We start from the raw sequence: 144,179 nt of genomic DNA, 5'->3' as shown, positions 1-144,179 counted from the left end.
TCCTGCACAGTTCATCTCCAACCCTAATCAAACACACCTGCCTTTAATTTTCAAGTGATCCTGAAGACGTTAATTGGTTGCTTCAGGTGTGTTTGATTAGGGTTGGAGATGAACTGTGCAGGACAGTCGATCGGCAGGAGCAGGATTGGGCACCCCTGCCATAGAACAACGTCACACAACACCACCATTTCACCAGCTGACAAAACTAGCTAGATTGCAAAATGAGCATGACAGAAGCAAACATTTGGTCTTTACTTAAGCCATATTGCGCCAGAACGCCCACCACACACCAGCTTATTGGTGGAGAGGAGACAGAGTGAAGAAGCCAATCAGTGTATGGGGATGATTAGGATGGACAGAGGCCAATGGGCAAATTTGGCCAGGATATGTCGGGGTTACACCCCTACTCTTTTTCGAAGGACATCCTGGGATTTTTAATGACCCCAGAGAGTCAGGGCCTCGGTTTAACCGTCTCATCTGAAGGACGGTGCTCTTTGACAGCATAGTGTCCCCGTCACTATACTGGGGCGTTAGGCCACACACAGACCACAGGGTGAGCACCCCCTGTCGGCCTCACTAACATCTCTTCCAGCAGCAACCTAGTTTTCCCAGGAGGTCGCCCATCCAGGTACTGACCAGACTCAACCCTGCTTAGCTTCATGGGCTACCATTCTTGGGCTACAGCGTGATATGGCTGATGGTTTTACAATACAAAATGTTACAATGACAGTAATTTATTTATTTGTGTCAGGAGTGCACATCAATCATGCTACATCAAACTGGTATTTAACATTTCAAATAAAAAGACTACACATCTATTCCAGCTCTCTACCAGATACCAGCTCTCAGTGATGTGTGTCGGGTCCCCGTTTTGAAAACAGAAACTTTCTCAAATGTTTACAGAACAAGCGGGAACCCAGTGTGCCTGTATCTTCCTCTATTGCTGTTCTATTACAAGATAGAAAGTCTAAGGCCTTCAATAGCCGTACAGCAAACCTAACTAATCTGGTGCCTCTTACACGTCAAACTAAGATTGCTGTGGGGAAAAGTAAGACTGTGAAGTTAGGACTCTTAAACATCCGCTCACTTAAAAATAAATCACTTCTAGTCAACGACTTAATAACCACAAACAATCTGGATTTTATTCTTCTAAATGAAACCTGGCTAGAAGACAGCTACAGTGCAACAATCCTCAATGAAACAGCCCCTCCTAACTTTACTTTTATGAGTGTCTGCAGAGCTGTTAAGAGAGGTGGGGGTCTAGCTGCTCTTTTTAAAGATATCTATCAATGTAAGCAAAAATCATTTGGGAATTACTTGTCTTTCGAATATCTGGGTATTGTGTTAAAAGGTGCTCCACGCATTTTACTTATCATTATTTACAGGCCACCAAAATACTCTCCAACCTTTGCTGAGGACTTTACAGAACTAGTATCGATAATTACATCAGAGTTTGACTGTTTTGCCATTGCTGGAGATTTAAACATCCACATAGATAGTGCAGAAACCAAAATGGCAAAAGAAATCAATACTGTTTTAAAAACTTTTGATCTGACTCAGCATGTTCATGGACCCAAACACAATCGTGGACACACTCTAGATTTACTTATCAGTAAGGGTCTAAACATTTCATCGATTGTTATTAAGGATGTAGCACTGTCTGATCATTTCTGTATTTTCTTTGATATATTGATCTCTCCTGCCACTGAAGCTAGATCTGTGTCTGTCAAGAAGAGATGCTTAAATGAGAACACTAGTGTACTATTTATGAAGGCTATATCCTTAACACCAAGCATATCTGCAGACTCTGTTGATTTTCTCCTTGATTCTTTTAACTCAAAAGTCAAAGGTGTAATTGATGATATTGCTCCTGTGAAAGTCAGGAAGAAGAGTGGCAGACAAAAGGCACCTTGGAGAAACTCAACAGCAGTGCAAAATATGAAAAGACAATGCAGAAAAGCAGAGCGCATGTGGCGGAAGACAAAACTTGTAGTCCATTATAACATCTACAAAGACAGCCTTCATGCTTTCAATATGGAACTAGGCAAAGCTAGACAGACTTTCTTCTCAAATATTATAAACAGCAATTTAAACAACCAGAGGTGTAAAAAGTACTCAAAAATGTTACTCAAGTGAAAGTACAAGTACTGAGGGAAAATTTTACTCAATTAAAAGTAAAAGTATCTGGCCAGAATCGTACTCGAGTAAAAGTAAAAAAGTACCACATTAAAATTGTACTTGAGTATTAAAGAAGTAAAAGTAACAGCAATAATGTAAACTAGAGATTCTTGTTTAAGCTTTTAATCTCTAAAATCATGAAGTGAATGAACCACATACAAGGTTTTATCCTGCTTTAGAACTGTTTGTATTTAATTGTATTTATTTATCAAACTATAAGACTACTATCTAATGCCAGTATGCAACATTTTTTAAACAATCCACTAAACATGCTTTTACCACTAAAAGAAAAGAATTCGCTAAGGTACGGCCACGGGTGCTCTTGATCCTGTGGCTGATTTTGGACTGTGTTCGCAGCTGAATCACGTTCTTCCTCCATTTTCTTCCACTGATTGACCATAGACAGTATAAGAAATGGACACAGCGACCCCATAGATTTCAACAGAGAAAAGTGAAGCAAATTAGAAGCACTCACTTCCTGATGGCTGAGCGTACTGCGCAGACTCAAACTGAGCTTGATGGCGTAGATGTGACGTGAGCAACCTGTCTGACCGTTGTAAGTCTTCTAGTAGCTGTGCCAAGAGAAATCTAACTTGCAGAAAACAGAGTGTGAGTAGGAGCTGTCCATGAGCTAGGAGCAGGAGCAACTTTATGACTCTCTATGGGCTTCTCCCTTGACTTTATGCCTCCACGTCCCCCCAATTGACTGTGAGCTTCTCCTCCTGTCTATACGGTAATTTCCAGAGAGTCGCGTGGTTATGATGCAATTGTTAGCCTATTTTTACAAAAACTGCTTCTAAGGGGCCATAACGGAAGCTACAAGGTAATGGAGCCTTTTATACATTTTCGTGTTTCTTTAGAAATAAATAATGGACAAATGGAGTCTTTAAACGTCTCAGATGTAAAGTTATTCGCTGTCAAAGTGATGCCAAAATGAATGGGAGTCAATGGAATGCTAACAGCAGGTGATGGCTCGTTAGCCAATGGCGGCCCCCGGGGGTGGTACGCTTTTAGGCTGCTGGATTGACCCATAGACAGTATATAAACTGGACACAGCAACCCCATTGGATTCAACGGAGACAAGTAAAGTCAATTAGAAGCACTCACTTCCTGGGGGTCGAGCGTACTGCGCAGACTCAAACTGAGCTTGACGACGTAGATGTGACGTGAGCAACCCGTCTGTCTTCTAGTAGCTGTGCCGAGAGAAATCTGAATCACTCCCTTCCGAAACTCGCAGAGACGGAGAGTGTGAGTAGGAGGTGTCCATGAGCTAGGAGCAGGAGAAACTTTTGCTAAGTATTCTGATTAATTATTTTGTCATTTTGCCTCCACGTCCCCCCGATTGCCCGCGAGCTTCTCCTCCTGTCCATACGGTAATCTCTCTACTGTGCGACAGAGAGTCGCGTGGTTATGACGCAATCGTTAGCCTATTTTTACAAAAACTGCTTCTACGGGGCCATAACATAAGATACAAGGTAATGGAGCCTTTTATACATTTTCTTGTTTCTTTAGAAATAAATAGTGGACAAATGGAGTCTTTAAACGCCTCAGATGTAAAGTTATTCGCTGTCAAAGTGACGCCAAAATGAATGGGAGTCAATGGGATGCTAACAGCAGGTGATGGTCCGCTAATCAATGGTGGCGTCCGGGGAGGCTTCAATAAAATATGAAACAGTGCCCCCCTGGATTGACCCCCTGTGATTGACTGTTATAATTTCTCTCATTTCCAGGTCAAGGTGCTGTGCGTTGTGGTAGTAGATGCGACATGATGTCACTTCCAAATGACCAATGAACATGTCTGACCAATTTGGTGAAATGTGAAACCGAATCTCATTGGCAGAATAAATGACATTTAAATTAAACAGCATCAGCACAATTCAATTGGTTTGGTAATAGCAAGGGAAAATAGAATGAAGTGATCTCCAAAAAATAAGTACTTTTTGACTATAAATAGAATTGTAAGGAGTAAAAAGTACTTTTTTTTCTTAAAAAATGTAATTAAGTAAAAGTAAAAGTACTGATTTTTAATTGTACTCAAGTAAAGTAAAAATCCCCAAAAATAATACTTAAGTACAGTAATCAAGTAAAATTACTCAAGTATTTTACACCTCTGTAAACAACACACGCACTCTTTTTGCTACTGTAGAGAGACTGACAAACCCGCCAAACCAGATTCCCAGTGAAATGCTCTCAGACAAGCAAGTGCAGTGAGTTTGCCTCTTTCTTCTCTGAGAAAATCAACAATATCAGAAAGGTGATCAGCACATCCTTGAGTTGCGCTGGGGTCAGACAGATCAAACCACCTGAGAAAGTAGCTACTATGTCTGACTTCAAAGAAATTGATGGCACAATTTTGGAAGAAACCGTACAGCACCTTAAAACATCAACATGTGCTCTTGACACACTTCCCACATCATTTTTCAAAAGTGTGTTTAACAGTTTAGAAGCAGATCTTCTAGACGTGGTAAATACCTCACTTCTCTCTGGGAGTTTTCCAAACTCCCTGAAAACTGCAGTTGTCAAGCCCCTCCTGAAAAAGAGCAATCTGGATAAGACCATATTAAGCAACTATAGACCGATCTCAAATCTTCCTTTCACAGGCAAGATCATTGAAAAAGTTGTCTTCAATCAGCTGAATAAATTCTTATGCTCGAATGGATACTTTGACAATTTTCAATCTGGTTTCCGACCACATCACAGCACAGAGACAGCGCTCACAAAGATAATAAATGATATTCGCTTAAATACTGATTCAGGCAAATTATCGGTGCTGGTACTACTCGACCTCAGTGCTGCATTTGACACTGTTGATCATAACATACTTCTGGACAGGCTGGAAAACTGGTGGGGCTTTCTGGGATAGTCCTAAAATGGTTCAGGTCATACTTAGATGGGAGAGGTTATTATGTGAGTATAGGAGACCATAGGTCTGAGTGGACATCCATGACATGCGGAGTCCCTCAAGGCTCAATTCTTGCGCCACTCCTGTTCAACCTGTACATGCTTCCAATGAGCCAAATAATGAGAAAGAACCAAATTGCTTACCACAGCTATGCAGACGACACACAGATTTACTTAGCCCTATCGCCTAACGACTACAGCCCCATTGACTCCCTGTACCAGTGCATTGATGAAGTCAACAGTTGGATGTGTCAAAACTTTCTTCAATTAAACAAAGACAAAACTGAAGTCATTGCATTTGGAAACAAAGATGAAGTTCTCAAGGTGAACGCATACCTTCACTCTAGGGGTCAAACAACTAAAAATCAAGTCAGGAATCTTGGTGTGACACTATAGTCAGACCTTAGTTTCAGTAGTCATATCAAAGCGATAACAAAATCAGCATACTATCATCTAAAAAATATTGCAAGAATTAGATGCTTTGTTTCCAGACAAGACTTAGAGAAACTTGTTCATGCTTTCATCACCAGCAGGGTGGATTACTGTAATGGACTCCTCACTGGCCTTCCCAAAAAGACCATAAGACAGTTGCAGCTCATACAGAACGCTGCCGCTAGGATTCTGAGCAGAACCAGAAAATATGAACATATCACACCAGTCCTCAGGTCTTTACACTGGCTCCCAGTTAGATTTAGGATTGATTGTAAAGTATTATTACTGGTATATAAATCATTCAATGGCCTAGGACCTCAATACATTGCAGATATGCTCACTGAATATAAACCCAACAGATCACTCAGATCATTAGGATCATTTCAGCTAGAAATACCAAGGGTTCACTCTAAGCATGGCGAGTCGGCTTTTAGCTATTATGCCAGCCGCAGCTGGAACCAGCTTCCAGAGGAGATCAGACGTGCTCCTACTGTAGTCACATTCAAATCCAGACTCAAAACACATCTGTTTAACTATGCATTTACTGAATGAGCACTGTGCCAATGTTCGTCCGACTGTTTGAACTGTACTGTATTTTCTGTATAAACTGTTTTAATTATTCTTATTCTTTTTATTATTTTAATTTCTTCTATGTAAAGCACTTTGAATTGCCACTGTGTATGAAATGTGCTATATAAATAAACTTGCCTTGCCTTGCCTTGCCTTGCCTATTCAGTCCATTTATTTGTGCTCACAGGAATGCCCAAAACAACTCCACTAAGGCTTACACATTTATAAATATATTTATAACATATCTTATGTTTACATCACATTTCTTTAAAAATAGTGAGCATTTCTATTAATTTTCCACAAAATTATGCGATCTGAGGATGTTTGAGCGATCTCTCCGTTTCTCTATACTGTTATCCTTTCAGCCAGATCAACAGAGGGAGCTCACGAGCAGAAAATAGGAGCTATTATTTATTAAACGAGTTAACCGGAGTGCATATTATGATATATGCGGATACAAATAATCTGGTATCAACAAAGGCACAGGGAAGAGACTGATAAGACACAAAACCAAATAAATACACGATTATAATCATATATGATTTGTCTACGTTCTTCAAGCAGTCTCTTGTATTTTCCATAAACATACGTGTATTTTTTTATCGCAATGATTAGCATAAGTAGCCGTTAGCACTGAATAAATACTGCATATTTCTGCCTTATACGGTGATCAGATTCCCCATCAGATCACAAGGAAGTTATTTCAAACACTCACTGGTGTCTGAAAGTGAGTTTTGAGCTGACAGTTGTTTAAAGCATCTTAAGTGTTGAAGTTAGCTGGTAGCCTGATATAATAACATGGGAAATGAGCAGCGGTGTTGACCTTCTCCTGACTCCATAAAAACTCTACCTTTGTTCGTGACCACTCCTCAAGCCCCAGTTGACCCAATGTCAAGGTATTTTATAACGAGATATTCGGCGGGCCAAAAAGCCCTGGCCATTGGCCCTGAGGAAGCCCCGATGATGCCCGATCAAGCCCAGGAAGTGACGGTGGAAACGTGACTGAACCTGGCACACACTAGCATGCTCGGTTTTTTTTTATGCGCGTACCATAACCATACCATAACACGTACCAACATCAAAGAGATCTAAAAGAGGGTTATGTTCAGGCTGGATGGTTTTATCTGTGTATTTTGTTGAAGAAAGTAATAGGATCTTTTGACAGGTACAGATGAAAAATGCTTAGATTTCTCTATCGTAATACCCTTTTTCTCATTACAAATTAAAGGGATAGTTCACCCAAAAATGAAAATTCTGTCATCATTTACTCACCCTCAAGTTGTTTCAAACCTGTAAGAATTTCTTTTTTCTGCTGAACACAAAAGAAGATATTTTGAAAAATGTCTGTAACCAAACATTGATGGAACCCATTGACTTCCAGTAGGAAAAAAATATATATACTATGGAAGTCAATGGGGTCCATCAACTGTTTGGTTACAGACATTTTTCAAAATATCTTCTGTTGTGAAAAAATTAATTCTTACAGGTTTGAAACAACTCAAGGGTGAGTAAATGATGACAGAATTTTCATTTTTGGGTGAACTATCCCTTTAAGAAATGAATAGTACTGTTAAAAAGAATGAACACTTTAATAATAAAAAGACTTATATCAGCAGCCTAAAAAGTTGCGTTATTCATGAAGCGAGTTGTCTCACGAGGGCCAACACATTATTATCACATAAACAACGGAATAATACTTGTTTTATTTTAGTAACCCTCCCTGTAATTGGACACTTTTGCTTGCGGAATAAATTAATAATGCAAACAGGGCATTTATGCAGTGCAGTCAATAGCTGAAAGCAGATGCTGCATCCACATCAATAGGTGCCGCTGACCACAGAAAACGATTTCCGGACAATTCACATGACACATTATTACGGCAAGTTGTATTTGACACAACGTCAATGGCAAATCATTACATTCAGATTAAAAACTTCAGTATTGAGATTCGTTCTGCTCGTGTCTTCTCTGCACAAGTTATGTTGGAGGCACACCAACAGTAGTCATTTTCAATCAAATTCTACCAAGACCAAGTGCTTTTTTACTATTTACATTAACTTTGTAGCTCTCCACTTTGTGTCTATTTTCATATTCCCTAAGGGGGGAATTATATTTCAGGAGAAATATCGGGGACAGTAACTCAGATTAGCTATAACCATTGAGTACTTCTTCACGGCGTGTGTATGAGCCGGCTTTCAATTATCGAGCTGCAAGTTTTGATCCTGTTTGAAGAGATTTTTAACTAAACAAGATGGAGGATTATGATGAAATGGGTGACCCTATGGAAATGTCGTCAACTTCATAATTCTGCCCGTTCTAAGGCTAAAGTAAATCGCTACAGTGCCAATGACAGGATTTCACAAGTAACTTGTAAACCAGGGATGAGGAATGTCGGTCCTAGAGGGCTGCTGTCCTGCAGAGTTTAGCTCCAACACTGAAAAAAAACCTCACCTGCCTGTAGCCTTAGGCTGAATCCGAATTCGCCCCCTATACCCTCAAATAGGGCGTTATTTAAGGGGACAGCCATTTGTAGTGGTGTCCGAATCCATAGTGGACGTTATTCAGTGCACTCATTTAATCCCACATTGCACCGCAATAACGAGTGTACAACCGATGTATGCTCAGCGGCTATCCGAATTTACTCACTCCTTTTCATTCACTCCTTCAAGTGAACAGTATTAGTGGACTAATGTAGGGAATATTGAATGAGTGTTTAGGAGGCAATTTCGGATTCAGCCTCAGTGATCCTGAAGACATTGATTAGCTTGTTCAGGTGTGTTCGATTAGGGTTGGAACTAAACTCTGCAGGACAGCGGCCCTCCAGGACCGACATACCCCATCGCTGATGTAAACACAACAGTGTTTCATGTGCAGCTGTAACTCTGACAGAAACGGACATAACCTAGAACAGCTCTATGACAAAGTGAAACATGACAGAAGTTTTTGCAAAAAAAAAAAAAAGGACAAGGACAAGGTTTTGCTGCAAAAGGCAATGACATTTTCTAAATACCAATGAACTGACTAAAGTGCACATTTTTGAAAATAAGGCATTTCAATAACTGACTAATAACCTTTTCATTGCCATTAAAGTGAAATTAGCCTTCTGAACCTAAACATAGAAGCCTGATAAAAATGCTTATCTAAAAAAAACAAAAAAGTCAGACGGACTTAGAGGTTTTTGCATCTGAAATCTTCATTTGCTCCTGCACATCGCCTCTCTTCACAGTAACATTTGTTGCTACCATAACTCTGTACTCTCCAGCTGGGCTCTTCAGCGCTGGAACTGACCTCATCCAAGTCACGAGGCGGCACCAGACGTGGGGCGGAAATGCCAACGTGCAGGGGCGAGTTGCCTCAATCAACTGTCCCCTGTGTAATTAAGAGAAAAGCTGCTGCCTCCCCTGCTATCGCTACCCGTGTCTCCATATTCCCCATCTCATCTACAAAGACAACAGAACGGTCAATCTTCCAGCCAGCAGAAAATCAAACGGGGGATTTTTGTCAATGCCTTGCACCTCTCATTGACGTTCGAACCGATGCCGCTCTTTCACCGGCTGTGGTAAATATCATGCCATTCCAAAGCCTCTTTCTGAAAGCTGCTTTTATCCCCCTGGCAGCGTGTGGTGGACAAATGCCAGGGAAAGTAAAGGCAAGTGGTTTTTACCGAGGCAGAAGTTTAGATGAAGCGAAGGAGGGGAAATCCACAAGTTACCACAGCTGACCACTCACACCCACTCGTCTGCATTCCTGTCCTAAACCTCAGACCTCACAGTGACCGGCGACATAAACAGAAAAACACACAGACACGCACGCATGACACTCTCAGATATTAAAATAAAAACATCACATGTCCACCACCCCAGGTACAGTACATGTGCACTACCAGTCAAAAATTTGGGATAAAACCTATAAAAAATCTATAATATAGATTAAAAATGTTAATGTTTTTTAAAAGAAGTCTCTTCTGCTCAGCAGGGCTGCATTTATTTGATAAAAAAAAAAAAAAAAAAAAAAACTGTAATATTGTAAAATATTATTATAATTTAAAACAGCTGTTTTCTACATGAATATATTGTAAAATGTAATTTATTCCTGTGATCAAAGCTGAATTTTCAGCATCATTACTCCAGTCTTCAGTGTCACATGATCCTTCAGAAATCATTCTAATATGCGGATTTGATGCTCAAGAAACATTTCTCATTATTATGAATGTTGAAAAAGTTATTTACATTTTTATTTCAAGAATAATTTGATGAATAGAAAGTTCAAAAGAAAAGCATTTATCTGAAATAGAAAGCTTTACTAACATTAAACACTACCGTTGAAAAGTTTGGGTTCAGTAATCATTTTTATTATTATTTTTTCGGGGAAGAAATAAAATAAATCAATACTTTTATCCATCAAGGATGAATTAAATTGATCAAAAGTTACAGTAAAGACATTTCTAATGTTACAAAAGATTTGATTTTAAGAAAAAAATGCTGTTCTTTTGAACTTTCTACTCATCAAAAAATCCTGAAATTTTTTTTTACACAACTGTATTCAACATTGATGATAATAATGAATGTTTTTGAGCATCAAATCCGTTTGTTTGAATGATTTCTGAAGGATCATGTATTTGAAAAAAAAATAGATAGATAGATAGATAGATAGATAGATAGATAGATAGATAGATAGATAGATAGATAGATAGATAGATAGATAGATAGATAGATAGATAGATAGATAGATAGATAGATAGATAGATAGATAGATAGATAGATAGATAGATAGATAGATAGATAGATAGATATAAAATGGCTTTGGCTGTTGGCTGGTAGCTTTATTAGAAACTGGCTCATAATGCATGCTTTTTCATACAAATTACAGTCTTACCCTTGATGATGTGTGAGACGTGAAAGGTTACAATACAGTTACCGTCATTGACAGGGGTCCTGATATAGTGTACACACAGCAAACACACACAGGAGTCAAACTGTTCATATATTCAAAATCAGCACTTTTAGCATTGGTCCCCACAGTAGTGTTTAAAGCACTGCAATATTCACAAGTCCTGACAAATTAATTAGTATCATGCAGTTATAATTCCACATGAGTCTCTCGTCTCCAGTGCCTGACTTCTCACAAAGACATTGTTTGGTTTCCTTCAAATATTTATTGCTGTTTTGCTGATGAAACTGATAGTGTCGTGTTTTATCCGTGAATGTGTTTGGCTTAAAGCGAAACAGGAGAGCATCACTTGTCCACACCTGAAAGACCTGTACCTCATGCTCTTTGAGGACCTGATCTGCTTTTATTATAGAAGTGAATCATTACTCTGCAAGTGCAGCTTCTAAAATGTTTTACAACCAAATGCTGTTGGAAAACCTCTCGTGAGACCACAGAAGAATCTATATTGGAGAAAGTCATAGGGGAATGTTTTAAGTAATAATGACCATTACTGGAGAATCATTATTAACCACAGTTTACCATAATGCCATAGGAGAAACTTTTAAGTTCCTATAACAGCACTAAAAAAAAAGATGTCATTGTTACAGTGTAATTATACATTTTAAAGTCCACCTGTAGTCAATAATTGTATCCCTTAAAACTCATCTATGATCACCAAAATGACATATTTAAAAGTTTTTTTCCTTGAAAAAAAATTATTCATGCCTTAAAATAGCTTGAATGTAACTCTACACCCTTGCCTCATTTAGTAAACGCGGTTCTATTAATATGCATATGAGCCCCGCCTCCACTCACTCACACCAGCTCAGAGATCCACTGGTTGACGATCACACGTTGATCTGATTGGTTACAAGGTAGTTTGTGACATCAGAAACACCAGCGATTTCAAACCCTGTTTTTAAGACTGTCTTTGGTTCACTGCAGTTTTAAGGAGAAAATACTCAGCAATGATGTTGACTTTGCACATGGTTTGTCTTAATGCATATTAAAAACATCACATAGACATATAAACAACAATATTAATCTCACTTTAAGTACTGAGTAATATTAATTAACTACATATACAGTACTTGCTATTGGATTAGGTTCTGGTTTAGGGTCAGTTGCATATGATAATGCATAATTTGTACATGTAGCCTACATGCAACATGTGTAACAAGAACACAGTAAAATGAAGTGTTACCAAAACCTTGTAAGTTTATGTTGTTGGAAAGCCAAAAAAAGTTCCCATTTTATTGGAGAACCATAAAAAAAAATAAAAAAAAATTCCTATAATGCCGTTGGACTGGAGTTTTTTTTATGTCATTGGAGAACCTTTTAGGGTTCTTCTGCCACCATGGGATAATGTTATTAGCCCTTAAATGCATGAATGTTTTGCCAATCATTATTACATATTCGGGTCGTTAGTGACCCGGGTCTATATCTAACATGCATGGATCTCTACCTGTACCATGATAATATAAAACTCTCCTGATATTAGAGTAACAATTACAGAAGAATTAAATAAAGCATAATTTTGTTACCTTTTGGAGCTTGGAAGGGTTCAGTTTGAGCAGATGTTTCATACCATCATCACTGTCCTCATAAGAGCTCATTTCCCAGTATTCAGCAACTGGCTTATATTCGCGATCTGAGAGGTGTTTAAGGGTTAATTATAGTTTTAATTTTAAAGTTGATTCTTCACACCCTAAAATGGTCTGTAGGCTTTTCCTAAATATTCAGATGTGCATGATGTGCTACAGTAAGACAGTGGATTTATAACTTAGCAAATCTGCTTAGCCAATCTTGTGAACTCAATGGAGGAGGTTATAATAAAAAATAATTTATTACATATATATAGCGCTTTTCTCTGCACTCAAATTGCTTTACATGGAAGGGGGAATCTCCTCAACCACCACCAATGTTAGCCTGACGTCGTCATACTCAGATTCTAGTCAGAATATGAGTCTGATACTGCTCCATTGGGCTGTGATTATGGGGCGTGTTTCAACCGAACCAGGAAAGAAAATGCCTCTGCACTCAATTGGATAGACTTACAACCAATCAGAGCAACAGAGTAAGTGACGTATGTTCTTCATTCATCTTTACATTTACATTTACATTTATTCATTTAGCTGACGCTTTTATCCAAAGCGACTTACAATTGCTATATATGTCAGAGGTCGCACGCCTCTGGAGCAACTAGGGGTTAAGTGTCTTGCTCAGGGACACATTGGTGTCTCACAGTGGATTCGAACCCGGGTCTCTCACACCAAAGGCATGTGTCTTATCCATTGCGCCACACCACCCTCTTTCCAATCGACAAATCCCTTGATCGCGGTTCTCTGTTCCTCTTTTAAAATGAATGCGCTGTCGATATCTTCTATAACAGACGCGATGGCGGAATCCACACATATTTCATAAACAAAGTTCGGGAGGAGTACATTCAAAAAAACAATCCAACTTGTCATCCAACAATTACCATGTCTACCCTCTCAGCATGAGAGGAAGCATATATTTATTCACTCTGTCAACTCACCTAACATTCCTTGACAATTTTCAGCATCTCTCTACTCATTCTTGGCTTGTTCTTCCACAGCCTGGAATACGGGGGGAATACTTTGGGTTTGGGCCGAATACCGAGCCCGGAGCCCTCTCCTCGGACAGCATGCCAAATATGCATTTATTCTATCTGACTTATTTGTAAGTCCATCCATCCATCCATCCATCTTCTACCGCTTATCCGGGGCCGGGTCGCGGGGGCAGCAGTCTAAGCAGGGATGCCCAGACTTCCCTCTCCCTAGACACTTCCTCCAGCTCTTCCGGGGGGACACCGAGGCGTTCCCAGGCCAGCCGGGAGACATAGTCTCTCCAGCGTGTCCTAGGTCTTCCCCGGGGTCTCCTCCCGGTGGGACGCGCCCGGAACACCTTCCCGGGAAGGCGTCCAGGAGGCATCCGGAAAAGTTGCCCGAGCCACCTCAACTGACCCCTCTCGATGTGGAGGAGCAGCGGCTCTACTCTGAGCTCCTCCCGAGTGACCAAGCTTCTCACCCTATCTCTAAGGGATCGCCCAGCCACCCTGCGGAGAAAGCTCATTTCGGCCGCTTGTATCCGGGATCTTGTCCTTTCGGTCATGACCCACAGCTCATGACCATAGGTGAGAGTAGGAACGTAGATTGACCGGTAAATCGAGAGGGATTACTGGGTTTGGGCCGAATACCGAACCCGGAGCCTCTCCTCGGACAGCATGCCAAATATGCATTTATTCTATCCGACTTATTTGTAAGTGTGAAATCTCAATTCTCCAGCGGCAGTCATCTTTGTTGTAAACTAATTCAACCAAAGCGCTCGTTGGTGACGTGGATGATTACGTTACAGTTGATCATCTGTCCATCATCGTATTAAGCCCGCCCTGACAATTTGATTGGTCCAAACAGCTCTGGTTCGGGCATAATAGCTCCACAACGGATCAAGTCCAGACCGAACTTCCCGACCTAAAAATGTTGTGGGCAGGGCTAAGTTCGGCTGGCATCCAGGCTTCAGTGTTATGGCTTTACAAATCAAATTGGTTAAAACAGAAAAACGTAATATTTTCTTTTGCTTGCAGAGAAAGAGAAAGTGCCGTGTTATCTTTAGTAAAGGAATTGCATTTGGGCTTAGCTTTCCTCTCTTCTTTCTCTATGCCAATATTCCCCTTTGAAACCCCCTGCCTTGAATTATATCAGCACAACGAGGCAGGAAAAGTCCTTGCTTTTCTCATTTACACTTTAGAAGACCTGTCATTATGACTGTATAGGTAGATTAGAAGCAAATCATTTAAATGCACTTTCTTATAATGTTAGATATAGGGATAGAACAATCAGCTCTGTACACTGCCGCTTCCCAGCACAAACCCAAAGGGAGGCTATTTTTGGCTTCTCAACAATTTCAGTCCCAGCATGTAGGATCACTGTGAGCTTGAGTTTTCTCCCCAGGGCTTCAACAGAAGCATGCACACCAAACAAGAAAAGCCTTGGGGATACGGAAACAACTTTAAAGACAAAGCCGTGGAATCAGCCTCAATAACAGTCTGATAGCAAAGAAAAGATATGTAGGAGTCGTGTGTGTGTGTGTGTATGCAATGCAGATTGGAACTGAGAAATTCATTAACCTTGTGTTTAAAACCAGCCAGAACGTACTTAAGACATTCTACATGTTTATCTTCATCAAATTGCTGAATCACACACATGATCAGGCATTCAGAACCAATTACTGAATCTAGCCGAATCTCCGTGTCAAGTTATCGCAATATGTTCAGCGGGTGACACATTAACGGTGACAGCTCCTCTACCAGCTAGTCAGCCCTCCAGCAAGCAGAGAAGAGGGGAAAAAATAGACTAATGTGTCAAAGCCATACCAAGAACTTCACCAGGAGGAGTTAAACTTAAATTACTGTCAAAGCACCCATGACAACAGCAAGAGCAATATCAGACAAACATCAGTCCTAACACTGTTATACAGTACAATGTATTAATGCTATTCCTCATAATGAAAGATGTAATCATTTTCACAATGACTAGAAAATGATTTGGATACATAATTCAAACAGATATCAAAGCATCCGTGCTAAAATGCTGCTAGAACTTCACTATTCTGAGTCATTTTACGCTCAATTAACCTTTGTGAAAAAGAAGTGAGCTTAATTGTATTGAATGTGCACATGTAGTGTACGTAGAGATAGCACACTTTTAAAACATTCACTGTAATATTGTCAAATTTAAAGTTTCAATTTGAAGTACATTTGTTTTAATAATCTTTTGTCATGCTTTAAAGAAGAACACTGAACATACTAAAGCACATGTAAAGTACTTTATTATAATTTAAACTGCTGTGTGTTATTCAATATTACATTTAAAATTAATATATTATAACTTTATAACATATTTGTAATTACAAATATATTTAAATACATGGCATACAAGCTTCAATGACATGAAGTATATTTTAGTTGACCATAAATGCTTGTCAGAACATTCCGCAGTACACTTTGAACATAGTTCAAAGACAATAGAAGTATGAAATTACATTTAAAGTTGTACTTAAGTCCTACTTATAGTGGGGTCAAAAAAAGTTCTCTAAAGTTGAGCGTATTGCATTTGATATAAACTCAAACTATAACGCATTCTAAAATGCACAAATAAAATGCTGTGTCCAAAAACACTATAACCAGTTCACACTTAAGTATATTATTTCCGTAGTCTTTTTAAATTTGACTTAAGTTTACTTCTTATTCACAAGGGAAGGTCTGTCAATCAAACCTCTGTCGATCAGATACCGATTCACTTCTCTTTAAGCAGTGTTGTCAGAAACATTGAGCAAGATTACAGTTTGAGAGATACCATTGGAGAAATATGATAAACATTTGTCATATGCCATCCCTCCATTACTGTGTGTAGAATATTTATAAACTGTAACACATAACCGGTCACAGCAGTTCTAATCCACCTTACCAGTAATACAATCTTCCATATCTAGCAGTTCTACAATTGCTACACAAGGGGTGGTGTGGCGCAATGGATAAGACACATGCCTTTAGTGTGAGAGACCCGGGTTCGAATCCACTGTGAGACACCAATGTGTCCCTGAGCAAGACACTTAACCCCTAGTTGCTCCAGAGGCGTGCGACCTCTGACATATATAGCAATTGTAAGTCGCTTTGGATAAAAGCGTCAGCTAAATGAATAAATGTAAATGTAAATGTACAATCATATAGATATTTTACAGCTGTGGCAAATAACGTGATCCATTGACTTATAAAACAGCTGTTCAGTTTTTTAAACCTCTAGAGTGCCTTAGCTAGCATCTCCTGCAGTCCTTATCTTTAGTTTCTCATGAGCGATAAGATTTTCAGCAGGCTGAGCAATATTGAATATCACTTTTCACCCTTATCAGCATCATTGTGTGTTTGTGTATGGTGGAGGAATCTGTATGGCATGAAGTGTTTAAGGATTATTGAGTATAAAAACGTCCTGCTGGCCCAACATTTCCCATCCACTTCCAAACAAGTGGAAATCAGCAAGCTATGATGTGGAATGGAATACTAGTTTACTATTATTTTTTAAAGTAAAACAGCAGGTATTATTCCTCAATAATCATGATCACATTACATGTGTGACGTCTAATTATCATCTTGGAAATTAGAATAATTTAATTCAGTTTTGTGAAATTAGGTCTTTTTTATGATAGAATACATCCATGCCAACATTGGCTCAACCAATGGTGTGAGTTTGTGGCAGGACTATTTCTCTGACCAATAGCAGAGTGTCATTATTTTTACAGTTCTGAAATATGTAGTATACAGCATGCTAGCCTGTTATTCTGAAATAAGGTGTGTACTGAAAGTCAGTCAGTTTTTTGTTTTTTCTTCAGAAAAGAGATGGATGATAGGTTTGTATCAGAATATTACACACAAACTGTGTTATGCTGTATGCATAATTAGAATGATCTAATTTGGCAAATCAAATATAACGTTAGAAACTATAGAAACGAGTCGAGCAATATCACTGAAGCACAATACCTGCATCAATCAAGTAAGTCCGGCTCCATGGCAACCATTCTGGAGATATTTTACCACTGAATTCAACAACTACAGAAAGGGAGATTAGAAAGTGAAACACAATTTAGCTTAAAGGGATAGTTCACCCTAAAATGAAAATTAAGACATCATTTACTCACCCTGGTGTTGTTGTAATGCCTTATGCCCTTCTTTCTTTTACGGACCACAAAAGGAGATTTAAAAAAAGAAAATGTCCCATTCGCACCCAATGGCAGTGAATAGCAACCAGCATCAAGCTTTTTAAAAAATAATCAAAAGTATGACAGATTGATGCCATGCGACACGTGCTTCATATTACATATGTTCTGGAGGTGCAGATATGAAATTTAATGTATTATTTAACGAAAATCCTGACATTGGCCGTTGGTCTTCTGTGCGCGACATGCGCGTTTGTGTGACTCCAGTTCACTCCATCTTGTCCGGAAAAAGTACTCAAGTTGTGAGAAAATAAAAACGTGATATGAATTACAATCTTTGTATCTTCTTCTCTGAGGTGAATATATCCATTGTGCTCGGTCGTAACAAGAAGTTGTCGTGTTCACATCGGTGAACTGTCATAGAGATATTTAACTCTGTGAAGAAAGTACACCAATTCCAATTCTAATGCTATATTCTATTTCTATATGTATTTTTATTTAATTTATTTTTGTGCAGCAAAAAAAAAAAAACACTTTTGAACTTTCTATTAATCAGTTGTTCCAAATCAAATACTGAAAAAAAGAAGCAACTGTTAATATTGAGAAGGAACATTAATAATAATAATAAGAAATGTTTCTTGAGCACCAAACCACCATATTAGAATGATTTTTTTGAAGAGCAAGTGACACTGAAGACTTGAGTAATAGTGATGAAAATACAGCTTTGATCACAGTGTTACGGATTGACAGACTCGAGACAGGTGGTAGTGGAGAAACTGGGATATGTTTATTACAGCAGTGAGCAATGGGAAATGCAGGTAAGCAGATCAGAGTTACTGCAGTATAGTGATGAATAATTGTGAATGTGGAGATTTTGGACCTGGGATGCAGACACCTTGTTACACTGATGGTGAATAAGTAATCTTCAAACATACATGGAGACAACACCAATGGAGACAGGAAGGAGAAAGAATCACACTGGAGAAATGCAGGAGAATCGAAGGAGCAATCGTCAGAGCTTTGGAACACAGGTAAGTAATCTTTCACTCATAAAGTGCAGACCCCTGGTTAGCAGGTTGACTTGTTGACCTCAGGAAGGCCGGCTGGCTTGAAAACGAGTAGAGAACCGGCTGAAAGACGGGCCTCTGCAGTGAAGACAATGGCTGGCCTGGCGAAACAGAGAGAACAAATATCGAGAACATAAGAGCGTCCACTGTGGCTGAGATGAGGGAGCTTTGATCGGCCTCGTGCACATTACTCCTCAACCTGCAACATTAATAATAAGTACGACGGTCCTGAATTGTTAACAATGACAGAGGTGCGACCATGTTTGTACGGTTTCAGGAAACTGTCATGACAAGTTAATTTCTCCAACGAAGGATCGTAGCAGGGTAATTAATCAGCGAGTTACATTGTTCTATGGGAAACGCACCAACGACCAGCTGACGGGTGCCCAAAACCCCTCTCAAGTCATCACACCAGACCAGCCTAACTAGCTTGGTGGTTTAAACAGTGACAGCAGAGCCTTTGGATATGTGTCACTCCAGTGGATGGACTAAGAGTCAAAGTTTGTATATTGCCATTTTTCTCCTGTGCTATAGAGGAAGGAATACAATATTGGCTTGGTTTTAAAACATAATGAACAACTTCAATGTATACCTTCTATATCCCCTAATGCACTCTGTGATTTGGAACGCTCCACACAGTTCTGGTGATGGTCATTCACTCTCGTCATGAGTTTGATGTCAGCACATTGTTGAGATAATGGCCCTGTTTTTACCTGGTATTAAGATGTGTTTTGATTGATCCGATCCAAAGTAGAAGGAGGAGACACATACCCGTTTACACCATCTGTGTTTTAATCCATCTCTTTTGTCCACTTTCCACCACTTCTGTCCTGATTTCTTCTAGTGGAGTGTCTATGCGTGGGTAAATGTATGAGGGTTTTCAGATCTTTTGATCTAGTGGACAAAATTAGCTTGCGCAATTCTCATATGAACACAACCATAGACAATGGGAAAACATACAGAGAGCATCAGCTTTTGTTTCTGCTCTGATAGACGCAAGACCACGGCGAACGCTGTGAGTGTGTGTTAGAAATCAGGAATGGTGAGAGAACGTTGTTGCTTGGTGCGTTTTTTTTTTTTCAAACTAAACTTGGGTCTTCAGCCGACAAAGTTTAAATCCCGTCTGGCTAGTGCATTTCCCACAACGTTTACTCATTAGGTAAGTAGGCGGAGAGTAGACGGACTTTTGTGGCTTTTCAATCACATTTGACCACATGAGCGTTTACACTACAAAAGCAATCCAGTCTAATGCATTTTCGACTACCTCTGGATGTGATCGAAAGTGGACAAGCTCAAAACGTTTTAGACCCCATTTACACCTGTATTTAGCGTCGTCCACTTGTGATCCGATCGATGAAAATGCATCTAAAGCTGTCCTCAAGTCATCCAAGTCGTCTCATTGTCTTGTCTGCTCCCTTGTTTGTGTGTGTGTGTGTGTGTGTGTGTGTGTGTGTGTGTGTGTGTGTGTGTGTGTGTGTGTGTGCCTGGAATTCCTGTAAGACAAACCCAGTCATTATCTGCATATTCATTCAAAGACTCTATTGTTATTGATTCTCCTGCTCTTCATTACTCACCTTCATTGGATTGTGTTCCTGCTGGCTCTAACAATAAATGTAGCTGTTCATTGTTCATCTGACTCTCCTATCATCATTGTGTCCAAGCCTATGACAGTGGAACAAGGAATGAGGAAGCTTCCAGGAGAGCTTGTTTGTCCTGAGCGAGTATATATCGAGCCTAACACGCATACAAATTCTTCAAACACCTTCAAATCTGTCACAATAATTTTAATTTATCTTTTACTTTTGCAGTTTAAATAAACCATACACCTCACCTATTTTAACAAGGAATTTTGCTTTATTATTTATTATGAATTTCTTAAATAACTAAACTTCAACAACATAAGGGCAGATCCCTTTATCGCAGCTGATGATGCTTTGAAATAACGCTTGAGGGATCAAAAATATTCCAATGTACAAATAAGATTTTCTTCTATTCCTCCGTCCTCAGTTTCTTTCCTTGCATGATTCCCTTGCATCCTAAGGGAGGTGGAGTTGTGAGAAAGTGAGGATGCCCAAATAAGAAATGCGAAGCACCCTTCATTTTAAGGTGTCCTTGTTACAATGTAATTATACATTTCAGTATTGAGTAATATTAATTAACTATGTACTTACTATATAGGGTAAGGATTAGTTGCATTCATTTATGTATAATTTATATGTATTACTCGGTAAGTACTAAGTAATTACTATAGTAATTACATGTAACATGTAAAGCACACTGTAAAAGTGTTATCTGTATTATAAACGTTATCATTACAAATGTGCGATCACAAATAATGTTTTAATAAATGACATCAAAGCTTCAATAGAAATGACTTTAAAGAATATTTTACTTTACCACAAATGCTTGTCAGTATATCCGACAGGACACTTTAAACATAGTTCAAAGACAATAGAAGTAATTCAATAAATATTCTTCCTCTATACGACTCATTAACAGCACCACAGTCCCTGAAAGATTCTCACATTCTTCACCACCGTGGAATCCCAGCATGCACCTCTCACATGTGATTCATTCTAATTATATCCCCTTTAAGTGCAAAACAAACACCTCTTTGGGACAATTTCATGCCATCTCCCCATGCATGCTGGTGACTCGCCACAGCTATTTTTTCAAATCATAAATAATGATAACCAATAATTACAATATTTATATTTTATATAGAATAGTGCTTCTTAATCCATAGTCATTTTTATGTCTCAGGAGTAGGCTTATTATTATTATTATTATTATGTATGTATCTAGCAGATTTTAAATTATTATTATTATTATAATTTTTTTTTTTTTTTTTTTTTTTTGTCACATTAAAATTTGCCATCATTTTTAAACTCAGATGCTTGGCCATTTTGTTCCAGAAATGTTTGTATCACTTGTATCACTTTAATTTCCATCACACAATGTTATTTTATACAATACTGTACAATAATTTTTGTAGTGTAATAATAATCATGTTGTTGTTGTTATTTATATACAACGTTATGTTATGTTATGTTACGTGTGTGTGTGTGTGTGTGTGTGTGTGTGTGTGTGTGTGTCCGCGTGTGTTATGGCAGGAGCACAGAGAAAGAAACATTTGCATGTATAGAAGGTTGTGGAATATGGAACAGGATTAATGGCTTTGCTCTTAACACAATTAAGGCCATTAACCATATTCACAGCTTGCTAATCTGAACCAATTAGCCTTTAATAAGCCGCCCAAAGACGTCCTTCTTAAATTATGCTTGACCTTTTTGCAGTTTATGAGAACAATTTAGTGCAAACATTAAAGAACCCTCAGTGTGGACATAAGAAGTCATCTAAAGCCATCAGGATTTAACATTAAATGCCTCACGATTTACAAAGACTTACACTGTGTTTATAAATCAGTATGTTTGATAATTGAATAAAAATCAAGCATATTGTCCACCTCTGAAAGGGCACAGGATTTGAAAACTCTCAAGTGTTTCTTGATGTGGGCTTTCAAATGAATTTTCAAGAAAGGAGGCGCATGTCATTGTGAACTAACAGAACGCTGAATCAAACAGAACAAGCCTCATACTTTTCCATTTTTCATAAATATTTAAAGCCGAAATGGCTTGCCTCGACATTACCATATTTCAATATCAACCTTTTCAACCTCCTTTTGCTACTTTGATGAATATGTCAAAGCTTCACTTCTGTCCTCTACCTTTCGATTTGGCTCTTCACTTTTGGCTCGTTGAAGCTGTCGCTATCTTGTTTATCCAATACCTCAACAGATTCCCTCTGATTAAACTGGAACAACAGCTGCTGGTGCATTTGAACACAACAGATTTGAACCATTATGAAGGAACCAGAATTAACCTGAATGAGCCTTTACATTTTAACATGCTTATTTCTCTGAGACATGCCCTAGAGGTAAACATAAAAACCAGAGGGGACAAATAAACGGCACACTTTCAAACCATAGCTTATTTCACTTTGATTGATTGTTTGATGCTGCACACAGAAAACACAATCACTGGAAACATTTTGTTTTATATTTACATGCATGATTAACTAGTCTTACAAGTCTATCTTCTAAATATCAAAATATTAGCCTCTGGTAATAAGTATTCGCAATCCATTTTAACCATGTCCAGGTTGTTTTTGTTGTCCACATGTGATAAAAAGTGAAGGCTATCCACAGCAGTTTTGAGAAACTCAAATGCAGCACTGTAAAGGGGTAATGTATTCAGACCTTGCTTGTATCAGAATCCTTTGAACCAGCATGACCTTGTGGTTAATGAGTTACACTTGACTGCCAGTGTACTTTCACCCACAACACACCATATTGGGTAGAATCCAGCATTGTAAGAGTCTCAGTGTCCTTTCTGACTCAAAGGCTCCAATTTGACTCTGTACTCTACATTTATTCTGCTAGTATGAAGACCTTAAAAAAAAAAAACCCTGAAGGCCATGGCTCTGATATATTTTAAACAGTTAAGAAGCCATAACTATCATGATTATGTTTTGTTCAGTGTGTTTTGGTTTGGTTATGTTCTGTTTCTGTTCCCTTGCCATGTGTATCCTGACCTTGTTTCCTAGTGTGTGCCAGTTAGTTCCCTTTCGAGGGAACTGGAACTGCGTCGATGACGACACTTTGGGGAACGCGCCTATCGTAACACATCTAAAGTATGAATGAAACTAATACAATCCTGATTGGTGCTGTGTCATGACGTAACATGTGACAGCATACGCGGAAGCTACAAAGGTACGCCGGCACACAAAAGAGTTTTTCCGCTCTTCAGCAAGCGCTCTGTGTCAAACTGTCTGTCCTATTTGGTGTTGTTTGTCCCGTAAGATCTTCAAATAAAGGTCTGCATTAATTGCAATATAGAATCTAGTGGCTGGGATCTCGCGTTTGCCGAGGCATTCGCATTTCTGTGGATTCTAGCTCCTGAGTTTTTCCAAGTATTCCCTTTTGGGTTTATTAAAAGACTGTTTATTTTGTTTTCGTTTGTCTTCATGCGATCATTACAGCCACAGTATGTGATAGTCACATTAGCAAAATTTCATTCAAATTTTTATGCAGGCAAACATTTTTTATTCTTTGTTGTCAACAGTGTAGTGGAGTATTAAGCAGAACTCACAAAAAAAGTCCATTTAAAACCAAGCAGCTTCTGTTGGACAATGCAACGAATTCAGATGACCAGCTTGAACCTGGAATTTGCGTGGGGATGCGTAATTCACTGACATGCGTAATTCCCGATCGTGTGGATTTTTATTGAATATACTGGATTTTGCCTGTTAAAATGTGGCTAACAAGCGTAAATGTGACCGCACCTTTATTCTGTGAATGTTATCAAATGACAAAATACTAATTACTAAACACTATGAAAAGTTTTCAAACTGCAAAAAGTGGTAACCTGGAATTGTTAACTTTTTTTTACAAGATTTAAGCCATTACAACTTATATTATTGTTGGAATAAAATTTATATATTTGAGATTGTAACAAAGTTAAAGGCTCAGGGAAGGAGGAGGGGGTAACCAGCGAAAATTCAACGAAAATTGTATTATAAAATAAACAGACAGAAAACAAAAGTAAAGTGACAGCCCCTCATGGACGACTGCTGCATATAAACATAATAGAAACACAACATAAATAGTCCAGGCCTGGTCCTCTATCGTGCTTCACTGTTGTCATTCCTCCTTTTATCCTTCCGGAGCTGCTCCGTGAGAGATACGAGGTAGTTGTGGCGCGCAGGTGCCGCTCATTAGCACTTGCACCACCGGTCTCACTTCTCTCCCACAGCTCTCTCGGCCCTGCCCTGCTTGCCACAGAGATGTTTTGAAGTTGTAAATAAAAGAAAGATTACTGGAGTGTGTTTTACAAGAAAATACTATTTAAAGGGGTACTTAACCACTGCCAAAATATGCTTTCAGTAAGATTTGGCTGCCTATGCACTAGAAAGGCGAAACAACCTTTGAAATTGGTGCTACCTGACTAGAAAAAACAGAAAAAATGGCTGTTGTCTTCCCTTTTGCCAAATGGTAGGAAAACTTCAACACCCAGAATGCACTAAGCATTATGCCGTCCAAGGCCACTCCCACCAGTCTGCTGTGGATATATTTATCAGAGTCAAATAGTGACTAGGTTAAGTAGGAAATGCTTCTTAGCAAACTTTTTGTCATAATGGTCTCGACCTGTATTGTTCCCAGGTACAATGACTTTTTTACTATTAAAAAAGTGTCATTTATATTTAATTGTTTTCCAAAACATAGTGTGACGTCATATTGTGACCGTTGCAGTGTGCATAAAAAGAATTTGTCCGCTCCAATCCTGAGCGCAAGTCCTCCACCTTCAGTGTTGTACAAGATAGGCATTTTTTCTTCATTCATTTTTATTTCCTGTCGCTGTGCAGGCTCTTTTATTGTATGACAATGCAAATGACTCAATAACCCTTTTATTTAAAGGCTTGATTTATGTCCCATAGCATTGCATTATGATTGCAAGCAGTATCAATAATGTCAAAAAAGTGATGTGCAGTCAATGTCCCAGTGTGTATGTTGTTTAAAGAAGTGTTCTTACTGATACACTTGTTGTGCTTTGAGTTTTGACGTGTTTTATAGACTCAATACTGTTTCTTATTCAAATGTGGTGAATCATTGCATTGCACAAAATGTTCTTTCTAGTGGGAAAAATGGTTCTTCTATGGCATCACTGTGAAAGGCCTCTTTTGAAATCTTTAATCTGCTCTATCACATCATTGCAGTATGATAAAGATAGTAATTTTCCATGAGGAAAGGTAGTACATCAAGATAATTTTATATAACTGAAAAATGAGTTTATATCCACAGGAACAGACTAGTCCTGCTTGTTGTACTGGTCTGTGTTCAGGACGTGGTCACCAGGCAAGCATGACCTAGGGCTATCAGGATGACCGATAAGGGAGGGTGCACATCTCCTCAGTGAAATGGAAACCAGAACATTTTCCATTGTAAGAAGACATCATAATGGCAGTCCCTACAGTCAGCTGTTGTAAGAACAAGATCTATAGATATCAGATGAATCAAAACTATTGTCTTGGTTGGTTGTTTGATTAGCTCGCACCCATTAGGTCCACAAGGAATATTAGTCCAACGCATAAAAACAGAAAAGACTTATCGATTAGGTACGATAAGAGATGACCTCAAGGTCAGCAAAAGATAAATCAATATGAGATAAAGTTCATTTCTGGTGTCTACAGTCTTTCTTTGATTACACATTTTTTCACATTCAACACTATGTGTCCCTTGCTGAAGGCTGTGGCCAATCAATTTTTAAAGCACTTTTTGAAGTCCAAAATAGCTTTCTTTCTATCTTTCTTTCTTTGTCTGTTTGATGGTTAAAGTAGCACTGAACATTGCAGCAATTTGTTTTTGATTGTGTCTAGCTGTCCCCATCATCATTGTTATTAAATAAATAGTGATTCGTACTATTGCATTTTATTTTGTTAGGTTTTATGTTATTTTATGATGATTTTGAACTTCTGTTCTGTGTTCAGCTGAAAACTTTGGGTGGGTAAACTATTACATTTGTATGCATATCAGAATTAAAATAATTATTCACTATTGAATAAAATATTGTCAGTCTTTTTCTGTGGATTTGTTGACATAAAATATGAGAGTCTTAATATCTTTGCTGCATATATGTTTTGGACACTTAATAGCATTTTAATCGCAATTAAATGAAAATGCATTAAAATATACATTTAAATTAAATATGCTTAGCTTAACTGTAAAGTGCTTTTTGACCCACTTAAGTAGGACTTAAAGTCCCCCTATGTGGTGTTTTTAATATGCTTTAAGACAAACCATGTACAAATTCATAACTCAACACCATTGCTGAGTATTTTCTCCTTAAAACTGCAGTGAACCAAAGACAGTCTCAAAAACACGGTTTGAAATCGCTGGTGTTTCTGATGTCACAAACTACCTTGTAACCAATCTCTAAGCCGGTGTGAGTGAGTGGAGGCGGGGCTAATTTAAATATAAATACATATTCATAGAACCGTGTATTACAGTCAAGCTATTTGAAGGCATGCATATATATATATATATTTTTTTTTTTTTTTTATATGTCATTTTGGTGATCAAAGACGAGTAAATTTTTTTACAACAGGGGTACTTAAAGTACATATTTAAGACCCCGGTTTCACAGACAGGGCTTACACCATGTCCTAACTACACGCGACGCGTGATAAAAGGTATCTTTTCCATGTTAATCAGAGTTTTTGTCCTAAAAAATGAACTTGGTTGGTGCCAGTTTAACTAAATAATTTCTTGTTCACTTTACTTAACAAACACAAGTAACATAGAATTAATTTAACTTAGTAATTTCAACTAAAGACCGCGTCTTGTCATCTTTACTTTAGGCGTTTTTGTTCAGTCAGCAAATCATTGTTCAGTGGAACACACAAATACAAGAAAACCCAAACGGGATGTCCCTTTGCACACACCGAATGCAAATGCAGCAGCGCCAAAGACAGACGAACGTTGAGGAGATGACTTAATTTGTGAGGTATGAGGGATAGTTCACCCAAAAATGAAAATGCTGTCCTCATTTACTCACCCTCATGTTGTTCCAAAACTGTATGACTTTCTTTCTTCTGCTGAACACAAAAGAAGATATTTTGAAGAAAGTCGGTAACCAAACGACTAATGGACCCCATTTGTGAGGTATGAATATTTAATATATATAACTGTTTTGTCATTTATTTCAGTGGATAAAATGTGTTTGACTTAGTTATTTTATATTTTAAAAATAATTGCCCATGTCTTGTCATCTTAACTTTAGGTGTTTTTGTTCAGTCAACAAATCATTGTTCAGTGAAACGCACAAACACACGCACACACACACACACACAAACAAGTAATAAAAACTCATTGAGTGTTTTAGCGCAATTTTCTCACGTCATGGGATCACAACACTCAAAATGCAATTTTTGAAGCATAAAGGAAAGATTTTTGATCAAATCTTTTTTTCTAATATTATTGTAAATTTTAGAAGCTATCGATTGCAATTTGTTTCAATTCGATAGCTATTATGGTTGCCGAGAAATTTGCAGGAATTTCCAGGAAATCCAAAATCTTTTCCTGGATTTTTTTTGTGCATTCCCGAGATTAGACCTTCCTTAACATAATGCCGAAAACCCGAAGTCTCTAGGTGGTCTGGTTGAGGAGTAGATAGAAGTGGAAGATTGGTGCGCACAGACAGAACAGAAATCATGAGTTAACAATCGCAATTTTGTCCGGTGGAAAATTGCGCTAAAAACACAGGATGTCCCTTTGGACACACCGTATGCAAATGCAGCAGCGCCAAAGACAGACGCACGATGAGGAGATGACGACATTGTGAGGTAACTGTTAGGCTATTTTGTTTAAATCATTTGCCATCCTGAAAAATACACTATATAGTTTTAAGATGTCAGTTTATGTCATAAGCTGCGGTTACACGAAATGAATTAATTCCTCTCTTCTGGCCGGACTTCCAGCATGTGCTACCAAACCTCTTCAGATGATCCAGAATGCTGCAGCTCGTCTTGTCTTCAACGAGCCCAAGAGGGCCCACGTCACCCCTCTGTTAATCTCTCTGCACTGGCTACCTCTCGCTGCTCGCATCAAGTTCAAGGCATTGACGCTTGCTTACAGATCTATCACAGGCTCAGCTCCCTCCTACCTTCACTCACTCCTACGAGCCTATATCCCCACCAGACGCCTACGATCAATCAACGAGCGACGTCTCGTGGTTCCATCACAGAAAGCCACAAAATCACTTTCCAGATCATTCTCATTCACAGTTCCATGCTGGTGGAACACTCTCCCCACCCTCATCCGGAATGCTGAATCCCTGACAACATTCAAAAAACAGCTGAAAACCCATCTCTTCCATGAGCACCTAAACTCATAAAAAAAAAAAATAAATAAAAAAAAAAAAAAACCTTTCCCTTAAAATCCCACTTATCATGCTTATGCTACTCTGAATAATGCCTGAACTTCGTATTCTGAACACTTCTTGCGTTGTTGTTGTCTTTTGCCTCTTCATGATGACTCCCTTAATTTAGTCCTGATTTGTAAGTCGCTTTGGATAAAAGCGTCTGCTAAATGACTAAATGTAAATGTAAATGTAAATGTAAATTCCGATCGATGATTCTGTATGTTAGTGTTTGCATGAACGCAAAATAAAGTAAGTTAATCAGATTGATGTGCGCGTTTATGTTGCAAGTATCAAATCGAAAATTATCTTTTCATGTGTGTAGACCACACAAACCAACCAAACATTACAGTTTCAGAAAGCAAGCGATCATGTTTTCTCATTGCTAAATTTGTCTTAAAACAATCGCTTTACAAAAGGTTTCATCACCACTTACAATAAACTGATTATAAGTATTCATGTAAACGCAGCTAATGACTGGCTCAGATGCACCCGATGTAATAGGCTAATTACTTTTGCAAATTACAGGTGATGTATAAATATTTTTTAAATCCTTTGACATCCGTATGACATATTTGTTGGAGTCTGGACATGCATCTTGACTTGAGTTTTTTTTTTTTTTTCTGTTTTTTTTTTTTTTCTGTAGTCTTTTTTCAATTTCACAGTTATGTGAAGGACAATCATCAAACAATTTAACAGAAAATGTACAAAATGTTTGATTACAGACGACATGAAGTAGTCCAAGACATGCCCTTCAATGCTGAATTCAAAAGCAGATGACCAGCTCTATTTGCTGTTAATAACTAGCCTCCCTGAAGTCACATTATGCTTTTTTGTTCTTGTCCATTTAGGCTAAATGTTGTTTTCTGTAGAATAATGAACAGTGCCATTCTTAAAATGTACATTACCCTTATGTCTTATTGTTATGTCTCTTAAATCTCTAGAATGGCTACTGAGTTCACTCCAATCACCACCATTCCACAGTCAGGGTTCGAATTACGGGGGGTATTGGGGGGGTCCGACCCCCCTGGATGAGACTTGGACCCTCCCAAAAGGGATGAAAACAATAGTTTGGGGGGTACAGATTATTTAAAATAAATGTTAGCCTATCCAAAATTGTATGTATTTCAATGCAGTATTACCATCACATACCAACAATTCAGGAAATAATCTAATGAAATATGATTTTCAAACCCTCACTCCCCATTGGGCTATACCATTTCTCTGGTACATTCAGACTGTGTTCTTTGCTATGTTTCTTTGATATCACTTCACTAGCTGTCAAAACGTATGTACCGGGTACGGGGGCAGTCGCTGGTGTGTCAGCGAAAAATTAAGAGTAAGTGGAGTAAGAGTAACTGAATCCACTTTAATCTCTGCCTTTTGACTGCCATGTAGGCTATATCATCATGCGTTGTGCTTTGTGGTAAATTTTATGAGCAGTTCGTCATCTAAACAGGTTTTCAGAACTGTCTTAATTTGGTTGGTCATAGTGTTTCTCTCATCTATAATGAAGTCATAGTCTAGCTAGCTAGCTAGCTAGCTAAAAGTTCACGAATGGTTGGATTAATGCAAGCAGTTGTTTATTATCTCATGGACAAGGTTGTCGGATGGAAACGTGCTCAAATGTGTGTGTTTGAACTGTTGTAGAAGCTAGCTAGTCTATCTGTATTTAGGCGCGAGATAGGGCTTCACTGCCGAACATACACCACTACAGCAAGTGAAACAATTAGTAAAAGATCGTTATGAATTTTAATGTTTGACGTTAACACATGATTTATGAATCAAGCATTGACGCAAGGGAAGTCACTTACATACAACCTACTTAAACTTGAAATTAATTTCATTTACAGAGCAACTATGAGTAAGAGAAAGGGGACAGTGGCAGACATCAGGCTTTTTTTTTTTTGGAGGTAAAAGAACAGTAAGTAGGACATACAGTATAACAATTAATAGTATTACGTGAAATTTAAAAATATAAGTTTGAGTAATATCGGATAACACTCTACAGTTTAATCAAAATCAATGTGCTTCAGTATATAAGTGTACTTCTTTAAAGCATGACAAAAGATTATTAAAACATAATGATTTAAAATGCACTTTAAAGATTATTACGAAGTGTACTTTTTAAAATTGTAAGAGTTAGAAAACATATTAAAGTGTTCTCTCTTTATGTACCTTTAAGCGGTATTTTATTTCATTAATATTATAGTATCTGTAAGCAGTTTTTTAACTTTTAAGATTTGTGCATGAGCACATTCAACATAAGTAGCCTAGTCTGTGGATTTCTAATCCCAGCAAACATTTGGACGTTTAATGACCGTTGAAAAGACGTCCGTCCGAGACGTCCCGTCATGGTTGAAAAATAGTTCCAAAATGGAAGTTGAACCGACGTCTTTTCTGGCCGTGAATTCCACGTCTTTTCTGGCCGTGAATTCCACGTCTTTTCTGGCCGTGAATTCCACGTCTTCTGGCCGTGAATTCCACGTCTCTTCTGGCCGTGAATTCCACGTCTCTTCTGCGCGTCCCTGGACGTCTAAATGCGTCGTCATATGTGTTTAAATGTGTTGCTGCATAATTTAAGTGTATAAGCCTGCATATAAAATAATCACACACCTATTGTGTAACATCGTGAAAGACAATCAAGTCTTGAGGTTTAGCCTACATATCTTGACAAAGGTTCTAAAAAGGTCCAAAATTGGTCCAGTCAGACCTGAATGTCAATAAAACGTTTTAATCACGTGTACATCAAAAACAATAACACATTATTTGTGGATATAAGCAATAAAGAAGCATGTTCTGATTAAGCACAACATTTTATTGATCTTGAACAGCCAAAATTTCTCTTTATTTTTTTCAATGTTTAACATTTCGTGAGCTTAGGATTTTAAGGTTCTATCTCCACTTTTGGTCGAAATTGAGTTTTTGATAATCTGATTCATTAGGTGTTTATTAATGCCTGTGTGGTGTTATTTTTGTAAAAAAAATATTTTGTTAGTAGTTATTAATAAAATAAAAGGTTCCATCTCACAAAACATAAACCGAGTTTAAAAACTTTGATCCTCAATAAACTACAATAAACGGAGATAGAACCTTATAATTCTAAGCTCTCGATTTGTTAACCAAACTAAATACCAATAGCAAAATACTGAATTATTATATAAAGATAGTTCACCCAAAAATGAAAATTATGTAATTTACTCACCAAATTCCAAACCTGTATGAGTTTCTTTCTTCTGCTGAACACAAAAGAAGATATTTTGAAGAATGTTTGTAACCAAGCAAATAGAGCATCCACTGACTACCATTATTGGAGAAAAAATGATTATTAATGGGAAGCGACATCTGCTTGGTTACAAACATTCTTCTAAATATCTTTGTGTTTAGCATAGAAAGGTATGCAGATTTGAAACATGAGGTTGAGTAAATGATGACAATTTTCATTTTTGGGTGAACTATCCCTTAAACACATTGTTTGGCTCATTTTTTGTATCGACCACCCCCAGCTCTTCCTGGAGTGTGTTTCAGGTGTTCTGCCATTGCTGCATCAATTTCAGAGTCTGCAGCATGTGGGCTCCACCTCTTCACAGCATCTAAGGGAAGAGAATATATTTCTTTTTAAAATAAATGAAAATTAAAAATTTGAGGTAAATGACATGCACTTATTTTCAAAATATTTTTATGGTCTTCAGCTAAATTCAAAACAGCATTTGTCCCCTGCCTCTTCAATACCACTGTGGTGCCCTTGAGAAAGACCCTTAACTAGGTGTGTAACAGTGAGAAAGTGAACAGGACATTTCTGATAAAGACAGGTGGGCTGTGATGTCCCCTGAATAGACATGTTTAGCAATTCTAAAATTACAAAATATTTTTAAAGCAGTTACTGAAAACATACATGTTCAAATCCAGCTAAACATTTCATTCTACTTCAGATAATTTACTTTCTGAAAGAAACTCTCAAAAGGCTACATTAATAATTTACAGTAATAACTTTGACTGTATCATTAAACATACTTTATACTATGGTATACCGTTGTATAAGTTCATAGCAACTTTTAGCCTACTAGCTAATTTTAGCCAAACTCAGTTAACGTTAGCCAATTTCAGTTGACAATGTGGGCATCATTTCTTTCGGTTCATTCATGTCAAACAAGTAAAACTCTAGCACGTGAATCTAATAATACAAAATGTACGTACCCAACAGTAGATTTTTAATAATATGGGCCTCAATTCCTCCTCTCTCCGTGGTTGTTCAAACTTCAGTGTTCCGGAGTGAGTCTATGGGGAAAACGCGTTAACATCTCGTGAGATAATCTAACCTATCGCGGGATTTGGTAATGTCGGGAGATCTTTTGTTACATCTTGGCAGCACAGTTTTGGCAATTACATCCAACTCAGACATAAATGGTGACCAGATATATTTCTGTTTTACATGCATACATTCCATAAAAAAAATAAAAAAACCCACAACGTATCAGGTTGAAATAATGACTAAAATGAGGCTTTGCATTCACTTAACCACACTGGGAACTGTGAGATTATAATTTATTTAAACAAGATAAAGTAAATATATTTACTTTGTATACAATTCGTGTATTTCATAAAGATAATTCCTGGGGGTTTTTTTCTGTCTTGCTTGACTAGATGTGTAAAGGCCGTCAGTGGACGTGTATTCACAGCCTTGACGTGTAAAGGACGTCAGTGGACGTCTTCACACCTCTTAAAAACTACTTGGGCAATTAAATTAATTTTTGCAGTATTAACCATGCAAGGATTAAGCACAGCTTTTGCATATTTCACAAGGATTCCATGATGGAGGGTCATGATGGACTATAAATGCACGTGTAAAAGACGTCGCCAGGTGACGTCCTCTCACCCGATACTATAGACGTGTAAAGGACGTCAGTGGACGTATTCACAAAACTTATTAAAACTTTAATTTAATAAAAAATGTAATTAATTATTGCAGTATTAACCACGCAAGGATTAAGCACAGCTTTATCACAATTGATTTCATAGAGGGTCATGATGGACTATAAATGCACGTGTAAAAGACGTCGCCATGGTGACGTCCTCTCTCACCCGAAACACAACATGGTATATATTGAACTACACGTAGCTAAAAGTCAAAATAACAATTATACATGCAACCTCAGATAACTGTAGACATGCACACATGTATCTGAATGCATTTTTAGGAAATGTTCTGTGTTACATATTTTTACCGATTTATGCCGTCATACCGCGACTATTTTTGGCCAGGGACACGACGTTGCCGTCGGACCAATGTTTGCTGGGATGTTGCTTGAATGCAACACCACAACTGTACAGCTATGCAGAAGAATATTTGGACCAATGAGATTTCACTTTGTCACACCATGACAGGAATAGAAAGCCAGGGATTGTCTACAGAAGCATTCATATTGACTGCGATATGCAGAAACAAAGCGACTGGAAGTCATTTATGAGGCGACATGAGTGACAGCGACCTTTGCCAATGTACAAAGTTGAGCAGAGTTTTAATAAAAATGTGCAGTGACACGATGGGCAGTGACAACATTGAACTTCACATGATCCACCACCTGAAACATTAGAGTATGACTGCCTATTAGAAACAGTACAGAGTGACCTCCAGTGATTTAATTGTGAACGCCCCTTGCACGTCTTGTCACATCGCTTGTCACAGCTGGTTAGGAAAAAAACTTAAATAGAAGAGACACGATTTATTGCTTGTCTCATCATCCTGGTAAGCCTAATTAGGACAAAATGTAAAGCTGAACTATCAGGTCATCTGCTCTGAAATAATTTTGCTAAATACCCTAGATTTTAAAATCCCACAATCTAAAAAGATGCCAAATGTGATTTACAGCATCATGTACACTATCAGTGAAAAGCTTGTTTTTGAAAGATGTCACTTTTATGACATCAGCCTTTACCAAAAAAGAACGTCTCGGTTATGTATGTAACCCTCGTTCCCTGAGGAGGGAGCAGAGACGTTACGTCAGTGAATGACGAAATGGGGGTTTCGCTTAGAAGCCTATCACCTTTTCTACAAAACGAGCCAGTGGCAATGGAAATGCCATGTCTGCGGAATTTGCATAGCGCAACTCCGCCCCACTGCATGGTTATAAAAGGAGGACGCTGGCAATCTCGCATCATGTTTTCCGCTGAGGAGCCAAGACTGAACTCCAGGCCGCTCCAGCGGTACTGAAGTTGTGGCAGAGGGACGTAACATCTCCGTTGAGGGTTCCATACGTAACCGAGACGTTTCCTTTCGTTCAGTCACTACGAGTTACGTCAGTGAATGACGAAATTCAATCACGGAGGAGACTTAGCGTGGAAATACACATATGTGGGTTGCCCAATGGGGGAACCATGCACATGGAGCACCTAGCCAATCACAAGGGCTGACCAACTGGGCTTGCACTCTGGTGACGGCATCAACAGTGCCGGAGGAACTCAGGGTCTAAGGCACAGCAAGCGATGACACCGAGCAGGTCCTACTTACTGGATAGTGGAAACAAGTACATGAGAGGACACTGGCTCTGCGCGGAGATTATAGAAAATACGCATATAATTTACTCTATCTATTTATATGTAAGTTTGAACTTGTGAAAGTAAAGACAACACAAGACAAAGAGAAGAACCAAACGGAAGGGCTTGAATACATGGCTAAATGAGGAACCAAAAAAGACTCAGGTGAACATAATTAATGAAGCAGTGAGTAACCATAGAAACCAGCTAGCAATAGGGGCTTCCTCACCGGGTAATTATAGGAACTTAGGGTACGTTTACACGACAACGATATGCTTAAAATGAAGTTTTTCCTTTAAGTTTTCAGCATACAGACGACACAGTTGTCAAAACGATCCCCATTCACACTGATCTGCGAAAACTACTGAAAATAGACTGAACACGTAATACGTGCATGACGTCATCATCTTCCGAAATTCGCGATTTTGTTGTTTACATGGAGACAGTTTTCAAAAACGTGCACTTTGAAACCCATTATCAAAATGTGCCGTTTTCATGCACCGAAAACCCCGTTGTCGTGTAAATGAACGGCCAAAACTCATAAAAAGTTTTACGGTTTTAGTTGAAAACAGTGTCGTGTAAACAGCCCCTTAGTTATAGGAACTAGCCACCATGGTGGTTCCCTGAGAACTAAATTTCCCCCAGGACCATTTTTCTGGTTGCATTCGCACAGCCAGTAGGAACTCTGAAGTGACGTAAGACCGGGCGACTGCGACGTCATAGTGTAGCAGTCTCAACATTGTCAACAACTAGGAATGTAGAAAGAGACGAAATCTCCTACGACAACCTGTGGAGCTACATATCATCGAGGCTGTGAAAAGAACACAGCGTCGCAGACAAAAGCGACAGGTAAATGCCATTTAAATTAGCTTTCTGTATGTTTATTGTGGAGTAAACTGTGTGTGTTTGCATGGCTTTTTTAAAACAAATGGTGGGTGCCGGTGTTTCATATTGCATGCGTTCAATGCGCTGCATCGCATGCCATTCATTAATCCTCTCCCATAGCCTCATGGTATACACTGGTGTAGTGCAGGGTATACGCAGGTATACGGCGTATACCCACTTCTTGTTCAGTCGGAATTGCGTATACCCACTTCTAAATCCCCTCTGATGCGCGTGTGAAAACACCCAGTCAGGGCCGTACCCACCATTGAGGTCCCCGAGGTCCGGACCTCAGTAATTTTTTTGAGTGTAGCCTATATAATGAAAGTTGTGAAATAATTGCCTAATATTAACTCTAATTTCTTCGCTTCAGGCTTCAGTTAACGATCATACAAGTAGCTAAACTAAACAGCTGTTTTTCGATCGAAGTTTTAAATGACCGACAGAAATAATCAGTTTGATCAAAGACAGTGGAAACTATAAGTCAATATATCAATTTAACAACACAAGCACCCTATTGCCATTATTATTATAAATATGATGTATAAATGTATTTGTATAACGTTACCTCGAATGTGTTCGAATATTTCCCCAGTATCAGCACTGAGACTTTTCACTGTTTGTACCACTCCGCTTGTCTGTGTTTGCGCAACTTGCATCATTAAGCCAGAAGGTGGCGACAAGTTACTGTCTTTATGAATGAACAATTGAACCATTGATTAAATGAACAGATTAGTCCAAAAACATTGATTAATTTAGGAAAGAAAAAGCAGCTGAAACTGATCTGTGATGCTCATACTAATTGCTCATATGCCTCTGGACACAGAAGGATTGCATTGGCGTTTGTTTGAAATGTAACATCTATGCAAAATAATCCTTGAATCATTTCTTATTTAAGGCCATTCCCGTTTTATGTGATTCATTCAGCATTTCCATTTTGTAGTGTGGATCATTCATTGCGACATTTAAACTGATTCTCATGTTTAAAAATATCTGATAAAAAACTTCATGCTACTGCCCACTGACATGCTTTTAAAGCTACTGTTGTCCATTTTGTTGGCCTTCAAAACACCTTAAAATGCACATGTAGAGATCAGGAATATTTTCTCGAGGGGGCATGCCCCCGAACCCCCCTAGCAAAATCATTTTTGGGACCTCAGTATTTATAAAACCCTGCGTTTGTCCCTGCACCCAAGACAGTGATGCAGTGATCCCTTGAATAGTTGTCCAATTTTCATGTGTGGATGGACTAAGGAATAGTCACTCAAAATTCAAATTATTTAGTATTAATAAATAATTAAAAGCCAGTATTAATTGCAAATACTGTACCTCTTCTGTGGCTAATATTAATTTCATAATGATGCTTTATCTGTGAATTCAAGCAGCAAAAGTTAAGTGATAATGTGTAAATACTACTGGCCCTTTCTGGGGTGAACTAATATGCAAGACTAGTCTTACATGTCACTGTTTATAACACAGAGCGTTCATCCTTTGCTGGGACGCTTAAAAAAAATATATTGGGGGCATAAATTAAGAGTACACCCACTTCTCCAGGCACCACTACATCACTGATGGTATAGTAAAGTGTCCATCGAATGCGCATTTCAGAATCTTGCCGGAAGTAGTAGGTCATCAGGGTACTTTTCGCTGGGTACTTTTTTGAAAACTATAGCTGTGTCCCAATGTGAAGGCTGCATCCTTCGAAGGACTGAAGACTTCAAGGATGCAGCCTATGCGTCCTCCGAAGGACGCACCATGTAGCCTCCGTAGGATTTCCTAATTGCGCAGCCAGGTGTTCCCGATTACCGCTCCAGGCGCCAAGCAACGGTGCGAGAGTATGCTGCCATCCTGACAATTCATTTGATATGCTATGGAGCCAGAATTGGCTATTGTCATTTTTATGTTTTATATTTTACTGGAGGACATGGTATTAAAGGAGAACTTGGTAACTTTTTTAACGTAATAAAACTGTCTAGAAATCATTTGGATGGTTAAACAACCTGTTCTGGTAATATTGGTGACTTTCCCCGCTCCCCCCAGCGTTCCCAGGCGGAAAACCAACCTTGCAACTTGGGGACTACCGTCCCGGCAAGATAGAAATTGGAAGTCTCGTGAGAAGCGAGAACGAGAATGAGAACGAGCGCGAAACACAAATTGCTTTACGGCAATTCGACATAAACAAACACGCATGTATGATGTATTACCAGATTACCCACCTCGGTAGACATAGCTCCACGCGATACAGTTGGCTTGCTCCGATCAAAACAAACACACATGAGCAGCGGTAGAGAGGGGGAGGAGGCCGCCGCAAGTGAGTTTTTTACGACCGTGTTGTGAAATATACGCCCCCCCCACAGCTGTAGGGGGAGCTCGTGGGGAAAACATGTGACAACAAAAGGGAAAATCAGCGAAGAAGTGAGTAGAGTTCGCTAGAGTTACCGAGTTCTCCTTTAAGGATGTTTCAGGTCATACTTTCGGCTTAGCCGAAGATTCAAATGTTCATTTATATCTTACCTTGATGCGATTTTGTAGGCTAGTGTATTCTTTTTATTATGCACATAAATGGACCATGGTAAATATATTTACACAGGTTTTTAACCTCATTTGAATATAAAACCCAGTTGAATATAAAAGGTCCAGTGCGAATGTTACTCCCGCTCTTCATCGGCAGCTGTCAGTCACTGTTGCTAGGCGACAAGAACAATCCTCCATAGGCTAGACCGGTCCGAGCGCTTCAGGTGCGCCCTTTGAAATGGGACGGAGCTGTAGTTAGCAACAATTTGTTAATATTGTGACAATAGGCCTACATTTTGTTACTTTAATTTTCTAAATAACCAGTGGTGGTATGTAAGGAACTACATACTTCGTTAATAATACTCGAAGTAATTTTCCCACACAGGACAGCAACACTACAAAATTGTTATTTTACAATATGATGCATTGTTTTACATTAAACTACACAAAAGTATATAGTTGAAATGTATCAACCTTGAAAATATTCAGAAGTAAAATGCAACATGCAGTAATAGAAATGCAAAACATCATAAAAACCCTGACATGTTTTTTTTTTCCTGCAGAATTCCTTTACTTTTACTCTTGATACCTTAAGTCCATTAGAGTATGCAAGATAATTAAAAAAAAAAAAAAAAAAAATTGCTTACCTAAGGTTTAAAATATATGACTAGTAGTTTTTCGCCAATGCGGTATTAGTGGTTATTAAAAGTACTTTTGTGTAATAAAGTATCTCAATATTTATTCCATGAGTCAGCCCTGCAAACCTGTTGGTAGACAACTTAGTGGATAGTGAAAATATGCAGTCAAACACTCTGGAGACCATCCCAGATGATGTCCCACCAGCAGGAGGCCTTACCAGGGTCTCTATTGTGGAGCCCATCCCGGTCCAGCAGCACACCAGGGTCTCCCGCTCAGCTCAAAAGTCTACATCATTTTTTCTTATTTTATGTACTGTAAATTTAAATGTTTGTTGATTTTGATATGTTTAACGTATGTTGTAAATAGTTGGGGGGAAAAAAAGGTATAGAAGAATTTGTTTCATGTAGAAATTATGACTGTCATTACAAAAATAAACAACGTCCAGAGCAATGAATTCTCGTTTATTTACACATTTAAAGTTGCATAAAAATAAATAAATGTACAGATTTTTTTTCCTTTTAAAAAATATAGGTGAAAAAAAGTTAAACAAGAATATATATATTTCTCAATAACTCTTTCAAGAAGAGAAAACAGCCTGTCCATCCTCTCCCTACTCTCCAGTGCTCTCCTCGCCAGTGTCTTCTCTAATCAAGTCCAAAAACTCGTCCTCTCTGTCTCGCCTTCTTCGTGGTGCTGGTGCTGATGCTGGTGTTGCCCCTGGCTCCTCCTCTTCTTGGTCACACACTGCTGAACTCGGCCCTGGTCTGTCCTCAGGGATTGAGGCAATCAGGACAGGGGGGTTGGTGCAATGCCTCTGTCCCAACACCTCATCCATGAGGACAAACCAGGGCCAAGTTTCAGCAGTGGGTTTCCCACTCACACCCTCTCCTGTCCCAGGACACGTGCAATCCTAAAGGCAGAGCAAATTAACCATGGCTTGTTAACAACAACAGCACAATACATTTCAGCAAAGATGTGTGTATTAATTTTCTTATATATATATATATATATATAAAATATATAAAAATGGGTCTGGGGAATGTATATTATTTTGTGCCTGTATGGGAGTTACGTTCCCCAGACCCATTTTTCCCTGAATTGTTCTAAAAAAGCAACAAAAAAAAAGGGTACTTAACACGGGGTGCAATCTTAAGTGCATTGTACACTGCAAAATATGACACATCAAGACATGCAAAATATACTTAATATTTCTGTATACTCAAATTTGGTTAAAAACACATAGCTTGCATGACAGCACTACAAAAACACATAAAAGTGAAACCCCATTGCATTATCTACTGCTTTTCTTCTTGTTTTAGGCTTTATAGGGTGAGTGATATTTCTTATAATACACAAGTGAGATAGACTAGTGCAAATATTACAAATACTGTAGGTCGTTAAACTAATATGGGCACAAGTTTTGCCTAAAACTACCTGACAAATGAAGCCATGCAATGGTGACGAAGGAGTTAAGATGAAGTTTATAATAAACTTTAACTCTGGTTTCGCTAGCTATTTGAGTAAATGAAAACATAATACTTACATTTAAATGTGAATTTGCTGTCCACCACCGATCTCTAGTCTCGGCCGCCTCTAAAAATAAATAAATAAATGCTGTCGTCAACGGCGCGCAATGAGTTATGGGGTAGAATAGGGTAGGATAGGCCGCTAAGTGTCCATTTATGTATCCTTCCTTTCACGGGGAAATGAAGGGCGCATTTGGCGTCACTTTTGAATCAGGGTAGCCTTCGTCGCGGCGCGATGACGCAACCGTCCTTCTAATACACTGCAAAAAATGCTTTTCTTACTTAGTATTTTTGTCTGGTTTCCAGTCCAAATATCTAAAAATTCTTAAATCAAGATGCATTTACTAGATAAGTAAAATTAGATAAGATAGTATGTCTTGTTTTCCGGGGGAATTAATCAAAATGAAGTGTGTTTTTGCTTAAAACAAGCAAAATTATCTGTCCATGGGGTAAGACAAATAATCTTAATTCAAACAGAAAACAAGATCATTTTTCTTAGCCCATGGACAGATAATTTTGCTTGTGTTAAGCAAAAACACACTTAATTTTGATTTATTTCCCCAGAAAACAAGACATAATATCTTATGGAATTTTACTACTTTAGTAAATGCATCTTGATTTAAGATATTTTTTTTTATATTTGGACTGAAAACAAGACAAAAATACTAAGTAAGAAAAGCATTTTTTGCAGTGTACGGCCTTCGGAGGATGCAGAATTGAATTGGGACAGCCTTCATCGAGCCGCAATAGGCCTTCAAATGCGACCTTCCAAGGATGCAGTCTTTGAATTGGGACGTCCTTCGTCGCGCCGCTGTGATGCAATCGGCCTTCAAATACGACCTTCGGAGGATGCAGCCTTTACATTGGGACACAGCTAACGTATTTGAACATACTACTCTTTTGGCATACTGTTCTTTTTTTGTACATACTATATAGTAGAGAAGTATTTGATTTCAGATGTAGCGATAGCCTTTCAAAGTATACTCCATTTGACATGTACATGTACAGAGGCGGTCCCTTTTGAATCAACAGTGTGTGCACTGTTGCCATTTTGTGGACATACTAATTAGTGCAAAAGAAAATCAGTGCGGCATTATGCACGGTTAGAAAAATCAGGCTGCACACATACAGTATGCACGTAATTCTGTCACTTATGGGTGCAAATATGGGTATTGTCACTTCCTGTGACTGCTCAGCCCTCCAGTTCCACACAAACCATAAAGAAAACACCATCCTAACCTCTTCCTACTGTGAAAGTATCCGCTCCTGTCTAATTATGGGGCAGGAGGGGCAGGAGGGAGAACCCGAGCCAAGCACAACATGCCAGTGACTGGCAACACATGAGAGACAGAGGCCGTTGCTGTTTTCAGCAGACCATCACTCCTTCCCTTCCGCTCCAGTCATCCTTCGTCTGGGCAAGGATGTCGAATGTGAGTGTGGAGGTGAGTCCGTCCCACACTGACCCATATATAAACACGAGGAAGAAAAAAAAAAAAAACAGGAAGCAGCCCACGACAGCTGTGGCTGAGCCCAGCCAGTTTCGCAATGGGAACATGTTACATTTGTCTGACAGGAAGTTGGTGGTAAATGGTTGCACCATGGTGCATTACAGAATGTGCCCACAGAAATGCCACATCAAATGGTGCTCGCTATCTGGATCCCTTTCTGCATAATCATGGTACTTTTAATCAAAGCAAATGTTGACTGATTGAAGTTCAACCTGACACGTCTGGGTCAATCCGTCCTTCACTCAAACATGTCAGATCATGACCGTCGAATGTACAGTACATTGGTTACTATCCAGTGAATGGTGGTAGACGCTTTAAAGATCAGAAACTGAACTATACCATCTGTCTGAACTGTGAGGAAGTCATAAAGGATTGGTCAGGAACTGGAAGGGCTGTTTTAGTATCATCCAAACTGCAAGCCATAACAGGGAATGATCTCAAAACTTTAGCTAACAGTGTGGCAAGGTTCTATAATTTTTATTTTTTTTATCTTCCAGATATGTTAATAAAATAGTTGTTCAAAGTGATCTGGTCTTAAATAATGTTCCCAAAAAGTTAGCACAAAAACATTACACCTTTTTTAAATGTTGCCACTTCTTTCAGAACGTTCAGAGAACATTCCCATTATATGTGTAAAATTATAGAAAGGAATGTTTCCTTAACGTTCGCATAACCGAGGGGAAAAAAAAGATTTTGAAACATTTAAAAAACGACATATCAGAGAACATTCAGTTTTTATAACTTACTGGGAACGTTAGCAAAATGTTAGCACCCTAGCAACCACATAGCATCCTCATTATAGTGACTCTTTGCACAGCTTTGCATCACATTGTCACCTAAAAATGCACAAAATCTAGTTAAGTTAAGGATAATGTACATCCACACTGCTGTTTTCACTAAATAAACCCCGACAGGAGGATAAGGCCTTGTTTATTTTGCGATAACAACCGGATGGATGTACATTATCCCACTTCCCAGCCAACACAGCCATGTGGGGCCCAAATGGGTTTGACCTGGGCTATCTAACTGGGACCCAGCCAGTTTTGTCCTCGGTTTCCATGTAGGCCCCACATGGGTTTGCCCAGATGAAATGAACACTGCTTAGTGTGCACACTACAGGCTGTTTAATGTAACACTGAATCAGTGTTGGAGGTAATGAGATAATTAAGTGATTGAATAATGATAGTGCATTAATGATGAACACCTGCTGTTAACAAGCATAATCACTGAAGGAAAGAGAAACACAAGAACTACTTCCAGCCACTGCCTTGGATGAAATCAACTGAAGATAAAATACATTAAATCTCTCAAGATCTCATTAAACAACTCCACAAACAGCATTACCAGCTTCACTTATTACTAAGCAGACTGACTTTATTTATGTCAGACGTCTTCAGAAATTCTTATTGAGAATTAACAGAGGTTTAGATGTTGATTACTTATTTGAAAGTAATAGTTTGATTTGATGTTACCATTGTGGCGATCAGTGAGTGCTTTAGTCAGGATCTTGACTTTTTAACATTAGTTTTTCTCTGGCAGCTGTGTCTGTTTGTTATGGCAAGAACAGCAAGAGAAAATGTAATCAGATGTTGTATGCTGATTGATGATAAGAATATAATCATCATGTAGTGGCTTAGCTCATTGATTATGTGTGAGGTTCATACGGGTAGTATGATATTCATTTTGTTTTATTGTTGTGATTCTACAGCAAGAGAATAATAGAATTTAATCAGAACGTCAAATGATTTTTAACACCACTTACATATTTTAGGCTCCTCCTAATCTTGCTCACACACAGACATCAAGAATCAGCATATGAATCTCAACAATGGTGACATGCTTCATGGTGCAATGCATTCTGGGAGCTATGGATAAGTTTCGTATGATGCACCCAGAATGCATTGCACCATGAAGCATGTCACCATTGTTGAGATTCATATGCTGATTCTTCATGTCTGTTTGCGAATACAACTTTCAGTAGTCCAACATGTGTAAATGGGGTTTTAAAAATAATTTGATGTTCTGAATAAACTGTGCTGGATCTCTTGCTGTAGAATCACAACAATAAAACAAAATGAATGACATACTACCCATACAAACCTTACACAAAATATCAGTGAGTTAAACCACTACATAACAATGCCTATATTCTTATCATCAATCGGCTTACAGCATCTGATTACATTTTCTCTTGCTGTTCTCACCATAACAAACAGACACAGCTGCCAGAGAAAAACTAATGTTAAAAAGTCAAGAGCCTGACTAAAGCACACACTGATCGCCACAATGGTAACATCAAATCAAACTATTACTTTCAAATAAGTAATCAACATCTAAACCTCTGTTAATTCTCAATAAGAATTTCTGAAGACGTCTGACATAAATAAAGTCAGTCTGCTTAGTAATAAGTGAAGCTGGTAATGCTGTTTGTGGAGTTGTTTAATGAGATCTTGAGAGATTTAATGTATTTTATCTTCAGTTGATTTCATCCAAGGCAGTGGCTGGAAGTAGTTCTTGTGTTTCTCTTTCCTTCAGTGATTCTGCTTGTTAACAGCAGGTGTTCATCATTAATGCACAATCATTATTCAATCACTTAATTATCTCATTACCTCCAACACTGATTCAGTGTTACATTAAACAGCCTGTACTGTACACACTAAGCAGTGTTCATTTCATCTGGGCAAACCCATGTGGGGCCTACATGGAAACCGAGGACAAAACTGGCTGGGTCCCAGTTAGATAGCCCAGGTCAAACCCATTTGGGCCCCACATGGCTGTGTTGGCTGGGTTATTATATGGCTATTTGCCACATAATTAAAAAATCAGACACACAATATTGATGTAAGTTGATATATTTTATGAGCTCATTAAACGCAAAGCTTCCGTGAATAGTTCCTAGTCGAACAAACAAGTTCAAACAAGACATTTAAGGGATTAAGTACAGTTTTATCACTTATTACACAGATTTTCACCATAAGTACTGACGAGGAAATGGGATACTGATTTGAGAAAAAAGCATATTTAATATATGTTTATTATCTTATAAACCATTACAGTGTTCAAAACAATCATTCTAGCAACAAAACGAACCATTAAAACTAGTGGTGTCAACAATAATCGATTCGGCGATGCATCGCAATGCGGGGCATGCACGATTCAGCATCGATGCGGCAAAGTGCCATAATCGATTATGTCACTGTTTTAGGGGTGTAACGGTACGCGTATTCGTATTAAACCGTTCGGTACAAGGCACGCATTTTCAAACCGAACGGTTATTTCAAATGTAAGCGCGTCGCGAGCGCGCTCATAATGTAGACGCTGGCGCGACCACAACATCAAATGGCAAACGCAATGTAAGCGGAACGAAACTGTGCTACTCGTGACGGACTGTTTATCAGTTTGGACCAACGCAGCGCGAGCCGATCTTATACTACACAGCGCTAAGAGATCCAGTAAAGAAAGCATTTGAACTCGCCACTAAAGTAATAACATCGCTGCGAGATCTAGTGAGAAACATTCACATTTCTCCGTTTTAAAGGATCAAAAAGCGCTGACGTGGAAACCAGGAAGAAACATTGTGACATGAATGAACAATCCAGTGGCAGTGTTCACAGATCTGCAATATTCACCATGGATTTACTGTAGTAACACTAACTGCAATTTTGGAAGTTTGGCAGGAATAGTAGGCTATAATGCTTTGAAGTAACGTTATGTCGGATTTATTTCGACATTATGAATAACATTGCTGCCCTCAAATGTTAATCTGAACTAAAATAAACTTTTGTTTATAAGCACAAAATATTACATTTAATTTTTTCCAAGGAGCTGTTTTGTTTTATATGCTCGTAAGAAGAGTCAATTATAGCTCCATTATTGCTCAAAGAAAAAAAATGTCATACTTTATGATGTTAGCTCTAATAAAAAAAAGAATTTAAAAAAAAATCAAGGAAATTTCTCTGGCATTTCTTTCTTTTTGCTGTATCGAAAACATACCGAACCGTGACAAGTGTATCGTATTGAACCGAACCGTGAATTTTGTGAACCGTTACACCCCTACACTCAGTGGTTAAATTGGGCCGGGGCTCTCCGGGGCTCAGCCCCGGCACATAAGCCTGCTCGTTTGCAGTCAGTTGCCTATAGGAAATTATGTCACATAAAATTTGATAAAAGTGATGCTTTTGAAAACATATTTCTGATTATAAATGAAAGATTTTGAAATGGCATGTCTATTTTGTCTCGGCGGAGCTGAGATGAGAACAATCGGAACACGGCCGTGCCCGTACTCTTGTTCAGTTGCTTAATCTCGTTGTCAGTCGACCATGATCGCGCACCGCTCGCGCATGCTATGCGCATCTAGGTAGGCTCAGAACTCCGACATGGATAAATGTACGCAGCAATAATGAATGTTCCTGGGAGATCCGTAGTTGCGCGGGATGTGGAAGCGCGCAAAAGTTCCAGAACCTTCTACTGCCTTGAAAAAAAAAAAAAAAAAAAAAACCCGAGCTGCTGGCCGCCGCTGCAGCAACAGATCAGTTTTGTCAAGTTCAGCACAACGTTGGTTGTACAAAAAGTGCCCTGGCCTTGAATAACAAGGTAAGGAAAAAATGTTTGGCACATTGTATGGGTCACTATATCATAACAAGGTAATACAATGTGTAATCAAGCGTTTTATATTTAATATGAGGGAAATAGGCTACACATGCCGTGGACGTGACACAAAAAATCTTTAACTTTTAGGTGGCAAAATATTTTTTTGTAATTCTGTGAATTACACTGCAAACCAAAGTACTACCCACCGGATGAAGAAGGGTTGGCTCTCCACAGAACATAACATATTCATTTTATTTTATTTTTCATGTTCGCATTTATGAGGAAAAAACCATGTCACGGACGGGACCGCTCTGAATGTGGCACTAAAAGACTGTTTAAAACTTTCACTGAGACCTCAAACAGAAAGCACAAAGCCTTTCTTTAAAATTAATTTCGTTTTGTATTAATTGTATCTTAATTTTAATCAATGTTTCATTTCAAAAATAAGAAGTAGGCTAAATATAGTATATAGACAATAGATAGGCTAATCACGACACGGACGCGCCGGCGAGTGAACTGGACTCTCGTCTCATAAATGAACTGAAACTCAGCGTATAAGGGAGTCTACTTGCCTGACAGACCTGATAAATATATCTATAGAAAGCTTGGAAGGTCTTCTTTTCAAAACGAAAGAAAACAGACCGCTGCTTGTGTAGCCTAATCCGTATGAAATGTGCATTTCTCTCTGGCGAGTTTACTACTGCGAAGATTGCATCGTCAACTTCATCTATGCAGGGCACTGACACAGAAAACACTTGTTTATTAATAAACAATTAAAATGTCTCCTTGCTATATTTTACATATTCATAATCATTACTTTTGATGGTTCTTTGTGACAGCTTTTAGGTGCTTTATTGGCAGCGCCACCCTTACATGAACGCGTCACCACCGCATCAGCACCGAAAACAGGACATTTTTTTCAATCCCTGTTTTGGCAGGGGGAAAACTGATCAGAAAATGTAACGAAACGTTGTAGAAATGTAGTGGAGTAGAAAGTATAATAATTGCTGCAAAATGTAACGAAGTAAAAGTCAAACGTATGCACTATTGATTCTACTTAAGTAAAGCCTACAGAAACGAAGTATTTGTACTTCGTTACATTCCACCACTGCTGATTAACAGTAATGTAAATGCTAAATGTCCTAATACCTGTTGATACTACAACAATGCAAATATGCTCTTAACCTTGCAGTTTTTCACATATCATGTAAGACTCAATTTCTCCATTTCTTTGCACAAAACTCTCCAGAAAATGCCATTTAATAGTTTATTTTTCAAAAAAAAATTCCGGGGGGGCATACCCCCGGACCCCCCTAGGGAGAGCCCCCCCACATAATAAATCCCAATTTAACCCCTGCCTACACTGTTTATTTTCTGTCCTTGAGTTGGACAATAAAGTTGAAATTTTATTTCAAATGGTTCTCAAGCAGAGAGAAGAGAAACATTTCTCATTCAAAGCACTGAAAGCAGTGATTTATGCTTTCTTTTTCAGGTTTGAAAATGCCATATTCAATACCCTGTACCATTCAATTTTATTTTATTTAATGACATTTATGTCAAAGATACAGGAGAGTGATAATACACACATAGCAGCCAATAAAATCTGTTGTTCAATATCTGACTGCTTGTATTGCCACATGACTGATGAAAATTTTGCCTTGTTGTGTGCAGTAGAATTCTGATGCATCGCAATGCATCGGAGAATCGAATTGAATCGAATCGTTACCTGGTGAATCGTAATCGAATCGAATCGTGAGGGCAGTGCCAATGCACACCCCTAATTAAAACTGAAGTGGCAGTCATTATACAGCATTGACCACAGTCATTATCGGGGAATAGATGACCTCATAATGTCGCAAATGACCAATCAGAATCAAGCATTCCAGAGAGCCATGCAACAATATTGTTTATTGTACAAACATTGGGAAGAATTACATTCTCTACAGCCACCTGCCTGCACAATATAGTGTAATCCTTCCAAGAGAAATCTGAGAAAGGTTAAAATGACAGGATTTAACCTCAACCGAGGGGATTTCTGTGTGTTTCTTTATCCCAGGCTTTAGCTAAAGTACACTGGGAGGACACATCGCCTCATTTCACGACTGAATCAGCACACTTGAATAAGACTGTCAGTTTAAGACCAGCAGTAATCTGACCTTGAGCAGCTCTATGCATCCTAGCAACATTACACTGTATTTCTGTTTAGGGTGGGAGATAATAGAAAACACTCCTGTATATATTTATTTCTTGAACACTATGCACTTGTACACAGTGCAATGATATGGCACGGTGCCACTCTTTTTGATGTGGAGTGATCAAAGCCAGAATCTGTTTTTTATTCTCTAGTCTGTCGTTCTTTCTCAATTCAAAAGGTTTTTCGTTGTCCAGATCTTCTCATCCACACACATTCAGCAATGACAAACTGTGTGTGTGTGGGTCTGAACTCTCAACATATCATATAACATCTCATCCATCTTCTAAATCTGCATGTGGTAAGAGTTATTTCTTTATTCAGATTTTTAACAATTTCTAATCCATCCTTTTTCCAAACCGTTTGTCCCATGCAGGGAAGCTGGATCAGACATGCACTGTTGTTTAAAAGTGTGTAAAGCATAGCTGATCAAATTGCAGCATAACTTTAATAAGAAAAACAAAAGCAACGTAATGGTGTGCTCTGCACTGACAATAAACTTGGGAAAACTTAACACAACACCGTTTTCAACTAAAACAGGAACAATTTTATGCGTTTTGGTCGTTCATTTACACTACAACAGTGTTTTGGGGGCCTGAAAACGCAAACTTTTGAAAACGGGTTTCAAAATGCACGTTTTTGAATATGATATCTTTTTTGTCTCAGTGTAAACTATAAAAACGTGAATTTGTGAAAGCGGTGACGTCATGCACAGCACATGCGTATTACGTGTTCAGTCTATAGGCGCGTATGTTTCTTTACTATGTGACATCGCCAACTACTGGCCTGGCATGGACAATGCAGTGTTTTTAGTCGTTTTCGTGGATCCGTGTGAACAGGGATCATTTTGACAATGTTGTCGTCTGTTCACGAAGAACGATTTTAGTGCATCGTTGTCGTGTAAACGTACTCTTAAATGCACAAAATAACTAATTCAATACTAAACAGGTGTGTTCAATAACATAATGAATTGCCATTACAACTAATGACAAGGGGGGACATATAGGAACAAAGAGAAGCAAACCAAAAACGAAACCAAAACAGGCAAAATGCCAACTAGAGTATTAGTAGATTTGCTGCTTAATATCTGCTAACATTTTATTGTGATGCTCCCCCAACAGACTACAACTACGTCAACTTATTCTACTAACCCGAAACCTAACAGTACAGTCTACTAATACTCTAATGATACTCTAATGAGAGTTAGTTAACATGTAGTTACTTATAGTTAGTGTAATGTCTAAAGTGGACCATAGAAATAAAGTGTAACCATCACTTTTGATCAATTCATGCGTCCTTGCTGAATAAAAGTACTACCTTCTTTATAAAATAAAAAATAAAAAGATCAGTTTTACCGCCCCCATACTGTTAAACGGTACTTTACACATTCATACTCACTCTCAAACCTATAGACAATGTAGGGTCTCCAATTCCCATGCCCTTGGATTGTTGAAGAAACAGGAGAACCCATAGGAAACCCACGTCAACATAGGGAGAGCATGCACAAACCGGTCTCCTGACTCAGCCGTGACTTTAACCCATGCACTGACCATCTTCTTGTGAGGGTAACCCACTGAGCCACTGTGTATTATTGTAAAGTCATGTATTATACTTAATATCTTAGCTCATTATCATAAAAAACTGACTTTTCCATCCATTGTCTTCTTGATCATGGACTACTACACTGTTGTGTCACTACACCTCTATTGCTGACATCTCTTTAATACTTCAGTCCTCTCATGGGTCACTGAGTTGGATTAAACCCAATACCAGTCAAAAATGCCTTATTTAAGCACTTTTAGGCCTTGTTCACACAGAGACGCATTTAGCTGTATACGTTAAAAAAAATTGTAACGTATTGCCGTTTTGTCCAGACGGATCCGACGTTTTGGGAGCCTGAAACCGCTTCTTTTTTTTAAACCGGTTCCCGGAGTGGATAAATCTGAAAACGACACCCTTGCATTTTCGTGTGTACAGCCAAAGCCAGCCAATCCATATATTTTGTGAAACGATGATGTCATCACCCCACGTGTCGACCCTAGTCAGACACCGCTACGTTATTTATAAATACGTGTTATTTTATTTCATCTTATTACTGCACACTGCAAAAAAAAAAAAAAAAAAAAAAAAATCTGGAAGATGTGTTTTGTTTTTAGAATAATGAAGAAAAAACAACAGTAAAAAATGTAAAACCTGTAAATGAAAAGTGTCACACAGGGAATTCTGTGAATGTCGTTTTACGCTTTTTCACTGTAAATTATTAGATGATTTGTTCTTTTTACTTTCTAAAACTACATTTAACAGTATTCTACTTTAAAATGAAATGTCCTGATAGATCTTTTATCATCACAGTATTTTACAGTCTTTTACCATTCACTTATAATTATTTCTCAGTACATTGCAATAAAGAAATAGCATATATTTATAAATAATATTATGAAAAAATATAAATATATATGACTGGTGACTGACGAAGACAAATCAAGGGCTTGATCGTTTTACTTTTCAGTAGGCTCCATTATTGTGAGGAGAGCAAGAAAGATGAATGGTGGATGAAAGCTGGACTCATCTTTGATGATGGATGCTTGGATGAAGTGATGTTAGATTGGCAAGGCATGAGTCACGCCAGCTCTATAGGCGAGAAATTGCACCCTGTGGCTGCCACGTTTGAGTGTGTGGATGCACTTCATTGCTGTTCGTTCACTGTATGCATGTGTCAAGGTCACCAACTGATGGATTGTGTCATCTTGTATACGCTATTTACATGGAAATTCATAATCAAGTCTACATAAGGACTCTTCAACAAGGATGTTTCATTGAAGTTTAAACTATATGGCCAGTTACATGAAAATATTTTCATCGCAATTATGCTGAATAGATTTATTTTTTTCTTTTATTTTTTCAACCAACAGTGAATGTATTTCGCTGGCTATAAATAAGTAAAGATCTGCGGATGGTGTCTGTGCGCATGTAAAAGGTCAGCCACTGCAGTTATCAATAATGTACAGAATTCATCTGCCTCAGGCTGAAACTCAAGTTGAGATCATCGTTTACAGAGAGACAAATAAATGCCAGCTCAGACAGACATTTGTCAGCCCAAAATGAAAACGGAGCCCTAAAGATCATGCCGATTATGAAACCGTTCCATTCCTTTCTTCCTTTGTTTCATTCTTTGTTCTTGTGAGACAACTGGAAATGAGCAGCCAGATTCTGACTGACATGTAATGTGATCTTGCGGAGGCTTTATAGATGTAAGCGATTTGTGGTTTTTGTGTGTGTGTGTGTGTGTGTGTGTGTGTGTCAACTGTAACTGCTCTTTCCTGTCTGATTTGTCACTGCCACCAGCTGCCAAAAATAAAAATTGTCCCAGACCTGACAATGGCAGAAGTATCGAGAATGTTTACCATCAAAACAAAACAAGAAAAAACGAAATAAAATAAAATAAATAATTTTGTATTGTGTTTTATTTATTTAAATATATATATATATATATATATATATATATATTTACATATAATACATTTTTCTTATGACAAAAGCTTAAGGATACGTTTGCACGACAACGATGTATTAAAACCGGAAACGTTTTTCTTTTGCATTTTCCGCATACAGACGACAATGTCAAAGTGACCACCGTTCTCGGATCCGCGGAAACGGCTAAAAACACTGTATTATTCATGCCAGGCCAGTAGTTGGCGATATAAATTTGTAAAGAAACACAACGCACCTATAGACTGAACACATAATACGCATGCACATGACATCACCATTTGCACAAATTCTAATTTTTTGTAGTTTACATGGAGACAATAACGGTATCGTTTTCAAAAACATGCACTTTGAAACCCGTTTTCAAAAATGTTTTCAGGCCGCCAAACGCATGAACTGTTTTACATTTTTAGTTGAAATCGTTGTTGTATAATTAAATTAGCTGTTTTTTTTTTTACTTTATCTCCAGCAAACATGCATCAAATAGTCAGAATTCTATAGCCAGTCTATTGTGTAAAATATTATAACCCATTTTGATTTTTTCTAAGATTTCCTTAAAAACAGTTATTACAGCTAATGAAAAAATATTTTTACTTTAGCAAAAACCTTTGAAGGTTTTTTTTTATTTATTTTTTTTATAAAAAAATGTATTTGCCTGTGAATTGAATCGCTCACCTTGCCTACATCACTGAAGGTCAGAATGTCAGTTTAAAACACATGTTAAAAATGAACTTAGGCTACTTTCCCAAATGCATTTGTTGTTTTAATGAGTCTAAATTTCCACAGCAGAGGCTGTGTGACCATTATTGTCTAAAACTTTCCTTAGGCTCACTTGTCATGCAAGCCTGACATTAATTCTTTTAATTGTGACTTCTATCTGGAGCACTGTATTCGTTTTTTAACAGCATCTGAAAACTAGCCGCAGTTTGTACCTTAGACTCAATCAAGTTGTCAGACAGCTCACATAGCAGGCTTCAAAAACCACTGGGAACACAGCGCACCTTCACGTCAAAGTCTCAGAAAAAGGAACATTACGCTCTATGTGGGGAAAAGAAAAGGCCACAAAAACATGAAAGAAATTCAATTATCCTCCTCACAATACTGCAATAAACCTAATTTTACTCAGGGACATGCATCTAAACAGTCTGGATGTCAGTCAAATTGATGCATTGAAACCCTGCGAGGGACATCACAATACTGCCTGACTGTAAAACCAATAGAGATACTGAGACTTCATCGGCAGGAGACCCAGCTGGACCTAGATGGTGTAGAATCATCAATTCATATTGATCCACTGATACCAGCCCTCTTCAAAGTTTTATTCCCACATTCCAATTTTCTTCTCTTGGAGGAGGAACAATCCATTCTTGAAATACCTCCCTGACTTGGCAAAGAGTCCACCTCGGATCAATGCCAAGAGCGAGCCACCGCTCCTCTAGCTCGAACACACCGCGTCTCAGCTCACACTCATTCAGGAAGACCAAAGGTCATCAACTTTTAGCGACAACAATTTATAAATATGACACTCTGACATCATCCTGGGAAAAGCATAGCTGAGGAGGCGAATGGAAAATCTGCTAAATTTCACCTGGTTGACCTCTCTCTATATGAAACGCTTACTGCCATGCATAAAGTGGATTATTTTAGACACAATGCATAAAAAGGGGAATTATGTATTCTGAATGATTACATCATTTTGTAATTTTATCTATATCCCCATTCAACCTACTGTGTAAACCATCATTTATCTTTGCATTGGGATGAATGCGAACATACTCAGTGACTCATGAAATCTTTATAGAGCTGAATCATATTAAGTAGGTGGGCACCAAAAGTAAGAATTAGTCTCAAGTGCTTGCTAAAGGCTGGAATATTTTAAAACAGTAGATATTATACACTTGCCATACTTTGTAAATGGTTACTAAGAAAAACTGGGCATCATACACTAAATAACTGAGGATCACACGCTACCAGACTTTCAAGTCCTTCTAAACACAACAACTCATGCAGAAACATGCGCCTCGAGACTAGGAGATGCGTGACAAATAAAACCAACATGTGTTCTAAAATCAGCTCAAAATATCAAACATGTCTGACGTCCTCTGACTGGATAAAAGCAAATAGGGCTAAACAAAAAAATTAAGAGTCTGTGCCCATTGTACACTAGGACTATATGATTTTCTGCTAAATCATTCAACTCAAAACTGTAGCCTGGCTCTGGCTTTCAGCAAGTGGCGTAGATTCCTCCAAACTGTAAATTGTGGCAAAACATCTGGGCAAAAGTCAGTGTAGTGTAGTGTTGTGTATTTAGGGATGGGACGGTATGAAAATTTAATATCAAGATTAGAGACCAAAATTATCGCGATTATCAATATTATCACGGTTTTGTTAAAACGAGATGAAAGTGTTCAAAAAGAGTTGATGCTCACACTGAAGACATTTCAAAAAGTTTTATATTTGCAAATCAACAAACAACAAATAAAACAAGCAGCTCAATGCACTTTTTAAAGCATTTCCTTCCTTATAATGACGGTCATCAATAGCAACGAATTATAACACCGCGCACATCCATTGTAACGGCCACCTAGTGTTAAGTAGTGTTATGACATGAATGTGGATGTGCCTTTAAGATAACTTCTTCTATGGCGTAAGTTATTGTATGCATGCTGTTTTTATGTGAGCGCGCACGCAAAGTGAGAGTGAGATTGATCGCGCAAAGAGGAAGATGACTGCTCTACTGCTGACCGTTGTTTTATAATGTGTTTACTTCCACTTTGATTTGTAGCGTGTTTTCGAGTGTTTTCTTTTCCCTTTTAACATTCGCTCTTCGACATGTATGTGAAGAGTGTGCTTAACAGAGAAAACATCTATAAAAGTCTCGTTCGCGCGCTCTATCGTTTCATTCAAATACAACTTGCCGTCTTGCGTCTCCGTTTTTAATTGTATTGGAAATTAAATCGGAGTTGATTTATTGTTTACAGAGTTTGATAATATTGTTGTGATTATCTTGTCTGAACGATTGTTTTGTACGCTGTACATAATGGATTTATAAACAGACTGTTGCTGGCTGAACAGGATCTAAAATCGCGATAATCAAACACGGTTTTAATGATAATTAAATTTTAAACGATATTACTAACCGTCAGTACATTTTATCGTGGTTTATAGTGAAACCGGTAATCGTCCCATCCCTATGTGTATTCCAGCCCTAAGGCAAATTTCAGTATTACTTTTGCACACTTAGGATTACGGATTTAAACAAACCTTAGCTCTCATTGTTATACTATGGCACACTCGTCAATGAACGATAGCTCAAATCAAAGGACCTGTTGAGGTCAAGTGTTGTATTAATTACATTTCTAACCTGGCAGACTATGAAAACAGCCAAAACATCCCATAGATGTAAGCTGCGGTCACATTTGCGACATTTGACAAGCAAAAAAAAAAGGTCCGTTTGTCAATATTGGCATGACGCCCAGCCCAGACAGAGGTCAGTTTCAAACCAACCAGCTTCTGTTGCTCAGTGTGTCGAATTCGCATGACCAACTTGAACTTTTTTGCCCTCACATGAAACTCCAGATTACGTGGATGTTAGCATGCTAGCTGCCCAGCAAGCAATTTTGCATTTAAAAGACATCTAATAGCTGTCTAATAGCCGTTTAATAGCTAAATCATGACTACAGATTGACCATGTCATGAAATGATACTGATATCTTGATATTATTGACATTGGTAACATGATGGGATTTCAACCATATCATGCGCTGCCTGGCCAAAAACTACTACTGACTATAAGTGGGCTACAAATAGCATAGAACATGTCAAAGAAATGAAACCAAACACCTTGTAATCACTGTTGACTTTGCTAACATGATGGAATATCATACATCTAGCAAGTTATTTTGGCAAAAACGACATGTAACCAAATTCAAGGTTATTCAGTCTAGAAGTGGGTCACTCATAGCCAGACTATCGGGTCTATAGTTAACCTAGATGGTGAAATTACGGCTATTGCTTGCTGGGTGACAGTCGGCTGTAGTCCTTTCGGTGTGTTCAAGTGCAGCCGCAGGCGACGCGAGGCGACAACACAGTCAGCTTTTAATCAGCCCTAGTTCTTTGGTGTCCGTTTGGTGTGTCCTTAACTTAACCCTGATCAAACTGAACAAGCTAATCAAGGTCTTCAGGATTACTAGGGCTGCATTAAACTCAACTTTTAGGGGCTGTTTACACGACACCGTTTTCAACCAAAAATGTAAAACTGTGTATGCGTTTTGGCCGTTCGTTTACACGACAATAGCATTTTGGGTGCCTGACAAAAAAAAAAAAGTTTTGAAACCGGTCTCCGTGTAAACAACAAAAACGGAATCTCTGAAAACGATGACGTCATGCACATGCGTATTACGTGTTCAGTCTACAGTGTTTCATCGCCATCTAATGGCCTGGCAGCAGAATACTGCGTTTTTAGTCGTTTTCGCTGATCCGTGTGAATGGGGATCGTTTCGACAATGGAGTTTTAAACTCAAAGGAAAAACTTCTCCGTTTTAAGCATATCGTTTTCGTGTAAACGTACTCTGACAAACTCTCGCAAACTTCCCTGAATCCCCACCGCCATTATGAAGTGCGTTCAGCTTCAAGTGGATGAGGGAAGTTTATTCGGACAGACCCTTGAGGGAGTCAAAGGACTGTCCAAATAAACTTTCCTAGTCCTCTTGACGTATTTAATCGCACTTCAAAATGGCAGCAGGGATTCCAAATAAACTGTCCAAATAAACTTTCCTCATCCTCTTGACGTGGTTGAACGCTCTTCAGAATGGCGGCAGGGATTCCCACCGAGGGGACGTGTTTAGGGAAGTTTGCGAGAGTATGTCTAAAAGTGAAATTAAACACAGCCTAGAAAGTTACAGGCACAGGGGAGTGCTGGCTGGGATTCTAGCAATCCTTGCACACAGTGACATGTTAGAAACCACTAAGCAACCACATTACAGCATTCTGACAAGACTCTAGCATAGTGGCGGTGACTTGTTTGCTTAGGCAAGCACCAGTTATCTCTTCAAAAAACCTGTTTTATTTTCCTTGCAGGCTGTTAAGTCGTAGAAATCACTGTTGCTCCCATAAAACTGGTATGTAGATCTGAATGAATGACGTCCTACCTCTTTTAATATTGCTTTATGTCGCGAACGTAGTGACGGGTGACTTTACATTGCTCTTTTGGGCAGCTCACGGGCCAGATTCTTCTATCATCAAAACCTAGAATATATAAGATATCCTTGAACTTCTATCAAATAGAAATGGTAGATTCTGCCAACAAGCTCATCCAACTGGCTCATCAACATTCTGGCTTTACAAAAAAACGTTCATGTTCCTTGTCGGAGGCTTCAAGGAAATGCGTGTGTTTGCGATTTTCACAGACCTGTTTGAGAGGTAATGAAATCTTGTTGCAACAGCTAGCATGATTACAATGCTTTATTTAGGCCGGTACACCCCCCTCAACACTGTATTCTAGACTGCAATGAAAAATCCATCTAGCGCCGCAATGAATAATCTTGACAAAAAGGAATGTTAATCAATTTGAGGCAGAGTTGTGAAATGCTGACACTTTGTTTGCCTTCAAAGTGTTACGAGACACTGGAATTCATTTCATCATTTTATTTTTTTCCTGGCTCAATCACAAAGCACCTTTGTGCTGTTAAGCAGCAGTTCTCCTTTTGTTTTACTTCAGGACCCAGATTTTACTTTGAAAAATAAATGGCGACAGTACTAAAATTGTTTATCATTATAAAAAATAATAACACATTGAGTTTTATTGGCCTTCTATGTCAACATCAAGATATATGGGAAGCGTCACATTTTAAAAATGGATTTAAAAATGGATTTTCTAACCTAATGATTATATGATTCGGATTATTTTCACTAAGCATTTTTGCTCTTCGGCCTAAACAAAACTATTTGGGGTTGTGACTCGCCAGTTGAGAACCTCACAACGACCGCATCGCAAGCCGAACTACATGGGTAACATGTTTAATATGCAGGTTTATGATGTCAAAAGACGAGAGGGACAAAAGGCGCTCTCCTTTTGTCACCTTTCCTTCGGCCACCTATTAATGAAGCACTCTATTTTCCGATTCATAATAAACACAATGGCGTGCTCTTACAAGCTCTCAGATTTCCCAGATCACGTCAGATGAGCGTAAGAGCGAATAATGGAAGCAGAAAGGATAACATCTTTACTGCTCCAGATCCTTTGTTATATCTTGAAAAGGAGCTGAAACCGGCTTACATTAAGGAGGACAGTGCAAAATATGGAAACAGTCATTAAAGCCATTTAGCAGTTGAACAAAGGGGATCCCAGCCTACAACCCTGATTCATTTTACTCCCGTGCTGTATTCATAAATATGCTCTCTATAATTTGTTTTGTTTTATCATTCAAGAGGAGCTCATACTACACTGGCATGAGAATGCATTTTTATCCTTATGTAATCTGTGAGTCTTTTAATATTCTTTCACTCAGAATCGAATAGGACGGTACAGTTTAGAGTTGGTATGCTGTTTATAAGAGTGGACAGAACACATCATATTTTAGAAAGATCTCTGAAACCATATTCATAGCTCTCCTACGATGTGCAATTTCCAAGAGTTTTAATGTGACCTTCATATAAAAAAAAAAAAAACTCTGTTTATCTGTTAGTTTCAATATAAATGAACCCGTAGCTGAAGAAACACCCACACGTGTTTTTCTGCAGGACTATTTCTGCTGTTATTACTGCAAATACTTCAACTGCAGTTCTAGGAAATATTAGGCATAATTTTAGCACTGCTACAGATCCTGCAGCAGAGATAAAAGAACAGGGAGGGGTTTGAAGTTTTGGAAGGCATAGCAGGAATTTTAGCAGGAGTTCTATGCAGATGTAGATACTGTTAAGTTCCATAACAATTACATTTATATTTTGCAATCAAGTCCTGGGTCTAAAACGGTGATGTTCATCAACAATCGCTTTTTTTTTTTTTTTTGGCATAATTGCATAGATTTTTCTAAAGTTAACATTTAAAATCACAGTTATTTGAAATTTTGAGACATCATTTCTTATCTGCTAGTTTTGAGTCTGTAATAATCCTTATTAAGACAAAGCAAAGGAGATAAATGCGTTCTCATCAAAATACATGCCCCAGACATAAACCATGGCAAACTTGCCATATCAAATTCATAATTCATGTAGTGTAGGCCTACTGTTAGGCTGATGAAAAACTCCTTTTCTGAGGAAAATATTTTTTATTCTTAAATTTCATTACCCTACTGCTTTGGATTTGCATCCTTCTATGAGGCTAATCTTTCAAAATCTGTTAGTTTGGGAAAATGTATTCAAATTGTCCATAAAGCAGGCTACTTTATTATCTTAATTTCCCACCCGGAAGTCTCAGCGTTTATGGAGAGCTCTTGCATCACAATAGAGAAGTTGGTCTTAAATACATAAATGCTGAGGTTGACTGCTCAGGTAAAAACCAGATCATAAAACCAGACAACCAAAACTTTTATGAATAACATTAACAAACACTATAGGGACCTTTATCCCAAAATTAATATTTTGTCATCATTTACTCACCCTTGTGTCGTTCCAAAGCTATTAGTTTCTTTCTTTGATAAGGGTGAATTCAGGTTAATCAAGACACTTTTTCCCACTCATCTCAATGGGAAAAAAAGTGTCCTGAATTCACCATGATTTTCATTTTGACTGATTTCTTGAACTGAATAATTAGACATTTTAAAAGACATTTGATTCATTTATTTCCCTTAATATTCACATTGTATCTACATATATATTAAGCATTATGAGGTGTTTTTTTATTTATTTTTTATTAATGACAGTTTTACCACCACCGATCACCAGTTAACGTGAGTCTAATGCGCATCAGCGCCCTCTGTCTTCACACAAAGGAACTGCACTGGCATTCCAAGCCGAATCTCTTTTTTTGAGTCGCTCTTCCTTGAGTCTCACGGACTCAGCCAATCTGAATGCTGTGACGAGGAGAGGCAGGATCCCAATATTTAACACACAGGGCACTGATACATCTACACCTGTCACTGACTGCTCTCCATGAAGAACTAATGCACTTTATCTCTCTCTCTCTTCACATACTGAAGAAATCCACACATGGGACTGCCGACCCGACGTCCGTGCGGTTCTTGAGAAGTCACACGGCGGTTTCCTCGTGTTTTGTCATTATTTACCGGGACATTTTTACAGATGCGCTTTATCATGATGAACTGAAGGTGTAAGGATGCGACTTCACCAAAATCAACTATGCCGAAAATAAATATTTCTTGATAAGCTACACCTGGAAACAGCAGGATGAAGAAGAAGATTTTTGCACCTATTTGAACATGGATCTCGTATCATAAGGAGGATTACAGAAGGACACCACACAATATCCTTTATTATTATAGCCTGGCTGTATCATATTGTGGCAAGTGCTTTAGGTAGCCTATAAAGATGATCCTTTTCCGTAAATTTCGCGTGTTGATTTTAATGGTGTTTCTGGTCGCCTGCACCATGCACATCATGATAGACCTGTTACCCAAGCTGGAGAAGCGCGCGGCGGGCTCGAGCTCCAGCGCTGGAGGAGGAGGCGGCTGCTCATGTTCTCACACCCCGGGCGAGGAGCCTCGATCCTGGGCTAAGCAGCGCGCCAGAGCCGCCGCCGCCGAACCGGGCTGGCCTAATAAACACTCTTTGAGGTTACTGCAGGATTTCAGCAATGAACCCAACTCCAATCTCACTTCGCACTCACGGGAGAAGGTGACCGAGAGAGGCGAGTCTGGAAAGAGAGTGAGACAGCTGCAGTTGGGCTCAGAGAAGAGGGGTTTGATGAGAGACACAGCGAGCGGACAGAAGCAGAGAGCTGTCCAGGGTTCCTCCAGACTGAAGGCGCTCTATGAGAATCCGCTGTATGGGACTGACCTGCCTCATCTCACTGAAGATGACACCTTATTCAACCTCAACGCTGATATCAGATTCTACCCCAAAGCTGCCGGACAACAAGAATGGCAAGTGCTACTCTAAACCTGGTGTAGGCTATATTGTTATGTTGTATGTTTAAAAGTGAGCTGTTAAGTCCCGGGACCGGGTCTAGTTGTACTGTAACACACATGGAGGTTGTCAATATTCTGAAAAAGAATCCTGTTGAAGATTACTTAGTTGACTTATGAAGATTTCATATATATATACAAAAAAATATATATATATAAAAAAGTCACACTGTATATTTGGTGTCTTTAACTACTATGTACTTAAGTAAAAAAAAAAAAAATAATAATAAAAAAAAATTGGTACAATGTTGCATTGCAAACACTTTTATTGGGGTGGATACTGGTAAGGTTAGGGACATGTTTGGTGGAATGGGTAGATTTAAGGGAGGGTTAAGGTGTAAGGGAAGGTCAACATTTGCAAATACCTTTTACAATATTTGCAGGTATTTAAAAAGTGTAAAACATGTACACAATAAAAGCATTGATTAATCGAAACGTTTGTACCAAGACACTCAATATAAAGCCTGGTAAATGGTTCGATTTGTTTGACGGCCAAACAATAAATCTTTCTACAGTAAACAGAAATTACTTTCAATATTACAACTGTCCTGAGAAATATTCACAGCAATAAAAAAAAGTGTGACAACTTGCCCCAGTCTTGCTTTTAAAGAGATGATATAAAGAAAAGCATTGAAAGCGATTGCTCATATTTAATCCCAAAGCATTAGGAAAAGAAGAATATAAAGTGCAAGTTTAAAAACATGTGAAACAATGTCCCAGTTATATGCATAATTAAAATGTTAATGGAGACTGGAAAGTTGTCACAACTATAATATTTATAGTCAAAAAATGCCATTTAAACAAAACTAGTATTTCAAGAATGGCTAGAGCTAAGAAATGTTTCTCACATCACACCTAGGGCCAGGAGTCATCATTTTCTCGTTTTGTCTAAGTAATAATCATAAAAAAGTCATATTCTCAATGGAAATCAAGAATGAAATCAACGATTAAAAGAGGGAAGTACATCTCTTAAATCTAGAGCTAAAAATAAGAGCGCATATGCTGAGGAAAGACGTGATACTTTTATAATTTCCAGTTGATACTGAGTCATTGTGAGTGTTAAAAGCTTTGCTGCTAGGACTCGTCTCTGTTCCTCTGGTGTGATGTGTTGTTTTCTTCAGAGCTGTCAGATGCATTAAGCTGAAGGGGTTTTTTGTTGGTGTCATGCCCTTTGTTTGCTCCTGCGTCCTCTCTTTTTGTTCTTCACCCGGCAAGCTCCGGCGTCCTCAGGGATATATCTCAGCTGATTCTCTCCGCCTTTAACTATGACTGTATTAACTAAACATGCCTTTTAACCATGCCTGACTGATCCAGACTGATCTCAGGAACAGTTGAGTTAAAGGCCTTTTTAACAGTGCTTTGTTAATCACTGAGAATGCATGTGACAGCTTGTCATCCAGATGATGTCACATTACAGTTTAATATTGCTTTTCATGTTTTGATGGAACGCATTTATTTTAATAGACAGAACTCGTGTCTTTTTTTGCTTGTGTGTTGTTGAGGTCCGAGGCCTCAGGGAAATGAAGTACAGCTGATGTATTCAGTCATTTCACTGTCATCACAGTATTTTTCTGTGCATGGCATCAGTCCAGCCAACACATTCAAACATGATAACCTTCATTTCAATGTTTTAAAATAGCTTTCACAGTCATCAAACTTAATACTAAATGGTAGAATTCAGTAATTGAAGCCAGTATGTAAATCGAATTTAAATAAATAAAACTTAAAACAGTTTAATTAAATGACACCGCTCTCTTCAGATAAAGAGTAGATTGAGCTCAAATGAAGCTGACTTTTGAAGCACACGTGGAATCTACACAGAAAACCCTGCAGATTAAGGGTACGTTTAACATGACAGCGATGTACTAAAAACAGAAAAGTTCTTCCATTGCATTTTTCACGTACTCTACAAAGTCGTTAAAATGTGAATCAGTGAAAACGACTAAAATTGCTGTGTTATTCATGCCAGGCCAGAGGTTGGCGATGTCACTTGTGTAAAGAAACACTGCGCGCCTATAGACTGAACACGCAATGCGCATGACGTCAACGTTTACACATTTACACTCACAAAGTTGCATGGCTTTTATCTCATTTTGAGTTCATCTTAATGTAATAAGCTGGGTTGGTGGTGTGCTGGTAGTGACTAATGTCCTCCACTGTCCTTTATCAACAGGCATAATGAGGGAAACGTGGAGGAGGAGTACAGTCCGGCAGGGGAGGCCTCTGCTGAGTCGTATCCCAACTGGCTCCGCTTCCACATCGGGATCAACCGATACGAGCTGTATTCCAGACACACCCCTGTCATAGGGGCCCTGCTGAAGGACCTGGTCTCCCAGAGGATCACCAGTGTAGGTAGGTAGAGGTACAGGACCTCATCCCGTTTAATGGAACAGCCCAGGTGAAGTGGGATGGCTCTAGGTGGTGCTGCCATCCCGAAAGCAATTATTGCCAAGTGGTTTAGAGCCATTATAGGAATGAAATGAGCCAACTAGGTCAGTGGTGTGCAAAGTGTCATTTTGGTTTTTGAATTTTTGAGGCTAAGGGTGTGTTCACACCTGGCATGTTTGGTTTGATTAAAATGAACCTTGGTGCGATTGCTCTGTTAGTGCGGTTCATTTGAATAAGTGTGAACGCTGCCGTCTGAACCCTGGTGCGCACCAAACAAGTGGACTGAGACCCCTGAAAAGATGGATCTCAGTCTGCTTTCAAACTAACTCTGGAAAGGTTTGACTGATATATGATTGCAACACGGACCAATGACATCTAAATGAACCAAAACTAGAAGGTGATGTCACAAGATGTGAGCCTAAAAAGGACAGAATGCTCACACATGCCTGTTTTTCTTGTCATAGTGACAATGTTGCCATCACAGTTCGGTACAGGCGTCAGAACGTCTTCTCCTCACAGCAGATCTTTGTTTGTGTGTGTGACGGAGGGATTCCCGCCGCTGTTTTGACTCCTTTACACATTTTGTAAGCTCTTCACGAGTTCTCTGCTCCGTCATATACCATCATATTCACACACAGCGAGCACATTTAGCCCAGCACACAGCATTGTTTGGAATGTTCAACAAGGTCTGTCATGAAAGTGTACGTCAAAAAAAGTAGTTTTTTGGTTTTGTATATTTAGGTTTGGTGTTAAAAATGACAGTGTGAGCACTAAGTGAACCAGGGCTAAATGTATCATTTGCTTTTTTGGTCCAGACCAAAAGATCCAAGTAAGCCGAACTACAAGTGTGAACACAACCCTAAAGGGTTTTATTGGATGTAATGTGCATGTTTAAGTGGATGAGGAACATAATTTGAGATAATTTGGCATTTTCCACAAATAGAGGACACTTAGTAGTGAAAACTATTAGATATGTTACATAAACTATTATCAAACATAAGATTGATATGGCATGAAAAATAGGTACACATTAAATGTTTATATTATTAAACTTTTTGTCAGAAATTGCACTGTCAATGAAGCTCAAAAATGTGTCGCTGTTACCAAAGCTATTGTAAGAATAGTTGTAAAGGTTAAACAAATGAATTGAATTTAATAGTGAATTACAATCCTCCAACTTAGTTACTGTATTTAGGTTAAATCTCTAACCTTGTTACCAATCGGGTGTAGTGTCAAATACTCACAACACAACCAAATACAGAAACACACTGCAAATACTCACAACGCAACCAAATACAGAAACGCGCTGCAAATACTCACAACGCAATCAAATACACGAATACACTGCACATACTCACAATGCAACCAAATACAGAAACACGCTGCAAATACTCACAACGCAAATACGTTCAGGATGTTAAAATAAACAAAAAACGTACTTTTCAGGTCATCGACAACACCACTGACGAGTTGTCATTGAAGAATAAGCGATCCCATCAAGGTTTGTATTTTCTGTATTTGGTTGCGTTGTGAGTATTTGCAGCATGTTTATGTATTTGGTTGCGTTGTGAGTATTGATGCATACTCACTGATGCATAAGGCACACAAAATGGGACTTCAGGAAAGTCGTCATCCGATTGGTTGAATTGTACAGGATTTCCGGTAGACATGTGTGTCGCGTTCTTTAACAGTCCACCTAGAAACAAAGATGCCGTGATGCCAAACCTCCTCATTGAAGAAGAAAGCCATCGTGTTTACAACTGTGACAATGAGCACTACTCAGGATCAACTAAGCACTGGATTATCAAAATATTTGGAGACTGATGTGCTATTGTCGCAGTAAATTTGCACATTGTTTTTAAAATTTTGAATGAATGATTTATTGGTTGCATACCGCTCTGTTATTGTGGGGACATCGACTTTCCCGCCCCTAAACATGACGGTGAGCAAAACGACCTGTGATTGGTTGCTTTAGATGTCAGTCAGACATTCTCTTGGCCAATGAAAGCTGCTATGTAATCCAGACCTTCTGCCGTCGGTCTGAGGGTCTGGCTACGTGAGACTAACATTTTGGTAACAAGGTCTCAGATCTCTTAAATAAAATGAAAACTGCTCATAAAATATTTACTCCAGGGGTTGACTAAACCAGTCTTACAAATCTTTTTCAGTAAATGAAGAGTGAAAGGACATGCTTAACCTTCACAAATGTCAACCTCAGGAGGTCAGACTAAATCAGGGGTAGGCAACGTCAGTCCTGAAGAGCCGCTGTCCTGCTGAGTTTAGCTCCAACCTTGAAGAAAAGTCACCTGCTTGTAGCCTTAGTAATCCTGAAGACATTGATTAGCTTGTTCAGATGTGTTTGATTAGGGTTGAAGCTAAACTCAGCAGGACAGTGGCCCTTCAGAACCGATGTTGCCTACCCCTGATTTAGTCTGACCTCCTGAGGTTGACATTTGTGAAGGTTAAGCATGTCCTTTCACTCTTCATTTACTGAAAAAGATTTGTTAGACTGTACTTAATTTGTAAGAGTTTCAGAACCAATTTTGTCCAATATTTGTGGAAAGTGCCTTTATTTAGAAGCTTGTGAGGTATACAGAATGATGTATGTGCATGCACTCAGGCACTTGAGATGGCTAGTGAACATCAGGGCCTATTTCAGGCAGAATGATGGCAGAAGCGGCATGCACACTTCCTTTTATTCCCTAGAGAGAATGCAATTGACAACTTCTCTTCTTTCATTAGTCTGAAAGTCCACCTGAAGATCTTACATGACTTTTTTTTTTTCCAGCCCTGAGCACGTCAGTCTGAGACATCTGTATTGTGTATCTCTAACTTAAGAAATTATAACTACAAACCTCAGAAGTGTGCTTCATGTGGTTACATCCAAATGAAGTGGATTTATTTGAATAAACCTGACACCAACTTTTAAGGGTTATTAAAAATTGCTTAATGATGAAGTGTATAAATTCTACTGTGACTGTCACCACTTTAGCATACTTTCAAAAAGAGTGCTTATTACAGAAATAATATGCTTTAAAAGAATATACTAACTGTTTTTAGATACTTAATTACATGTTATTTGCAATTAAATAAAAAAAGATTGTACACATTATACACTAAAATTTATGGGCTGTTTCAACCGCATGCTTGGGTCAAATATGGACAAACCCATGGTTTATACCTGGTTTCAATTTTAATTTTAACCCATTTTGGGTTTTCCATATTTGACCCAAACATGGGTTGAAAAGACCCAGCTTTTATTTTAAGAATGTAGTTTAAATTTATATTAAATGCAATCAGTTGAGCTTAAAAGTGCTTTTTTTCCCCAACCCAAATAAGTAGTGCTTAAAGGAGTCATAACCTGCAATTTTCACTTTTCCACGAGAATCAATGTATGTTATGATCGACTAACGATTATACACTGGCCGGGAAGCCGATATTTAAAAGTGAAGCGTTTGTTTACCTCAGGGTAAATAAACCAGCGAGCGTGCACGCGCAATCAAATACGAGATTTTGATTTCAACTCCCTCTTGACGTCATGAGGTAGTAGGATGTACCATATATGGACACCGCAGCAGGAAGCCTTCCCCTCTCCCCCTCATATTCAGTTCAGTCGAGAAAGATGGAGAAACCGAGTGCACACCGGACTTGCTCTGTGGTTGATTGCCATAAAAAACATGTAAATGTGTTTTATCTCCCAAAATCGGACGAAACTATCAGGGACCAGTGGATGAAATTCATTTTTAATGACGCTGTCCCAACAACCCTTTCAGCTGGCGTGCAGAGCCATATAGAGCGTCCACGACAGCCAAAACATCGCATTGATCTCGCGAGACAATAATGCCTTCAGAAATAAGGGTAAAAGTAGGTCTGTGTTTATTTTTTTTCCACTTTTCTTTTTTAGAAGGGCCTGAAAGACTATAATACAGCAGTAGGTATCCAATGTAATACTAGGTTATGACTCCTTTAAGTACACCTTTTTATGCAATTTCATAATTACTTATATTGTCTTTGAAACATGGTTAAAATGTACTGCTGAGTGTACTGACAAGCATTTATGGTAAACTGAAATCTAGTATATTTGCAATTACACATTTGTAATGAAGTTGCAATTTATACCTTTAAATATATTAAATATTAAAGTAAAATTTTTATTTGATATTATTACAAAGTCAGTCATGAAAGTGACCTTTTATTTCATTAATATTATATTACGTTTTTTTTATACTTTATACGTATACTACAATTGCATTTTTAGTGTTGCTGAGAATATTTGAGGTCACACTTTTCACAAACTTACAAATAGCTTAATTATAGTTTTCTGCATGTTAAGCAGGGATAGGAGAAGGTATTTAACATTTAAAAAAATGATCTCTATACGGTAAGAATTGCCTATGTTCACTTTTTACACTGTGGCTCAATGCATCCTCTGGATCAAATAGCACCTTGCTGGAGGTAATTTTAGTCATATTAGGATTAATTAAGGTTATAAAGCCTTGATGAAATACTCCACAGTAGCGCTTTTAAAAAATTATACTAAAATAGTGTTGCTGGAAACATTCAGGACGCATTTAATCAAATAAATAGAGCAGTTCTCTGGGGATTGAAGCAAATCAAAAGATGCGCAGTTAAACAATACTTGTTTGTGTATGTGTAGACCTATATACACTAGACTAGATGATAACACTAAGAGTTACGGCATTGTGGCTTTGTTCCAACTGACGTGTCTCTGCTAAACTAATGAGTTCAATAAGACTTTACTGCTGCAGAATTGCACAGGTGCTCTCTGGGGAAATATTATACAGAGATTTTTTGGGGATTACTCAACGTAAAGCTGTATCAGCCATCTTTGCTGTCCAATCTCATTAATCAGCCTGACAAAACATGTGTTCTGCTGATCTAAGGTCAGTTTTCTGACTTCTCTCATAGTTTTAGGACTTCCAAGAACTAGACTGTCTGGATCTAACGCTTAAAAAGAAAATTTGAGACAGGCACTGACACAGCCCTGGCAGGAAAAGCCATGAGAAACATGACTTCACTCTCTAGACAGTATGGTGTAATTTTGGGGGATTATTCGCTTTGTAGTAAATATGATTTGTTGTGACTAAGTTAAGCTGCCGAAGGCCTACGTACACGCAAACCACTTGTGCACACTTGCGAGGGACTTCATTTAAACTTCAAATAGTTTAAAATGCTCTCCAAAATTCTTAGACATTAGACAAAATCAAATGTAACCTTGTCTAAGAATTTTGGAGAGCATTTTAAACTATGTGAAGTTTATTAATTCATGATATATATACAGTGAGGAAAATAAGTATTTGAACACCCTTCTATTTTGCAAGTTCTCCCACTTGGAAATCATGAAGGGGTCTGAAATTGTCATCGTAGGTGCATGTCCACTGTGAGAGACATAATCTAAAAAAAAAAATCCAGAAATCACAATGTATGATTTTTTTAACTATTTATTTGTATGATACAGCTGCAAATAAGTATTTGAACACCTGTCTATCAGCTAGAATTCTGACCCTCAAAGACCTGTTAGTCTGCCTTTAAAATGTCCACCTCCACTCCATTTATTATCCTAAATTAGATGCACCTGTTTGAGGTTGTTAGCTGCATAAAGACACCTGTCCACCCCATACAATCAGTAAGAATCCAACTACTAACATGGCCAAGACCAAAGAGCTGTCCAAAGACACTAGAGACAAAATTGTACACCTCCACAAGGCTGGAAAGGGCTACTGGGAAATTGCCAAGCAGCTTGGTGAAAAAAGGTCCACTGTTGGAGCAATCATTAGAAAATGGAAGAAGCTAAACATGACTGTCAATCTCCCTCGGACTGGGGCTCCATGCAAGATCTCACCTCGTGGGGTCTCAATGATCCTAAGAAAGGTGAGAAATCAGCCCAGAACTACACGGGAGGAGCTGGTCAATGACCTGAAAAGAGCTGGGACCACCGTTTCCAAGGTTACTGTTGGTAATACACTAAGACGTCATGGTTTGAAATCATGCATGGCACTGCTGGCATGGCTGTATTGCGAGATTTTGAGGAACAACCTCCTTCCCTCAGTTAGAGCATTGAAGATGGGTCAAGGCTGGGTCTTCCAACATGACAATGACCCGAAGCACACAGCCAGGATAACCAAGGAGTGGCTCTGTAAGAAGCATATCAAGGTTCTGGCGTGGCCTAGCCAGTCTCCAGACCTAAACCCAATAGAGAATCTTTGGAGGGAGCTCAAACTCCGTGTTTCTCAGCGACAGCCCAGAAACCTGACTGATCTAGAGAAGATCTGTGTGGAGGAGTGGGCCAAAATCTCTCCTGCAGTGTGTGCAAACCTGGTGAAAAACTACAGGAAATGTTTGACCTCTGTAATTGCAAACAAAGGCTACTGTACCAAATATTAACATTGATTTTCTCAGGTGTTCAAATACTTATTTGCAGCTGTATCATACAAATAAATAGTTAAAAAAATCATACATTGTGATTTATGGATTTTTTTTTTAGATTATGTCTCTCACAGTGGACATGCACCTACGATGACAATTTCAGACCCCTCCATGATTTCCAAGTGGGAGAACTTGCAAAATAGCAGGGTGTTCAAATACTTATTTTCCTCACTGTATATCAGGAATTCATTCATAAATATCAAGTATTTTGGTGGGTTGTATATCACATTTTTTTACTTTATTCCCACCCAATTTATGACCCAATAAAATTGAATGCAGAAATTTTAAAAACATATACTAAAAACATTGTACTGCAATGCATGTATGAATCCGTGTTATTTTAGTGTCAGTGTTATTTTATATGCTATTATAGTTTTTATTATATTTTGAAGTAGTTTGCTATTTTTATTTTATGTTTTTTTTCAAGCATTTTTTATGTTGATTTGAGTTATTTTGCTGTTTTGTTATTGTTAGTAATTTTTTTATTGTCTGTATAGGTTTTGTTGATTTCTTTTTTTCAGTTTTAGTTATTTTATACAAGTTCAAATAAATTAAAATGCTAAATTAAAACTAGCTGAAATAAAAGTTTGTTTTTATATTTTTATTTCAGCTAATGTTTATTTTATTTTAAGTAACGAAAATGCTTTTTTTAATGGTTTGAGCGTTTGTTTTAGTTAACTACAATACTTTTATTTAAATGAACGTCACGTGATCAGCCCTTGATTATTTGTTTATGCATCGTCATATTTATCGTCATATCACAAATATCTCATATATTTCAAATGTTTCAACTCTTTGACTATCATAAACAGCAGATGGTTGCTTAGTCTTGTAAATCTGCATGTGTTCATCATGAGATTTGCCGACAGCCTGACCACCACTTCTGTTTACAAAACTGACTCCCAATACATCACAGCTAATACATAGTTGTGTGAGTTAGAGCGAAAGCTATTTAGCATGAATGCTGGAGGAGAAGGGTGTGTGTGGGTGTGTGGGTGTGTGTTCATATTGTCTTGTTCTTAGAAAGCTGGTCAGCTGGTGTTACAATAATTATGTTCCTTTCACAGCTATGAAGTCAGGCGGGACTCAGCTGAAGCTCATCATGTCATTCCAGAACTACGGACAAGCCCTGTTCAAACCTATGAAGTAAGTGATACTGCAGTCTTTCATTTTTCATGAATGCATTTCCAAGAGAGAACCAGTTTTTTCAGAAAGTTCCTGGCATACTTTCATTTCAAGTGTACTTAAGAGGCGTGGACTAAGCCTTTTGTGTTTCAACAAAAACATGTGGTTCTTCTGTCAGATGTTGAACCAGATTAATGGTTCATGTAGTTGCAGACAGTCTTTATACATGTGTAAAACATAAAAAAAGTATGTTAAAAATAGAATGGTGTCAAGAAATGGGACAGGCTCGAATCTAATTCAAATCGTATCAGGACTCAAACTTCTAACTACTTAAAGCTCCAGTCCGTAACTCTTTTTGTGTTCAAAATTCACAAAATTGATATAATAAGCGAGTACTTCATGAATCCATTTTCCAAAACGTGTTTTTGTCTTTTGTTACTACGTCTACGGTACACCTATACTAAGTTTATATTCTGACTATTTTAGACTGGTTCGGGTCGTACCGCTGCGGAGTGGCCCAGTACCTGCGTGACTCGTCATAGACATAAACAGAGAGAAGTCGCTCCGGCTACAATGTTCTTCCACAAGACCCATGCAGTTCTGTTTATTAACCACTAGAGCGACAAAAGTTACTGACTGCAGCTTTAAACTGATAATTCAATTCTGTCATCATTTACTCACCCTCATGTTGTTCCAAACCCATAAAGGCCTGTTCACACTAAGGACAATAACTATATCTATAACGATAAAGATATCGGTTTAAAAATTGTTCTAAATAAAGAATAGCAGAGTCCACACCACAACTAACAATGATAATTCGAGAAATTATATAGTTGGAATCACTTTCAGAATGATATTTTTCCAGCTGATGAACCATAAATACATTGACAGCCACTCAGAATCCACCCTACTTGAAAGAGCTAGAGCATTTAAAGTGGCAGCGTGCACATATAATAAACAGAATGATATTTTGTGGACGCTAATGTAGTTATTGTTGTAGTTATCTTTGGTTTGCATTGGAAATTGCTAAATCAGCAAAATTACATAGTGGTGTGCCACAGGATTCTATACTAGGGCCTATTTTATTTTAAGGTTCTTTTGATATTTTTTAAAGCGTTGCATGGTATTGCCCCAAAATACTGTATATTGTTGACCTTTTGATACCTTATCAAAATACAAGAAATAAGAGATCTTCTAGTCAAATAATTCTTCCTGCTCCTAAAACTAGATTAAAATCAATGGGTGATAGGGCGTTCTCTGTGGCTGCTCCACGCTTATGGAACCCTCTTCCAAAGCACATTAAATCTTCCCCATCTGTGGATACTTTTACGTCTAGTTTGAAGTCGGATCTTTTTAATATGGCTTTTAGAACTGATTAGAGTTAACAGGTTTTAATTTTGTTTGTGTGACTTCATGTAATTGCTTATGTTGTATTAATTATGCTGGAAAGCACTATGGCCAATGGCAGTTGTTTTAATTGTGCTATAGAAATACAATTTGTATTGTTTTGTATTGATTCTTTATAGTTATCATTGTTGGTGTGAATGGGCCTTTGAATGAAGATAATATGAGATTTCTGTCTCTCCATTGAAAGTCTAAAATCTGATGCTTCACAACTTTCATAGATAGATCGTAAAAGTAATCCATATGAATCAAACGGTTTAATCCTAGTTTTCTCAAGAGACACAGCCGCTTTATATGATGAACAGATTTAACTTAGGCTTTTATGCGCTTATAAACATTGATTGGGCGAAAATACAGAGAACATTCAAAGTTGGTAACGTGAAGCTCAAGCATGAGAACCAATGAGGTTCAGTGAATGCCCTTATTATGATGTTGAACAAAGCGAATGTAAAAAAAAAAAGCAAAGTGTACAGCTATTTACCTAAAAATCCCCAATTGAAAAACTTTTTTTAAACCCACTAAAGATTGCATCTGAACTGAAGGATTATTAGTAACTCCTCAGTTGTGTTCGGCGTTTGTTGGCCGGTAGCATGAGCGTCCGTAAGATCTTTCCGGGTGGGTAATGATCAGTCTGGATTTAATTAACATCGCCAGGCTTACGCATTAATTAAAAACTGCGAGACACTATCACACGCTCTCGGGGATATTTGCCAGAAGAAGCTGTAATAGCACATTACACATAAAACGGGGCGGATCGACGAAGTGTGTCTGCCATATTCCCTCTGTTGAAACAACACTGCCAGGGCTACCTGACTTATTCGTGATCAAATAATTACTATGTGATGGTTGATTGCTTCCACCCAGAGGAAAACCTTCCACCTTTTTTGTTTTTTCTTGTTATTGTTTTGTTTGATTATGCTTTGTCATTTGCCATCTGTGATTTCTTAGTCTTTCTTAGTGGGTACCGACACAAGCATTTGGTGGCTAAACACACACACACACAGAGAGAGAGAGAGAGAGAGGGAGAGAGAGAGAGAGAGAGATATTACAGTAGCATCAGGAGAGGCACAATTCACACACCAGACAAGGTGGCTTATGCATGTTTGGATTAGTGCTCCCTGCTGAAAAAATCACTGGCTTAGGCCATGATGAATTACTGCTGGGATGTACAACATAATACTGTGCAAAGTCTTAGATGATTTTAAGATGTTTATTATTGTCTACCAGTAGGACATGCCAGTTTACATTTCCAAACAGTCGTTTTGCCATTTATTCTAAAAATCCATTTATATTTTTGTATGCACAAGGAGCAGTGTTTATTAGTGATGGGGACGAGACCGCCTATGCCGAGTCCGAGTCAAGACCGAGTCTTTGAAGGGTCGAGTCCGAGTCAAGACCGAGTCCGTTGGTTTTCAAATTCAGTCGAGTCCGAGTCAAGACCGAGTCTTTGAGGAAGCAAGTCCGAGTCGAGACCAAGACCATAAAAACATGTCAGTTTTCATATTCATGATTTAATATCACCCCAGTTAATAATCAACAGTTAGGCCTACAGACTAAGCTAGATTGGGAATTGTTTAGAGGAGCAGTCTTAACGTTAATATGGACTATGCTTTTACTATCATTAAAAAAATCCCTACATGCATCATCTTCTGCCTATTTTTCTAAACTGCTTCAACAGTGCTGCTCTGTCATCAACATGTTAAGCCCACCCTGACTTTTTTAATCATAGTTAGGACATGCAGAGCAAATAAATATTTTCTAGTGGTATGTATTCTAGTGGACTAGTGATGGGGACGAGACCGCCTATGCCGAGTCCGAGTCAAGACCGAGTCTTTGAAGGGTCGAGTCCGAGTCAAGACCGAGTCTTTGAAGGGTCGAGTCCGAGTCAAGACCGAGTCTTTGAAGGGTCGAGTCCGAGTCAAGACCGAGTCTTTGAAGGGTCGAGTCCGAGTCAAGACCGAGTCTTTGAAGGGTCGAGTCCGAGTCAAGACCGAGTCTTTGAAGGGTCGAGTCCGAGTCAAGACCGAGTCTTTGAAGGGTCGAGTCCGAGTCAAGACCGAGTCTTTGAAGGGTCGAGTCCGAGTCAAGACCGAGTCTTTGAAGGAAGTCTTTTGAAGTCCGAGTCGAGTCCGAGAAAGCAGAAATCGGTCTCGAGACCGGACTCGAGTCCGGTACTACATCACTAGTGTTTATATACTATTTAAATAATATTTGAAATAATTTTTATTTTGATATTTTCACTTTTCATTAGAATTTTTGTTTTAGTCATTGTGTAGAGCTTTTGTCATTTTCTTTTATATATTTATATTTAACTTTTTTTTTTTTTTTCAGTTGTAGTTTTAATTTCAACTTATTTTAAGTTAGTTGCTTATTTTATTTATTTGTTACATTTTTCATTTTATCTTCTTTCAGCTTTATTTCAATGACCTATTTTTAGTTTAAGAATGCTTTCACACTTGGTTCGATGACCTGGTCCGAACCATTGTTCGGCTGCTCTTTTTGTGGACTCAGGTACAGTTTGCGCTTGCACTTGAGTTAGGAAAACAGCGCTCAAATTATCCAAACGAACCGAACGCATCAAGGGCCAGATTATCTAACAAACCTTCTTTTGCCGTAAAAAAACTACTGTCAGGATTTACTAAAGATACGCAATGAAAAATAAGCGCTGAAAAGGCGTGGACAGGGTTATTTTTGCGGCTTTCCTTATTGCATATGCATTTGTAGGAGTTTCCCTTTCAGACGCAAAAATTATGGGATTACAGTTTTTAAATGAATCATGTGAGGTGATTTACTAAGTCAGTTTACTGGTATTTGCGCCATTATCTAACGACCAAAAAAAGCATGTCTTAAACCAGATGCTAATTTGCGCTGCTCTTGGTAGATTGCATTGGTCATTATGGAAATTATCCAGCTGCATCTGTGTTCTTTAATTTACGCGTCGTCAGTAGATTACGCGCAGAACTTTCCACTCCCATCTGCGCTTTTTTAGAATTGCGCTCTCATGCTAATTTGCCCTGTTTAGTAAATCTGGCCCTCAGTTCAATGCCCTTGTCCGAACCAGAGTTCGGTTGCTCTCTATGCGGACTCCGGTACGGTTAATGGGTGCGCACTCCAGTTCGGAAAACAGCGTTCACATCACCCAAAGGAACCAAACATCGAACTGGATAATTTCCTGAAATTTGGAAAGCACCAAAGTGCTAGTGTGGAAGAACCCTTAGTTTTAGGAAGTGACAACAACACTGACAAGGAGCCTGACAAAAGATTGTACGATTCACATAGAGATCTGATCTCACCGGCATCGAGTTCATCTGAGATTACATGAAGAGATGGAAAAAAAACGCAGATTAAATCCATGAGAACTGTGGCAATATCACCAAGAGACTTGCAAGTATACCAAGGACAAAAGCTGTTTTAAACACAAAGGGTGATCAAACCACATTTTAATTAGAAGTCAAGGTCATTTTTAAATACAATCTACTTATAACATTTTATTAAAATCTAATGAAGATGAATAAAATCAAAGTGAATATTTATTAAACAAAACAATCTTAGGGAGAGTGACGAACAGTGACGAAACTGAGTGCTAGGCACAAACAACACCAGACAAATAACTGAATGAGCTGAAGGACTGAAATACACAGGGGCTGAATCCGAAATCGCCCCCTAAACCCCAATCACGATTCCATACGTTAGTCCACTAATACAGTTCACTTGAAGGAGTGAATGAAAACGAGTGAGGAATTCGGAAAGCCGTTCAGCTGTCATCGCCTGTACACTGGTTATTACGGTGCAATGTGGGATAGAATGAGTGCACTCGATAATTTCTACAATGGTTTCGGACACCACTACAAATGGCTGTCCCTTCAAATAATGCCCTATTTGAGGGTATACGGGGCGATTTTTTTTTTTACCATGGTAACAAATGAAGAGCGGGAAAATGGAACAGGTAACTGAAGAGAAACAATCTTTGAAAATGTTGTTTTGCACATCCCCTAGTTTGGCGCTAATCTCGTTTGTGGACCAGTATATCCATTGGGTAAACTTGATGGTAAACATTAAATTGGTCATCCAGAATGGAGGAAGGTTTGAATGTACATACACCTACCTAGATGATACACATCTGCTAGGATAACAGTGGCAGAAAAAAGGAACATTGTGTAGGCCTATTGTTTTCTGTTGAAATCCCAGCTTTCATCTAGTTCTCAAGAGAGATCATGAAAGGACACACTATTTTAGTGGAGCGTTTGGCAATGTATGTAATAAAAGCAGTAATTAAACATAATCTCTGACTAGACAGAGACAACAACTGAAAGACTAGACTGACTAATACAAACAGAGTTCTCTTTAGCTGTGTTTCACAATTTTGAGCAATAACACCTTGGAGGTGTTAAAGCATTCATGTTATGCAATGCATTTCTCGGTTTGTGCTGTGAATAATCCTCGCTAAAGAAAGCAAATAGCATCTGCTAAGCTTGAAGAATCATCTATTCATCATATCATTGACATGAATAGCCTTCCATATGGTCCCACTCAAACCATTGAACATCCAGAGCACATGGCCACCCTCACCACAGCAAGTATGCACTTTTTCATCCCGAAGAAAGCTCTTTCCCAGGCTCTACATCCATCTCCCACTACAGGAAGGCTATAGATATATCCAGCTCTAAAAGCTGGGAGTTTTTCCCAGAATCCTCATTGACGGCACGGGGCCACCCTTTCCCTCACCTGCCCCTCTGTGTAGGCGTACTGAGCATCAAAGCTTCTTTTGATGTGCTGCTGCTTCGAGCCGGATGCTAATCTATCTGCCGGCGCATGGAGGGGCAACTGCTCCGGTTCCCGCAGTCTTAGAAAGCCGTGTATGTGTGAGGAATTTATTGAACTTGAGTGATCTGACTGGGATCTAGGTGCAAATGCAGCAATAAATCATTGTGCAACCATTTGCTCTACCTTCTCCATGTTCAGTAAGAGAACAGACCGGTGGGACATGTGCCATGGAAAAGCACTCGTCCCATCAGAATGAGGAAGGAGTAGCTGTACAGGAAAGCCCTGCTCACTGAACGGTTTATTTATGCCACACCACAGCACTGAATACTGATGTTGATCAAAGAACGAGGAAATCAGAGAAAGACAGAGAGACAGTGTAAGTTAAGGCAAGTTTATTTATATAGCACATTTCATACACTATGGCAATTCAAAGTGCTTTACATAGAAAGGAATGAAAATAATCACACTATGGCAATTCAAAGTGCTTTGCATAGAAAATAAACACAAAATAAAGCAAGGGGAATTAATACAGTTATAAAAGGAATTAAAAGAGATAAATGATACAGTTATAAAATGAATTAAAGTAGTAAAAAGATGATACATAGAATAAACGTCTCATATGGCAAAACGCCGGTGTATCTTATTTTGAATATATGTTTGTCTCTTATCCAATTTCCAGTGCCATTTGAGTTTAGAATCAAAAGGAGGATGGAGAAATAAAATACAGTGTAATCAGTCGGACGCACAGTGGCACAGCGCTCATTCAGTAAATGCACAGCTAAACATGTCTGGATTTGAAAGTGACTACTGTAGGAGCACGTCTGATCTCCTCTGGAAGCTGGCTCCAGCTGCGGCTGGCATAATTGCTAAAAGCGGACTCGCCATGCATTGAGTGAACCCTTGGTATTTCTAGTTGATGTGATCCTAATGATCTAAATGATCTGTTAGGTTTATCTTCAGTGAGCATATCTGCAATGTATTGAGGTCCTAGGCCATTGAGTGACTGGAAGCCAGTGTAAAGACCTGAGGACTGGTGTGATGTGTTCATATTTTCTGGTTCTGCTCAGAATCCTGGCGGCAGCGTTCTGTATGAGCTGCAACTGTCTTATGGTCTTTTTGGGAAGGCCAGTGAGGAGTCCATTACAATAATCCACCCTGCTGGTGATGGAAGCATGCACAAGTTTCTCTAAGTCTGGTCTGGAAACAAAGCATCTAATTCTTGCAATATTTTTGAGATGATAGTATGCTGATTTAGTTATTGCTTTAACATGACTACTGAAGCTAAGTTCTGACTCCAGAATCACACCGAGATTCATCTTTAGTTGTTTGACCCCTAGCCTCAAGGTATGCGTTCACCTTGAGAACTTCATCTTTGTTTCCAAACGCAATGACTTCAGTTTTGTCTTTGTTTTTTGGCATATCCAACTGGTGACTTCATCAATGCATTGGCACAGGGAGTCAATGGCGCTGTAGTCGTTAGGCACAACTAATTCCATATATTATACATTTATGTTAAGTAGCTCACACTTTAGCATACTTTTAAAAAGAATGCTTTTTACGGAAATAATGTACTTTAAGAAATGTACTGAAATACGAATTGAATGTAATGTTTTCTGACACTTAATTGCATGTTATTTACAATTAAATGAAAATGTATCATAGTTTAAATGTATAATATATGGGATTAGTTGTGCTGTTTTAATTTACATATTTATATTTCATTTCATAGACTTCTATTGCCTTTTAAATGTGTTTAAAGTGCACTGCCAAATACATTGGCAATCATTTACTGTATGGTAAACTAAAAATATACCTTAAAGGTTTAGTTCACCCAAAAATGAAAATTCTGTCATTAATTTCATTCATTTTCATGTTGTGAGACTTTCGTTCATCTTTAGTGAAGATATTTTTAATGAAATCTGAGAGAGATCTGTCCCTCCATTGACTGTCTACACAACTACCACTTTCAAGCCCCAGAAAGCTAGTAAAGACATCATTAAAGTAATCCATGAGACTCCAGGGATTTAACCTCAATTTTATGAAGCAACTCGAGTGCTTTGTTTACGAACAAAATTATGCATCACGATAATGATGTTATAACAATTACAGAAGAATAAAATAAAGCATATTTTGTTACCTTGGAAGGGTTCAGTTTGAGCAGATGTTTCATACCATCATCACTGTCCTTGTCAGAGCTCATTTCCCAATACATTCAACACCTGGCTCATATTCACGATCTCAAACACATTCTCAAAACTATTGTTTTCAACATCTTTCAAAAACATGATAGCTTCTTCACCAGATCCACCATCATGTGACAGTGACACTAATATTTGATTGCGTTCAGTACTTGCTCTGCAGTAAATCACCAAGCCATTTCAAGGTTTGCTGTTGAACTTCCTATTCTTTTGTTTTCTGCCTGCTGTAAATATGAGTGAAATGTCACTTCATCATTGTGTATCAGACATTGTCACCTTGTGTAATAACTTGGTACTAACCCTGAACCTACCCCTAAACTTACCCTTAACCCATGTAGTTTCCCAGTACTTTCTTAAGTAAGTACACTGAAAGTATACATATGTGCATGTACAGTAAACTAAAGTGCAACAAAGAAGTTCTAACTTTTAAAAATGAGTGAGGAGGAGGACAGTGAATGACGTCCCGGGACACTAAAAACCCGAGGTATGCGTTTAAGGGTTAATATGAGTCCAAAAACAAAAATAGGCCAAAAATCCATTGTAGAAATAAGGGGAAAATTTATAAACAACACTATATATGAGTTAAAAAGGGTTATTAATATTGCATCTAGTGGTGTTTATTATTTTATTCTCAGTTCTGCTGTACCCAGGGTTGTAATGTTAAATTTTTTCCTCATTTTGATTCCGAGGGAATATGTGAACTGATAAAACATGCCTTGAAGGTGATTGTAAGATTCTTTGGATAACAGCATTTGCCAAGTGCATAAATGCATATATGCAACAACTTTTTATTTTCATCTCCTATATTGGGATTCCAGCCTTGATTATCAGACCCACCCATTATTCACTCCCTGACTTCAGGATTGTATCCTGACTTCTTAATTCAGAGGCCAATGATTGGTTAATAGGAATATTCCAGGACCATCGAGAGTGTTGCTTAAGGAAAATGTCCTACTTGGATAAACCATGTTATGAACCCTCAAACAGTTCTCTTTTACTCACAGGATGGAAGTTTGTTCTGTGAGCAGCTCTTTCAAGTGTGTGCCAGTCTAGATGTGTCTCAACAGGAGCAAAAAAATCTCACACAGCAAAATAGCTTGTGGATCTTTAAGCTACAAGCCAAGTTTGAGGTTTCCACTCCTTTGATGTTAATGATTTTTTTCCTCGAATTGGTTCTGAAATTGCTGCTGTGCTTTGATATGAACTCTCACAGCAGCAACAACCAAAGACTTTTCAGCTACAGCTTTCGTGCATGCAACGCTGTAATGTAGAATATGTTCATGTCATGTAGAATATTACATGCATATCACGAGATACAATCACATGATTCCTACTGTCACTGTGTGTGGCTTCACTGTGGTACCAGCTTCCAGTAAGATCTGTTGTAGGCTATGCGCACACTTATTGTCTTGTATTGCTACGTATGAGGCCAGATTGGATCTATCTTTACCTTATTGATGAATGTCAGGTAGGTTTCTGAAATGGGAAAGGATTTTGCTAAAGCACAATGCGTGTCAAAACCTGCGCTGAGGACTTTCAGAGTAAGCAGGGTCTGTGTTGTTTTGGAATGCAGATGAAAAACCCAGTTGGAAAATCCAGGTTTATTCCCAGCTTCAGATGCGTTTTGTCATGTAAATTGTAAAAAAGAAGAAAGAAAAATGGAGAGAGTTTTTTTGATTGAAAGTGTAGGCAGGAATAAATAAAAAGATGCATGATAAAACATGTTTTATGGTCAATGGATAAGCGTATTTAAAATAAATAAATAAAAACACTACATTTGCTGCATTACATTGAATCTCATATTGAAATATTCTGGTATAGTAAAAGAGGCTTAGAATATTTTAGGTTCAAATCCTGTTACGGCAGTTCACATGTCAAACTCCATGAAATATGACAACTGGGGTAATGTTTAGCGCACACTGTCTGAGCCCTCAGCCGTAGCAGGAAGTTAAGCTGAAGTGATGCATTTATGTGTGGAGAAGGGTTGGATTTTTACGAGTGGCAGACGTGGGACCTTCTGAAAGACACGATGTTTAGGGATTACAGAATGTCAAATCTGACTAAAAGAGATTGTTGATGATGCAACCAGATCTAGAAAACACAAAAATTCTAGTTAACCCTAATGAGAAAAGTGCTAAATGTTTAAATTTAGGACTAAGGGGTCAAAGTTTTGCCGGTTAGCATGGTTACCATTAGCATTTTGCTCTATTGATGGCCTTTCAAAAGTTTATACGCGTATTTTTTCATTAAGATTAATGGTAACACTAACTGCTAACATCTAATTATAGACCTCCTTTATGAAACTGTGTTTTTTGGTTGTTTTTACACAACTTCTGTAAAAAGGAAGACAAATGTTATTATTAGATTCTTCTTGATTTAGTTTTGACAGTTTATTTTGGTTTGCCTTGCTTGACACAAGAACAACCCGCCAAAGTCGTTGGTTAAACCCAAGCTATCCAGTCGTGTCTGTATGATTTCCAAGTCCTCCCAAGCAGAAATCATTTATGCTGGAGCCCCTGAGGAGGGTCAAAGAAACTTCCATTAACGCATGCATTTCTGAAGCGATGCAGGCTGCTCGTAGCCAGCGAACAGTGAATCAACATGTCAAAGCACATTGTATGCCTTATTCCTGACAGCTGTCTCGCACAGCTGCACAGCTTTCTGCACTGATCCAGGGTCTGTGCACAGAGGGAAGTCTGTTTCTCAGCTCAGATGAGTGTGTGTGTGTGTGTGTGGTAAATTCCAAGTGTTGACATCTCAAGGCTAATAGTCCAATTGGATTTGAAGAACGTCCTTTGCAAAAATATTACCATGGTAACTATAGTGACTAAATATGCATTAAATGTGGACATTATGCTTTGGTTTATAACCGATAGAAAACCCTTTTTTTTTTTTTCAAACAGACCCTGATAAAATGTCTACTATTTAATAAAATATCCGCAATATATATGTTGTTTTCCATTTTTAGATGCTTTTCCTTCTAGTGTAGATACAAAATCTACCAGCAAGGGGCTAATGCTAACCAGCCCCACCTTGACCCCTTGGTTACCACAGATTTAAAGTTGTTTAAATAACTGTAGCTGTATCTGGTCCTACTCGACTGCTCTGTGCCAGATTTTAACCAGAATCAACCGGCATGGGAAGCTATAGATGCAGACTCTAGCGTCAGTTGCTAGTATGCCACCTGTTAGCAGAGGAGTGAGGTTTACCAGAGCAGCTCTATTAATCTCAGCCTTTGAACACTCACTCCCATCCGGGTCATGGCACCAATGAAACTGGTCCTATTCTATAAAACCAGCATTAAACCAGCATGGGAGGCTAAAGGACACAGCCTGTAGCTTTAGTTGTAAGCATGCCTCTTGATGACACGGGAGTGAGGTTTACCTGGACAGCTCTTACTATCTGGCCTCCGTTACACTCACTCCCCTAAAGCTCACTCCCATCCGGATCACGGCACCAATGAAACTAGTCCTACTCGTAACGTAACGGATTTGAACCAGCATCAACTGGCATGGGAGACTAAAGGACGTAGCCTTTAGGGTCAGTCACTAGCACGTTTTTTTTTTTTTTCTCCATTCTGTTACTTGATGGAGTTTTGGTTCCTTGCCACTGTCACCTTGGCTTTTGGCTTGCTTAGTTGGGGACATTTAATGAGTTTTTTTTTTTTTTTTTTTTTTTTTTAAACAAACTTTGTTGCATTATTTTCTTGTTATCAATGTAAAGCTGCTTTGAAACAATCTATTGTAAAAAACTCTATATGAATAAAGGTAACTTGACTTGATTCTTGAGTCCAGGGGAGTGAGGTTTACCTGCACAGCTCTTACTATCTGGCCTCTGTTACACCTATACCCCTAAACCTCCCTCCCATACGGGTCACGGCACCAACTAAACTGGTCCTACTCTCACTGTAATGAGTGGGATTAAAACCAGCATCAAACCATCATGGAAGGCTAAAGGACTAAACCTGTAGCTTTAGTTGCAAGCACGCTTGTTAATGACATGGGAGTGAGGTTTACCTGCACAGCTCTTACTATCTGGCCTCCCCTAAAGCTCACTCCCATCCGGGTCACGGCACCAAATTAACTGGTCCTACTCGCACTGTAACGAGTGAGATTTGAATCAGCATCAACCGGAATGGGAGACTAAAGGAGGCGACCTCTAGCGTCAGTCACTAGCACGCCTATTGAGTCCAGGGGAGTGAGGTTTACCTGTACAGCTCTTACTATCTGGCATCCGTTACACCTATCTCCCTAAAGCTCAATCACATTTGGGTCACGGCACCAATGCAACTGGTCCTACTCTCGCCGTAATGAGTGGGATTTGAACCAGCATTAACTGGCATGGGAGACTAAAGGATGCAGCCTCTATTATCAGTCACTAGCATGCCTCTTGAGTCCAGGGGAGTGAGGTTTACCTGCACAGCTCTTACTATCTGGCCTCCCCTAAAGCTCACTCCCATCCGGGTCACGGCACCAAATTAGCTGGTCCTACTCGCACTGTAACGAGTGAGATTTGAATCAGCATCAACCGGAATGGGAGACTAAAGGAGGCAACCTCTAGTGTCAGTCACTAGCACGCCTATTGAGTCCAGGGGAGTGAGGTTTACCTGTACAGCTCTTACTATCTGGCATCCGTTACACCTATCTCCCTAAAGCTCAATCACATTTGGGTCACGGCACCAATGCAACTGGTCCTACTCTCGCCGTAATGAGTGGGATTTGAACCAGCATTAACTGGCATGGGAGACTAAAGGATGCAGCCTCTATTATCAGTCACTAGCACGCCTCTTGAGTCCAGGGGAGTGAGGTTTACCTGCACAGCTCTTACTATACCCCCTAAAGCTCACTCCCATCGAGGTCACGGCACCAATGCAACTAGTCCTTCTGAGTGGGATTCATAGCAGCATCAATCAGCGTGGGAGGCATATGCGGTAACAAGGACACAAAAAAATTCCACAGCTTCTAGCGTCAGTTTCTAGGGTAGTGGAGTGAGGTTTACTTGCACAGCTCTTCCTAGCTCGCCTCCGTTACATAGTCACTATGGTATTTTGATTTACAGCAAATTGTGGTGTACTCTATCACTGTTGCTGATTTGATTACATAATTTGCATTACTTCATGAGTGGTTCATTGCCTCGTGAAATATATTAGATAGACAGTCCTGTACTGTACCTTTGTCTTCTTGGTTTATGTATTTTGTTTCTTAAATGAATCATTAGTGTTTTTTAACAAATTCCTGTGAAAATGAATAGGAATATAGTTACAGAACGAATGCCATTGTAAACGTGGGCAGTCACTGTTGCACACCACAGCTTAGTGACTCAGCTTAACAATGGCAAAGGGGAAATCTGACGCTAGCTCTGAATTCGTTGAGCACTAGCCCTTGTTCTTTCAGTTACACCTCATCTTCCTCCAGAAAAACCATAGTACAATTTATCTCCCTGATAGTATGTTGTTGTGCACCAGGGAGCCATCCAACAGGAGCTGTGCTATCAAACACTGTGGCTTTTCTGGGCACATCAAGAATCGATTTGTTAGTTCTGACTTTTATGGTGCAAAACAAACTTGTTCAAAAACTTCTGGCGAATCACCTGGGATTGATGAAGGTTCATCTTCTCACTTGGAGCCAAAAACACGAAGGGAGGGGGTGGTGGATTATTTTCTGAATTCCTCCTGGCTGTTGTGGGATGGAATTACTTCCTAGTTATACTGGGGAATTATCAAGAGAAGAGTGTCTATTGTGTGTTTGTGAAACTACCGTCCTCAGACGATATGTCATTAACTTGGATATGGCTTGTTTGGATGTTTGAAACATGTTAGTCACATTTTATCTTGGTCAGATTCCCCCACCCCTCCCCCGTGAGTCATGCTTCACACGCTGCATGTAATGCTGGGAACCGCATCTGCAGTAAAGTTGAGTGGTTCCTGCTTCACAATCTCAGCATTGTGTTTTAGTTTCAGTTTGGGCTGCTCAGCGAACGTGACCCTCGGCCCACCCCCTCATCTCTCATTCCCCTCTTTGTGATTCCATCTGTAAGATGGCAGGCAGTCAAAACACGCTCAGATAACAGCCCTCTCCCTTTTTCTTTCTCTCTCTCATGAGCATACGCTCACTGACTTTGTATGACTGTCCTCTCAGTTCCTCTTTTCCTCTAACCTCCTGTCTGCCTCACTCTGTCCTTGTCTAACTATCTCTCTTCATGTCCACTTGTCTCTCTCTCCTATCCTTTTGACCTGTCTTTCGTCTTCCCTCTCTACCTGTCTTAATTCCTCCCACCCTATACCTGCTCGCTCCCTCGCTCGCTTCCTCCATGTCCCCACACCTTCATATCTCTCCCTCCCTTTTGACTTCTCTCCCTTTCTACCTGTTGTGCTCACATACTTTCCCATTCTACATGTCTCTCTTTTTCTCTGATTCTCTACCTGCCTCTCTTTCCCTAATTCTTCCTGTCTGTTTCTTTTATCCTCCCTCTCTACATTTTTCTCACTCTACCCATCTCTTTTTCTTCCTGCCTCTCCAGATGATTTTCTCACCCTCTCACACTGACTACGTTTACATGCAGCCAATAACCCGTTCAAAACCGGGATATTAGCAATAACCCGGTCGCGCACGGCCATGTAAACACCGGCAAAAACCCGGATATGCTCATATCCCGGTTTTTAAAAACCCGGATATTACCCCTGGGGTACCCCTTTTCTAACCCGAATATTTGGTCATGTAAACGCGTATCGGCATATCCCCATCAAAAGGAACATTGATTTGTGTTCTGCGCATGTTCTATTCGCAAGGAATCTTGGTCTTTTGAGTAGAGACGGCGCATACAGAAACCCGCGTGCAGTATCCCGGAAGTAAACAAGAAGTAGAGGTTAACATGGCGAGATGCAGCACAGCAACACACTTTTGGAGCGAGAAGGAAAGCGCAAACAAAGGCGATCGCTATCTGCCCCGAACTATTCATTATCCGGGTGCTGCTGCTGTTGTTGTTGTCTTTGGATACAGGAAGAAGAATTGGAAATGACGCATATTGCGTCTTAAGGTTGTCCGTACGTCCTGACGCTAACCGTGCGTCGCCGTTTACATCGGGATATTCCCAACTGATTACAAATTCCATGTATACAGGAGTAACTCTCTCTGCTCACGCATGTAAACGGGTTATTCCGAATGTTTCAGAAACCCAAATAGTGACCCTAACCCGACCATAACCCGGATATTGGCTGCATGTAAACGTAGTCACTGTATATATTTTATGACCGTCTCTCTACCTGTCTCTCTACCTGTCTCTCTACCTGTCTCTCTATCTCCGCCTTTTTTTTCTCTCTACAAGTCTCTCACCTTTCGACTCTACCTATCACTCTCAATTATTTTTTACTTGTTTCTTTTTCTCTACCTGTCTCTCTCTTCCTTCCTCTGTACATGTCTGTCTTCCATTGCTATTCCTGTCTTTCTTCCTCTCTACCTGTTCACGTCTCACTCCCTCTCGTTTTGTATCTCTCCTTCCCTCCCCCTCTGCTTCTCTACCCGTCTCTCTCTACCTGTCTCTCTACTTATCTTTTTTCCTCTCTGTCTGTATCTCTTTCTCCACCTGTGGTTCTCTCTACCTGTATCTCACCCTCCTACTCTACCATCACTTTCTATATTCTTTTACCTGTCTGTCTTTCTCTCTCTCTCTCTCTCTCTCTCTCTCTCTCTCTCTCTCTCTCTCTCTCTCTCTCTCTCTCTCTCCTTTTAGACTGTCTCTCTCTTCCTTCTCTACCTGTCTGTCTCTCACTCCCAATTATTTTGTCTCTCTCCTTCCCTCTCTCCCTTCTCTACCTGTCTCTCTTTCTCTGTCTGTCTCTCTACCTGTCTCTCTTTCTGCTTTTTTTCTCTACCTGAGAAAAAAAAAACTTAAGTGATCTCTCTCTCCATTCATCTTTACTTGGCTCTCTTCCTCTTCCTGCCAGTTTCTCTATTTCTGGTCAGTCTCTCTCTTCCTCCCTCTGTACGTTTCTCATTTCCTCTAAATACTGTATATTGTCTCCCACTACCTCTCGTCTTGTCTCTCTCCTTCCCTCTCTGCCTGTCTGTCTCTCACTACCTCTCTCTCGTCCTCCCATTCTACCTGTCTCTTTTTTTCTTTCTTTCTTTCAGGACTTTTTTTGTCTCATATCTTCACTGCTCTCTGCCCTCGGATCTGCTGAATTGTATGTGACAAAGGGAAATGTGTGTCAGAATTAATCAGTGGACTTGAGCAATAAAAACCTCAGCAATCTCACCCCTGCAGACAATGAGCTGAGTAACTACTGAAGCACAGAAACAGCAATGCGGACTTAAAGGACTTTTTAATCTCATCCCCAGTCATCAATACGCTTTGCACATGTTTCCAGAACATTATAAAGAGGATTTTGAAAAAGTTTCAAGCATATTTGTTATATCATTATAGCAACCACCCTGATCCATCCGTGATCTGCCCATCATAAATGATGTGTGAGAAAGCAGATGGTCCATTGTGTATTAAGATTGATCTGTCCGTCCTCTTTCATTACAGCAGACGCCAGTCAAACTTGCAGTTCTAATCATCTTGTGCTACCAAAAAAAATGATCAATTGAAATTCCCTATCATCTTGCTTTTTCTTTCTGTGCCATTAAAAACAGGACGTGTTCTGGCTAAGGATTTTTGCCAGCGTATCTTGTGGTTTCATCTCTGTTTGGGCAACACAGCCCATTTCACCTCGTCCACATAATTCGAAACTATTTCCAGAATGTCTATCTTTTTATATTTCCAGATATTCTATTTTATGAAAAGCAATGCCGTATATCTTTGTACCGCAGCTACTTACACTTGACTGTTGTTCTAGTGTAAAGCCACAGAGTGTTTCTGTTGGCTTGAAGGAATGCTCTGGGTTTATCTAAATCGACATTATCTGCGGCATGCTGCTGATTACCACAGACAACTATTTTGAACCGTCTCTCAGTGTGTACAAACAAAAAACATGTTGACAGAAATACACTTACATTGGAGGTCTATGGGGAATTGTTGTGCGTTTACCCGCATACTTCCACTGCAAGTACTGTAACCAAGAATGCATTCTTTGTTTGTTGGCATCTGCATAGCGCAGATGTTGATAAAGACGATAGCAACAGTTCACCCAAAAAGTCATACTTACTCTTCATGTTGTTCCAGATCTAAATGTAGGCTATTTTTCTTTTCTTTTCTTTCAAATGGAGATTAGAAAATAACCATAAATGCATCATAAGTAGTCATTACTGCCTTTTTGACTCTGCACCCTTAAAAATAAAGGTTCCAAAACTGTGTTTTTGCAATGATGCCATAGAAGAACCATTTTCGGTTCCTCAAAGAACCTTTCAGTGAACAGTTCTTAAAAGAAGCCTTTTTTTAATCTTAGTTTGAAGAATATTTTAATAATCTGAAGAACCTTTTCCCACTATTAAGACCATTTTGTGGAATGGACAGGTTCTGTGAATGTTCGTGGAACTTTATTTTGAAGAGTCTGCATTATTAGCAGCTTCAAGAAACTGAATGAGAAAAGAATGGAGCGTATAATAATGGCCCACACGAGCTGACAAATCGGTGATCTCACGGCTTTGAGTTTGAGATTATCTCCAGACAAGTTCATTAATCCTCTCATGTTAATGAAAAGAACAGATACAGCTTCCCTGACAGCATGTCAAGCCCCAGTAATCTGGGGTGTGCAGAAAATGTGCAATAACCTGCACGTTCAGCCTCAGGATCGAGACTCTAAAGGAAAAGGATGGAGACAAATAACAGTAATATCTCACAGTACAGCTTTAAGATCAACTCAGGTTGAGGCACTTCACATTGTACCATACATGCTTTATTAAAATTTCAAACAGTAATTGTCCCCTAATTGTGTAATTTAATGTCTCGGATTATGCCGACCCTGTTTTTGCAATTAATTGTGCATAGGTGCTAAAAAATTTCACTTGTGTTTCCACTCATGCTAATGATACATTCGTTTAGATGTGTGGCTTCTTCAATTATGGTAAATGTTATGGATGAATGCATTTAAATTAACCAAGGAAAATTTAAGAGCACATTAGGGGGAGAAAAAATGATTCATTCCCGCACTTTGTGATCATTAAATCAGTGCCATGGTGGTAGATTTCACTTCTAGACACCTTTTACAAAAAGAAAAAGCACTTGAATATCTCTAACCGCTGTTGTACCTCCAATTAAAATGACAAAGTACGGCTTTAATAAATGAAGGGATACAGGGACTAAGAGTGATGTCTTAACAAAGAAGAGGTAAAGAGAGGCCAAGACTTCTCAAAGTTACACTAGTACTGGAATATGCTCCAGCTACATCTTAATTATGCCTTTTTCTCAAGCATGAAGGAGTGTAGCAATCATTATCTCTACACAAACCCTTTCTTTTTGCTCATTCTAGCCAGGATGTCGTCAGATCTCAGATCATCAGGTCATGTATCACTTGGTCTAAGATGAAGAATTGTAATCCTACAGCTTGGCTTTTTAATCCTGCTTCTGCAGAGCAGCAATTAGTGCTGGTTGAAAATGTTTCAGTCTTTTGCTGATATTCAATATATATCACAATCGTAAACATTTTAGTTAGTTTTAATTAGACCGACCATTCAACCAAACACCCATTGCTGTCATTAAGATTCATACTAATTCAGAACAAAAACAGAATAATAATATTGAGTTCAAAATAATCATCTAACGCATGCTTTCCACAATTTTTTAATAAATTAAAACAATAGGTTACACTTTATTTGAATGTGTCCTTGTGTCCTTGTAATACTAGCTGCAGTTTTTCTGCACATTTAGCCATTGTTATTGCCATGAACTAGTTCTGCTTGAAGGTATAGCTGAACTGCCATGGACAGAGATGCTTTTTTCTTTCTAACTCAGCTCAGGAACAAAATGATGTCTTATAATGGTGCTAAAGGCCCTCAGCCATCTTGCCTAAATGGCTTTATTTGAGAAGTGTTTCAGTCCTTGCACACAATTGCCGACGACAGGTTCTCCAAGCACACTATGCTTTTTCTTTGAACTAAAGGAGAAATCAAGTCGTGCTGTAATCAAGCAAACACCATTGAGAGGCCTAAAAGTGTTACTTGAGTTTGGAGAGTGAAGACTGAAAAGACCTTCCAGAGATTTTAATGTATAGCATTGATACCTGCAAGTGCCTGAAAGAACCTCCAGATTCAGTTATAGCAGTAAATGGGTCTCATATCCCAAAGAGTGGCTGAGGGCCTTTAACAAGCCTAGTTTTTTGTTATTTTATTTTTTTATCCCTTTATCCTGGAAAGCCACCGCTATCCACCCTCATTCCAGCATGACCACAAACCACTAAATGCTGTTTATGTATTTGTTCTATTTATGTATTAGATACAGTTTTAGAAACCATACAAGATGATGGGTTTACTAACATTGTATCAGATGAATTATTTTTTTAAATGTATTTATTTTAAAGCAGGCCTCTTCAAGAGGTTCAAATCGAAGTTTTCATATACAGTATGCATATACAGTAGCTATATAGCAGTGGTTCTCAAACCTGTCCTGGCGTACCCCCAACACTGCACGTTTTCTTTGTCGCCCTAATCAAACACACCTGATTCAACTCATCAGCTCATTATAACATGGGTGAATGAGCTGATGAGTTGAATCAGGTGTGTTTTATTAGGGAGACAAAGAAAACGTGCAGTGTTGGGGGTACGCCAGGACAGGTTTGAGAACCACTGCTATATAGGGTTCACTATACATCATATTAAACAATTAACAATTGAAAAGAACGTGGCTGACAAGCTCCTTGAGGGTCTGAAACTGAGCACACACTTTTTGGATTCTGGAAGACAAAATCTTACACAACACAAAACATCTGCATAAAAAAAACAAAAAAAAAAACTTCATAACCATTCACTTGACAGCTAAATAAAAGAATCTAAATCAACAGGAATTCTATTATGAATCATGTGCCACCGGTAAATAACGTTTTAATGAGCATCAGGCTATTTTAATTAAGAGGGTCAGTTGTCCCAAGGGGGGTGCAGTGTATTCTTAGGTTGTTGTTGTTGAACTCTACGGAAAGAGCCCAAAATTGAAAGCTGTGAAAAGCCACACTGCTATTGTGGTAGTTTCTGTGGCACATTTGGTTTGTTGTTGTTTAAGTTGACACAGATAGAGAGTTGACAGAACATGCTCTCCATATCTCTTTCTCTCTCTCCCTCTTTCACTCCTTCTCTCTTTGTGTCGCCGTTTTTCTTTTTCGTTCTCACTAGATTTGTTGATCAGATCTTAGCGGCTGCCAGATTCTCACAGCTTTCGACTTCGTCTAACGACTTTTAACTCCACTTCAAAACATAAAGCCTTTCCCAAAGCCTTCAACACCGTGCATGAAGAGAACAACTCTGCAGAGATTCATTAGTCAGATGTTAAGAGTCAAATGTTAAGAGGAGTTTGTCTGAGAGGATAACTTTAGACAAGAGTTGACAAAGCCAGAGCCCATCTGGTAACTCAAAAGCCCAAAGTGATTCAGATTATTTCCAATTAGTATTGGCATATTTATCTTTGCATCTCAACAAGAAACTTAAGCAAAATTCAGCTTAAGATACTATAGTTGTGATTTGGAACATGGTATCTGGTGTCTAGCTGATCCAGGCTGGTCAATAGCTGGTCTAAAATGGTTATTAATTTCTCCAAGCTGGTCATTAACTGATCTAAAATGGTTATTAATTGGTCGATATCTGGTTTAAATTGTTATTATTGGTCCGAGCTGGTAGTTAGTTGGTATAAAATGGTTATTTATTGATCCAAGCTGGTCATTAGATTGTCTAAAATGGTTCTTATTGGTCCAAGCTGGTCATTAGATGGAATAAAAGTTATTAATTGGTCCTGGTCATTAGCTGGTATAAAATGGTTATAAATTGATCGTGGTCATTATCTGGTATAAAATGGTTATTAATTGTCCCTGGTCATTAGCTGGTATAACATGGTTATTAATTGGTCCAAACTGATCATTAGCTGGTCTAAAATGGCTTTTATTGGTCCAAGCTGGTCATTGGCTGGTATAAAATGGTTATTAATTGGTCCATGCTGGTCATTAGATTGTCTAAAATGGTTATTAATTGGTCAAAGCTGGTCATTAGCTGGTATAAAATGGTTATTAATTGGTCCAAGCTCGTCATTAGCTGGTAAAAAAAAAAAAAAAGGTTATTAATTGGTCCAAGCTGGTTATTACTGTAGCTGGTATAAAATGGTTAATAGTTGGACCAGCTGGTATTCATTAGATTGTCTAAAATGGTTCTTATTGGTCCAAGCTGGTCATTAGCTTGTATAAAATGGTTATTAGCTGTTCCAAGCTGTGTTTTTTTTTTTTTCTGCTCTAATATTATCATTAGCTTGTTCAATCTGGTCAATAGCTGTTCTAAAATGGTTATCAATTGGTCAAAGCTGGTCATTAGCTGGTCTAAAATGGTACTTATTGGTCCAAGCTAGTCATTAGCTGGTATAAAATGGTTATTAGCTGGTCCAAGTTGTTTGTTTTTTTCTATTTTTTTTCTATTTCTGCTCTAATATTATCATTAGCTTGTTCAATCTGGTCAATAGCTGTTCTAAAATGGTTATTAGTTGGACCAAGCTGGTCATTAGTAGTTGTTTTTTTCTTTCTGCTCTAAGATGATCATTTGCTAGTTCAAGCAGGTCAATAGCTGATCTAAAAGGGTTATTAATTGATCCAAGACAGTTATTATTAGCTGCTCTAAGATTTTCATTTGCTGGTCCAAGCTTGTCATTAAATTGATCAGCAGCCAACCAGCTACCAGCTGGTCATACAAGTTAAGTTGGTAGTGTAATGTCCATCTTTTTGCAGCTGCATTTATTTTAAAACCATCCTATATTACAGAAGTATTAGACAACATGAAACCGCATATGTGATGCATAAAACCTTCTCAAAGTGGTGTATTTCTGAGGGAAACAGAATATTCAGCAGGGAATAATATTTAGAATGTACATTTTCCCTTACATATAATTTATTTCCAGCACAACCTTGGTTACATCAGCGTTACGTTGTTTTAGAGGGAGAGAAAGTTATTACATTTTGATAAAATATTGTGAGAAAAAAATGTTCTTAAGAATAGCATGCACTGATGAATTTTGCACAGTAAGACCATGTGACATTTATGGAGAAATGAAATTGTTATGGTAATTCTCTGTTCCTCTCCTTTTCTCTTCCTCTGTCCATTCTGTCCCTATGAACCTGGCAGGCAGAATTTCCATCTACAGTGTCTGTGTACTTTGCAATAAGGACAGTAGCCCAATATCTACGGCAGCGAGACAGTTTGAGACATGTCTTTTTTATGATTTTCGGTCAGCCCCTGAGAATTGCGTGCTCCTGGCAACAAAGACACCGTTAAATTGGAAGCGTGATGGAAGTGTTCCTCCCTTTTGACTGTAGTGTTTTCTCATTTAACCAAAAATGCTTGTGAGATTAGAATGTGAAGTCAGCCCTCAGGTGGAAGAACACGGTGCTTTTTATACTCATTCTCAGCGGCTGTCAAGCTCAGATGAGCCCCTTGCAGATCCGGCAATTTCACCAGACGCAGCAACTCGGTTTGCCATCAATCCCTGAACCGGTGCACACTGCATGCTAAAAGGCCGCAACTCGATATACAAGACAGTACAGGGAGAGGAGCTTGATAAACACCAATTGATTTTGTGTGCTGGGAAAGACACGGGAAAAGTGCTTAAGATGGCTATCAGAGTTAAGAAGCTGGAAGTGGTTGGGCTAGTCATCATTAATGCTCCTGATCACTGCTCACCGTCTCTCTCGGCTTTTGTTGGGCAGGGACACACACTTAAATTTTAATACCAAAGCTGGCTGTTATCCCGGGAAGTAAAGCTAAAACACCACCGCCTGCCTTCTCCTCCTCTAGCACCTCATCCATCCTTCTGTGCGCTCTCTGAAGCCGTGAAGGATTGAGGCCTTTGACTGTGGCTCTCGGGAGGGGAATTCTTCTGGATCTCGGCTGCCCATTATTCCGGTAAATCTGTGCTCTGCGCACAAAAAGCTTAGGAACGAGGAAAAATGACCAGCCCGTGGCGCTCTTAAACCGTGATTGTGCTTTCATTATCTGGTCCTGCTGTAATGGCTCGCTTGTGTGTATCTTCGATGGACAGCCATTCCCTACATGGCTGACAATACACATCCATTAGCTTTCCAACAGCGTTTGTTATTTATTCGCATTGCCGCTCAGTGGAAATGCTTTATTGTTGGGTGATAACAGGTGTACAGCAGAAAAATGATCTAAGAAATAAATAAGTCAGAGTTATGTAGACACCTGGGGTTTATTTTAAAGGCCCCCTGAAAAGCTTTTAGTATGAATATGTTAGCCATAAGGTTATTAAATAAGCTGGTGTGTTCCAAAACAATGACAAAATTTGCATTTAGAAGATAGAAGCATTCAAAACGTACAGTGTCTCACTTCAGCCTAAATGGATCACGGATATTTATGACTAGATATGGGAAGAAGGAAGCAGGGAACCGGCGAACATTTAACAGCTTTAATAATAAAACAAACAAAAAAAATACAAAACGAAAGTAAAAGACGGCAGCCCCTCACGGACGATTGCCGTCACATAAAATAAAACGTAAACATCAAATAAAATAGTCCAGGCCTGGCCTCTCTCATTCTTCACTGTTGTCGCTCCTCCTTTTATGCTTTCGCTCCTCCGTGAGAGATACGAGACCGGTGCGTCGCACAGGTGTCGCTCATTAGTAATCACGCCACCGGCCTCGTCCTGCTCGCCACAATGACATCACCGCGGACTTGAGGTTCTCATCACATCTTCTGTCCAATCAAATTCTCTCTATAATCTAAAGCTCCGCCCCCTATGCTATAAATACCACCTGGCCAAAGCGACCGTTGACACGTCACGGAGCAATATGGGTTGGAGATGTGTGTTCGGTTGCTCAAACGTTCGAGTTTATTCCGTTTTCCAACTGTACGTTGGTTAAGAATGAAATGGCTAGACTTTATTCACAGCTCTACTATTGAATCCAACGTATCATCAGCGCTCGGATTCACTTCCATGGTGCTGTCAAGTACGACTTGCCTTCTGTGAGGTAAACTAAACGCTATTGGCTATTTGAAAAGAGGGAGGGGCCATTCAATATGTCCCGCCTTAGCTTCCTGTTTCAGTGGAAATTCAAAGCTATGCGTTCTAAGGCACTTCAGTGGGCCTTTATTGTAAGGATCTGGGAGGCTGCAGTGTTGCTTGTACTGAAAATGTAGTGCATTTCCCCTCAGTGTTTTGCATTTTTTATGTTTTGAATAAATTAATACAGTATATCAAAAAAAAAAAAAAAAAAAAAGTGAGCGTTATGTCATTGACCCAATTCACTGATTATCTTGTTTTCCAGTGAGCTGTTACCCACTACAACAAATGAATCAATGAATGAATTGTTCTCAGAGGTGTAAAATACTTGAGTAATTTTACTTGATTACTGTACTTAAGTATTATTTTTGGGGATTTTTACTTTACTTGAGTACAATTAAAAATCAGTACTTTTACTTTTACTTAATTACATTTTTTAAGAAAAAAAAGTACTTTTTACTCCTTACAATTCTATTTATAGTCAAAAAGTACTTATTTTTTGGAGATCACTTCATTCTATTTTCCCTTGCTATTACCAAACCAATTGAATTGTGCTGATGCTGTTTAATTTAAATGTCATTTATTCTGCCAATGAGATTCGGTTTCACATTTCACCAAATTGGTCAGACATGTTCATTGGTCATTTGGAAGTGACATCATGTCGCATCTATTACCACAACGCACAGCACCTTGACCTGGAAATGAGAGAAATTATAACAGTCAATCACAGGGGGTCAATCCAGGGGGGCACTGTTTCATATTTTATTGAAGCCTCCCCGGACGCCACCATTGATTAGCGGACCATCACCTGCTGTTAGCATCCCATTGACTCCCATTCATTTTGGCGTCACTTTGACAGCGAATAACTTTACATCTGAGGCGTTTAAAGACTCCATTTGTCCACTATTTATTTCTAAAGAAACAAGAAAATGTATAAAAGGCTCCATTACCTTGTATCTTATGTTATGGCCCCGTAGAAGCAGTTTTTGTAAAAATAGGCTAACGATTGCGTCATAACCACGCGACTCTGTCGCACAGTAGAGAGATTACCGTATGGACAGGAGGAGAAGCTCGCGGGCAATCGGGGGGACGTGGAGGCAAAATGACAAAATAATTAATCAGAATACTTAGCAAAAGTTTCTCCTGCTCCTAGCTCATGGACAGCTCCTACTCACACTCTCCGTCTCTGCGAGTTTCGGAAGGGAGTGATTCAGATTTCTCTCGGCACAGCTACTAGAAGACAGACGGGTTGCTCACGTCACATCTACGTCGTCAAGCTCAGTTTGAGTCTGCGCAGTACGCTCGACCCCCAGGAAGTGAGTGCTTCTAATTGACTTTACTTGTCTCCGTTGAATCCAATGGGGTTGCTGTGTCCAGTTTATATACTGTCTATGGGTCAATCCAGCAGCCTAAAAGCGTACCACCCCCGGGGGCCGCCATTGGCTAACGAGCCATCACCTGCTGTTAGCATTCCATTGACTCCCATTCATTTTGGCATCACTTTGACAGCGAATAACTTTACATCTGAGACGTTTAAAGACTCCATTTGTCCATTATTTATTTCTAAAGAAACACGAAAATGTATAAAAGGCTCCATTACCTTGTATCTTACATTATGGCCCCTTAGAAGCAGTTTTTGTAAAAATAGGCTAACAATTGCATCATAACCACGCGACTCTCTGGAAATTACCGTATAGACAGGAGGAGAAGCTCACAGTCAATTGGGGGGACGTGGAGGCATAAAGTCAAGGGAGAAGCCCATAGAGAGTCATAAAGTTGCTCCTGCTCCTAGCTCATGGACAGCTCCTACTCACACTCTGTTTTCTGCAAGTTAGATTTCTCTTGGCACAGCTACTAGAAGACTTACAACGGTCAGACAGGTTGCTCACGTCACATCTACGCCATCAAGCTCAGTTTGAGTCTGCGCAGTACGCTCAGCCATCAGGAAGTGAGTGCTTCTAATTTGCTTCACTTTTCTCTGTTGAAATCTATGGGGTCGCTGTGTCCATTTCTTATACTGTCTATGGTCAATCAGTGGAAGAAAATGGAGGAAGAACGTGATTCAGCTGCGAACACAGTCCAAAATCAGCCACAGGATCAAGAGCACCCGTGGCCGTACCTTAGCGAATTCTTTTCTTTTAGTGGTAAAAGCATGTTTAGTGGATTGTTTAAAAAATGTTGCATACTGGCATTAGATAGTAGTCTTATAGTTTGATAAATAAATACAATTAAATACAAACAGTTCTAAAGCAGGATAAAACCTTGTATGTGGTTCATTCACTTCATGATTTTAGAGATTAAAAGCTTAAACAAGAATCTCTAGTTTACATTATTGCTGTTACTTTTACTTCTTTAATACTCAAGTACAATTTTAATGTGGTACTTTTTTACTTTTACTCGAGTACGATTCTGGCCAGATACTTTTACTTTTAATTGAGTAAAATTTTCCCTCAGTACTTGTACTTTCACTTGAGTAACATTTTTGAGTACTTTTTACACCTCTGATTGTTCTTTTAAAGCCGCTTCTTTTAAATGAACCAGTTGATCTGGTTCACAAACTTGACAAACATCAACTCGCTATCGCAGCGGTTCTCAATGTAACATCTCACTGGAGGAAACCGGAACAACACAGATGTACAATAATACAATAGAAGTAAAATAGTAGGCTCCACAGACCAATAATGATCCTCAAGTGTGTGTTGCAACTGTTTGTGGCCGCCTCACTGTGTCCAACAGCAAAGCTAAAGGCTGGCAGTTATCGGCATTCACTAAACAAAGAATTTGATCAACTTTAATTTGATCCCTCACTGATTGGTTGCAATCAAGTGGAATGTGTTTGCACTCTTATTTCCATTCACTTGTTGAAACAGTCGGTAGTTCATTCAAGGCCACCTTGGCATTCCTCTCTTTGCTCTGTGTGCTGCCAAAAAAAAAAAAAAAAAATGTGTCACCTCTGCCTTCCAAGAAATCCATTTCAAGATGAGGATTATGAATTATGGAAAGGTCTCTGCTGAAGATATGGTGCACAATATTTCCTCAGAGATCGAAGCGGGCCTGTGGTAGAGAATAGGAACCTGTGAGCTATAAAGAAGCTTTCATAGGGTTTGATATTCTCCAGCAAACCTTGTGAACAGAGTCAAGCAACACGCTTGAGTTTGACGTTGTTAAAAAAGTTGAAGCAACCATTCATCAACTCTCACAGGATGGAACTAGTTAAATAATTTCTCTTACAAAGTTTTTAAAATGTCCTGTGGATTTTTTCTTTTTTTTTTCCCCGTCTTACAGGATTCCCTACTCACTCCTTTTCATTGTGAAAGCAGGGGGAAGAAATTGGTTGTGCACTGCATTTAATGGAAAAGAGGCACTTTTAACTTCGGTATTCAGCAGCTTGACTTGCACTGATGAGCTACACTGGTACACAGTTAAACTGCACATTTTTAACCCTTTCATTTATATGCATGACTTAACCATGTCAGTGACACACATCACCAATTAGTAATTAGGCTGGCCATTACACCAAATTGTTGTAAATTGAACAAAACCTCACGTTTCATAATTCTTAATATCACAGCATAACTCATTAATAACTTAATCATTATTAAAAAAATTATACAATGACTCTAAGTATCTAACCTTACCCAGATTCACAGTACACTCACGTTAAGCAGTATGTACTATAGAGCAAATCTCAACTGCTTGATTGTTAAATCAGCGAAAAATTGTATCTATCGCACAGCTCTATATATAAAGTTTATCCACATACATACAGCATACTCACATAATGCAATATTTACCATATTTCAACTTTTTTCATCGCAAAAATAACTATATACACAGCTCTTTGTTTAAAGTTTATGAGCATTTTCAACTTACATAGATACAGTATATTTGCGAAGGGCGATATAGCAAATCTCAACTGCTTTATTGCTGTTATCGTCGCAAAATGTAAACCATATTATTGTCCAGCTCTAATCTGCTAAATGCATGAAAATACTAAGATATTGTAAACATTAGCATCATGATTTTCTGCAAAGCTGCTTTGAAACAATGTGCATTGTGATCAGAGGTGTCAAAAGTATTCACATTCATTACTCAGGTAGAAGTATAGATACTAGGGTTTAAAAAGACTTCTGTAGAAGTTGAAGTATCAACTCAAGCTTTTTACTCAAGTTAAAGTATAAAAGTACTTGTTGCAAAACTACTTAAAGTATAAAAGTAAGGAAAAAAATCTCTCTCTCTCTCTCTCTCTCATTTGACGCGATTTGCCCCGATTTCTCCCTCGCTTACCGCATCTAGGTTTCCTTCGGAGGAGTTTTGGCGCTTCGCACAACCACATGTGACTACAGCCTCTCACAGGTTAGAAAGACACCACAACGCCAATCAGTTTAGCGATGTGTATTCCGGAGGCGGGATTCACATCTAAACCGTTTGTGTAATTGGCCAATTTTATTTATTTATTTATTATTTTTTTACGACGACAAGCCGGAATGAAAACAAGCCGAAATTAAATAGGAGTAACGAGGCTATTTTTAAAATGTAAGGAGTAGAAAGTACAGATAATTGCGTGAACTTAAAGGGATACTCCACTTTTTTCGGAAATATGCTCATTTTACATCTCCCCCAGAGTTAAACAGATGAGTTTTACCGTTTTAGAATCCATTCAGCCGAACTCCGGGTCTGACGGTACCACTTTTAGCATAGCTTAGCACAGATCATTGATTCTGATTAGTCCAGTAGCATTTCTTTCAAAATGACCAAAGAGTTTCAATATTTTTCCTATTTAAAACTTGACTCTTCTGTAGTTAAACCGTGTACTAAGATCGACGGAAAATGAAAAGTTGCGATTTTCTAAGCCTATATGGCTAGGAACTACTCTCATTCCAGCGTAATAATCAAGGAACTGTGCGGCTGTACCATGAGTGCAGCAGGCGTAATGATATGACGCAGCGCCTGAAAATAGGTCTAATAGGTTAGACAAACTTAGTCCCGGTCACGTTGGAAGAAGTTACCGAGCTGGGGACTATTTTCAGGCGCTGCGTCATATCATTAGTTCCTTGATTATTACGCCGGAATGAGAGTAGTTCCTAGCCATATAGGCTTAGAAAATCGCAACTTTTCATTTTCCGTCGATCTTAGTACACGGTTTAACTACAGAAGAGTCAAGTTTTAAATAGGAAAAATATTGAAACTCTTTGGTCATTTTGAAAGAAATGCTACTGGACTAATCAGAATCAATGATCTGTGCTAAGCTATGCTAAAAGTGGTACCGTCAGACCCGGAGTTCGGCTGAATGGATTCTAAAACGGTAAAACTCATCTGTTTAACTCTGGGGGAGATGTAAAATGAGCATATTTCCGAAAAAAGTGGAGTATCCCTTTAAGTAAGGTAACGAAGTATTTGTACTTCATTACTTGACACCTCTGATTGTGATAAGCGTTATACAAATAAATGTAAGTGGTTTGCGGAGGTTAGCCAAACATAACAGAGGTAATTTGCATATAGAAGAAACAGTAACTACACAGCCTGTTCAGTTGTGTCAAAAAGTTTAGAAAAATATAATGAAAACATACATTTGGTGCAAGACAAGCTGACTAGAATTTTCGAAGAATATTTAAGCAAAAAAAAAAAAAAAAAGAAGAGAATGGTCTGTGTGGAATAGACAATGGCCAGTCTGTTCTTTGAGTTATTTCTGAAACTGTCTGTGAATTGAAAATTAGCACGTTAAGCCTCAGGGGTCTCCAGTATTGAGCAGGAGTCTGGCTCTGTCGCCTCATTCATTTTGTTTTTCCCCTCTCAGATTCTCATTCTAAGTATATTCATTCTCTCTTAATTAAAGAGACCTTGAGAAGCATGTCACCCATATGTGCTCTCACAGTGGCACACTAGCAGAACAAGAGCTTACTGACATATGTCCAGGCTTCACACTCCTCTCAGGGGGTCGGAGAGGATGCTGGGACGTCTGGGGCCACTCCAATTTACAGCAGGGCAGCCACTAGTTGGATTGGTTTGTTTACACTGCTCCTTATAGTCTGCTGGTCTGGTTCCTAAAGTAGTGGCAGAGGTTGTGTTCGCACTTGTAGCTTGGTTCTCTTGGTTCTTTTTGTCCGTACCAAAGAAAATAATTAATTTAGTCCTGGTTCGCTTTGTGTTCACACTGTCATTTTTAACTCTGGACCTTAAGATAAAAAAATACAAATAAAACAGCTTATGATGTAGGCCTATATGTTGCGTCTGAACTTAGTGGACATCCAAAACAATGCTGCGTGCAAGGATAAACACGCTTATTGTATGTGTGTACATGTGATGGTATTTTTATTAGCTGAGAACTTGTGAAGAGCTAATAAAATGTGTAAAGGATTCAAAACAGTAGCAGGAATTCCTCCGTTGCGAACAAAAAAGATCAGTTTCACTTTATTTTGATGGTCCCTTTAACACATTCTGTGTTAACGATGATTCTATTTTAGAAACGGTTTCTATTTTTCTGCGACGTCGCGCTGTAACAACAAACACAAAGTGTGGCACTGATAATCTCAGGTACTGTTTATGTGCTTTATTTAATGTTAAAAGCGTGTAATGTGACTTTAAATATCATTAAGTGCTCCAGCTTTATAATTCACCTCAGATCTTGAAATTAAACATATGGAAACAAGAATGTTCAAACTGTGAACTAACAAGTGTATTATTTGACAAAGATTGTTTTAGTAACTCAGTAGCCTATGTATTTTTAATAATGTTTAAATGGTGTAATATTTGTTAATGTGATTATGTAGCTACTTATCCATTTTCTTGCGAGTGTCGTCAAGATGACTCTCTGGTGCTGTGCGCTCGCCGCGAGACTCCGCCCACACGCTGTTCTGATTGGCTGTGGGTTTTGATTGATTTTGACGCATCTCACAGTCGCGTTGCATCTAGTGTGGACAGACAAATTATTTGTCGCTGGAATCTTATCACATCGCATCCGGTTAGGACACGGTATTAAGTTTAGAATACGTTTCTTATAGTCAGTCTGTTGGAGGAGCATCACAATAAATAGTTAGCAGATATTAAGCAGACAGTCTACTAAACAGATGGAGAGTTAGTTGACATGTAGTTGCAAAGTTACTTATAGTCAACAGAATGTTCAAAAGGGACCATCAAAATAAAGTGATACCAGAAAATCTGTTGCGAGAAGACGCGGTTCTGATGCCTGTACCGAACTGTGATGAGCAACGTCGCGAATATGATGAGAAACCAGGTATGCTTGAGCATTCTCTCGTTTTTAGGCTCACATCTTGTGACATCTCTTCCTGGTTTTGGTTTGTTTCGATCCCAGACTGCAACGTAGTGTTAGCCCAGATCCGGGCCACATCTGGTACGGGGCCGGATCTGGGCCGACACTATGTTGCTGTCTGGGATGTCTTTGGTCCTTATTGCGAACCTCACCAGAGTTCGAAGTGGACACTAGAGGGCTGCATTGGGATTGAGTCGGGACCCGACGCAAATCTCGCGGGAGTGGGCGGTTTGAACTTTGCTGCGGGCGGGAATGGGCGGCTAAAAAAAAACACTGCGGGATCGGGAGGTAGCCTAAGCGTTTTAGATGTCCCCGATAGCCCAGCCAGGCTACTATTCGTCTTCCTGACGAGTGCGTCAGAATACATGCAGGCCAGGGAAACGAAACAAATACGTGTTTTTTCCTGCGGGACGGGAGAAGACACAAAATCAATGCATCTCTATTATTGTGCGGGAATAAATTCTCAGAGTTTTGCGTGTGCGGGCGGGAGTGGACATACATATTGCGGGAGCGGGCGGGAGTGTAACACATACGTTGCGGGAGTGGGCGGTTATGGTCAGAAATTCGGCGGGCGCGGGCAGGAGTAGGATGAAGAAAACAGTCCCGCGCAGGGCTCTAGTGGACACCCTGAAAAGGTGGAACTTGGTCCAATTGTTTGCCGCTTATTCAAATGAACCGCACTAACTGAGCAATCGCACCAGAGTTTGTTTTAAACAAACCTAACATGCAAAGTGTGAACACACCCTTAGAGAGAACACGAAACACTTAATTCAATGTCGAAAGACTGTTTAAAGGTGACAGAAGGAAACACCTCAAGGCATGCTGGGTGGGAACTGCGACATGCAGAAAACACTGACAGAAGCTTGAATCTCCGCCCATCAGGAAGCTGCAGCCTGGGGAAAATGTCAATTATATTCTGGGAGAAATAGGTTTAGTACGGCAAGAGAGAGAGAAATTAAATCAATGCACTTTAATCTTCCTAGGGTGCCCTAGGCAATTCAAAAAAAAAAAAAAACACAATGACCCTTAATTCTCTTAACCCTGGAATATAATTACTGCAGTAAATTGCACTGTTTCTAATTATTATCATGTGTGTGCCTTAATGCATTTTAAAGCCGCGAAGCAAAGTGTTTGCGACAAAACTGTCAGCAGAAACATCCGCTCCTTTCATTGCATGTCTGACATCAGTTGTTGCAGGATCTACTCTGTACTAACCGCTTCACTGTTTATTAATCAAACTTTAAAGGTTGGAGCCTTGCACATGCTTATGAAACTTAATTGGATCTCAGAGTTAAATTAGACTCTAAAAATCATTGCTGCATTTATTACACCACTTATGAAAATGTGTCAAGTTTCATTGATTTCCATACGCAGTTATCCAAGCATATGGCAGGCATCATTCCGTACTTATTTCGTAGCTTTTCTTTTCCGACAAAAACATGTGTGAACAACATATGCAACAAGGTTTAGATGGTTCCAGATATCTATCTAAATGTAAATATTAGTTATGCATAATTCACTGAAAAAGACTTTTTTTTATGTAACAGCAATGGGCGGAAAAAACTTGTTATACACTAGGAATGAAAGATTCATTTGTCTGAATTAGGATGGGAACCTCATAAGCTGATAAAACTGTATAATATGCTTTGCACTGGCTTATGTAAGCCCTGGGTAAGCCTTCTGAAGACACTAAATGTTTTGGCCTTAAATTTTTAGGCCTTTTGCTTCCTTGCTCTTGGTTTCTGAATCATTTGATCTGTCAGTATGAATGACCCTCCAGCCAATCTCATCTCTAATTCTCTGTCATTCTAACTATACTTGATCTATAATTATACTTTCTCTAGGTTTCCTTCATGCTTGTCTTCTGCTGTATCTCTCTTTCTCTCCTGACGTGAAAGATGGTGAGCTCAGGTGAAGCATGAGTTGCTAACCTGTCCCCTCCGGCACAGTCTACACGTGGGCTCTAACAATCGGTCCTGTCATTGGTGCAGTAACAATATCCGGGATTACGTCCGAATGATAGATCCCTCCTCTGAATCTGCCTGCATGAGAAAGGACAGGATTCAAGGAGGTTCTGCGCAGGCGGGCCGAGCTCAAGAGCTCAGTCCTGTGTGTTTGAGAGCTCAGGGAGAATTCACGACCTGCTTAAAGGTTTCAGGTGTTGGTTACGGTGTTGAGGTGTTGCCCTCGGCCCCTCCTGCACCGACAGCACCATGGGTCACTGAGTTTGAGCAGGTGGCGCTGACTTCTTAATACCTGTGGGAAACGCTGTGAGGACACTGCAGAAGAGCGAAAAAATAATTTGGTGGGATGAAGCTCTGACACTCTCAATGCTTGGTTTGGGACATCTGTGGCGGGATAAAACCATCTGGATGTGCTTTCATGTGCTGATTTAGCTGACTGACAGCTGTCACTACTCTTTGTTGAAATGCCATCATTATTTTAGGATGTGCACTCATAACCCTGCTAACGTCCTAGTTAGGTTTCTATAAAACACTGTTATGGATTGACAATGAGTGACAGGTTATTTTATGAATTACGTCATTTTGTGATGCCTAGATGAATTATCTTTGGTCCAGAAACAATCAATCTATTGTTTATTCGTGATCCTTTTTTAAAATACACATTCATGGCCTGTTCATGATCATTCATCAGTGTATGTTATTCTAAAGAAAATATTTTTTTTTCAATTTCATCAAAATGTAATAGCTTATCTTTTCAGATGAGCCACCATCTCTTCTTTTTCAGCCTCTCAGACCACTTCCACAATCCAATCAATTCCAATGGATAAAATCGAGTCATGTCGTACATTTTTACTTGTTGAATATCCTGTTTCACTCAGAGGTACATCACATTTTGAAAGTAACTTGGTTGTGAATGCCTTTTTTATGTTGACTTTAATCTGGACATTTCATCAAATTGAAAAAAATAAAAAATAAGTCTGTTGTGATTGGTCTACTCTGCTCTGATTGGTCAGATTACTCAGTCTGTTGTGATTGGTCTACTCTTCTCTGATTGGTCAGATTACTCAGTCTGTTGTGATTGGTCTACTCTGCTCTGATTGGTCAGATGGTCTAGTCTGTTGTGAATGGTCTGCTCTGCTCTGATTGGTCAGATGACCCAGTCTGTTGTGAATGGTCTGCTCTGCTCTGATTGGTCAGATGGCCCAGTCTGTTGTGATTGGTTTACCACTTACAGTGTGTGTCGGAAACAAATCGCCTATTACCACATCTGAATTTCAGCTTTGGATCTTCCTCAGCACTTGTATCACAGTGATACAAACTGTAAAGATGGCTTCGGTTTTACTGTATCAATTTGAGCCTGAGTCCTCATCCTTTAGAAGTGCAGCAATGTGGATTTGCAGTGCAGAAAACAGCGTCTTCTCGACATGTCGACAACACGAACCAAATCTCTTCCAGGCCTCAGCAACAACTACAGTGTTTGAGGGTCAAAGTAGACGTTGTTCTAGAGCAGCCAATGAAGACCATAGGCTGGCAATATTCAAATGTCTTACAAACCTACGTAGGTTTAAGTAAGACTGAATTATGATGACTCATTTCAGATCGGTCAGAATCGCTTCCTTCTTTTGGGAGACAATTTATCTGCACTTTGATCTCTGAAACTTTGCAGATCTGTTTATATTCAAAATTGCACACTACATGAAAGGTAATATCCGAAAAAGCCTAATAGGGTCACTTTAAAAGGGCAGTTTCATTCAGTAATTCCACCAAATGTGTCAACACTCCTAATCCAAATTACTTGCTACACTCCGTTCTTTTTTATTATGAAGAGATATCTAAAGGTAAAAATGATCTGAAACTAAAATAAGCTAAGCTTGTGCCATTTCATAAACGGTGCCCTTTTCACATATATTAGAGAATATCTATAATAATTTTAAGGGATTGAATTCATGAAATGAGATGTAAAAAACATTTACAGTGTTTTTGAGTGCAGACCATTGCTAAGTATTATTTAAGTGAAAAAATAAATTGCATAAACTCTTAGACATCTACTGCCTAAATATTTTTCCTAAAAAGTGTTAAAAACCAATTTAAGGTTTTGCTCTGAAATATATTTTGGGGAGTAGGAGAATAGGGGAAATTTCACACTGAATGTTGAATAAGTTAAAAGCATCTCTGTTTGCTGATGTTGTGATATTCAGATCTCGCATGCATTACTGTCCAAAACTCAGTTGCAAAAACAATGATTCATACATTTATTTTCTTAAATTACATTTTGGCTGTCTCAGTCACCTTAGTGACACTGCAAAAAATATATAATTTAGTTAAAAGTCAATATCATTTATGACTTCCATTCCATATTCCTTATTGTTTTCTTAGAAGGATTGTTTCCAGACCAGAGATTTTATTAATATTTTAGTTTACAGCCAGTTCAGCATATTTTATTCACTTGTTTTTTGTTTTTTGTTTGCCTGACTGACCTGGCCTCCCTTCTGTCTGTCTCTTCCACATCAAGAGATTTCCCCATCAAAACTAAAAGGACTTCTTAAGAGGATTAATTGCTTAATGCATTTTTTCTCTCTTAAAGAGATAGTTCACCCAAAAATGAAAATTCTGCTATAATTTACTCACCCCTCATATTGTTGCAAACCTGTATGATTTGCTTTCTTCTGTGGAATACAAAATAAGACATTTTGAAGAATGCTCAGTTTGCTCTTCCCCACACAAGACAGTGGCCAAAAATGAGACATGACACACAGCTCACACGTTTAAACCAAGCAGCTTTCTGTTGGTCAATTCAGTGATGAATCTGCATGGGGAAATCTTTCGCCTTGCCACAAAATCCACAATCAAATGGATTGCTATTGAAATGACTGGATTTCACAGATGAAAATGTGCGGAACAACTGTAAATGTGACCTCACCTTAAGTAATTTTCATTAAGAGGTGAACTGTACCTTTAACTCTTTCCCCACCAGCGTTTTCTGAAAAAGTTTCCAGCCAACGCCAGCATTTTTTATTTATCATATTCACAAAACTTTTATGGCCCCCAGAATATTTTGTTGTATGAATATGTAAACATTCAAGATCAAAAGAAAGAACTGAGCCTCTGCTTTAAATTATTTATTTTTTAATCTAGCTTCATTTGTTCTTTTTTAGCAGCACTTGAATGTGGGTAATAATAATTGTAATAATCAAAACAAAATCATTTCGAACAAGATGTTGTGTTCTCTCAGAATATCGGTAACAGTGCCTCCTACCAAACAACAGTGAAATCACGGAAAAATGTGTCCACATGGTGTGGAAAGAGTTAAAAGTTTTAGTAGATAGGTGTAATCTGGGTGTTAAAAAAAAATCATAATCAGTGTGTTGGATGCAAGAGAAATGGGAAGGAATAAAGATCTGGGCCCGGTTCCCCGATAACGCTCACTCTTAGCGCGCTAAGAAGACTCGAAAGATATATCTTACCAAAGTTGTTTATGTTCCTAAGTGTGTTCCCCGAACCATACCTTAGGAAGCTGCTTAAGATATACCTTCTTACGTGCGACGTTACCGGGTGCTGTCCGTGGCGATGGTGCTGAATTGGTTGATATCGATGGCTCGAGAATCAATTATTCTCTCGTGCAGGGGCTGTTTATGTGAGAAAGCCGTGTTCTTTATAAAAGAAACACTTCAGAAATAGTTGAAATTGTATTTATTAGGACTCATGGGATATTATAAAAAATAATCCAAACTATAATAGCCTATAATAGCCTAGCCTACAGATTTTTAAATTGTATCATATATTGCTGCCGTAATAACCATTTCAAATTTGTACGTGCTTTCTTCTCTTTCCCATTTTTGTTCGCTGAGGTGGAGCTGCGATGAAATATTGTTCTTGGAAATACTTTCCAGCATTTCAGTAATAAAAGTGTAGGCCTACATCTCGGTGCTCGGCAGTGATCAAAAAGGGTTTAAACAGTGGATTTTGAATCTCTTCTTGTAAACTCAGAGATGTGGATTTAGACGGCAATTAAATTACCACATGACCTGTTTGTCAAAAGAACAGTAGGTACTAATTTGGCCAGGGATTTTTACGCGGGTTGGGTGAGAAAAACACTGATGTTATGGATTCGGACGGCACTAAAATCACAGACTCACCCCTATAAAGGTTTAAAATACCATACAAGCCCATTAGAAACAATATTAGCATCCGAATAGGACTTAACTGACAGTAGCCTATGCTTTCACTGGCCTTTAAAAGCGCTTTTTAATTAAATTAGTAATATTGTATAATAATATAATAAAAAATCTAACGACAATTTTATTCTTTGCATGAAAACACTTGAATTAGCCTAATTGAATACTGTCTGGGTGTATTAAAACTTCAGAATTATATTCGTATAGACCTGCAACAGTGATAAGGTAAAGCTAAGAGTGGTCCAGACCAACCTTACGAAAGTGTGACTTACAGAAGATATACTTAGCGTACGAACGTGTCGGGAATCGTGCCATAACGTTAAGAGAGAGGTTAAGGAATAGGTTAAGAACTACTTAGCGATAAGAACGTTTTGGGGAACTGGGCCCAGAGCGACTTTGACAAGGGCCAAATTGTTATGGAAAGGCGACTAGGTCAGAGTATCTCTAAATCGGCAAGGAAAGTGTGTTGCTCCCGGTCAGCAGTGGTGAGAATTTACCAACAGTGATCTGAGGAAGAACAAACCACAAACCTGCGACAGGTTGTTGGGCGCCAAAGGCTTATCGATGCATGAGGGCAGCGAAGGCTATCCCGTCTGGTCCGAGCCAACAGAATGTCTACTGTGGCACAAGTCACACAAAATTTGAATGATGGTTTTGGGAGGAATGCGTCACAACCATAGACTGTAAAAAAAGATTGCCGACACACCTTCACTCTTCGCAATATGGCGCTGACATCTTGAGTCTCGAGTCTGCACTGTAGTGATTGCGAAGTGGAGCCGCGATATCAAGGCCCCGTCCACACTCCCGCAGAATCGGTTAGCACAGTTTATGTATGTGTGAAATAAACACTTATGGAAATGTAGAAATTAAAGTTTAAGCTCCAATCTCCTCCCAAAGATCTCGAAAAAAGTCAGTTGGCGCCTCAGTGACTACTTCCCTCAGAGAAGCTGTCAATCCCCATTTGTATAGCATCAAATAGCTAACTAAAACCAAACTTAAAGAACGAACACTTGAACTAACATCAGCGTGATTAAAAACTGCCTAAAATGACAGTAACCATTTTTGGGAAAAAAATTATTTGAAGTGTAATTTGATTGTTTAGTTTGCCTCACGTTCATTATGTTACATGGAGAAGGTGGGGTTTATAACCTATACTGCATTGAGACGCTTTGGCTTCACTTTTCAGGACTCAACACACGGTGTATCACACTCTGCTGTGTAGACCAATCAAAGTGCCTATGATGACCCCTGGCCATTGTTGAAAGCGCCTACAAATGGCACGCGAGCATCGGAACTGGACCTTGGAGCAGTGGAAGAAGGTCGCCTAGTCCAATGACTCCCGTTTTCTTTTAAATCTGTGTGTGTGCGCCGTTTACCTGGGGAAGTGATGGCATCAGGATGCACTGTGGGACGATGACAAGCCGGTGGAGGAAGTGTGACGCTCTGGGCAATGTTCTTCTTGGAAACCCTGGGTCTAGCCATTCATGTGGATGTAAATTGACACATGCCACCTACCTAAGCGTTGCAAACCAGGTACACCCCTTCTTGACACTGGCGTTTCCTGGTGGAAGTGGCCTCTTTCAGCAGGATAATGTGTCCTGTCACACTTCACACATTGTTCAGGAAAGGTTTGAGGAACATGATGAGGAGATCAAGGTGTTGTCCTGATCTCCAAATTCCCCAGATCTCAATCCAAACCAGCATCTGTGGGATGTGCTGGACAAAGAAGTTAGATCCACAGCGGCTCCACCGAACAACCTATAGGACTAGAAAGATCTGCTTGGTGCCAGATACCACAGGAAATCTTCAGGGATCTCGTAACTCGTCCCTGCCTCGGCGGGTTGGCGCTGTTTTGGCTTCACGCAGAGGACCAACAGCATACTAGGCAGGTGGTCATAATGTTTTGGCTCATCTATATATATATATATATAGAGAGAGAGAGAGAGAGAGAGAGAGAGAGAGAGAGAGAGAGAGAGAGAGAGAGAGAGAGAGAGAGAGAGAGAGAGAGAGAGAGAGAGAGAGAGAGAGAGAGAGAGAGAGAGAGAGAGAGAGAGAGAGAGAGAGAGAGTAACCGCCTTTTAAACATGCTCCTTTCCAAGTACGGTGGAACATGACACATGTTTGTGTTTGCTGGCTCGGACTCAGCCAGCTCTTAGCGTGATTGCTGTCCAGATGATGTATGCGTCACGTTATGGAAATGTGACAGTTTCAGGTGGCTGCCGTGATGATTTGTCATCTCCACTATTGTGTGTTGACTGTTCGTCAAAGCCATCTGCCAGAAAATAAAACCCGTTGTGTTTGCATTCGTTTGTTAATTCGTTTGCCATTTGTTTGTTGTTTGTAAAGTATTTAACATTCAGTTTTTCTGCACATTTAAGTGACAGGAGTTGAAGCTGCGGAAATGTCAGTTAGACTGCTCTGCTATGTGGTGATATGTTTTATGTCTGGATTGTCACAGATTGTCCTTGAGGGTTCTCAGCAGGCTGCCGTTTAACTGCGAGGTGACCCGGCTTTGTTTACCTGTGCGGACGGGGACTCGTGTATCCGTTTTGAGTGACACGCATATTGCTGCTGCTTGGCAAACAACAAATACGCAGGCTGTCTCCTGCTTTTATTGGCAATGAGATTTATATCAACATAATTGATTTGCCCATTCTTCAGCAGAAAAAAGCACATTAATATGGCTCGACCGCTGAGCGATACACCCACAAGCCCCTAGAGCCATGAGCTGTCACACGTCAAACTGCCTGGACTTCTTCCCAAATTGGAGGCTGCACGCAGGGTCAGGGTGACCGTGGCAACCCTCCTGCCAATCACAGCCCAGTAAGAGACAACAGCGCATCCAGAAAAGTGCTCTGAGCGCTTTTTAGCCACAGCACAAGGTGCCGGAGACTAGCATGTCAAGAGCATTTGAAAAAAACGTCATTTGTGCTCTGTTATGGGGGATGTGAAGACATAATGAGAAACAAAAAGCTACTTTTTACAGCTATTTTGCATGTTAGGTATGCAACTGAGTCACTTTCCATTATATTCCCCTCTACCGCATTTGCACAACGTTTATAAATATACAGATATGCATTAATATACATCTCAAAGTCATTTCTATTCATGTTTCAGAGTCGTGCCTAACGCACTTGTTCTGATGCGTGCGGTTTTGCAGATCTGGCCTTTTCTCCATCTTCGAATCATTTCTTCTCTTGACTGTGTTGCTAATGAAGATGGTTAAAACATTATAGGGTAATAGGATAATAAAAACATCACTTCTGTGGAATACAAAACAAGAAACAGTTTCAACTGCAATTTAGTGGGGTTCAAACATCATTGGACCCCATTGACCCTGGATAAAAAGTACTGTACACTTTAGCATACTTTAACTCTTTTCCCGCCAGTATTTTTTTAAGTTGCCAGCCACCACTAGCATTTTTGATCATTTTCACAAAAGTTTCATGGCCCCCAGAAAATGTTGTTGTATAAATATCTGAACATGAAAAATGTCAAAAGAAAGAACAAAGCCTCTGCTTTTAAACAAACAGAACAAAAAATATATATAATATTCTAGCTTCATGCATTCTTTAGCAACACTTGAAGATTCATAAGAAAGCAACATTTTGAGCAAAAAGCTGAGAAAATCACGTTTTTGTCAGAGACTACATCCAGATGGGATTCAGGACGATGATCAAAACACAGATGGGGTAGATCGAGTCCATCAACACCCCTAAAGCTTCACAGTCCCATACCTCATCCTGGGTTGACATTTCATTCAGTAACTTTAGGTAGTTTTGATTGTGTTATTTTACCTATGCATATGCTTACAAATGCTATCGGTCATTTCTGCTTCTTTTTCGCCTGCGTTTTGACCAGGGGATACTGTACCCTTTCAAAAGAATCGTCATACTTTAAGTAGTCAACAATGCTTATGGACTCCCACTGGCTGAATAAAATCCCACTCTGTGGTTCAGGTTGCGGCACATGACACTTCATTCACTTCCTGTGTGACTCACTACATTCTGGGCCAAAAGCTTTGCCCCCCATCCCCTCTCCCGAGAGGTCGCCTGAATCAGCAGTACATTTTAGGCCTCATCTGGCAAATAAAAATCCATTAGTTCCCTTTTGATCCAGGAAATTGAGTGGATAATAATGGTGGAGGAGGATTTCAGAGCGAAAAGCTTGCTTTGTCCCTCAAATGAAAATATATGAAGTCACAGAAAGTCTTTTCCATTAGTGTTTTGACAGTGGCGAGGGAAGAAGATATAAGCAGCACTTAGAGTTCATGGCTTGATGAAAATGGGAATTTGGGGACTAAAAAGTTAATGTAATAACTTTCGATATTAAGGTCTGATGGCTGGAGCTTTTTGTAAGAGCAGGGCTTCCTGTAGGAAAGAAAAATCATTAACTAGATCTCTTTAATATCTCAATTAGTTTTCCTAGACAGCTACTATAAGATTATAAGAAGATGGATTAATATCCTGAGTAAAAGACCCAAGTAATCTCACATTATTCTCCTCTGGGTTTCAAAAGAGATCTCAATGATGGCTCAAACTCTGCGCTGATTTGCCTAGAGACAAAAGTTCACATTTTAAACACACATCAAAGATTTCTTATTGAGATTTCTAATGACCAAATGATCTGAATTTCTGATCCGAGAATGATATCCACATTCATTTCATACCACTATAAATAATTCATTTTAATTTCATTCAGAAAAAACAGTGCTGGCTGAGACAAAGTTGATACTTAAATTAAACTATTCAGTTATTACAGTTTTCCCTCTGTGTTTGTTCGTCCACTAAAAACTGAAGTGGGCTAAGATTAGCCGGTTTTGTGTATAAATGTTTAGATTAGTCAAACTAACTAATTAGTCAAGAAGAAGCTGCACTGTGGGAAACAGTATCTGCAGTATTTTCTGTTTTATACTAAACATTATGGTAAATAGTATATGGTCACCCAGCTGTTTCATGAATACAGAATATACGGATATATATAGACTACTGCACAATGCAGAAATAATAAGCAAAGTATGGTAGTATGTTATCCTAAATATAGCCAATAACCAATATATGTGGTTAATGACATGGAAGCAAAGTCAGCTATGATTTAATACAGGTTTCAACATGGTACTTACAGTGGTGGCCAAAAGTGATGTTGACATCTTCCCCCTATATTTAAATATTTATATATTTATATATTTATATAGAACAAAAATGTTTTTGTAATCATATTACGTAGTTGTGATTGGAGTCGATTATTTTATTTGTGATAATAGTGCAATGAAACATGCCAAATATTGCGGACATCATTTTTGGCCAGGCTGTCAAAAACAAGAGAGATGCAATGAAATATTCATAACTGATTATGTCAGTGAATGCCTTTCTTGTGAGCATGTTTTTATTATTATTATTTCTTTTTTGGCATAGTAAAATAAAGCCTGTAAGCTGTTTGTCAAATAGTTTTGTCAGAAAATACCTTAACCAAATTTAGTGTTTTGTTTTTCTTAATATATATATATATATATATATATATATATATATATACTCACCTAAAGGATTATTAGGAACACCTGTTCAATTTCTCATTAATGCAATTATCTAATCAACCAATCACATGGCAGTTGCTTCAGTGCATTTAGGGGTGTGGTCCTGGTCAAGACAATCTCCTGAACTCCAAACTGAATGTCAGAATGGGAAAGAAAGGTGATTTAAGCAATTTTGAGCGTGGCATGGTTGTTGGTGCTAGACGGGTCGGTCTGAGTATTCTGCTCAGTTACTGGGATTTTCACGCACAACCATTTCTAGGGTTTACAAAGAATGGTGTGAAAAGGGAAAAACATCCAGTATGCGGCAGTCCTGTGGGCGAAAATGCCCTGTTGATGCTAGAGGTCAGAGGAGAATGGGTCGACTGATTAAAGCTGATAGAAGAGCAACTTTGACTGAAATAACCACTCGTTACAACCGAGGTATGCAGCAAAGCATTTGTGAAGCCACAACACGCACAACCTTGAGCCGGATGGGCTACAACAGCAGAAGACCCCACCGGGTACCACTCATCTCCACTACAAATAGGAAAAAGAGGCTACAATTTGCACGAGCTCACCAAAATTGGACAGTTGAAGACTGGAAAAATGTTGCCTGGTCTGATGAGTCTGGATTTCTGTTGAGACATTCAGATGGTAGAGTCAGAATTTGGCGTAAACAGAATGAGAACATGGATCCATCATGCCTTGTTACCACTGTGCAGGCTGGTGGTGGTGGTGTAATGGTGTGGGGGATGTTTTCTTGACACACTTTAGGCCCCTTAGTGCCAATTGGGCATCGTTTAAATGCCACGGCCTACCTGAGCATTGTTTCTGACCATGTCCATCCCTTTATGACCACCATGTAGCCATCCTCTGAAGGCTACTTCCAGCAGGATAATGCACCATGTCACAAAGCTCGAATCATTTCAAATTGGTTTCTTGAACATGACAATGAGTTCACTGTACTAAAATGGCCCCCACAGTCACCAGATCTCAACCCAATAGAGCATCTTTGGGATGTGGTGGAACGGGAGCTTCGTGCCCTGGATGTGCATCCCACAAATCTCCATCAACTGCAAGATGCTATCCTATCAATATGGGCCAACATTTCTAAAGAATGCTTTCAGCACCTTGTTGAATCAATGCCACGTAAAATTAAGGCAGTTCTGAAGGCGAAAGGGGGTCAAACACAGTATTAGTATGGTGTTCCTAATAATCCTTTAGGTGAGTGTATATATTAGGGGTGTAACGATTCATCAACTACATCGATGTATTGATTTATTCTTATGATCCAACTACATCGATCTGTGCTCGGCAAGTTGGGCTTCCGGACGATATCGATCTAACATCGTTTTAAAAGGTAATGAATCGATTGTATCGATACTAGGAAATAACGCATTGGATTTAAGCACGTCAGACTTTATATGGATGTTTTTTTTTTTACTTTTAATGATAAAGGCGTTAAACGTTACTCGATTCAGTCTGCCTATCTGTGACGTGATCGCCATGCGTGACGCGCCAGCAGCAGCGCAAAGACAATAAGCAGCGCAATTTGCGCAAAGTCTCTCACCTCAAAAAAAACGGATTTTCCTGTCCTCTCAGTCGCTATACTGCAGTAGTGCGCACTCTTCAATTGCACGCGCTGCAGGCTTATATCGTTTCACTATATATAAAGCACAAAATAAACTAAAAGCATGCAACGTTTTAAATTAGAAAAAAAACGTGTTGTCCAGATTCAGTATCTGCAGTCTGATGATGTTGTCAGGCTATATGTCCGTGTCATTCTATCATTATTTTCATAACTTGTAACGAAATAAAGTCTCTCACCTCAGAAAAACGAAATCTCATGTCCTGTCATCGTTATACTGTGCTCGTAGCGTGCACTCTTTAATTGCACGCGCATAATTAATTGATACCTGATTCCCTTTCAAGAATTTTTGGCTAAAAAGTCACTGAATCGATTTCAAGTCACTGAATCGTTTCGGGTCGTATCGTTCTAAATGAACCAATATCGTCCTTGAATCATATCGACAACCACGAATCGCGATACGAATCGAATCGTTGTTAAATCGAATCATTACAGCCCTAATATATATATATATATATAGATAGATAGATAGTTGTATTAACTTGTAGGGTCATACAAACAGACTTAAGCACAGACTCTGGACACTTTCTGTACATATTTCATACTAAAAGTTGGAACAGTTTTAAAATTTCTTCTTAAACCTGCAGCAGTGAAGTTATGTGATGACAATGCAGCATACAGGAGACTGATGCTGACCAAAGAAGTGTAAGAGTGAAGGCATTGGTCACATGATAATAACAACATAGCAATGTATTATGTCCTGACTGCATTCATACTACACACACTCGTACTATATAGAACATGCTTTTTTAGCGGTCATCAAGTCATTCATTACTTATTCAAAATAATACCTTCTCAAGAGGGTATGTGATTTCGGGTGCAGCCATACTGTCTAGAATGAAGTATAAAGTATAAGCTGCACAGTAAGCAATACTCTAGTTTTGCATTCTGAGGCTGTTAGGTGTAAAACAAATATTTCTTCTGTAGTTCGTGTGCTAACTGTGCCTCTGATTCTGCCGGAAGCTCATTGCCAAACAAGCACTAACATCAACCTTGTTTTTTGTTTCTGCTCTTTTCTTCTAGACAAACCAGAGAACAAGAAACACCCCCAGACTTCTTCTACTTCTCTGACTTTGAGCGACACAACGCAGAGATCGCTGCATTTCATCTGGACAGGTAAGACTAAAACACCGGCAGAGAGAAAGAGAGAGAGAGAGTTATTTGCATCTCAATGGCCAGTGGGAGAGTTAGGGATGAGGTGTTTACGCATTTGTAGTTAAGTTGTTTTATTTGATAGCTGCATCATTTCAAGCTATTATTGAAAATGAAAAACCTATACCTGCATGCAATTACAGCACATCTACAATTGATTTCTAAAGTGACAGCTTAATTACACTGTTGACCTTCACTTACACCTTAACCCACCCTTAAACCTACCCGCACTATAACCTGTCTCTAACCTTATACCTGTATCCCACCTCAATATCAGCACAAGAGTTTTGCAATGTATGAACACAATAAATATAAGTACAATGTAACCACATGTATGTACACAATAAGTGAATTGTATCAAATTATTAATTGCTACTGTTTGTACATAGTAGTTAAAGATATAAAGCAGGTCCACATAAATAGCTGATCCAATGTTTTTGTTGGCTGTATTCCTTATTTTCTTGTAAATTTGACTGTTTCAGAGACAAACTGGTACCATCTGAATAGCAATGAGATCATGTGACCTTAAGCATTGCCAAGAATTTATGCTTAGCGTCTCACTGTGTTTACTTTGTGTTTGCTCTGCCTTTATCTTCCTCTGGCAGAAATGTTTGGAGGCTTTTAGATATGATGGGTATGTGATTTTGTTTTAAGGTGTATGACAGTAATGATAAGGTTGGAAGAGACAAGATCAGATTGCCAGTGAATTTGACAATGTAATCAGTATTGTCTGAACTTCAAATTGTATTTCTCATTATTGTAGACAACTTTTTCCTGATTTTTAATGTGGCATAATGACATTTACACAGCAATCAATAATGTCTCTTGCACCTGAATGTTACTTTATAGCATAAAATTGTCTCAATAGTTTTAATTGTTAGGGGCCAAGTACTGTTAGTTATCTTTATCTGTTGGTTTATGCTAATAACATAAGGGCTAGAAAAAATCAATAAAAAGTTAAATAAACGTTGTCGAATAACGACGCAAAAAAATTCGATGAAGAGCACGTAAAAATGGATGCAAAGCTATATCTCCGCAACACTTCTGCGTATTGAGGCGAGTCTGGGTACATGTCATCACAAACATGAACGTACGCTACTTGTGGCTTTTCGGGACAGCGCCACCTACTGGTCTGGAGATGAAAATAGTTATTTTTGCTTGTAACTTCTGAACGGCTTACCAAAAAATCATAAAACTGGCCTCTTATGATTCAGTGCAGGATACAGAGTCAAATGATGATGGCCATTTTGAATTATGTCGTAAAAAGTTGTATTTTATGAACACATTAGCGTATAGTCACGAAACTTGATGTGTGTCATCGGCACCATGCCCTAAAGGTACTCAAAAAGTTTTCAGACAGCGGCACCTTGTGGTAAAAAATTATAGTGAAATTTCAAAAAGTGCTAATAGCCGATTCATTTTGTCTATTTTAATTAAACTGGTGCTCTCGTACAGAGAACAATGTTACCAATTTTGAATGCCATTTTGAACTTCTTTGAAAACCTACTTATTTTAACTGTTCCTAGACCGTTGGTCCAATTTTCACCAAAATTGCCTCAGATTATGCCTGCAAAACATTTATTAAAAGATTTTTGATTGACCAAACCCTTCTCGAATAACACATCAACAAAATTGTTGGCATGATGCCAAGCTGTAACTGCAACCCTTTGGCATATTGACATGAAACTTTGTACGTGTCATTGTCACCTTAACACTGACCCCACAACATCAATTTGGTTACAGCGCCAACGATTGATCAAAAGTGATAAGCAGTTAAATCATATTATTAGTATTAGTTGCCTAAAACAATCCGAAAAAATCTTTAATTACTCATTGTTGAAGTCTAATAACTCATTATGCCTCATTTTTGCTTGGCCCCTTAATTGCTGCTTGCAGCTATATTTATTATTATTATTATTCTCATTCACAACCAACATCAAAAGCGACACATGCTGATAGATTCCAAAAGCAGCACTACAACTCTGTTATTTTGTTATATAAATACTAAGCACATCTGAATTCCAGTGAAGCACTGGTTTTTAGTAAATAAATTAAATAGAAATGTTATTAAAAACACCATACTTATTTGAAAGAAATACTTTGATGTTATGTTGTACATTCAAAAAGTCTGGTTGTCTTACAATCTAGTAGCCTGTGTGATGGCTCATTCAACCAAATAGCCTTTAAGAGTAAATTCCCCTCACAGAGACCTTCAGTTTGGCATTCACCCAGTTATTTCACTGAAAACACCTGTAGGACTCTGATACTGCTCTGGAATGGACGTGGGCAGGGGAAAAGAAGCCAAAACCACACACACACACACACACAAAAACATCTCACATTTACGCACAAGATCGCTCTCACTGTTGTGATGTCAGAAAGCCAAACCAACTCTTATTATATTCCCGCCACTCTGCACATGTCACTCAAGACTTTTGGACAACGGCCTGAAAAGCACTTAGTGCTATAGAGTCGATACACCTTACGGTTACACCGAGAGGAACATGTGTGCTAAGTGGGCTAAGATTAGCTTAGCATAGCTGGCTCTGATTTGCCGTTTTTCTGTGATCACTCCATAATACTTCCAGGAAAGATCTTACAGTTGTTTCAGAAAAGCACCATGTAAGAGACACCATGAGCTGTTGAGAACGATATCTTTGTATGTGATTGACAGTTAAGATCTGTGGTTTAATACATGTCTGTTTGGATTTTATGGCTTTTTTCCTGCGCCTGTCTGCGTGAGTCTTGTAATCTGTCTGTCTGATCGCATAGGTACGGAGAGAACATGCACCTGCAGTTGTGTACACACACAGACACACACACATCCCTTTAGTTGCTGATCCAGCCACGCAGGCCACTCGGCAGACGTCCATGTTGTCTGTTCGCTGGTGTCACAGCTAACTGAAACTAGCATAGCACTACCTGAAAAAAACAGATCGCTGAAAGCCGCCCTTTCCTTTTGTTGCAGGAAAAGCGCTCTTAATTGCATTTACATTTGTAATATGTAATACAGTGTGATTAAAATTAAAAGATGAAATGTGTTCAATGTTTCAATGTTTTTGAAATGCTCAAATTTATTCCAGTGTTGTGTATAAATGTTTAGATTTTCTGACTAAGTAATTAGTCAAGAAGAAGCTGCAGTGTGGGAAACAGTATCTGCAGTATTTTGAACATTATGATACATAGTATATGGTCACCCAGCTGTTTAATGAATACAGAATACACGGATATAGACTACTGAACAACGGCCTGAAAAGCACTTAGTGCTATAGAGTCGATACACCTTACGGTTACACCGAGAGTAACAAGGTGCATGTGAGTGCAGGCAGAAGTCAGAAGAAAACTCCCTGCTGACTTTAACAAGACGCCCCACAGAGGAAGGCTTTGTGGAATCAGAGAGCTAATTGAGTTTGTTAGACCCACTTGATTTCCTCCAGAACGTTGTTGCTGTCATGTCCATGATATATTTTATTTGGGAGAGAAAAAGCGCAGTACGATATGCCAATTTATTGTCAGCTGAGTGATAACGCTGAGAGGATGCTTGCTAGTGAATTATTATATTGATATTCCATTAGCGTGAGAGCATGTGAAAACAATTGAATTTGACAAGAAACGTTGTGTATGTTTACAGTACGTAAACCACTTCCAACGGCGGTTCCTCGCTGTTATTGCTTATTTCCACAAATGTCTGTTTCTAGAATGCGCTGTTTCCACACTGGGCTCTTTGTCGCCTGCGTCCAGAGTTGCTTTGCAACTTGCGACCCCTGAGTGGTTTCATCTCAAAGGCTTGGGTTTCTGTCTCTCAGGGGCCTGGAGCCCATGCGTCGTTGGAGGTTGAATGTTGAAAGCGCACACACAACACGATGTGAGCTTTTCTCCGAGACGGCCCACTGCACACGCAGACAAAGACTGAGAACTGAATAAACCCTCCACCAGGGTTGTGCACCAGTCAGAATTGGATTCTGAAAGACTTTTACATTACAATTCAATTCCTCTATTTGAATTGAAATGCAAGAGGGTGCAAATTTAAACTGTATGTCACACTGTGTGGCTGTAATGAGCTCGCAAAGACAAAATAGGCAGTCTTTTAATAATAATCTTCACAGAATAACACTACCATATAATACTAAGATAACACGCAACACAACTGAGGAAACTAAGGACTTAAATACAAAAGAAGTGGTAATGAACTGAACAGAAACAGGTGCGTAATTAGGAACTATAGAAACTAACACCGTGTCCTAACTACACGCGACGCAACTCAATAAAATGTATCTTTTCCATGTTAATCAGAGTTTTCGTCCTAACTAGCCGCGACGGCGACACGCGACGATTCTATTTTAGAAACGGTTTCTATTTTAGAAACGGTTTCTATTTTCTATTTTCTGCGGCGTCACGGCTGGAACAACAAACACAAAGTGTGGCACTGATAATCTCAGGTACTGTTTATGTGCTTTATTTAATGTTAAAAGCGTGCAATGTGACTTTAAATATCATTTAGTGCTCCAGCTTTATAGCCGTAAAAGCAACCATAGATAATTCACCTCAGATCTTGAAATTAAACAAATGAAAACAAGAACGTTCAAACTGTGAACTAACAAGAGTATTCTTTGACAAAGATTGTTTTAGTAACTCAGTAGCCTATGTATTTTTAATAATGTTTAAATGGTGTAATATTTGTTAATGTGATTATGTAGCTACTTATCCATTTTCTTGCGACTGTCGTCAAGATGACTCTCTGGTGCTGTGCGCTCGCCGCGAGACTCCGCCCACACGCTGTTCTGATTGGCTGTGGGTTTTATTGATTTTTACGCATCTTGCAATTGCGGTGTAATAGGGAACATAGACAGGCAAACAGGAAAACCAAAACACCATGAGAATGAAACAGACCTAAACAGAACATAACATTTATATTGTGATTCGAGTTTGAATACAAGAAAGTTAAACTGAATGGAATTAAACTGAAAGAAACTCTTCTGTGTGTAGTTATTAGTAATATGTTCAATTTTACCTATGAATTACTTCTAAACATATTGTCATACACACAACATACGGAGTATATTTCCAGAAACATTACAAAATACTGTATTAATAATCAAACGTCCTGTAGACATTTATATTTAGTGTGCTAATTAAATTAATATTATTTTATTGACCATGGTAAGATGTTAAATGCTTTTTAGTTAACTTTCATTAATATTTTTATTTTACTTTTGATGCTGTATAGCAAAATTAAAATGTGTTTTTGTATGTTTGGCTGTTGTTTTGACATTATTGACCTTAATTTTGGGAAATATCTCTTATCGGTTGAGAAAAAAAACAAGATGCAGATTTGTAATTCAAATCCAATTGAATCTATAATGTAAATACAAATTATAATATTTATTATCCTCTCTAGGGTCAACAAATATATATATATATATATATATATATATATATATATATATATATATATATATATATATATATGTAGTTGCAATTTAAATAATTCAACCCCCTCGGAGACTGTAATAATTTACAAATGTAGGCTTTTCTAAAGATACAGAGTTTTATAATAAATAAATAAAAATCTATAACAGTTCAGTGGCAAAATAAAAGTGATAACAACACTGTAAACATACTGCAGTAGCACAACGTTTCTTGTCAATATATAATGTCATTATTTTGAGATATAGGATTTTTTGTAATACAGCAATGTCATAATTATTCAACCTCTATTCATCGCTGCTGTTTTTAAGTCACATATTTGTACGGTATGGTACAAAGCCTTTGGAAACTCTATAACAAAACTGAATTAGCTTGTGTGGTTACACATACATACATTTAGCCCTTGCATGTGCTGAAGTTGAGTAGCAAACATGGCCAAGTTTAAAGAGTTCTCATAAAAGCTATAGAGAATAAATTGTTTTATTACATTAGAAAGTCTATGGCTACAAGAAGATTTCCAAAACACTACAAGTTTGTAGAGACACAGCTGGCAGCCTTATTCATAAGTTTACAATTTGTTTTACCAGAAAACCCTGGAGGGCGTTGAAGAAAAAGCACAATATCATTAAGGGGAATACAATGTTTGATCAGAAAAAAAAAAAAAATTACTGCCAAAGATCTGCAATATGACCCGATGAAAGGAGGAAAAAAACATTTCAATGCAGAGTATAAGAAGAACACTAGACAAGCTATGCTAAAATTCATTTGGATAGACCTGTGGAGTTTTGGAAGAATGTTTTATGGAGTGATGGGACCAAACTGGAACTTTTTAGGACCCATGGATCAGCGGTATGTCTGATGCAAAAAAGGTAAAGCTTATGAGCAGAATAACACCATCTTCATGGTCAAACACGAATGTGCTCCAGTCTTGTTATGGGGTGCTTTGTTGCAGCAAGAAGTGGAAATCTTGGCTGTATAAAGGACGTCGTCAATTCTTTGAAGTATCAAGCCATTTTGGCAAAGATTGTGATGCCTTCGGTGCAGAGACTGAAGCTTGATGATCAATGGACTTTCCTGCAGGACAGCCATCCGTATACATCCAAATCTACTGAAGCTTGGTTCAGGGATTAGTCATAGAACGTTCTTGAGTGGCCTGTACAGTCTTCAGATTTACATCTCATTGAAAATATTTGGTGGAAATATGAAGCAAGCATGGTATCGTGAAAACCAAAGATTATCAGTGATCTGGACGCTTTTTCAAGCGAGGAATGGGCCGAGATTGCAGTAGAGAGGTGACAGAAGCTTCTTAGCTGTTTATTGGACGTTATAAAGAATAAAAGATTCTGCACAAAGTGTGACTTTTGGGGGTTGAATAATTTTTAACATGAATGTTTAGAGCCAATTTGATCAACTTTATGTTCTCAGAATCACTCAAATGTGTATTAATACATTTTCTATAATAGTTTACTGATGCCTTTGTTGAATTGTTTACATAAAAAAAAAATGTCTTAGCAGCAAAATGTCTTGCAGGTCAAGAGGGTTGATTCATTTTGACTGAGTGTGTATATATATTTGACCATAGTGAGGATAATACATATCATATATTTGTTTAAATTTGTATGTACATTTAATAAATTAAGGTAAAAAAAATATATATTTTTTTTTAAATCAGTCTATCAGTTGAAGAAAAACATATTCTAGGTGTTAAGAGATACAAAAAAAAAAAAAACATATAATTATAAAAATTAATAATCTAAGGTTGTGTTTTACTACAAATCTTGTGTTATGTTAATGAATTTCTTTAAATTGTATTCCTCTTCCTATTATTCTACTTCTTGTGGGGCGTGTGGCTGATTTAATAAAAAAATTCACATTCTGGAATAATTGAAAAGGAGCCAATTCTGACTTTTGCCCAAGAAAAGTACACAAGAAAGACGAAATGAGTGAGAAAGTAGAGGGCATTTATATCCTGCGGTCTGTGGCCAGATGCTAAAACGCCAACAAAAGTCTTTAAAGAGCTAATAAAGAACAATCACAGAGGTGTCATAAAGCCAGTGAGTAAAGAGTGGGCTCAGTTGCTTAGCAGTAGCTCCTTGAAGAAGAAAAAAAATCGTTATCCAGCCACTTTAGAAATTGCTTTATTCTATGGATTTTCTGCACTGTTTATTGTTTGCTTCCTCATTATTGATTGCGGCAGAAGATTGAATGTCTGGTGTCACTGTTCTCATAAAGCAGCTTGTGATGTGAACTGTGCAACGTCTGGATGAAGAAACACCACAGGTGTTACATCTGATAATGCATTGCAAATGAATAATTGACACGGTTGTTTGTGTGTTGCACAGAATCCTGGATTTCCGGAGAGTTCCCCCGGTGGCCGGCAGGTTGGTTAACATGACACGGGAGATCCGAGACGTGACCCGTGACAAAAAGCTCTGGCGGACATTCTTCGTTTCCCCAGGTATGAGTGGCTTCCGCGTGGCCTTTTCTTCTATCCCATCACGCCATACTCCCCCTCCCCCCCCTTCCTGATTGTTGGCTTCTCACGCATATAGAGTTCAGCACAGCGACAGAAACTGCATCACTACATGCTAAACGTATGCAATTCCCTGCCAAATCCTCAAAACAATTCACACTTCTGAGCATGAAGTAAGCCGGTTTTATGACAAACTTTCAGATGCCTATGTTGTGTAGAAGTGTTAGCATTTAGCTACATTTGTTGCATAGTGTCAACGTTAGCATCTTGCTTTACATATTTATAACTGCATATTCCTCATTTCAGCAGCTTACAAAAATCCTCAGAGAACCATCACAAACAACTATAGCCAATATTAGCAACCCCCAGCCAAGATGCTAGGCTAATTACAGCCTTTAATTGGGGAATAACAAGCATGCAATAACACACGTGCAGCAAGTTTGGCAACTAAATTACTGACATTTAGATGATGTAAGTGTTCGGATGAGGCACACAGATTGGCCATATTCTTTCTCTGCAGGGCTATCATTAGCATTCTGCCTCCACTTTTCATGACAAATGTGTTTTTGTGGGAAGGAGTGAAAGGGCTCCTCTTCCCCCGGGGAGCCGTGTCAGGAAACATTTGAAAAAAGGCGTTATACACAATGATTCATCATTGGCTAAACAGCAGCGCTTAATGAGCCCTTGGTGAATCTGAGCGTTTTAGATCACTGACATCCTTCATCACATAAAGGCACATCTGGAGAAGTCACCTATTTCAAAAAACATGCTCTACAAACTGTATTAACACTATAAACAAGGTTTCTGCACAAAAGATTGTCATAGTTGCTTTCAAATGTGTTTACCATCATGATGATGGGGGAAGGGACGGGTGGTATGATGCTATATAACTGTATGCGTCAACCTTTTATTTTTTCCTACCATGGTAGATACATTTATGTGGCTATTACTGGGGCGGCTGCTTTCCGTTATTTATACGACTGATTAAGAAACGTGGAGTGAAGCGAAAATACAGAGCAGGATGTGTCTCAAACAAGTCAACATGAAGAAAAAGTAAACCTAAGCAGTTCAACTGTTGTGTGTTGGTTATTTTATAACAAAATGTTGCTCCTCAAAACAGAATTTATAATACTACCCTTGTGAAAAAGCAGCACACTTTTTATTACAGAAATAATATACTTTGAAGGAACACAGTACAAACTGATTGAAATGTTTTGGGACACTTAATTGCATGTTAACTGCAATTAAATGAAAATGCATTACAGTTTAAATTCATATTACATGGAATAAGCTTAACTTTTTTGACATTTAAATAGGACTTACGTATATCTGTAATTTCATAATGACGGCTTTTGTCGTTGAAATATGGTTGTAGTGTGTGGCTGAATGTAAGAATTTATGGCAAACTAAAAGATACTTCAATGTAATTTCTCTTAAAACTTTACATTTAAATATAATTTTTTAATTACACATTTGTAATTATGAAGTTGCAATTTAGTACATTTAAAATGTGTCAGCTTTAAATGTACTATCAAATAATACACTACATTTAAAGTTAAAATCAAGTAACATGCTCTTTAGTATCTTAGTCAAGACATCAACATAAGTTATTTAAAGCATGACAAAAGAGTATTAAAGCATACAAATTTTAAATATTACATTTTAAACTTTAAATTTGATACACTCGGATTTTGGTTACACTTGTTACACGTTACATGTGCTTACTATAGTAATAACAGTAAATTATGCATAATTGCATGCAACTAACCCTAATCCTAGAGTAAGTACATGTAGTTAATTATTATTACTCAGTACTTAAATATATAATTACACTGTAACACAGACACCTTAAAATAAAGTGTAACTTACACGGTTACACTTTATTTTAAGGTGTCATCGTTACACTGTAATTATATATTTAAGTACTGAGTAATATCAATTAACTGCATGCACTTACAAGTCACTTAGGTTAGGGTTTGGTTTAGGGTTATGCATGATTTACTGTTGTTACTATAGTAAGTACATGTACCGTGTAACAAGGACACTGTAAAATAAAGTGCTTTTTCACAAGGGTATGGTTTCAATTTATTTCAAGGTGTCCTTGTTACAGTCAGTGTAATTATAGATTTGAGTACTGAGTCATAATAATGTACTTACTTTAAGGGGTAGGATTAGGGTATGCATAATATATAGTTATTACTACAATAACTACATGTGTAACATTGAAAAAGTGTTGCCGAGAGTACATGTACTCTTTTGAGTCTGTGTTTAACACTTTGCCACATTACTAATAGGTGGGAAGTAATCATTTATCACGGTAATACAGCATGTATCAAGAGATATTTTCCTTCAAAATCAATGAATGGTTAATATTAGATGTATAATTCATGAATTGGAACATGAATTAGGCCTACTAGATTATTTTCTTTCTAAACTGGATGCAGTCTAAAAGATACGATTATGTATGCATTGCAAATCAATGCATCAGTGAGAAACAGCTGCTTTACATTTTATAAAACTTGAGTTCAATATCTGGGGAGTCTGAAAACCTGTAGGTTCAAACCCCGTAATGAACGGTCGATAAGCTATTACCATTGTGTGCCTGAAGACACTTAACCCCATGTTACACCAGAGGGACTTTCCCTCACTAGTGGTCCATTTTGAGACCCCAAGAACAGTTTTTCTCTTTCCTAAGACCCTTGCACTTCCTCACCTCTGCAGCCAACAACATCTGCTTCTACGGCGAGTGCTCGTACTACTGCTCTACAGAACATGCCCTGTGTGGGAAGCCCGACCAGATCGAGGGCTCCCTGGCTGCATTTCTTCCTGACTTGGCACTAGCTAAGCGAAAGACCTGGAGGAACCCCTGGCGCCGTTCCTACCACAAACGCAAGAAAGCTGAGTAAGCTCTTTTTCTCTGCTTTATCTCAGGTCTCCACGCACCACCCCATATCTTCATTAAACTACAGTCTGGCTTTATCAGCAAAAAAGACTACTGCGCTTCTCACTTACTCTCAGAGAAATCCTATCTGTGCTGTAAAACAATGGGCCATCCTGTTTGAGATGGAAGTTGTACTCTAGTAGGGTTATTTACGAGAAGGGGCAAAATGCAGATCAAATTCAAAGGTGAAGTGAGTTCCTTAGCGGTTTTCTCTGTTATAAGGTGGGAAGTGGATCCGGATTATTGTGATGAAGTCAAACAGACTCCTCCGTATGACCAAGGCACGCGACTTCTGGACATCATGGACATGACTATCTTTGACTTTCTAATGGGTAAGTGTTTTAAATTGAATATTTGTATAGACTCATGAAGTCTTGGATAAAATTGAATTGACTTCCGTGCAGGAAAAAGTTCATTGAACACCTTTTGTGACAACATGCCCCCGATAATAACCTGAACATTTTGTCTCCTAGAAGTTGTGTAATAGCCAGCCAATCAAATTGCTTAATATGGTCTATGAACTATATGAAAGCCTGTTTCTGACTTAGTGTAAAAAATAAATGCATAAATAAATAAATAGGGAATTGTGCACTGTAGGAAAATTATATGATCAATAAGTTATGACAACATATGTTTGCTTTAACTCATCAAATACGTTTTTTTTATAAGTTATACAAGATTCAACCATTTTTTTTTTAAGTCAGTTTAATGTAATTTAAGTTGAAATGACTGAAACATCCAAGTTGATTGTACTTAAAATTTTAAGGCAGCGAAGTCACAATTACAAGACACAAAGTCAAACTGCATGATAAAAAAGTCCCTTTTTGAGATTACAAAAATACATTTGGGAAGTGCAGTCACATTGCTAGCTTTATAAAGTCATGTCTCAAGATAAAAAAAAAAAATACATTTGGCAGATATTAAGTTGCATTATGAGATGTGAAGTCACATTGCAAAAAAAAAAAAAATGTATACGGTGAGATACATTTTTATATAAAGTCACATTTTGCGATAAAGTCACACTGCGAAATAAATAAAAAAAATCACATTTGGGTGATATACAGTCACTGTGAAATTGAAAAAAGTCACACTGTGAGATATGGTCACCTTACAAGATAAAAAAAAGTATATAAGTCAAATTGTAAGATGTAAAGTCCCAACTATATAAAATATAATGTCTCAAAAATAACATCACAATTTTGAGATACAAAGTTACATCTTTGTTACATGTTCTTGCTGTTGTAAATTTTGAAAAATAACATGCAACTTACCCTAAACATAACTCTTATTTGGAACTTAATATTACTCTGTATCTCCCAGTTGTTACTTTATATCTTTCAGTGTGACTTTAGGTTTACACTTTTTTTATGGTGTCCTTGTTACAGTGTAATTATACACTTAAGTACAAAGTTAGGAGTATAAAGTCTCAGGTTTCGAGAAATAAAGTCACAAATGCAAGATATGAAGTCAGAATTGTGGGATGTAAAGGCTCCAGTAGTGATCAGACTGTGGGTGGTCTCTGGGTGTGTCGTCTGAGGTTCAGAGTATTTTGATCACGTCTTCAGCGAGGCTGTTCTCGTGGGATTTCCCCCGTTCATCATAAGTCCTTCAGCCCTGGTTGTGTGTGGAGACATACTGGGTGTGTATCAATCAGCTCACTAGTTCAGTAGTCAGGGCACCGATCAGGGTGTCGGCCATTTTAAGGGCTGTCACAATCGCAAAATCTTTCCAGTGCACTGGAACGTTCGCTCCCTGAAAAATCCCACAATGCACTGCAAAAAACAGGTTTTAGAGGTTCGGCCCAGATCCGGCCCACATCTGGTACGCGTTGAATCCACATGTACCAGATGTGGCCCGGATCTGGGCCAACACTATGTTGCTGTCTGGGAGTGTGTAGTGAACCAGGGTCCTTACCAGTGCCCGTATTAGACACGAAATACTGATTCAGGAATCTAGGGAGCTAGAGAGCTGATTGAGACGCACCCATAGAAACTGACTCAAGTGTTTACTTATTAGTCATTAAGACAACTAAAATTATCAACTGTAAATCTGGACTTTATGAATCATAATTTAACCCCTTAGATAACCCATTATGGGTTGTATTAATTAATTTTTTTTTTTTTTTTTTTGAGTATCATATTTGACATATCAGGCTTTTATGGCTCATATAGTATGATATAGTGAGAATATGAAGCTCACACTCAAGGAGGAAAAACACCTCACTTTTATTCGGAGGCCCAAACTGAGCAAAAATATGCAATTTGGTCCAGATGCTGATATTTACATGACCGAAAAGTAAGATGAAATGATAGCTTGTAATGTAAATCATTGAGATCTAGTATAGCAGATATAAAATTAGTTATATCCCAATAATATGTCTTATTAGGATGATATTGAAATGCTTAGTTTTATGATCAAAGCTCGGTAGTTTTTATTGTGGAGGCAAAACATATAATGCATTCAATACAGTGATGATTGAGAGTTGGATTGATGAACGTTTCTGATGGATCGTATTTGATACTCACATTTTAAAAAGATGTTTCTACAACATGTCGTAAGTTGTTTTAGTCCATGACATATTACTAACAATAAAGTTATTCTTATGTTAAGATTTCACAGCAAAAAGCCTTGTGTATCATACATCATGAACTATCAGTCAGACGAGAGACGGCATGTAGTAGATTGTGCAACAGGTTTTTCAGCCGGTGTGAATGTGATCATGTTGATAATATGACAGCAGGGCTAACTTAAAGGTGTGATGTACTTCCTTTTATCAGTAATGAACATTCAATTATTTTAGGTTCTACATCCCACGTCAATCCTCCCCTATTTCACTCTCTCCATTTGTTTTGATTGAACAGGCAACATGGATCGTCACCATTACGAGACTTTTGAGAAGTTTGGAAATGAGACTTTCATTATTCATTTGGACAACGGCAGAGGGTAAGCCGCCTTTATTAATGTGTAACGTCCTGTCCGTCCTTCACACCTCGCTCCTCATGACTCCACACACAGGCTCTTCCTTTTTACACTGAAACCATGGAAACAGTGTGTTTCTATCTTAAGAGGTGTGAATATGTGGAGTGGAAGGTCAGATTTATATGGCGTCGTGTCTCAGGGTGTAATATGTGTGCAGTTGAAGGGCTCACGGTGGGTATGAAGTCACACAGGTGCTCGCACAGATAAAGGATTTTGATTAAACTGACATTTTGCTTTTTCATTCTCTACATTTGTTGCTGAAGCAGGCCACTGTGTGGAGCCGTAGCTCCCTCAGTGCCAGATTAATCTAAGGCCTGGCTTTAATTTGCGTTTATTTTCCTCCATTTTGTGTGAAATACAAACACTGAACTGAATCTTCACGATGGGGTTTTACCGCTACAAATACGTTGCAAATGTCCTGTCATGAGGTTATATGAAGGACTACTCTTTATTTGTCAGTATTTTTTACTGTTCTGTCATTACTTGTACTTGGCAGTTTTGAGAACATAACCGTAAATGTAAGGTATGGCCTCTGAAAAACACATTCCAGCTCCACTGAACCATAAAAGCAGTGCATACAATTTGACACACCAATATGAAGGTAAAAGTAAAATATTAACATAGGTGATTTTTCATGTTATAGGCTGCGTTTACTTTAAAGAGCTGAAAGTATAATTTGCTGTGTTCTTCATAGTCTAACTTTTATGACTTCTGAAAATTTAAACAAGTTTTAGACCCTACATATCATACATGTGATTTCCCTGAATCCTTTGAACATCATACTGGACTTACTGGTATGTTGGAAATTGGCGTTTTTAGCATCTTTACCGTTATGAAAAAGAAGTACACTTTAGCATACTTTTCACTGTAAACCCTAATGCTCAAAATAGTTAATTGGTTTGAGTGGAGTGAACTTAAACAAATTCGTTTTAAAAAGTATTTAGAACTTTCTTTTTCTTTTCAGTTCATAAACTTAAATTTAACTGAAACTGGGCTGGGATTTCTACTTCCCAGCATGCTTTGCCATGACACTCAAAACAGAGAGTAAATGCTAAAATTAAGTGTTCTATAATGTGTGTTTTTTGTGTGCAAGATTAATGTTAAATGTGAGATTTAATAGTGTTTAATGTTTAGCTATGCTAATTTAGAAGAGTTTCTGTTATTTTGGATTTTTGGGAGGGGTTACAGTACCATCATGGTGACGAGTGGAGCATGAGCTTGGTTTGAGATATATGTCAAATGTTTCATATTGCCGTTCTCATTCAGCAATAGCTATGCTATTAGCATGTTAGAATTTACTTTATTTAACTAGTTAAAGCTTGGTAAGTTTCCACTACAAAAAATATTTAAGTTGAGATTACATGATAATTTAATTTAAAGTCCCCCAGTGGTGAAAATCACTACCTTGTAAACAAATCAGGTCAACGTGTGATCGTCATCTAGTGGATCTCTGAGCTGGTGTGAGTGAGTGGAGGCGGGGCTCATTTGCATATTCATAGAACCGCATATACTAAATGAGGCAAGGGTGTAGAGTTACGTTCAAGCTTTGGTGATCAAAGATGAGTTTAAGGGATACAATTACATGTATGAATTAGCTTACTCAAATATTTCAAATTAAGAGCAATTAAAATGTATGAGTACAAAATAAAAATCTGCCAGTTCTGCTTAAACTTTGAATTTATTAACTGAATGTAATGTTTTTGTAAACTTAATTGCATGATAATTGCAATAGTTGCACTTTTTGTAACCCACTTAAGTAGGACATGATTACATCTTTATGTAACTCGTAATTACTTCTATTGTCTTTGAAATATGGTTAAAGTTACTTACAAGCATTTATGGTGAACTAAAATATACTTTAATGTCATTTTAATTGAAACTTGTATGTCATGTATTTAAATATATTTGTAATTACACATTTTTAATGATGAATGCAATTCAGTACATTTAAAATATATTAACTTTAAACTGTTTATAACACACTACAGTTCAAATTATAATCAAGTACTCTTTAGTATGCCTAGTCAACACGTCAAAATAAGTGTACTTCTTTAAAGCAAGAAAGAAGAATTATTTAAGAAATTATTTAAAATGCACTTTTAAATTCAAACTTTTAAAGGTGCAGTATGTAATATTGAGAGCTAGTGGTTGAAATAGGCACTGCAGTCCAAATTCAAAATATTGGAGAGGGTTGTTTCTCCCGCCCCTTATATTACTCCTCAGACTCAATGCTCACGCAGGTTGCCAGATAGAGGACATGTAACAGGAATGAGGGTGACGAGCCTTACACTGTAAGTTGATGAGTTGATCTATCCGTGTTTTAATATGCCTCTACTCATAGAGCTTTTTAGATGGATGCCGAGGCTTTTTAGGTCGGGTAGAATCTGCAATCTATGACCTAGTATTTTTACTGGCTTCCATGGCTACATAGCAAGAAAAATTAAATTGTGTTTTCTGCTTTTCCGTGAAAAATTCCCAAATTCACAATTTCACTGTGTTTACCTCCAACTAGCAACCCGGGTGTCGAAATACTATTGGGTAAATTGACAGTGGGCGGATTCACACATAAAATAATAATAAAAAAAACAGACATTCCGACACGAAACTCACATTTTAAAGAATAACTGGCCGTAGCATTGTTTGTCAGAGAAACGAGTATGTGAACTTAGCATGTTCCCTAAATATCTGCAAGAAAAAATGTTGTGCTTTAGTACAGTCAAAAAAATACATACAGCACCTTTAATTTGACATTTTCTAAAAGTAAAACATAGCCATGAAAGAGTGTTGTCTTTAAACTTAAGTGGCCTTTTATTTTACTAACATTATCTGCAAGTACAGTTTTTGTTTTGTTTTGTTTTTTTAAGATTTGAAGTACACTACAAGCGCACATTCAAAAGAATTAAGGGCACTTCACCATTTAAAAATATAAAATATCAGACATTCGACTTCTGTTTCTTTCTAACCCCTCAGATTTGGAAAGCATTCACATGATGAAATGTCCATCCTGGTCCCGTTGACTCAGTGCTGCAGGTAAGATTGTTTTTCTCCTCTTTGAGACATCTCTTGAATTGAGGCAATACCTTCCCAACCGAGAGAGTGACTGCAGTGCAGTAATTCACTATAGCACTGACACAAACACATCCTGCTGTCTGCTGCGCTCTGTAACTGCGGCTATATCCTTTATTGCACATCCTGTGGCTGATGTTTTCTTGCTTGAACAATCTATATAAATGGTTGCAAAAAAACACTGGCACACCAATTTGCATACTTCTACTATGTACCGTAAGCTGCTATAGACCACTTTGTTGCTAACAATTTGTCACTCTGAGCATGTGACTAGATTTAATATTCCAAGGGGCCGTTCACACAGAACAAGTTTTTTCATCACACTGCACTACTTTTTCATTGATTTTTTTTATGTAAACATGTGCTAGATGGATGTCTTTGACCTTTTAAAAAATGCGTCTTTGAACTTTAAAAAAAAGAATCTTGAAAGTGTTATGAAACTTTTTTCGACACAACAAAGGTTTACTGTTAAAATTAAAAGAAAAATTGTGTGATATTCCGTAAAAATAACGTTTTATTATTTTTAGTGTAGTAGTAGTAGTAGTAGTAGTAGTAGTAGTAGTAGTAGTAGTAGTGTGTATCTGATGATAGTTTTAATGAAATGTAATCCAGGTCCAGGGCTTTCAGGAAAACTGCAGATTGGCTTTTGACTACAACATGCCCAGTGCATTATGGGTGTTAAAGTTTTCCTACCTATTTGGCAATATATGTTTTCAGATAGCACAGATTTAATTTTTTATTAAAATTTTTTGCCTTTCTGCCGCAAAGCCCATATTGCCAGCTGTGAATTACTTTTAAGTGTACAGCCCTACTTTTGATATTTTAAACCAAATTTTTCCAAATTCCATGACATTCATGGACATAAACATAAACATTTTTCTGACTGGATTCTGCAATTCCGTCTGTTTAAAGCTCTATATACTGTACTAAACCAATTAGAATGCTGTAACTTCACCATAGTTGTACCTATGGTCTTTCTCTCTCTCTCTCACACACACACACACACACACAGAGTGAAGAGGTCGACGTACCTGCGGCTACAGCTGTTGGCTAAAGAGGAGTTCCAGCTGAGTTCACTAATGGAGGAATCGCTACTGCAGGACCAGCTGGCGCCCATCCTCATCCAGCCCCACCTGGAGGCCATGGACCGTCGCCTGCGCCTGGTGCTCAAGGTGCTGGCCGACTGCGTGGAGAAAGAAGGCTTCTCATCAGTGGTGGAGAACGACCTGAATGGACAGCCCTCCTCGCACCACCACCAGGCGCACGGAGGGAGGTAGTGAGGCCTGAACCTCGACCCCTGTCAGTCAGTTCCCCACCATGAGCCCCACCGAGGCTTGTGCTCGAGTCACACTCTGAATTCAGTGAATTCCACGACTAGCCACCAATGCCTCTGAGGAGCCAACCTATTCTGTGTGTAGATGCGTGATACGGATGTACAGAGACACAGCTATCAGAGGAACGCTGGGATGAAAGAGATATTTGGTTTCTGGATGGCCAAGGCTGTTGCTCGGAGCTGAAGTACATATTTTTTTTCTGCTGCATCCTGATTTGTTTGACAAGTCATGCTTCTATAATTTAATACATTTTGAGTTGCAGAGTGTACAGAAGACTTTACAGAAGGGACCAAAGTTGGAACAGAGATCTATATATTCAAATACACAACTGTTATTTACTTTGCTCATTTAGGTCTTTGACATAAGGGCACGTAAACGAGCTTTAATGACAGCGCTGCAGTGCGGTGCTACTCTGCAAGGACACTTAGACACATCCTCCTCTGTGCGTTCACAATTCCACATCATTTCCTGCCATCTGAACTAAGCCATCGTTTAAATCTCACATCGTGCCATCAAGCCTTCAGTCATTCGGCACATTATTTAGGGAAATTCAGAGGTGAAGTGCACGCTTCATTTAAGGTTATTCAGTGGTGAAGCACGTGTTTAAACATCTCCATGGAGAAAGAGAGAATGACGCTGATTGGTTGTTCAGGTGTTCTATTCCCGCAGTCAGTGTTTCACATCTCACGCCCCATGCTCTCTCTTAATCAGAACCTTAAGGACGAGCTGATGCTATGCTAGCGGAAGTTCATAATGTTGTTAGTCGTACTTCACGCCGCACCTATCTTGTGTCTCATCTGGCAGAGCGGTTTCAGCGGTTGATTATAGAGTAGGGCACAGGTTTGAGGGAATGAAACAAACCAATCGAACATGTAGGGGAACTGACACTGTGTCCTAACTAAAGCCCTGTTTACACCTGGTATTAAGATGCGTTTTGGTCAATCGGATCACATGTAGACACATTCCTGTTTACACCTGGTGTTTTAATCAGTCTCCTTTGAGGGGAGGATCTATGGGCAAGGCTTTTACTGATCTTTCGTTCTAATATTGTGCAATTTGCACATGAACGTGAAAGGAGACTAGGGAAAGCGATACAGAGAGCAGCAAGCTTTCATTTCTGCTCTGATAGCCTCAAAAATATGCCGAACGCCGTGGGATTGTGTTAGAACCAGGACTGGTAAGACAACATTGTGCTTGTTACATTTTTTCACCTTCAAATAAAGCTTATGATTTCAGACGGCAAAGTTTAAATCCCATCTGGCTCGTGCTCTTCACGAGATTAGACGGTCTTTTGTGGCTGTTCGAACGCATTCGACTACGTGAGCGTTTACACTACGAAAGCAATCTGGTCCAATGCGTTTTGGACTACCCCTGGAAATGGTCGAAAGTGGACAAGCTCAAAACGTTTTAGACCCCTTGGCCACTTGTGATCGGGTCGACGAAAACAAATCTTAATACCAGGTGTAAAAAGTCCATAATATCAGTTTTTGTCCTAACCAGTTGAGAACACGACAAGTGACAAGACATTTTGGTTGGTTTGTGTTTCTTTTGTGTCTGTTTCTTTTAGCGAACTAGCGCTGGTCCTAAATCCTGCTCCACATAACTGTGTATTAATTTGTTAAAAATAATAATTCGTTTTCTGAGACCTCAAAGCGCTTTACATAGAAGGGGGGAATCTCCTCAACCACCACCAATGTGCAGCATCCGCTTGGATGATGCGACGGCAGCCATATTGCGCCAGAACGCCCACCACACACCAGCTTACTGGTGGAGAGGAGACAGAGTGATGAAGCCAATCAGTATATGGGGATGATTAGGAGGCCATGATAGACAGAGGCCAAGGGGCAAATTTGGCCAGGATGCCGGGGTTACACCCCTACTCTTTTTCGAAGGACATCCTGGGATTTTTAATGACCACAGAGAGTCAGGACCTCGCTTTAACGTCTCATCTGAAGGACGGTGCTCTTTTTGGCAGTATAGTGTCCCCGTCACTATACTGGGGCGTTAGGACCCACACAGACCACAGGGTGAGCGCCCCCTGCTGGCCTCACTAACACCTCTTTCAGCAGCAACCTGGGTTTCCCAGGAGGTCTCCCATCCAGGTACTAACCAAGCTCAGCCCTGCTTAGCTTCAGTGGGCAACCAGTCTTGGGCTACAGGGTGATATGGCTGCTGGCTCTATTATGCACTCCATTCACAGTCAAATGTAGGTTATTCATATTTGATATCTCTGATCTCTGATTCTCCAGTTAGTTTTGCAGGTCTTGCATTGTCTATAAAGATGTGTCCTAGAAATAAAATTGGGGAGGTTACATGATGGTACGCAGTGCAAGCATTTGCTGTCCTGCGATTGTTGACAGAGATGATCAATCATAGTGTTTCCTGAGAGCCTGGGAACTTTGACTCGTTAATGCATTTTAGTAACTTATAATTGAATGTTTAGCATTAACTGTGTGCATCTCCCTGTGTGCCACCATGCTTGTGTGATCATACACCCATATCTATGTGCACAAAGTTAAAAGTTGGAAGAGCCGTTCTATTGCACTTTTCCAAGAAAGACATTGGAATATTCGACTTTACAGGTTAAAGGGAATTCATAAATGTTCTGGGGCTGGATTCATACAAATATTTTTAAGAAATAAGGAATTTCTTAACCCCTTCCCTGTCAGCATTTACAAAAAAAAATAGCCAGCCAGCACATTTCAAACAAAAAGCCGAGAAAAGTGCATTTTTACGTCGTTTATTTTGATCTTCTTCTTCGCTTGTTTTTGGATCCGGAGATGCTGTACTATTCGAGAAGATCCATAACGGCGCACCCTACCTTATAACAGTGAAAACATTGATTGCCGGAAAAACTCATCAATGGCGGGGAAAGAATTCTTAGAAGTTTGTAAGATTGTTTCTAAGTGCAGTTCTAAAAAAATTCTTAAGAAGTTCTCAATTATTTTATTTGTATTAAGAAAACCACAGGCTTTGATGTTATCTGATTGTATACCGGTTATTAACGAAGATTTGCTGATCAACTCTATGAAAAACGACTGGCTTGACGGGAGTTTAGCACTCTGCATTACAATTTTTAATGTGACGTGTATTTTAAAAAGAGATTGTCTCAAGATAGAACCGTCTGCTTCATTCATTCGTACTCTCTCTTGAGTGAACGCATCCTGTGAATGGCATTGACTGAATTTTCCAGTTATACGGTAGGGGGCGCTATTACACATCTTCTAAAAAAGTACTGAATCTCCTGACTGTAAGCAGATGCATTATGTAAAATAATGCAATCATCAACATTAAACAGCATATAAATCAAAACTGCTGTTTCTGCTGATGTTACCGAATTAATGAAATGTCGACCCAGGACGAGGTATAGCACTGTGAAGCTTTAGGGGTGTTGATGGACTCGATCTACTCCATCTATGTTTTGATCATCGTTCTGAATCAGATCTGGATGTAGGGTTAGGGTTAGGGTGTATTCTGGGGGGCTATAACATTTTTGTGAAAATGATCAAAGACTGTATGTTGGCGTTGGCTGGCAACTTTTTTCAAAAACGCTGGCGGGGAAAGAGTTAAATTTCAGAGGTTATTTACAATGATTTATAAGAAGAGTTTTATATTAAGGAATTCAGATTCTTCAAGTTTTCTCTTTAGAACAATCTTAAGAAAAAAACGAAGAACACTCTTAAACAGGCTCTATATGTAGAATTCAGAAACTCTTGTGATGAGCGACACCGGTGGCCGTTAAGTGAACTGCAGCAACTTATTGCTCACGCTCGCACTCGTGCACAAGTAACGTACAAGAGACTGAACGTAATTAAAGGCCCCGATATTCTCACAGCAAAGTTATTTTTCAATTTCATGTGTCATTAAACGGTAGAGAGGCTCTCGGGAGCATGTAAACGTCACATCCTTTTTGGATTTTCCCGGGAAAAACGACCCGAGTCCGAAGGTTTTCATAGACAACGTAGGAAGTCGGGGAAGGTCTCTTTTTTACATTCTGTTACAAGCTGTTCACACGGTGGCAATAAGAAAGAGATTAAAACATGAAAATTCGGACATATAGCCCCTTTAAGAAGCGTCTATGGGAGTACAAAATTGTCTGTTTTGTGAATCTGGCCCCTGAATAGCAAATTACTTGCTGCTGGAAAGTGGTTAGGACATGGTGTAATGGTGATAGATCATTTTATTTTTCAGCATTAGTCACATATTTTCAGCAGAAAAGTTACTATTGCATTGCTCTGTATAAAACAAGTTTTCAGTGCTCACTTATTTTGTATTGTGTAAACTACAGCCAAAAAGGCAATAGAGTGCCTTTAATCTTTCTAGCGGTGGTAATCGCCACTTCCAGTCTCATTCATTCACTCATATTCATGCCATAACATTGTAAAGACATTTTAGTCAGTCTCTTAATGAAACCTTTTTAGTCAGTCATGTGTGTTGTATGTTAAAAGCTCACATTGCTATATTTATTAAGAGAGAGTGCATTTGTGAGGAAATCTTGTGGGGTTTTAGGTCATATTTTGCATTTGAGATTATTTTCGTGCTTTAAATGAAGTCCCTGTTCCTGACAGACATTATAAAGATGATCTGATAATCTGACTGCTGACAATACGGCTGAATCTTTTAAGAGGGGCCACGTGTGTTTTGTGTTTAACCCCAGTGCCTGTGCAATGCTCAAGAAACTTGAATGTTTTGGGATTATTCACAAACTGACCTTTTAGTGGCCCATGGCCTGGTCTCAGAGGTGTGTGGTTTTTTTCTTCTTTTTTTTTCTAGTGGGCAGTGAGGAATTATGGGATGGTCAAGGCTTCTATTAGCCAAACGGAATAAAAAAAAAAATAAACGTTCCCAATACTCTCAGTGTTTCTGTAAATATCTGTACGATAAATACGATACGTTGATCCGGGAGGCTGTTTTTGAAAAAAAAAAAAAAAAAATGCATCAGTTTTCTTTTCATCTCGTAAGCATTGTTACTGTGAAGATCTGTTTGCAAAATGATAAAAGTGTGCAATAAATCAAGCTATGTTGTTGACCTCTTTTATGTGTAAACCGCAAAGCAAATACAGCTTGTGAAAGATCAAAATCTTAAATAAATGTTCCGGGTTCAATACAGGTAAAGCCACGTCACATGCTGTGACTTCTCAATCTTTTATTGGTCACACATCTTCTCGTGATGCGAATTCACAGGTCAGAGTTCACCTTATTAGAACTTTGGAATGCAGAGAAATTTGCATGTGCTTTTGTTTCCGGTCATTCGTGTGGCTATGAATGGAGGTCACTGGAACGAGAAGTGTAGCGTGACTTTCCCTTTAAAGGGCAAGACAGCATGAAGGTATTAAAAGCAGACATGAAGTATGAATATTTTTGTTGAAGTGCATCTATTATTCTGTAAGTATTTCTTAAAAGTATTTTTATTTTATTTTTTAACTGTACTTGCAGATAATATAATGCTAATAAAATAAAAGGCCACTTAAGTGCACTTAAAGAGAGTACACTTTCAAGATTGTTGCTTAACACACTTAAGTAGACTTAATGTCAAATTAAAAGTTTTTCTTTAAAGTACATTTTGAATCAGTATGTTTTAATCTTTGTCTTACTTGTAAAGTAAATGATTATAATTTTAACTGTAGTGTATTACTACATTACAAGGTAATATACTATAAATGTATTAAAGTGCAACTTCATCATTGCCAATAGAAGACAGACAATAGAAGTAAATTACATATAAATATGTATTTAAGTCAGTCAAAAAGCACTCAACTCATTGCATTTAATATAAATTTAACCTTAAGTACATTTTCATTTAATTGTAAACAACATGCTAACTGTGTCTGAAGAAGAAGAAAAAAAAACATTTCATTCAGTTCACACTTACATTCTTTTAAAAGTATATTATTTCTTTTTAAGAGTATGCTACTTCTTTTTCACAAAGGGTTAAAGACAAAACTGTTATGGACTTTTCTGTGTTTGAACAGTCCCTTTCTGATATCCTTGGGCGTATCATGCAAGTTCATGTCGGGACTTTTTGCGGTGTAATTTTATTTGCTCCATAGACTTCCATTGTAAATGCATTATGATAAATACATTTTTGTTTGTTTTTACAAACGGAGTGTAACTTACTGTATGTGGTACTAGAGCTTATCCAGCCTGTATGATTTCATGTATCTCAAGTGAAGTCTATGAAGAAAATATAGTGGCTGCATTTGAATGTCTTAAACTCACAACCACTGGACTATCTGTAAAATAACCCTGAAAATCATATCAGCTCTGTGCTTCTTCAGATATGTGCGGCTGCTCTCTTACTCTGACATTCTGCCAGGTCATTTACAGACATACATTTAGAGCCGATACATAATACCCCTCTAATCCGTAAACCCTCTATCTCTCACACCCATATCCTGCGTTTTTCACTTCTATTGCGTTATAATCGTTCACATGCAGAGGCAGATACAGGACACGCAGGAATGTCACTGTGACCTTAAAGTAAAAACCTTCCTGTCGGCACCAGAGATGAAGTTCAAGTCTGCAATTACATCAGTTGGTGTCTGTCACCATTTAATAAAGAACTAAATGGACTTTTTTATAAATGTCAACAACAAAAAAAAGCATGAAATATCTCCAGCACACTACATATAACCCATTTTTTTTTTACATTCTATGGAGGTCAATGAAGACCATCAACTGTACCATTCTTCAAAATATCTTCTTTTGTGTTCAGCAGAAGACAGAAATTCATACAGGTTTGGAACAACTTGAGGGTGAGTAGATGCCAGAATTTTCATTTTTAGGTGAACTATCCACACAACAACAATGCACTTTTTCGCGTACAGATGACAACCCTATTCCCACGGACCTGCGAAAACGAGTGAAAACGCTGTTTTATTCATGCCAGGCCAGTAGTTGGCGATGTCAATTTGTAAAGAAACACTACGCGCCTGTAGACTGAACACATAATACGCATACGAAAGACGGCACTTTTTTCACAAATTCACGGTTTTGTAGTTTACACGGAGATGATAACCGTATCATATTCAAAAACTGAAAAAAAACGTTTGCATTTTCAGGTCCCCAAAACACCGTTGTCGTGCAAATGAACAGCCAGAACGCATAAAAAGTTTTCAGTATTTAGTTGAAAACTGTTGTGTCGGACACTAAGATTTGAATTTCCATCCATTTAGATGAAGTTTTAACACAAACTAATTGCGTAGTGTATTTGTCAGTCATACATAAACGAATAGTGTTGGGGAAAGGTACTTTTTTAATGCATTGTAATAGTGCGTTACTCCCTAAAAAAGTAACTAATTGTGTTACTTAGTTACTTTTTATGGAATAATGTGTTACGTTACTTTTGCGTTACATTTTCTCACCTGGGCTGGCTTACTTGTTTTGTTTTGTGTGGGTTTTTTTTTTTTTGTTACAAAAAAGGTTCTATTTTTGAGCCTGGGTTCTCCCAAGGTTTTTTTTTCTCCATTGGGTCACCTGATGGAGTTTTAGGACACCATTAGGTCACTTGATGGAGTTTTTCGGTTCCTTGCCACTGTTGCCTTTGGCTTGCTCAGTTGGGGATATTTAATTTGATTTTATCAATCAATAAATTCCACTAGAAACAAACCTTGTTGTATTATTTTAATTTAATACTGTGAAGCTGCTTTGATACAATCTGTATTGTGAAAAGCGCTATACAAATATACTTGACTTGACTTGACTTGACTATTTTTGGCAAATGTTAAGGACTTTTCACACCAAAAGTGAAATGAATAAGGCTCAGGCTGAAGGAAATGCAAATTCACACCTGTACAGTAGAGGGCGCCACTCGCCACTTCTGGATCACAGAAGATTAGGATGCAGGAGAAGAAAATTCAACACACTTACTTCAACACTATGAAATCCAAATATGCTGTTTAACTAAAGTCAGGTTTGCTTATGGTTGAATTGGATCATCAAAGATGCAATTCATGTAGGCCTCTATCGGCCGGTTTCCCAGACTAAACTGCGTGTTTGAGGTGTTTTAAAACTGAAAGTAGCTTGCACTGACACATCTT

The 144,179-nt window shown here is 38.6% G+C and overlaps 1 protein-coding gene across 1 annotated transcript; it reads left to right on the top strand.

Annotated features, from left to right (window-relative positions):
* Positions 1-60,730: 60,730 nt before the first annotated feature.
* On the top strand, positions 60,731-141,604 carry fam20ca (FAM20C golgi associated secretory pathway kinase a). Its single transcript, XM_084408379.1, has 10 exons — positions 60,731-61,697; positions 63,913-64,091; positions 71,642-71,720; positions 117,792-117,884; positions 125,690-125,805; positions 128,542-128,722; positions 128,984-129,093; positions 131,623-131,704; positions 134,711-134,770; positions 135,819-141,604. Exons 1-10 carry the CDS (start codon positions 61,144-61,146, stop codon positions 136,081-136,083), a joined length of 1,719 nt encoding a protein of 572 aa, XP_084264505.1. The 5' UTR covers positions 60,731-61,143; the 3' UTR covers positions 136,084-141,604.
* The last annotated feature ends 2,575 nt before the right edge of the window (positions 141,605-144,179 follow it).

The sequence above is a fragment of the Rutilus rutilus genome (genome assembly GCF_951802725.1).
Source record: "Rutilus rutilus genome assembly, chromosome: 1".
NCBI lineage: Eukaryota > Metazoa > Chordata > Actinopteri > Cypriniformes > Leuciscidae > Rutilus > Rutilus rutilus.
Note: the sequence above shows the minus strand (reverse complement) of the source record. Positions and strands in the feature narration are given on the sequence as shown.

Bases quoted from the DNA above. Each gene is read 5' to 3' on its own strand.
- fam20ca (XM_084408379.1), top strand. From the start codon at position 61,144: ATGATCCTTTTCCGTAAATTTCGCGTGTTGATTTTAATGGTGTTTCTG. The intron at 128,723-128,983 runs GTAAGCTCTTTT...CTCTGTTATAAG, and splicing joins CACAAACGCAAGAAAGCTGA to GTGGGAAGTGGATCCGGATT. The intron at 131,705-134,710 runs GTAAGCCGCCTT...CTAACCCCTCAG, and splicing joins CATTTGGACAACGGCAGAGG to ATTTGGAAAGCATTCACATG.